At 40.6% G+C, this 143561-nt stretch overlaps 10 protein-coding genes across 14 annotated transcripts in view; 7 read left to right on the forward strand and 3 right to left on the reverse strand.

Annotated features, from left to right (window-relative positions):
- Positions 1 to 5959, forward strand: part of LOC125309406 (galectin-3-binding protein A-like) — a 9099-nt gene extending 3140 nt beyond the window's left edge. The window contains exons 2-5 of the mRNA XM_048266322.1: positions 3053 to 3256; positions 3669 to 3800; positions 4232 to 4532; positions 4656 to 5959. Coding sequence (XP_048122279.1) covers positions 3053 to 3256; positions 3669 to 3800; positions 4232 to 4532; positions 4656 to 5700 — 1682 coding nt within the window. The 3' untranslated portion in view covers positions 5701 to 5959. The remainder of the gene's footprint in view (positions 1 to 3052; positions 3257 to 3668; positions 3801 to 4231; positions 4533 to 4655) is intronic.
- Positions 5960 to 9991: 4032 nt separating this feature from the next.
- Positions 9992 to 22649, forward strand: LOC125309948 (galectin-3-binding protein A-like). The gene is made up of 6 exons (XM_048267069.1): positions 9992 to 10010; positions 10263 to 10374; positions 15453 to 15656; positions 20628 to 20759; positions 20973 to 21267; positions 21388 to 22649. The coding sequence occupies exons 2-6, from the start codon at positions 10287 to 10289 to the stop codon at positions 22373 to 22375; spliced, it is 1707 nt and encodes a 568-aa protein (XP_048123026.1). The 5' UTR covers positions 9992 to 10010; positions 10263 to 10286; the 3' UTR covers positions 22376 to 22649.
- A 758-nt stretch (positions 22650 to 23407) lies between these two features.
- On the reverse strand, positions 23408 to 34115 carry rbbp8 (retinoblastoma binding protein 8). The gene is given in 20 exon segments (XM_048267071.1): positions 23408 to 23658; positions 24888 to 25029; positions 25468 to 25558; positions 25642 to 25702; positions 25907 to 26083; positions 26299 to 26389; positions 26720 to 26790; positions 26896 to 27004; positions 27255 to 27448; positions 27451 to 27584; positions 27815 to 27897; positions 28086 to 28153; positions 28316 to 28402; positions 28785 to 28939; positions 29147 to 29219; positions 29450 to 29562; positions 29801 to 29896; positions 31258 to 31300; positions 32719 to 32857; positions 33802 to 34115. Coding segments are annotated over 20 exon segments (2121 nt in total). The 5' UTR covers positions 33907 to 34115; the 3' UTR covers positions 23408 to 23569.
- A 6610-nt stretch (positions 34116 to 40725) lies between these two features.
- On the forward strand, positions 40726 to 50234 carry esco1 (establishment of sister chromatid cohesion N-acetyltransferase 1). 2 transcript variants are annotated; one of them, XM_048266913.1, is made up of 10 exons: positions 40726 to 40812; positions 41818 to 44245; positions 44749 to 44836; positions 45010 to 45073; positions 45223 to 45307; positions 46038 to 46169; positions 46404 to 46493; positions 46694 to 46837; positions 48783 to 48967; positions 49225 to 50234. In XM_048266913.1, exons 2-10 carry the CDS (start codon positions 41819 to 41821, stop codon positions 49370 to 49372), a joined length of 3363 nt encoding a protein of 1120 aa, XP_048122870.1. In that variant the 5' UTR covers positions 40726 to 40812; position 41818; the 3' UTR covers positions 49373 to 50234. The 2 variants fall into 2 exon arrangements, with proteins under 2 accessions (XP_048122870.1, XP_048122869.1); XM_048266912.1 differs by lacking the exon at positions 40726 to 40812 and adding an exon at positions 41037 to 41269.
- Positions 50235 to 50335: 101 nt separating this feature from the next.
- On the reverse strand, positions 50336 to 53362 carry LOC125309798 (membrane-spanning 4-domains subfamily A member 4A-like). Its single transcript, XM_048266914.1, has 7 exons — positions 53270 to 53362; positions 52906 to 53029; positions 52469 to 52579; positions 52273 to 52329; positions 51600 to 51746; positions 51240 to 51359; positions 50336 to 50956 (listed from the first exon to the last, which is right to left on the reverse strand). Exons 2-7 carry the CDS (start codon positions 53017 to 53019, stop codon positions 50846 to 50848), a joined length of 660 nt encoding a protein of 219 aa, XP_048122871.1. The 5' UTR covers positions 53020 to 53029; positions 53270 to 53362; the 3' UTR covers positions 50336 to 50845.
- A 2692-nt stretch (positions 53363 to 56054) lies between these two features.
- Positions 56055 to 59770, forward strand: cables1 (Cdk5 and Abl enzyme substrate 1). Its single transcript, XM_048265874.1, has 10 exons — positions 56055 to 56473; positions 56549 to 56614; positions 56747 to 56836; positions 57319 to 57396; positions 57518 to 57620; positions 57963 to 58116; positions 58440 to 58543; positions 58642 to 58748; positions 58927 to 59134; positions 59305 to 59770. Exons 1-10 carry the CDS (start codon positions 56055 to 56057, stop codon positions 59443 to 59445), a joined length of 1470 nt encoding a protein of 489 aa, XP_048121831.1. The 3' UTR covers positions 59446 to 59770.
- LOC125309415 (transmembrane protein 241) lies at positions 59699 to 64979 on the reverse strand. 2 transcript variants are annotated; one of them, XM_048266334.1, is made up of 15 exons: positions 64817 to 64979; positions 64420 to 64466; positions 64227 to 64304; positions 64015 to 64096; positions 63832 to 63909; positions 63101 to 63126; positions 62783 to 62834; positions 62511 to 62559; positions 62343 to 62382; positions 62119 to 62154; positions 61934 to 61968; positions 61697 to 61766; positions 61470 to 61563; positions 61086 to 61150; positions 59699 to 60836 (listed from the first exon to the last, which is right to left on the reverse strand). In XM_048266334.1, the coding sequence occupies exons 1-15, from the start codon at positions 64877 to 64879 to the stop codon at positions 60782 to 60784; spliced, it is 870 nt and encodes a 289-aa protein (XP_048122291.1). In that variant the 5' UTR covers positions 64880 to 64979; the 3' UTR covers positions 59699 to 60781. The 2 variants fall into 2 exon arrangements, 1 of the variants encoding a protein (XP_048122291.1); XR_007196129.1 differs by having other exon boundaries at positions 60756 to 60836; positions 61086 to 61155.
- Positions 64980 to 67123: 2144 nt separating this feature from the next.
- Positions 67124 to 81554, forward strand: riok3 (RIO kinase 3 (yeast)). The gene is made up of 13 exons (XM_048266790.1): positions 67124 to 67491; positions 67948 to 68063; positions 73668 to 73810; positions 74127 to 74234; positions 74343 to 74452; positions 74814 to 74957; positions 75621 to 75748; positions 76825 to 77007; positions 79314 to 79473; positions 79850 to 79930; positions 80170 to 80259; positions 80437 to 80544; positions 80807 to 81554. The coding sequence occupies exons 1-13, from the start codon at positions 67456 to 67458 to the stop codon at positions 80918 to 80920; spliced, it is 1521 nt and encodes a 506-aa protein (XP_048122747.1). The 5' UTR covers positions 67124 to 67455; the 3' UTR covers positions 80921 to 81554.
- Positions 81555 to 86299: 4745 nt separating this feature from the next.
- On the forward strand, positions 86300 to 96603 carry zgc:163022 (putative ferric-chelate reductase 1). Of its 3 annotated transcripts, XR_007196042.1 has the most exons (19): positions 86300 to 86385; positions 86592 to 86778; positions 86984 to 87117; positions 87366 to 87463; positions 89525 to 89687; positions 90832 to 91026; positions 91856 to 91957; positions 92068 to 92209; positions 92310 to 92417; positions 92493 to 92608; positions 92843 to 92929; positions 93111 to 93202; positions 93343 to 93401; positions 93583 to 93720; positions 93832 to 93857; positions 93995 to 94006; positions 95325 to 95478; positions 95607 to 95699; positions 96182 to 96603. XR_007196042.1 is itself a non-coding variant. In XM_048265663.1 (18 exons), exons 2-17 carry the CDS (start codon positions 86592 to 86594, stop codon positions 94813 to 94815), a joined length of 1806 nt encoding a protein of 601 aa, XP_048121620.1. In that variant the 5' UTR covers positions 86300 to 86385; the 3' UTR covers positions 94816 to 94832; positions 95325 to 95459. The 3 variants fall into 3 exon arrangements, 2 of the variants coding, with proteins under 2 accessions (XP_048121620.1, XP_048121621.1); XM_048265663.1 differs by lacking the exons at positions 95607 to 95699; positions 96182 to 96603 and adding an exon at positions 94669 to 94832 and having other exon boundaries at positions 95325 to 95459; XM_048265664.1 differs by lacking the exons at positions 95325 to 95478; positions 95607 to 95699; positions 96182 to 96603 and having other exon boundaries at positions 93995 to 94647.
- A 3609-nt stretch (positions 96604 to 100212) lies between these two features.
- Positions 100213 to 105562, forward strand: eif1b (eukaryotic translation initiation factor 1B). Its single transcript, XM_048266798.1, has 4 exons — positions 100213 to 100416; positions 102725 to 102888; positions 103258 to 103359; positions 103621 to 105562. The coding sequence occupies exons 1-4, from the start codon at positions 100386 to 100388 to the stop codon at positions 103663 to 103665; spliced, it is 342 nt and encodes a 113-aa protein (XP_048122755.1). The 5' UTR covers positions 100213 to 100385; the 3' UTR covers positions 103666 to 105562.
- Positions 105563 to 143561: the final 37999 nt, after the last annotated feature.

Consider the following 143561-nt stretch of genomic DNA (forward strand, 5'->3'; position numbering starts at 1 on the left):
ATTAAGTAACAGTAGCCTAGTCTGAAACGAAGTGCTGTTTTTACATCTAACCAGTGGTGCAAATAACTGACATGTCCAAATGGGCCTTGATGAAATCATTAAATGGAGACTGTTCATACACATTTTAACGACCCAAAGTTGAAGAGCTTTGTCCGTTATTGTTAGTGCAAATATAGGCTGATTCATGTTCCCTTGCATTGTTTAACTGAGGTCCATGGCTAGTCTGGCTTTCATCAGACCAAGCTCAATCTTTTTAAATCAAAAAAAATAAATAGCGGGCAGATCAGGCTGGGTTCACCCAGCCTAGTCCATAGGGCACCCGATATTGTTTAATTTTCGATTAAGATATACACGCTCTGGCTATTCTAAATGCAAAATGCATCAGGGAGTTATGACAAAACGGTAACCTAACAAACTAGATCCTAATAGAAAGTTGTTAGCTTCCCTAAGCTACAGGTAGGATTATAAGGTAGGCCTATTGACAACATAAATTGTCAATAGGCTATGCTACGCACACAAATAAAATCTCCTTTGGAAACCAATGGCTTGCATGCTTACAGTATCAATGGGACTTAAACTGTCATATAGATTGGCGAAAAGTTGTAATAACATTCACGCAGCTCCATGAGTCAAGGAAAGCGCCAAAATGAAGTAGCCACTTCTAAATGGGACCTACTACACAGTAGCTTAAGGTGTTTTGCTAAAACAGCCATAATGAAATGAAGGTGTCATTGTTTGGATACTTCACAACCGCGTGCTTTTTAGTTTCACAGACTACAACTACCAAGCTGTAATCAAAGCACATCGATTCCCCCTCTCACACCCTGCACGCGCTTAAAACAAAATAAACAGAAGCGTCTCAGTCTCCATGTATAGGCAAAACTGCATCAGACCCGATTAACGCGTTGGTAAAATCTTCCACTGCACAGAATGATTTTTGTAGCACGTGCAATAAATGACAGTCGAAGATACAAACAGTGCTGCTATACATTTGCTTGGTATAACCGCGTTTATAGTTTTCTACAAATGCAATAAATCAAATGCCTCCATCACTCAACCAACGCTTAACGGTAACATTACCTAGGGTCCTTATTGATATTACAAGATTAACGTTGCCTGCGGTAAAACCAAGCATGTCCGATAAACATCCTCAGATTTATTTAGCTTCAAGAAGAAATGGGAATTACACTTCATGTGAACATCGTCCTATCCTTATTAGATGTTAAATGCCGCGAAATTACAGTCCTTGTATGAAGCGTCCATTGTTTTTTCAACCCCTTTAACTTCCAACAAAATTACGCCTCACTGCAGCGATGCGCCATCTAGTGGACAAACGACTAATTCACCTAGCCAATACTGAAAATGCAGCCATGATGATGATGATGAATATTTATTTTGGCTTTCTTTTTAATCCTACTGATTTTCATTTTTTACGGGCAAATCAAATGAGTGATTATGAGCCAGGTTTATGTGGGCCCTTGAGACCAACATACCATAAAAGATTCACAGAGAACTGGGTCTGCCCCACCCACTCCTTTCGGGGTCCAGTCAGGGGGCTGCAGATGAAAGCGAAAATGGCGGTTCATGCTATCCATATGGGGTACATGCTCACCAAGTTTGTGTACCCGGTCTTTCAGTGTCCCGGAATCCTTGTTGGTGTCGTCACTAAATGTACACATAAATTATTTTATTGTAAGGCCCCATGAACGAAAGTACACAAAACTTGGCATGCATTCAGAGGGTGTCATAATGATCCTACACTTTTCATTTTGTGCAGTTTTGACCTTGTCAGCCAGAGATATTGAGATGAAAACACCCTAATTTTATGCTTTTTAATTTTTTAACTAGGTGTGCTATACACATATGAAATAAGTGGTAATGGGATGGGTTGACATGCCCCTAAGACCAACATACAAAAAGGTGGACCTCCTAGGCCCTACGGTTCTCGAGATATTCACACAGAAACTCCACGGCCACCTACAGGCCAGTTGGTGTATAGTACATAAATTAATTTATTGTGTGGCCCCATGAACGGAATTCCACAAAACTTGGCGTGCATACAGGGGTGTCATAATGATCCTACACTTCCAATTTCGTTTTAGTTTTGACTATGTTTAGTCACAGATACCTTCAATTACACCCACCTCATTTTTACTTTTTTGTGTTTAACCCCAGGTGGCTATACATGAAATGAGTGGTTATGGAATCGTTGACATGGCCCCTTTGAGATCAACATACAAAAAATAATTGTCCTCCTAAATCTTAATACGCTTCTCGAGATATTCACAGAAAACTGTGTCTGCCTACCCTCCTTTCGGGGTGCAGTCCGTGGGGGCTACAGATCAAAACGAAAAACGATGGTTCCATGCTATCCATATGGGGTTACATGCCCACCTCGTTTTGTCTACCCCGGTCTTTCAGTGTCCCGGAATCATTGACGGAAATATGGACATGCGCGAAAAAAAAAAAAAAAAAAAAAAATCTGACTAAACCTATATGACCGCCCGGCTATGGTCATCATAATAACCCATTACATTGGTGTCAAACTGCAGATTTCTAATTATCAAAACCGCAGTTTTGGAGGAAATATTTACAGTTCGTATGCAGGGAATGCAGTATTTTGGACACAAAAAAACTGCATTGTACTGCATAGTACTGTAATTTACTACAGAAATGCAGTGTTGTGGACATAAAAATACTAGGCTGCTGCACTGTAGACTTCTATAACTGAACTATAATTCAAAAAGACGGCAGTTATTTTTTGTAAGGGTATATGTACAGCAAGCATCAAAAGCAAACAGCCCAGACCCTAAAACTGGGCATGTATAGCTGTGAATATACCTTTATAGGGAAAAACACTATATTTGATAACTTCCGTAGACATCCAAAATGGGGTGGGATGATTGTATTGAGAGCACTGAGGTTTCAGATAATATATATATAAAAATGATTACATTTTGGCCCTCAGAGTTCAGGTAGGAGGGCCCCTTGGCAGGATTTTGCCTAGGAGCCCTTGTATGTCTGACCCGGCACTGTTTGTCTACCTGCTCAGGTGAACATAAACAGGCAAAGGAGGGTGATGCTCGTCTGGTGGGAGGGAAATCTCCATCCGAAGGACGGGTGGAGGTGTTCCACACTGGTAGCTGGGGGACAATTTGTGACGATGACTGGGGAATTGAGGAGGCGCAGGTGGTGTGCAGGCAGTTGGGTTTCCGTGGAGCCATTTCAGCAGAACCAGGAGCAAAGTTCGGGCAAGGTTAGTCTTCTCTGGATCACCTGTCACACAACTCTGCCATTGCTGAGGATGAAAACGGTGTTTGCATGCACATGTGATTCAATTGCAATGCTCATGAGACAAATTCTAAAGATGTATGTTCCGTTGAGATGAGATCATTTTTTAAATCAATGATAGCAAGTAAAACAGCACAGCAATGTAAGATGTTTTGGGAGTGTGTCTTTCCAAATTAAGAATAGGGGAGCCGAACACTGATTTCTTTTTCTCTTTTTGTTGAGATCAGAGTGTGCGGCTGCCCTATTCTTAATTTGATAAACCTCCTGGCCATCACCTCTTGTTGGAGTGCATCCCTCCTCCACGCTTTTCACAAAGTGTATTTCCACCAGCTATTACACAATCATCACTGCTAAGTGTGTATGTTTGTTGTTCTTAGGTTCTGGAAAAATATGGCTGGATGATCTGGGATGCAAAGCCAGTGAGAGCTCCCTGAGCAGCTGTGCCTTTAAGGGCTGGGGAGTGACAGACTGCTCCCATTCAGAGGATGCCAGTGTGGTGTGTGATGTTGGTAAGCTCCACAAAAATTATTATGTGTGCCACAAAGTTTTCATCATATCGAGGGCTTATAACCAGAGGAGCGTAAGTCATATTTCACCAACTTTACAGGAGGGCCAAAACAACACCAATTGGTTTAGTGTTTTCAGTTTAGTTTTTTGACTAATAACTCTAAAATTACTTTTAAAATGATTGTGTCCTGTGGCAGTAGAAAGAACTAATCAAGAGCTTTCATTTAATGTACATATCTCAATTTCACCAAAAATGTCACTTATGTGACCTCTGGTTCTCACCCCTCGATATTGACACACACACATAAATGAAGACTCTAATTCATTTGTCTGTCCATATACTGAAAATATACAAAATACAAAAATGTGTACCATGGATAATTAGACTAATCTCTAATTGGTCTCAAAACCAGTCTCAATGTCTTCCAAACAGATCCGGCTTTTAACATCACCAAGAGATACCCTCTGGATCATAGCATTGAGCTCACTGACCAGTTGGGGGAGCTGTTTGACAGTGGCACGGGTTGTGATTTCACCCTCACATTCTCGTACTCGCCAGAGGATTCAGTGGAGGCGGAGACGGTTCAGGCCCAGGCTCAGGCTAATAACAACAAAGAGAGCGTCTGTGTGCATCGCCTTGTTCTCTTTCTCTACCCAAAATTTGTTGTGATCAACTCAAGCTTTGAAATGGAGATCAGCTCAAACTGCCAACCTTACATCAGAGAATTCACACGGTATGATTTCACAAGCACTCATGTCACTACCATTATTTTTTTGTTTTCTTAAGCCATTATAAATTGATTAATAGGTTTGTAACCTGTATTTAGATCTTGGCTCTCACCTGTTGTCACCAACAGGTACCTCTACACACGCACTGTCACAGTCACCGTCTCCTCCATGCAGTGTCTTCATCAACTGGCTTCTAAGTTCGGGCGAGTCGTCTGCTGGGAAGACATTGACGCCTTTGTGCCCCTGCTGCCTGAAGATACATCCTTCCGTACACAGGTGGCGCTGTTCAAGTACGCTGGGCGTTCTGGTGACGGCCTGCTCCGTGACAACGTCTTGCGTTACCTGGGCTGGAACATGGAGCCGCTGGTGGCTTCAGCCCAGTGGAAGAGCCTATCAGAGGAGCTCCTGAAGGGTCTGCTGGTCCGCACAGACCTGGTGCTGCCAGACGAGGCCTGGCTGCTGGCTGCTCTGGAGGCCTGGGTCCTGGAGCAAGGTGAGGTGGTGACCCCTGAACAGCAGGCAGCTCTGCTGGGTCATCTGCGTTTCCCCATGATGACCCCCGAGCAGCTCTATGAGGTGCCCTTCACCGCCCGCCTCTACAGCAGTCACAAAGAGCTGTTCTCCGCTGGAATCCTACAAGGGTTCCAGTTCCACGCACTGAACTTCTCCGTACTGACTGGACATGTGGAAGGACAAAGCGAACAGTTCCAGTCCAGGATTTACACTGCCGATCCCTGGAGCATTAGCTTCAATGCCTCAAACCTGCACATCAGGAGATATGACTACTATGATGCTTATGGAAGGAGATCTGGCAGATATGGCTATGAGAGCTATGACAGATATAGTCCTATTAAACAAAAGAGATTCACCACCCCTCTACCGCTTACGTATTCACCTAGATATGTACCATGGCTGGCTGAGGTCTTTTCACCTGATCAGAGCTGCACCACTAAAGGTCAACAGTGCAAACATTCCTTCCGCCTTTCTCCCACTCAACGAACAAGCGTCCAGTTCAGCAACCAATTGTTGTTAGCCTGTAGAGAAAGTTATGTCTTCAGTGTGCAAGAATTCAAAAACAATGAGGCAAAGATCTCAAACGACAGCATGGTCATTCCGATCACATGTCCAGATGACCTTACCTACCAAATTGTTGTTCGTCCTCAGTATGTCTGAGACGACTGCCTCTTTGACCCAGGAGTGTTGATTTCCCTCTCTGGTAATCCAGTGCAGATTGTTTCTCTTTGCTTTAGGTGATTGCAACAGATCATTATTGTTTTTATTGTTTAGATGATCCCAGAATGTGTATTGTTTGAAAATAATTTAGATGAAAATCAAATTTTACAGAATCATCTCTTTATTTTTGTATCACAGAATGTTTTCCTTCAGTGTTGATCATCATGCACATTGATGAATAAAAATGATCCCTTCTGAATACTGGAGAATTATTATAGAAACGTGAAAGAATTATTTTAATAGTAAAAAAGTCATTAAAACAAATCTAGCCTGAATACAGCAAGACTAAAGTGGAGAAGATGTGAGAAAGAATGACAGGTTTTGTTGCTCAGTTGTCATAACTAATATTCAGAGCACTTTCATGGCTTTGCACACATCCACTATATGTAGAGATGATCATCCACACATCAGTTGTCCTTATACAAGTGTGCTCGATCCTGACTGTATATGTAGTGTTTTTCCTTTCAGTTGTTTACAGAATGATGTAGGATTTATACCTGTAGCTTTCTGCAGAATCAATTAAATGAAATTAAATTAAACTATAAATGGTCATTATTACATCTTCAGGCAGGACAGGGATCCAAAACAAATGTCCAGATCAGCATAGAAATAGTTAACACAAAAATCAAGCTTCTCTCATAGTCGTGTCAGTCCCCTCAGCTAAACCCCATAGTTAGGTGAGGTAAAGAGGAGAATACACAGGGACCACGGGCTCAGAAGGTAAATCGCCTGACTGGTTTTCAAAATACCACTATTACTCACTTTAGCAGGGGTGCAATAATTGTAGAGTGGGCACTGTATAACCGTCTTTATATGAAGCAATAACATTCTTTTTGTCACTCAGTGCGTATGTAAGCTGAAGATGTAGGCTACAGTGGATATGTGGGACATTCTGCCTTAATCAAACCAAAGCCAGTCATTTTCAATCAGAGATGTGACTGCTGCTCCACTGCGCAGGACATTCAACCTGAGCTCAGTCAGTCAAGGTTAGAGCTCCAACCAGGCCACACGGGTAGAGGTAAGAGGAGAGGCGGGCAGACAGAGGGAGAGGAGAAAGGTCACATAGAGAGCTTAAAATGTAGGTTTCGGTCCAAACATGAGGGCAGGCAATGATATTGTGAGAAATACTATTAAACATGGTCTAGCTCTATATAGGTACCAATGACCATTGATAGGCTTGCAGTAGGAAGGAGTAGTGAGCTGTTAAAGACCCAGTGGACATGGACCCTAGAAAACACTTGGTAGTGTAGATTTTTGAAATGCCTACGCCTATAAATATTTTAACCTTAAATTGTGAAAAAGCCCTTCCTCCAGCTGTTACTAAGTGCTTATCTCTAAGTGCTTTTCAAAACATACTCCTTCTTCTCTAGTGCTGTGTTTGTGATGTATCTGGTGGTTTGGAGCAAGGGTGGTCCTCCTTGTTGTTCTCCTAGCTGTTTATCTTGAGTTGACCTGGAGACAGGCACTGAAGAATCTCCTCCTACTGCTGTAAGATTCTTTCTGGAGTACTCTTTCATGTTGCTTCACATTTGTTTTTTATTTTTAGATTCCTCTTTGGTCCATTTGTTCTCTGCTTTCTTTCTTTCAGCTATAGGATGGTAGTTTTTACCATAAATAAAGAAACAAACTCAGCCCATGGCTGAAATGTCAGTAAAAAGTCTTATTTACAACGGTTCATATATTCAACAACTTCTGGGGAGAGGTGAGGGGCTTGTTTCTTCTTGTCTCCAGTGTCTGCTCATGCTGGAGAGTCAATTGAAGCCTCTGTACGCTTCCCTAATTTAACAATCAAATTGTAAGTATCCTAAACAAAAGAAAGTGTGTTAACCAATAGCCCAAACCACACAAGCAGGGATGTAGTGGAGGCTAAACACAAGTAAACGCAGTTTATCCACCTCTGAAATTTTAGAAATAGTTTATCCAATAGTCCATCATGTCTGAATGACTACCGCCCTGTAGCCCTGACGTCTACAGTGATGAAGTGTTTTGAGAAGCTTGTGAAAAACATTATCTGCTCATCCCTCCCTGCCTCCTTCGACCCCCTCCAATTTGCTTACAGAGCCAACAGGTCTACAGAGGATGCCATCTCAAACCTCATGCACACCACCTTAACTCACCTGGAGGAGGGGAATGGGAATTATGTGAGGATGCTGTTAATTGACTTTAGTTCAGCATTCAACACGATATTCCTCTCACCTTGGTCACAAAGATGAAGGCCTTAGGACTGAACACCACCCTGTGTCACTGGATATTTGACTTTCTCACCAACCGTTCACAAGTGGTTAGAGTGGGGGGTCTGACATTAACTATCAGCACTGGTGCTCCCCAAGGCTGTGTTTTGAGTCCACTGCTGTACAACATCTACACACATGACTGCAAAGCCAACAGTAGTTATACCTGCATCATCAAGTTTGCAGATGACACAGTGATCTTGGGCCTGATTAGTAACAACAATGAACAGCTCTACTTGGATCAGGTTGATGAGGTGGCACAGTGGTGTCAATCTAACAGCTTGACACTGAATGTCAATCAAACCAAGGAAATGGTAGTGGATTCCAGAAGAGTACTCCTAAGAGCCAAAAAGATTCTGAAGGGCTCTTCTCATCCTAACAATGGATTATTCCTACCGGTGAAATCAAGAAGACGTCTATGTAGTCACAAAGCCAGAACTGAGAGACTCAGGAGAAGTTTTTATCCCCAGGCCATCCGAACTCTGAACTCACACTATACTGACTTTGCACACATTCACTCCTCAGCACTCTCAAACATTTCCCAACCCTGAACTCACACTATACTGACTTTGCACTCATTCACTCCTCAGCACTCATGACCCCCCACACACACACACACACACACACACACACACATACACCTACATGACTTTTAGCACTTTTACATCCCTCTCCCTATGCTACAGACCTTTTATTTATTTTCTTATTTCATCACACGTCAAAACACACACACACACACACACACACACACACACACACACACACACACACACACACACACACATCTGACTTTCTCCAACTTTTGCACATCTCCATAGAACTTTTTATATATTATTTTTGATTTCTCCTCCATCTATCTACCATGTCCTTGATTGCCTAGCCTTTCTGCCCCAACACATCCCCAACACACACACAAAAAACACACACACTTACATCATCACTGTCATCACCTCACAGTCATTACATAGAATCATACTTTTAGTATCAAAGTGACCCACTAATGAGAAATGCAGAACATTAAACCACATATTAGAATATTGGGTATAATGCAGAACATTAAACCATATATTGGAATATTGGACATAATGTTCTATTCCACTTTCTCTCAACCTCTTATAGGAGTTTATCCACCTCTCAAAAGAGTTTATTCACCTATTGTAACTTTTAACATTCAATAATCACACTGTATTATCCACATTCCCAATATGTACACTCATCAACACTCTAGGAACCATTTAATACCACTGGTATTGTTATAAACATTGTACAATAACCTCTGCCATCATCAAACATGTTCTGAATGCCTTTTAAAAAAATCTGATACCGCATGGCGCAGTCCACCTCACTGAGATCACAGAATTCATAGTTTACCCACCTCTAATTTTACCACTACATCCCTGCACACATGAATATGTATGAGACAACTCTGTTAAAGGAACTGCCACAATATCTTTTAAGAAACAGTGTAAAACAGTAGGCACAGCCTTACACCTGAACAAATGTTATGCAGATCAAAGTAAGTGTGTGTAGGAAGGGTGTGTTTAGATGACAAAAAGGTTTTTGTAAATCTTGTTCTGGGTGAAATTGTAAGGAATGGCATATAGTGGATGTGTCTGTGAAACAGTAACTGAGTACAATCTGTCGCTTTGTGACCTATCAAGTGAACTGGAAACCCATTCTAATGTCAGTAAGTGAAGAATCATTAAAAAACAGAAATCAAGATGGGGAAATTGTGTGAGATTGGCGTAATATCCAGGCGCAGGCTTATATTGACTTATTTCACTTAATCTTTTGTTCAAATTTTCTATTTTAGAGTTTCGTTTTTGTCCCAGGATCCAGTTTTTCTTGGAAACATAGTCTACTCTCCCCCACTCGCAGCTCCCAAATCCTTTGTTTGTCGTGGATTACCGGAAAATGAAACTTATGGCTGGCCAGGGGAGGGCTGGAGATCAGGTTTCGTCTCCCCACCCATCCTATAAATGCAGTCCTGTCCTTTACAATGTTTGTTGACTGCTTGAGGTAAGAATGAGATGACACTTCATAAATGGACATTGTATAATAATCTTAGGCTATTATTATTTTTGATATGCCGTGGCTGGTTGCAATTTTTAAGCACATCTGTAAGCATCATTGTAGGCCTAATTTCTGTAATTGTTAAAAATGTGTTTGCAGCTTGTAGCTGATCATTATATATGCAGTCTATAATTTATATAGTTGAGGAAGTTTGGTGATCTCTTCTGAATGCAGCCCATATGCTTGCCTTTTCCACAGGGACTGCACATTTTACATATCAAAATGCTGGCATTAAGAGGCTTGTACAGGCTTATTGTGGTGTGCATGTTACTCAGTAAGCTGGAATCAAGGACTCTGGACTGGCTGGACGGTGAGTTTATTTAATGTTTTTCCCCCAGTAATATTGTATTAAAAACACCTCTTACCTGACTGTGTGTCCCATAAAGCAGTTTATCACAATTGCCTGTTTCAGAACTGGCCAACTCAGACTACTCATTTTGATTCTCTATAGTGACTCATTTCTACCCATTTGTCTGTGTTCCTGTTACCAACACAAACCTTGGGTAACTACAACTGTTACATGAATTGATGGGTAATACAGAAAGTTTTAAGGACTTACCTAGTTTCAGACACAATTACATATTGAGTTATCACAAGCCTAAACCATGCACAACTACATGATTCTTTGTTGAGTTGATAGGTAATAGTGGAGGTTTGTTTTGATATTAGTGTTGTAATTATGACCGCCGCGCAGCGAAGCGGCGGTCATATAGGTTTAGTCAGATTTTTTTTTTTTTTTCTTTTTCGCATGCCCAAATTTCCGTCAATGATTCCCGACACTGAAAGACCGGGTACACGAAACTTGGTGGGCATGTAACCCCACATGGATAGCATGGAACCATTGTTTTTCGTTTTGATCTGTAGCCCCCCCGCTGGACTGGACCCCCCGAAAGGAGGGTAGGGCAGACACAGTTTTCTGTGAATATCTCGAAAACCGTAGGGTTTAGGATGACCAATTTTTCCGTATGTTTGCCTCCAGGGGTCATGTTAACCCATTCCATGTGCACACATGTGCATAAACAGATACACACGCACACACATACATTTACAGTAATCATACGTATGACACATACTCACACAGTAGACATATGTACGCATGCATGCACATGCACAAACACACATACGCAGGCAAACACACAAGCACGTACATACACACACACACACACACACCCACACACATAAACATAAATTTGTACACGCACACATGCACACAATTCAATAATTTTTCCCGTCATCTACTCCCTGAATTTTTGGTCATTGATACCCGGGACACCGAACCACCGGGGTACATGAAATTTGGTGGGTATGTAGCCCCACTAGACTTTTACGGAAAAATTTCATTTCGTCCCCGGGGACCACCACCAATCCCCCCAAATGCTGGGCCCCTGAACCTCAAAAAAAAAAACAGTTTTTCCTAAATAACTACCTGAACCGTGGCACTGAGGATGAAGAATATTTTATGGTATGTTGGTCTCAAGGGCCCACATCAACCTGGCTCATAATCACTCATTTGTGATTTGCACCCCCACCCCCCGGTAAAAAATGAAAATGCAATATTATTCTGCTTTAATCGCCCCTATCTTCAGTTAAGATGTTCAGAACTGCACCAAATTTTATGTGTATGATTGACCTGGAATTCTCTGGGGGTATGCCAAGTTTCGTAGAATTTCATCCATGGGGGGGTCTAAAAAAATTATGTTATGTGTACATTTAGTGACTGTACACTCATTGGCCTGTAAATGGCGGTGCACACATATACACATGCACACACACAGGCACCCACATACTATCAGTATTAGAACGGCCGATACATAATTACAAATTCAGTAGGATTAAAAAAGAAAGCCAAAATAAATATTCATCATCATCATCATGGCTGCATTTTCAGTATTGGCGATAAGTAGTCGTTTGTCCACTAGATGGCGATCGTTGCAGTGAGATCGTAATTTTGTTGGAAGTTAAAAGTGGGTTGGAAAAACAATGGACGCTTCCTACAAGGACTGTAATTTACGAAGTGAACATCTAATAAGGATAGGGCGATGTTCACATGAAGTGTAATTCCCATTTCTTCTTGAAGCCCGAAATAAATCTGAGGATGTTTATCGGACATGCTTGGTTTTACTGCAGGTACGTTAATCTTGTAATATCAATAAGGACCTAGGTAATGTTACCGTTAAGCGTTGGTTGAGTGATGGAGGCATTTGATTGATTGCATTTGTAGAAAACTATAAATGCGGTTATACCAAGCAAATGTATAGCAGCACTGTTTGTATCTTTCGACTGTCATTTATTGCACGTGCTACAAAAATCATTCTGTGCAATGGAAGATTTACCAACGTTAACCGGTCTGATACAGTTTTGCCTATACATGGAGACTGAGACGCCTGTTTATTTTGTTTTAAGTGTGTGCAGGGTGTGAGAGGGGAATCGATGTGCTTTGATTCCAGCTTGGAAGTTGTAGTCTGTGAAATTAAAAAGCACGTGTGTGTGAAGTATCCAAACAATGACACCTTCATTTCATTATGGCTGCTTTAGCAAAACACCTTAAGCTGCTGTGTAGTGGGTCCCATTTAGAAGTGGCTACTTCATTCTTTCCTTGACTCATGGAGCTGCGTGAATGTTATTACAACTTTTCGCCACGATATGACAGTTTAAGTCCGCTTGATACTGTAAGGCGTAAGCCATTGGTTTCCAAAGGATATTTTATTTGTGTCGCCAGCATAGCCTATTGACAATTTATGTTGTAAATAGGCCTACCTTATAATCCTACCTGTATCTTAGGGAAGCTAACAGCTTTCTATTAGGATCTAGTTTGTTAGTTACCGTTTTGTCATAACTCCCTGATGCATTTTGCATTTAGAATAGCCAGAGCGTGTATATCTCAATCGGAAAATTAAACAATATCGGGTGCCTATGGACTAGGCTGGGTGAACCCAGCCTGATCTGCCCGCTATTTATTTTTTGATTTCTTAAAAGATTGAGCTTGGTCTGATGAAAGCCAGACTAGCCATGGACCTCAGTTAAACAATGCAAGGGAACATGAATCAGCCTATATTTGCACGAACAATAACGGACAAAAACTCTTCAACTTTGGCCCGTTAAAATGTGTATGAACAGTCTAGCTTAATGCATTTCATCAAGGCCCATTTGGACATGTCAGTTATTTGCACCACTGGTTAGATGTAAAACAGCATTTCGTTTCAGACTAGGCTGTTACTTAATTTGTGCATTAACAATAACGTTTCAGACTACTGTTACTTAATTTGTGCATTGACAATAAAGTATTACATGAACTAAAGATGACACAAATCTTATGTAGAAGAAGAAACATTCAAAGAAAATCCATCCATCCAAAAATGACCTTTGTTTTTGATAGCTGTTGAAAACGGCATGGAACTGACAGAGATGTTTTTGTTTATAAATACATAAAAAAATAAAAAATAAATAACATTATGCTGATACCTTTTGCTTTTCCCAAAAACAATGTAGCTTACAGGTGTAAGTGACCTTTCATCAATCCAGTTGCAATGGATGGACTGTGATGGACAGCCCTACTTTTGATTGTTTAGAGATTTTAAAGGTTTTATAACAATGCTACATCTTCTTTGGCTATTCTACAATCTATTCACCTTTTCAGCACCAGTAGGCTACTTTCTGTGCAGCTGCACACACACACGTATTTAGGCATGCCAAACAAGCATACACAAAAGTTTCAAGAGTGGGGGATGGAGTAAAATATGGAGACAAATTGAAGTGTGATTTATTTTCGCGGAACGCATGTACAGGACTGAGCGGCGGTCATATTTTGTACCGCTATGCGGTACATCTAGTTTTTCTGTATTTCTGTACATATGACCTGTGTACCCAATAATATGCTACAATAATAGTTTAGGTATTTCTTAGTACTTAATTTACCTACATGTTCCCTGTGATAATTACTCAATGAAATATTCTAATTACCATGTATTTACTAACTAAACTAAAGTAAATGCTTAGGGGAATGTAAAAGGAAAGACTCCGAGTTTAACTAGCCTATAGTATTGGGGCTCTCAACATGTCATTTGCAGTCTTCTGTAAAAAACTTGGTCACCGCACTCTATCTCTTTTTACTTTTATTTAACGTGTCAAGGTTCCTAAAATGGATACTAGCAAGCCCAGTTTTAAAGAACCCGGTGTTGCATTATGATGCAAATAATTACAACATACAAAGAGAGCCTATCATTAGGAAGTTATCCGAAAACAAGAGTGCACATAAATTACAAAATTTACAAAACAACCAGCATCCATATCAAACACAATTGCATTCAGTAAAATTGCCTTTATTTTGAATATGAACCAACCACAATTTAGATAATTAAGACACATCTTTAGGCTAAGTTCCATTCATTAAGTTATTTCAGTACATTATACAAGTTGTGTCTTTATTTAATTCATTAGACAATACTTACATCATATGCATATTTTCCTCAGTACAAGTAAATCACGGATATTATCACTTCCAATCAATTTATGTCCACATTCAAATATGTCAGTATGAAGTTTCTTATTTATACGCTATTTCCAGTCTTCTGAACAAAATCACAGATTTTCAGGCAATTCTCACTGAACTGTTGTTGCTGTAAAGTGTAAATGTACTTTTTCTAAATGTACTTACACTGCTTGCTCTTACTTGCTTTTAATGGATTTTATTGGCCACAGTTATTTTGTTACTTGTTTAACTGGATTTTTTGCTGTCTACATTACTTATTTTTTTATTTCATTTAATTGCTTTTTCTTCCTTTTTAGCTCTAATATTCCTTCCTTATTACTATGTTATATGTTCCTTATTACTCAGTAAAGCACTTTGGTTATCCTTGTAAACTATGCTATATAAATCCATTTGACACACATTAAGATGAGTAAATGATCAAGAATGATAATGATAGAAATGTGAATTTAGCAAATATAATATGTATTAAAGGAACCATATGTAAGATTGTGGCCAAAACTGGTACTGCAATCACTTTCAAATTACTGTAGAGCGGTGTATCCCCTCCCCCTCCCCCCTGACTCGAGGTTGCCAACCCCGATGCCGAAACACTACTGACTTTGTGATTAGTAGATAGGTGGAGGGTGGCGCATCAGGCCAAAACATAACATGACATGACAAAACACAACATCAACATCAGTTGAGGGCTGCAACTTTACTTTTTAAATGACAATATCCTGGCCGGACTACTGTTGTCAGTGATATAAGTATTTGAAATGAACATGATTTCTTAATGTCTAGTGACATATCAGGGCCATTTAATGATTAATTGAAATACATTTCTTACATACGGTTCCTTTAAAAGTGTGTGCATCCCAATGTTATAATCTCTAGTGGTCTGTGTTTGTCTCCCTCTTCAGGTGGACATAAGGAAGTGAAAGAGGGTGATGCTCGTCTGGTGGGAGGGAAATCTCCATCCGAAGGACGGGTGGAGGTGTTCCACGCTGGTAGCTGGGGGACAGTGTGTGACGATGACTGGGGAATTGAGGAGGCGCAGGTGGTGTGCAGGCAGTTGGGTTTCCGTGGAGCCATTTCAGCAGAACCAGGAGCAAAGTTCGGACAAGGTTAGTCTCTGGATCACCAGTAGGGTGACCATTTCCATAACACCAAAAGGCAGGACATTATGTGGCATATCAATAAATGACTATGGTGTACATAGTCATGGTATACTCTCATTTACAATACAATTTTGTGTGGTTTAACTATTACAAACGGGCCATCTCTAGGATTTTACCCCGACATCGCACTTCTTATACTCTAGAAGCCACTGTTTTCACCCAATTTGGCCCACCATCAAATGCTTGACCTCTTTGGAAAGCTGAGACACAGTAGTTTCAGGAGAGACCATCAGAATAACTGTGTGATATACTGACACAGGACGTAGAAACACAACTGAGCCCTAGCACCAGGTTTTGTGAAGCTTTGTGCAAAAGTAGATCAATATAAAATGAAAAATGAGTACTTTAGACCATTAATTATCAAGGTATGCTCATGCGTTTTGTAAAATGCCCTATGGAAACTCCCCATAGGACTCATGGTTACCCAAAATGCATACTGACAAAAGCCTTAGCAACCTCTCTAGAAGCCTAATCTTGGTCTCAAATGAAAGGTAACACTCTGAGGTTTCTTGTAGACTATTTCTGTAAAAAGTTTAACGTAAAATTTACAGCAACTTGCTGGCAGCAAATAACCAGCAAGTTGCTGTATTTCACTCTACAGTACACCTACTGTATATGATACTGTAAATGCAAACTACAGTAGTACTACCAGTGCTGTAATGTATACAGTATTGAATTGTCTACCGTATTTTTAATCACAGTACTTATGGATCATACTGTAACTTAGTACAGTAGTAATACCAGTGCTGTAATATTATATACAGTAATTTTGGGAAATTCATATCCTGCTTTATCTACAGCCAGGATAAATTTCACTAGGCCTAGGTATGGTTTAGGCTACACAAACTTGCATAAATAACCATTGACAACTTGTTATCAGTTTGAAAAGCAAGTACATTTATTCACTTTTTTCCGTTTAGAAATTCTCGTGTGCTGCATCCTAACGTTAGACCAACGGTTGCAGTCAGCCTGATCCACCACCAGTAGCAGAGTGAAGCAGCACCTAGCAGAAATAGAAGAAAAAAAAATAAACAGTGTTAGATAACAATTTTCAACTGAAACTGAAGGCTACTTACAAGTGAAACTTTAGAATAATCATTTATATATATACTGTATGTTTTTTGAGTTTACTGTCAAAATGCCAGGCTGAAGATGGTGTTAGCATAACTCAGTTTCGCAAGGTATATTTAGCTGCTAACGTTAGCCAGCTGGGTGAGCTCATTGATGATGTTTGCTTGCAGCAACACATAGATATATGTACTGATTACGATGAGTTAACGTTACATAAGTTAGCTGGTAGCAGCTAAACCTCCACGTTAACGTTAACCAGCAGCACATCATCTTCAGCCTAACATTGTGACAGTAACATACTAGGCCTAGCACTACTAGCTTAATGTTTTATATAAATTATATGAATATAATAAACTGTAACTTACTGAGAACTAAGGTAGGCCTAATATAAACGAGACTGCCAAAACGTTAACGTAACATAAAACATTAACGTTAATGCCACCTTCACAGCAACAGCAACTATGATAGCTAGCCTAACGTTACTTACTTATCGTAACACCCCCAATTATCACCACTTTTGTTCAGAAATTCTAAAACAACGATGTTTTTTAACACTTCAAAATAACATTTGCTAAATTAACCTGACATTTTTCAGTAGCCATAGGTGTGTAGATTTGAACAAAATCTGGTTTGTTTGTTAACGGGAGCATTTACTGCCTGAAATATCCGATTTTGTTTACCACGCTCGGAGTTATAGTGCTGGCCTGATGGGTCGCCTATTTACACCATTTCAACCAAAGATTCTAGAACAGAGCTCTGTTCTAGAGTCTTTGATTTCAACGGCACATGAACGGTTAGATTCTAGACCGAGAATTCTCGTCGTGAAATTAAAATTCCACTGGAGCTCCAAGCGGTTGTGTACACGCAGCCTTACAACACTGTCTACAGCTCTTTGAGTCACGGTAAAATGTCATTTTTGGTACATAGCTAATTTAGATACAGCTATGGTGTGGGTGGTTGCGTTTCTTTAGGAGTCTGCTGTCTTGGTTTGTATAGAAATTTATATTAAGTGACACATACACGCAAGACGGTGGAAATACGGGACCGACGGTAATAGGGGGAGTTCCGATAGTTGATCCAACAAGCATGGATGAGTTTGTAAGTTAGACAGTACAACGTACATAGACTGTACACATGTCCGAATTTAATGTAGTACAATTTCACAATGAAACATTAACGTTACATAAATAAATGCTTGCTTACCATTAAGGTGGAGCTGCGAACTTGACAGAGTGCTGAACACCGTTGGTCTGACTGACTGAACTGTAGCTCAAAATGATCTCCCGCCGACAGTTCAAACGCCGCCGCTGGTGCACGCTTCAATCACCACGCCAAAATTTTCCAGTAAACCATAAATCCATGACTTTTCAATATCTTTTCAAAATGATGATTTGGATGGAAAATCAACATAATATCAATGTCACCTTGCTATCTGGGAGCTTAACTTTGTATTTATGTGCAAAAAGAAAACAGAAAACCCCAACTGATTTTCCGCCATGTTTTTTCAAAATTTTCAAAAAGCTGACAAGTGAGGGAGGAGTCAGATTTATTACTGTGTTATGATTCGCAGCACATTTTTATTACTGTAGTTTGACCATTTTTGACCATAATTCATAGCGAAACTACAGCAACATACTGTATTCACAAATACAGTACACATTTTTCTCAAAAACAGCAGTGATGCTGTGAAAATCACAGAATCTTGTTACAGTGTGGATTGTATGTCAGGCGTTCTGATATAGAATGACTACACAAAATATGGAATAATTACACAAAATTCTTATTGATCCCCAGGGAAAATTCAAGAAATATTATGATCATATTATGATCAATCTGACAATGTAAAGCACTATACAGACTGTACATAAAAAGGGTCATTTTTGGATTCCCAAGAGTCCAAGCTTTCACATGGTGTATAATATTACTGTGCTACATAGCAATATGGTGCATACAATTGATTTTGAATGTTGGGAGGAGGTGGGGATGGGGGTGTCCGTTAAAGTTTAAAGATGATGTTTGTGTAGCTGAATAGGAAAAATATGAATGAAAGTCAAAACGTGTTTGTTCACAGTATTTGTATTTATTCAATACCTTGTGGTGTGTGTGTGTGTGTAAAGTATGGTATATATATATATATATATATATATATATATATATACACACACACTCTTTTGATCCCATGAGGGAAATTCAGTCTCTGCATTTATCCTAATCCGTGATTTAGTGAAACACACTCAGCACACAGTGAACACACAGAGAGGTGAAGCACATAATCCCGACACAGTGAGCTGCCTGCTACAGCGGCGCTCGGGCAGCAGTGAGGGGTTAGGTGCCTTGCTCAAGGCACTTAAGCCGTTTCTACTGGTCAGGGTTCGAACCGGCAACTCTCCGGTTACAAGTCCGAAGCGCTAACTTTCTGTCAATGAAGCCGGAGTACATATGACTTAGCAGCACATAGAGCCTTGTTTACGTTTTTAACCAATGATATCTGCTCAGATATTTATCTGACCGCTCTTAGTCAATCATTTGTTAGACTAGATATGTTACTGCATTGGACGTTGTGCTGCGTCCCAGCAAAGATTACTCCACTCTTCAAGCCTGTCTCAAAAAGCAGGACAAATACGGTCCTGCTTGATGTTGCGCAGGATGCAGGACAGGCCATTGAAAATCAGGACTGTCCTTCCTAAAGCAGGACGCCTGGCCACGCTAATCACCGGTCACCCAACTCTGCCATTGAGGATGAAAACTGAATCAACTGCATCTCTTATCAGACAATTTATAAAGAGTTATGCTCCACTGAGATGAAATCCTTTTTAAATCAATGAGAGCAAGTAAAACAGCACTATATAATTATGGTATATAGGTTTAGTCAGATTTTTTTTTCTTTGTTTTTTTTTCTCGAATGTCCAAATTTCCGTCAAGGATTCCCGGGACACTGAAAGACCGGGGTACACGAAACTTGGTGGACATGTAACCCCACATGGATAGCATGGAACAATCGTTTTTCGTTTTGATCTGTAGCCGTAGCCGTAGCCGTATCTGTAGGTGGCCGGATACAGTTTTCTGTGAATATCTCGAGAACCGTAGGGCCTAGGAGGACCACCTTTTTTTTGTATGTTGGTCTTAAGAGGCCATGTCAACTCACCCCATTACCACTTATTTAATGTATAGCGCCACCTAGTTAAAAATTAAAAAGCAAAAAATTAGGTGTTTTCATCACAATATCTCTGGCTGACATGGTCAAAACTGCACAAAATTAAAAAGTGTATGATCATTATGACACCCTCCGAATGCATGCCAAGTTTTGTGAACTTTCGTTCATGGGTGGCCTTACAATAAAATAATTTGTGTACATTTAGTGACCGTACACCAACAGAGTTTTCTGTGAATGTCTTGAGAACCGTAGGGCCTAGGATGACCAATTTTTTCCGTATGTTTGGCTCCAGGGGTCATGTTAACCCATTCCATATGCACACATGTGCATAAACAGATGCACACGCATACACATACATTCACAGTAATCATACGTATGACACATACTCACACAGTAGACATATATACGCATGCATGCACAAACACAGGCACATGTAAATTAATTTTACATGTGAAATCTATGAACTAAATCATGTTTTGGTACTTGTTGTCTGACAGATACCAGTGAGAATTGAGTGTGGATAATGCAATTTAGTGAGACAGTTAGAATCATATATGCCTTTCAGCGTGATTTATTTTTGTGGAAAAAATGTGCTGGACTGAGCGGCGGTATTTTATTTAGGATATTTTGGAACAAGTGTTTTTCCCACCAGCTATTAATCACTTCTAAGTTTGCATGTTTGTTGCTCTTAGGTTCTGGAAAAATATGGCTGGATGATCTGGGATGCAAAGGCAGTGAGAGCTCCCTGAGCATCTGTGCCTTTAAGGGCTGGGGAGTGACAGACTGCTCCCATTCAGAGGATGCCAGTGTGGTGTGTGATGTTGGTAAGCTCTTCCAAAACACAGACAAACTGCCACCTATAAACAACTTTAGAATTCAATGTGTAGATCATTTCCTATACCTGTGCAACACAGCATTAATCATATTGACATACAAACTCAAAGCATTCACTTGTCTGTCCATATACTGATAATGAAAAAGCGGGGTACCATGGATAATAATAACCGCCATTCTATGGACTGTGTCTATCTAAACAGATCCAGCTTTTAACATCACCAAGAGCTACTCTCTGGATCACAGCATTGAGCTCACTGACCAGTTGGGGGAGCTGTTTGACAGTGGCAAGGGTTGTGATTTCACCCTCACATTCTCCTATACCCCGGAGGATTCACTGGAGGTGGAGACAGTTATGGACATGGCTAATAACACAAAAGAGACCATCTGTGTACATCGCTTGGTACTCTCTCTCTTCCCAAAGTTTGTTTTAATCAACTCAAGCTATGAAATGGAGATCAGCTCAAACTGCCTGCCTTACATCAGAGAATTCACACGGTATGATTTCAATATCACCACACAAGTAGTCTCTCATGTCAGTTAGTATATCTATCCAGCCATGCTGTCTCACCTGTATGTAGATTGAGTGGCTCGTAACAACCTTGTTGTCACCAACAGGTACCTCTACACACGCACTGTCACAGTCACCGTCTCCTCCATGCAGTGTCTTCATCAACTGGCTTCTGAGTTCGGCGCAGTGCGTCTGCTGGAAGACATTGGACGTCTCTTTGTGCCCCTGCTGCCTGAAGATACATCCTTCCGTACACAGGTGGCGCTGTTCAAGTACGCTGGGCGGTCTGGTGACGGCCTGCTCCGTGACAACGTCTTGCGTTACCTGGGCTGGAACATGGAGCCGCTGGTGGCTTCAGCCCAGTGGAAGAGCCTATCAGAGGAGCTCCTGAAGGGTCTGCTGGTCCGCACAGACCTGGTGCTGCCAGACGAGGCCTGGCTGCTGGCTGCTCTAGAGGCCTGGGTCCTGGAGCAAGGTGAGGCGGTGACCCCTGAACAGCAGGCAGCTCTGCTGGGTCACCTGCGTTTCCCCATGATGACCCCCGAGCAGCTCTATGAGGTGCCCTTCACCGCCCGCCTCTACAGCAGTCACAAAGAGCTGTTCTCCGCTGGAATCCTACAAGGGTTCCAGTTCCACGCACTGAGCTTCTCTGTCCTGACTGGACATGTGGAAGGACAAAGCGAACAGTTCCAGTCCAGGATTTACACTGCCGATCCCTGGAGCATTGGTATAAATGGCACAGACTTTCCCTTATATTACTCTTCTCAAATTGAAAAGATACTCAAGACCCCAGTACCCATTACATCCACTTTTTCATCTAGATATCTCCAATGGAGGGCTATCCTCTTTAAATCTGATCAGAGTTTTTCTGGCCGCCTTCAAATAGAAATCTATCTGGGAGAATATGAAAGTCACTTCCAGTTCAGCAACAGACTAGTATTATACTGTAAAGGGAGATATGCCTTTCATGTGCAAGAATTTAAAAACAATGAAGCTAAAATCTCAGACACCATTCATAACACATGCCCAGATGATCTTACCTACCAATTTGTTGTTCGTCCTCATATGTCTGAGAAGACTGCCTCTTTGTCCTAGACAATGTGCTCATGTTTCTCTTTGCTTAAGATGATTGCAACAAATTGTTTTCATTCATGTTTACATTAATCCAGTCTATTATTAGTGTATCATGAAAGTAATTTTGATGAAAATCTAATTTACAGAATTATCCTAGAAAGATCCTAGATTTCTCTGAAAATTCTGCATTCCAGAATGTTTCTCAGTAATGTTTTCATTCATGTAGATGATGTGTCTGTATTATTAAAAAATACTCAATGAAATATTCCCTTACAAATAAACCCTCTCAAGTTGATGTAAATGATTATGTAAATTATTGGAAATGGATCATTAGTCATTAACATTTTAATCCAGTGGTCGCAATCAGTATTTAGATTCCAATGAGTTAATTCCTGGCTAATATGCTGATTAGCACAGTTTGTAGAGAACATGAGAAATAAATGAAATCTTTCTTAAGAAATTAAATCTTCAAAAAAAAATAAATAAATAAAATAGAAAGGCATACATTGAAAGAAAAGAATATCAACAGATTATTTTGAATCTTAACTACCGGCAAGTCCCTTTGAAAAACACATTACACAGCAGTTGGAAAAGAGACATACTATGAGACAGTGTACCTGGCAAAGACTGTGTTCGCTCAGCACTGGAACAACCTTTACTGCTAAGAACAAAACATCCTTATCTTGACATCCAACAGGTCGACTAGGGAGTTGAAGCCTCACTCCCCACATTTATTGCAGGGGCGTCCTGTCTCACACTGCAACCATTGAAAGTGTAGCCAAACCTGTGGCCTCTGGCTTATCTACCGAGAGGCCCTAAGGAATGGGAATGTGCAGTTTGTGTCTCTAATATCACGCTAGGCCTACAATCTAGTGGATTACAAACACTTCATTGTCATATAGTTATTTTAGCACAAAGGGACAATTACTGTACAATCGTCAGGAGCTGGATTTCAATTAATTTCACAAAAAATAAGAGAAGAATTGGACACTATACCTTTCATGTTAAACATTTATCAACTTACTGGGAAAATGACACAATGTATTTCAAATACTTGGTTAAGTAAATATTTATTACAATTAAGTATCAAAATCAACAGTATCAATCTACAATCAGACAAAATGTGATGAAAGTGCAATCTAAACAAGAAAATGTACAGATAGGGTCAGAAAGTATGTTGTGACTGAACCAAGACCTCATTGTTTTCCACCAACTTCAGTCCTTGGCCTTTGGAGAGAACATGGCGACATAAGGCCGTCTTCTCCTCAGGCGCAGGTCAGGCTCTTTGTCCTCCTTGATGTAACCTGGTAATGGCAGGGTACATCAGATATGGGCAATCCCATAGCTCTTTCAGTAGCTTTTAACTGTCATACTGTCATACTGTCCCTTTTAACTGTCATACTGTCATTCCAATGCTATGCAGACGACACACAGCTCTATCTGTCCTTTCCACCTGACGACCCCCTGGTTTCAGCACGGATCTCGGATTGCCTCTCAGACATAGCTACATGGATGAAGGCACACCACCTCCAGCTGAACCTCTCAAAGACTGAACTGCTGGTCATCCCAGCTAAACCTACCATACACCACGACATCAACATCAAATTTGACTCCCTGTCTGTTTCACCGACCAGGACTGCAAGAAATCTAGGAGTTGTTCTCGACAACCAACTAAACTTCTCAGATCATGTTGCCTCAGTCGCCCGGTCATGCCGTTTCGCACTCTACAACATACGGAAAATCAGGACTTAAGATGCTACCCAATTTCTGGTTCAGGCAATAGTCATCTCACGACTCGACTACTGCAATGCCCTCCTGACAGGTCTCCTAGCCTGCGCAGTGAAACCACTTCAGATGATCCAGAGCGCGAGCGCGCCGCCTGGTCTACAACCAACCCAAAAGGGCACATGTTACCCGCTGCTCATCCAGCTACACTGGCTACCTATGGCGGCCCGCATCAAATTCAAGTCTCTAACGCTTGCCTACAAAGTAGTCTCGGTTCTGCTCCCACCTACTTGAATGCCCTCATACAGACTTACACTACCTCCAGACCGCTCCTCCTCCTCTGACGAACGACGCCTAGCTCTACCACCACCGTGCAGCTCAAGCCAATCCAAACTTTTCTCATCTGTTGTTCCTCGTTGGTGGAACACACTGCCAGTTCCTACAAGGGCATGGACATCCTTTTCCACTTTCAAAAAACTCCTGAAGACCCAGCTCTTTAGAGAACATCTCCTCTCATAGCAACACTTACAACAAGTCTTACTGATCCTAGCACTCACTAGCCGTTTTAAACTGACAAGTAACTGTTAAAAACAGCACTCACCGACGCACTTATTCTTACTGTACTCTAATGTTCTTTTTTAAACTGTCCTAAAATTGTGAGAATTGTTCTAACACTTACTGTTTACCATGTTGTTAGTCGCTTTGGTTAAAAAAGCGTCAGCCAAATGTAATGTAATGTAATGTAACTGGTATTATTATTATTATTATTATTATTATTATTATTATTGTCACACAGTGGCTAGTTTACCTCTCTCCACGCATGTCTGAGTTGATGGGAACCCAACCTCCCAAAAGTTCTCTGGAGTTGAGGGTGGAATGTAGCGAAATCTGTGGCGGGAGCAGGAGGCCAACTTCTTTTCTCGTTCCTCTTCTGGAAGATCAGCATAGTACTGCAAGCCAACAGTGCACGGTCAGATCCACAAATGAACATAAGGGGACTCGGACCTGTTTCTATATCTAAGAGCATAAGCTTTGATCTTATGATCCATTACCAAAAGGAAAGGGTAATCGAAGGTGAGATAGGTTAAGTAGGCTAAGTAAGTGAATTCTGGTACAATTAAATTGGTTATCCATCAGTTACAATATCATAAAATAAAAGAGAACATAAAAATAATATTTTGCATTCACCTCTCACAGTTAAATATTTTAAAAGGCCTAGCAATTTACTTGCTGGAAAAACTTTGAGAAAAAACAAAACAAAAAAACACCCAATTTGTATTTGAGACCAATACCTCTCTAATACCAAGCATCCTCTCCTAACAGCACCCATCATAATAATAGCATCCCTCCCCAAAAGAATAATAAACAAAAGGTCTGACAGTACTTACTATTTCACACTCCTTACAGGTATGCCCCTTCAGTTTTCTCCTCTCATCTCGTTTGCGCACCACATCCACATAAGCGTAACCAGGCTCCCCACTGCGGGTGAAAACAAAAGAGCTGCTGAACAGCTGACAACGGACATGTAGAGTGAAAGGTCAAACCTAGGGACACAGTCTCACCTTTTCTTTGGAGTTCCTTTGACTTTCCTAGCAGCGGTAGTTACAGGATCACAGGCCTTTTCTGAAAGAAACAAATCAGTTGTCAAAATAAAAGTCATTACTTCCAGGCACCCTGCACATGCCAGGCGTAGGCACATTTCTCTTTTGTGTGCATCGCATTTTGGGAAAAGCTGAGAAACCGAACTTTTCAGGGCAGTTTGTTTCTATATGATGAAAACTTTCCGTATTGTCATATCTAAATGTTTTTTACACTAGTTCCACTCACCATGTCCAGGTTTCTCCTCCTCATCCTCTTCTGCTCCCTCATCTTCATCATGCTTGTCCTCATAGCCCTCCTTGTCCTCCTCCTCAAAGTTGATGTCCCGTGGACACGACTCATACTCCCCATATGCCGTTCTATCAAAGATCTCAGCCAGGCTGTCATTAGCCCTCAGACCAATCCCTGCATCAAAACAACAAGCCAACATCTCTTATTTAACTACAGATATTCATCATAAGAAGGTCTGTTCCTCGTGGACTCAAAGTACAAACATGCATGAGGTTATGTTTTTAGTTTTTTTTTTAGGCATAATTTCCCAAAGACCCTATCAGCAATAGAAAACTGCTGTGTGTGAGTGGATTTGGATCTTGAAGAAGGAGTGCGTCTTGAAACTGTACCTGATTCGTTATGCCCATTTCTGGCCCGTATAAGCATACTGTGGCTCAGGAAGGTGCAGTCTGTGTCCACAGTGTCTGGTTCTGCTCTGGTCTATCGACCATCACACAAATACACACAAAATCAGCAACCACCACAGTCATCTTGTCAAGAGATGGATATTACAATGGTTCTTCAAATATTCAATGAGCAGAATTTTTCCTCATAGTTTTAGCATATTTGACTTCACCTTTGTGTATTAAATATGAAATAAATGAAAGCAATGGTAAACTTTGTTCTAATGTACACCACATTTTCTTATTGTTAGTTATTTCTAAAAATAATGAGAAATAAATTTAAAAATATATCGTTATTTCTGATTTAAGTCAATGGTAGTAGCACATTCCTTCATAGACACAGCGTGACCTATGCGCCCTTCTGTACCTCTGGTAGAGGAGGGCTGTCGCCATGGTACTGAGAGAGAGCAGCTCCTGGGTCTAGACTCCAACTTTGCTCTGTGGAACAAGCACAACCATGTAATTTCTTATCTGTATGTTTTGTCTATCCCATGCTGTTCAGACACAAGCCTGGGATGTCTGATGTTAACTGAGGTGTAGTACCTGTTGTCTCCTGCAGAGGGCTCTTAACACGTGCGCAGGGGTTCGGCTGGAGGACGGAGGTCTGCTCTGAGTCTAGCAGTGCTTCTCGGATTTTCTTCCTCACAGGAGCCTAACAGGTAGTAGCCAAATGTTATTCATAGTTTAAGGCAAGTGATAACTGCTTTTTACACAGAGAAAAAAAAATCCCCAGTGAAAGTCAGTTTTTTCTAAGGAGCTACAAACCCTCATAAACAACACCCATAGGAAAGAGGTCCGAATAATTGCCTAATAATAATCATGTATGATACTTTTATAACTAAAGATAGCAGATTAAGGTTTACAAGACCACACACACACACACACACACACACGGTGAGTACCTGTATGGTGGGCTGTTTGAAGAGCGCGTCTTCATCTTGCGACTCCTCCGGCCGTGTTGTCCTGCTGGGGGCCTTTGGCTGGGGGGCCAGGCGAGGCCTCTTCTCCAGTCTCTCCTCTGGGGACAGATCCAGGGGTCGGTCAGCGCCCTCTTCCTCCTCCTCGCTGCTAAGGCTCGTGGGCTTCCTTTTGGCCGGCTCTGAGGGGAGGTTGCGGGGGGCTTGGAGAGGGGCGATGCGGGGGGCAGCTGCTGCTTGCGGGCGGTGCAGGTGGTGGGGGAGGTAGAGATCCTTCGCAGGAGGGAAGGGGAGCTGGTGTCTGCTTTGATTAGGCTGGGTAGAGGCACAGAGAACATCAACCGCCGTGTCAAATCCACTCCTCTACACATACAGTACAACCCACTATTGAGGTATAAGCGGAGTACAAGCTTTGCACAATCTAGCAAACACTAATCAACGTGAACAGCATAACTGCAACAATAAGACTACCTTAATTATCTTATGAGGTATGAATTAACTTTATAACTTCCAAATATCTTTTGGCAGTTTCAGTGTAAACTCACTTTGAAGGCTTTTTGTTTTCATCTGGGGACGCGTTCGGTGCAGCGCTTGAGCCAGCAACTGAGTCGAGCACACTTTGAGAGTCCTACACACACGCACACACACGCACCAATTACAACACAGTCAAGTTCTGGATCTACTTCTCAGTTGACATGTTACTGTAGAATGAAAAAAAGAGCCTTGAGCAGATAGCAACACACTGAATGTGAACAAACTGAAAATGATTGATGGGTAGAGAGGGTTATAGTAGACAGTAGTAGAGCAGTCACACACCTCTTCAGGTATGTCAAGATGACAGGTTTCTGCAACCACTACCCTGCCATTGCCTACTGAACCCAGTTCTGTAAGACACAAAGAAAAATATATTGATACACAGGCTTTTCCACACTGTCTTGTAGCACCTACCAGAACAAGATATATTTATCTTTCGATTCATTCGAAAATATTTGAGCTAAAATGAGGAAGAAATTTGTAGTAAAAAAATAAAGTGGGCGTAATTGTACTTGTTATTGGGTTCACATCCATCTCACAGGTATCAGGCACCAGGATACCTTTGCCATAGCAACGGGAAGGCAGTGAGGAAGACAATCCTACAGGACATGAAGACAAACACAGAAACATTTCACTGTGCAGTACATTTACTGCGTTCACTTTGAACCATCTGCCTTGGTTTGTGTAAAAAAACTGATAAATTGCTATTGGTTAATGTAGTACAGACATAGCTACTTAACTGAACATAAATCATCTTGCTAGGGTTTTTAAGCTTCTTCATATCCTATTCAGTTTTCAGTCTTACTTAGTGTCTATGTGCTAATGGAGAAAGTACTGAAAAATACAGAAAACTGACACACACTTTATACACCAAATGGCTTCCTGTACCAGGAATACAGCATAACATACTGATTGTGTGTGCCTGATTGTGTGTGCAGTCTTGTGAAAAGCTCTGGCCGGGTCCAGACCCGTGAGCCTTACCTTTAGTGGACTGTGAGAGAGGCTGCTCTGCGTAGCGGACATGGCTGTGCTCCTTCCTCCTCTTCATCTTGCTGACGGCGGACAGGGAGACCGAGTGCAGAGGAGAGTCAGGGATCATACCATCCTCTGCCTCTGAGGAGACAGCTTGAGGAGAGCTGGACACACACACACACGCACTTGGCAGTTAAGTTCAGATATATAAATTTAAGCGAGATATATCAACAAAGTGAGAAATCATGCCACAGTCATCCTATGGCATGAGTGTCATTTCAGGGCACTGGCATAGTGGTGCAAGATATAAACTAGAAGTATTGGTTTGGAATCCTGGACTGCACCTTAACGGTGCATATAGTTGTATATACCTGCATTCTTGTAGACGCTCTAACTGGAGATTAAGCCTCTTGTTCTCTTCCTGAAGGGAGTCTCTCTCCGCTCCTGAAACAAACACACACACACACATTAGCAAACCAAAGAAAATGATCTTCAACCTCAAGTAGTCTGATATAAAAAGAAACAAACTGAACACATGTGATTCTCTTGCCAAATGAGGTCAGAGAGAAAGCTTCAAACTAAGATTAATTTGGGCACATTCTGTGTTAATGTTCTACAACCGTTTGATGGAATAGGTCTACACATTTGGTACGGTCTCAAAGTGTAAAGCTCACGAAGATCGGAGATGAGCAGCTGGTTCTCTTTGCAGATGGTCCCAAATTCCAACTGCTTCTTCTTCATATGTTTCTCCGTCACGGCACAGCGATCACACAGCCCCGCACGCAACCTGAAGTGTGAGAGAGAGCGAGCGAGAGAGAGAGAGAAATTAAAAGATGCATGAGAGCTGGTGAAAGAGCAAGCCAACAGCAATGACGAAAACAGACCAACCAAATAAACATGCAAGTGTCCATCATTGCAGCACATACTACCAGTGTTTTTGAGCGAGATTGCAGTCTGACTCACACCACAGGACAACTACTGTGCATTCCAAATAGTTGAGAGACGTGCATTTAGTGAAGGCCCACCTGTCCTCCAGGACTTTGACATTGTCCTGCAGCACCTTCTGCTGTTCCCTCAGCAACTGGTTCTTGTTGTAGAACTCCTCCAGTCTCTGGGCATCTCTACATCGAAAAAGGAGACAGCCCATTACAGTTTTTCTCGATTGCTTTTGACCTGCTTAAAGAAACTGGGATCCACTTGGTCTTCATAAACACCTTCTTTGCACAGCAGACCTCATCTCTTGCGAATGTGTTCATACGTTTTCATTGGGTTCACACATTTCTCACACCCTTTTGCAAAACAGTTAACACAGATGTCATTCAGAGACCCAAAACTCTATTGGTTTCCCCGTGCTAAACAAAAGGAAAACATCTCTTCACAGGTTGTTGAGATTCCTTGAATTAGTCTGAATCTCTCATACACCTGTGTAAATCTCCTTTGCAGAATTTTTCAATCAGCAATCATTCATTATCCATAAGAGATGCCATGTCTGTTCTATGTTGCTAAATGCTCATTTTGAGAACTCTATTTTGCATTTTGTTGTCCAGTGTGTAATGATTGATTGAAATCACACAGTGATTTGACGACAGGATGTGTTGTTTGAAGGCAGAATTTGCTTTTGTTGCTCATGTTTTAAGTGTTTTGAGAGAGTAATAGCCTTTTGCAAGCAAAATGTGTCATTTTGGCCAGAGTGCTTTTTGTTCAGACACGGGTGTTGACTGTTTTGAAAATGTGATGTCAGAGCTGACACAGGCATCAAAGCGATCGAGAAAAACATTTATAATCGGACTCCCCACACCATCAAAACAGCAGGTGGGGGTTCCCTTTTATTTGGATAGGACAGTGTAGAGTGACAGGAAGCAAGAGGGAAAAAGAGAAGAGGTGGGGGTTAGGAAATGACCACTGGTTGGATTCAATGCTGGGTCCTTGTGCGCACTGGGACCAGATTGTACTATGGCCTTTGCTGCTTGCACCATAACATCCCTGTGAACTTAAATCTTTGATACAAAGCCCTGACATGTGGTCAGAGAAACAGGTTCTACTTTTCATTAAAAGAGCTCCGAGGCTAATCTCTTGATGCTAGTGGAGACAGGTAGCTCTCCACAACCATAGAACTGTCTGGCTTCTGCCCTGTGTGAGGAAGGCAGGCTCCCTGCCCAGACACCTGAAACGCCAAACACACTGAGGGAGTCAGCTGGAATAGGAGTCTTCAGCCAGAACCAATAAAAACACTTTGCACAGCCAAGCGGAAAGCTTTGTTAGGGTGCTAAACAAATGTCAAGCTCTGTGGAAAACGTTGAGCCAAATCTGATTAATGGCTGAATGCTTATGTATGTAATACTGTAAAGTGCTTTGGCCAGATTGTGGAGGTAACTTGGGGAAAGTTAATTTGTTATTTCACTTTAGTTCTTATACTGAGGTGTTGTCCCTCAGTATCCACAATCCCTTGTATCATCACGATTTAAATGAGAGGAGAACTTACAGGCATCGCTCTTTCTTCAGTTTGGTCACTTTTGCCTGCAGACCTGTAGAGAAGACAAAACGAAGCCTTTAGACTGTGTGGGCCTGCATCACTGCTCACAACAACAAAATACCACCTGTTGGAACTGTGGGAACTGATTTTCTTCAAACGTTTTCAGACCAAGGACCACTTTACCAATAAAAAAACCCCTCAAGGACCACCTAGCTAAAAAAAAAACAAAAAAACAGTAGACCTACTTCAACAGTATATTACACAGTAGGCCTACTCACTGAACCACCTTGCTTATTGTATTTGCACCTTGCTTATTGTGTCAGAAGATTCATTTAAAATGGCGTAGCTTACATAAGCAGTGTTGCAGAACTGTCTGGATTTACATACAATTTGGTTCATATTGCAAAAAAACTCATCTATATTATATTTTACCACGTCTGCTCCCGGACCACTTGGGTTAGCTTGCGGACCACCAGTGGTCCCCGGACCACACTTTGAGAGACGCTGCTCTAGATCTACACACATTTGGCTACAATCCTGTTACCAATTGTCCTTCCTCACTACTCTGTTTTTCGTCTGCCATCCTAGGTGACCACAGTCCTGTTTGTTGGCCAACCTGCGAGCAGACAGCACCCTGGGTTTGAATGCCTTCATCAACCTCAGAAACTAAAATCAATACGGCGAACCCAATCCTGCCAGCAGGCTTGAATGAGCTGATTGTGAGGGGGGAATGTCTGAATGAGCAACGATATTCAGTAGCCCCCCAAGAAACCAGGGAACTGTGGGGGAGAGAGAGAGAGAGAGAGAGAGAGAGAGAGAGAGAATGAGAATGAGAATGAGAGAAAGAGAAAAAAAGAGAGGGGCCTGCCCTTTCACCATATCCATTAGGGAGTTGCTTGTAGATACCCCTCTCTAAACAATGGTGTTTTTGTGCACTGGGAAAGGGCTGAATTCTGAACTGAGACATTTCTTGGATTTGTTTGGTTGAATAACTATCTGAACACAGTCGCATCAACTAGGGGAAAAAAAATCCAAAAAGAGCACTTTGGCCTTTTATCCCAAAGACTTATTCTACCGGCCATCATGTCTTATGGAGCTGAAATTCTGATCTAGATACTTGTCAAAGACAGACCATACACAGTAAAACAATTCCCACTACAGAACCCTCACATAAAAAGTACCAGAAGTGACACTTTGGCAACAAAATCTATTCTAAAATTATACATACACCAACCTTTTACGAACTTTTTATGTCAAATCGGAAATTTAATGAAGACATTTATCGTCCGCTAGGGCAAGACAGTGCTTTGTGACAGGACAGTGTCATTCATCAATGCCCATATCTGGTATAACACATGAACATATCTGGTGAGTGTGAGGTGTGTGTGTGTGTGTGTGTGTGTGTGTGTGTGTGTGTGTGTGTGTATAGCTCAGTGAGCCATGCTGCTGTAGTATTGCTGATATCGCTACCTTGCAGTGCGCTGTCGTGGCACTCCCTCAGACGGCCCCACAGCTCGTGAAACAAATCAGCAGCGCCAGAGTCGGAGAGCACACTGCTGCCGCCAGGGCTGCCCCCGCATAGGTCATGGCTGCTCATCATCTCCGGCAACTGGAGGAGGGGGGGGAGGGGGTCAACCTTTTATAGGTGTTGTGTGTCCTCTTAACCACACACATTAAACTAAATCCTCACTCAATAATGATGCTCATGCATCTCTCCCTGTTCCACAACATTACAAAAGGGAAGGAAAATTAGCCCTTGGGCTACAGTCTTGTTTGGCCATTGTCCCTGCAAAATAAATGTTATTTGGATAGTTTTTGTTTAACCAAACTTTTTAAAATTATCTTTTGCCTGGACATGCATATGGACATGTGTATTACTTTTCAGGTGTTTGAGGAAAAAATGGCATTACAAGTATTTTGAACAAAAATATGTTTAAGTGTGTTTATAGCCAGTCTTGGTGATGATCATAATCATAGCCTTCTGGAAGAGAGCACAGGGAAACCTGAAGCATAACCCTGCTCTCTTGTCAAAGCATTCTGCTAATTTCTATCTACATTTTGGATTCCTGTCCAATACAGAATACTTGTTTTGTCATGGATTACCCAAACTGAAATCTACACAAATACACTATTGGCATCCAAATTAAGCCATAGCCACGCGGTAATGAATGAGAAACTGGATCCCTGCATGCATAACGTAATAAAAATCAGACGAAGACTTTTCCTTTTTACTCTTGTAGAAGCAAGACGACGTTGCAACATTTATCCCAATTTCTGAAGTGCAGAGTTATATCTGGTCATATTATCCAAGAACAAGGATCAAGGAGTTAGCGTACTCAGATCCAAAGAGCTACCTACCTGGAATAATGCTGGCATCACTGGGCAGAAAGGACAAGAACACTCTCAACAACACAGTACTTGCCATTTCTTTAAACATATTTTGCCTCTGGATGCAAACAGCTTAACAGAACCCTTATGCAATCCACCATGTAGAGTGCTCCAACTGCCTTTGAAATACCTTGACATTACTGCCACTACATTCCTGGTACTCACCTCTGGGTTAGTGGAGTCAAATGAGATGGAAAAGAAATCCAGAGATACTGTTGAGGACACCAGGCTGTGTGGTCCTACATTCACCCTGCATACCTCTGAACCCATACGCCACTGTGTTCCATCTGACTGGCAGGGCAGGTTCGCACATACAGCGGGACCTGGGATCATACCAGCGCTTGGCTGGCTCAGACAACTGGTCCGACAGGTTCTGCCCATCAGAGGAAAACCGGTCCTGCCGGTCCACCCCCCGCCCCCTCTGTCCTGTTTCAAAGGGCAGCCGGCACAGCATGTAGGAGCCTGGTGCTGAGGGAGAGGCCCTGAGCTGCTTGCCACCGCTCTTGCTTTTTAAACTGGCTTTCACTCCATTTATCTCTTTCACCAGTTCACTCCCACTGTGTCTTATTAGCTGACACACACACACACGAACTGATGACTAAATCTTCCCAGGCAAAGTTGGGCGTGTAGATACACAGAACTCTTCTATTAAATAGCTGTCAGACAGATTGAGAAGCCATAGCCTGGAGGCAGAGAAATCCCCAGTGTCACTGTTCAGGGCTGGAGGGCCACAAAAAGTACAGGGTGATGACAGGGCCTGATGGAGCCATCTCCGGACAAACACGCCCTTCAACCCTGAGCCCTCAACTCTACACAACTCTGAACTGTCAACAGCATTCCCCCCTCCCCAACTCAACCACCTCATTGACCAAAGGTTCTACACAACTGCCTGTGCCTCACCACACTCAAAGTGTTTTTTTTTTATCAAACTTGAATCTTATGTAAATGCCATTTAACTTTTTGTTTTCAATTTCCATTCAGATCACACCTCTGTTAACAGGAAATATTTTTCAGTTGTGAAACAAACTGTACTGCAAACTAATACCACTTTTGCAGACACTCGCCCAGTCCATAGGGGTATTGCCTAGCATGAATGGAGATACAAGATTCACACAAATGACTGCTAAAAGTGAGGCGAGGCAAATAAAGCCTCATGGCCAAGGATTCTGAGGACTAAAATAAAAAATAAAAAAGACAGGGGCAGAGTCTCTTAACCAGCTTCTCTTTTGTTCACAGGCCAGTATCTCATGACATGACATGCACATGATCATCTCGTGAGACCTGTCTTAGAGACTCTAAATACTCAACCAATCCAAACATCTACCTGTAAGTAAGTGCATGAACACGATACAGTTGCCAAGACTCTGACAAATCAGTCATATCACTGATCCAGGACCAGCTTTGATCGCAAAGCCCAGTTCTAAATCTGCTGCTGAAACATGGTGCTTTAATCGTCGCCAAAGTAAACAACTGGGCCATTATAGCAGAAATAGAGAATATATTGGGGATTTGGTGAAGGCATTGAAGGGGATCTCCAACATCACAAGCAGTGACTTGTTGGGTGTGGCATATGATCCAAAAACATGCTTTGGGACAAGCCTGTGCCAGCAAAAGGCATTCCAGGAAGGGGAAGGGGGGGGGATCTCACCATCAGTACAACTTACCAACTCTAAACTAACCCCTTGAGTCAATCACAAAACTACTAATTTCTAATTGAGATACAGGCTTTTTTTTCTAAATTATGCAATATAGCCTAAATTACAAAAATATAAACTTATGCGGACTAGCTTTGTGTTTCATGAATCATGACAAAACTGTTTGTATACTCTGCTTTTGTAGGAAGATCTACAAAATGTTTAATTATTAGTTTAAGACATACATGTAAGGAGCTCGCCAAATTTTCTGTCATGTTAGAATGATACATAGTTACACACTCACACCTTAAGTAGAAGTAATACATCTGATAATTTCCATCAAGTTAAGAAGAGTGACTTCACACAATTGTGAGTGAATTTTGAATATCTATATCAGTGGTCTCCAACACGGTGCCCACGGGCACCAGGTAGCCCAGCGGAGACTATGAGGCCCCCAGCACTTTCTAAAATAGCCAACAGGTCGCCTGCAGATCACGCTCTAAAACCGCGGCTCCATTGTGAAGTTTTCAATAGATATTTAAGTCTAGACCAGAACCATTTTAAGAATGTATGTAGCCATACATCTGTAACATTAAATTGATATTGGTGATACCTTACAAATTGTAGCTGCGTTAAATTTTAGCCTTTGGCTCCAAATCCGTTTCCCATTCAATCTTTAAACAACAACGAAGCGGAGCGCATACACGCTGCTTTCATGCATAGACAGTAAAGGGGAAAAACTTGCTGGTCTGGTGTAGCCAATGGAAGCATATCTTTGCAAAAGTTCTGTGGCCATTCCATGTTCAGTCAAATCACGGTTCTTGCATGATTGTTCAAGGACTGAAAAACAATTGCTTTAGCTCACAGGCCTTTTCTCCTCCGTAGGCAACTGCCGTAGCCTAGAAATCTAGACGCACCCTAGCTGCGGCAAATTAATTTGCTCAGCCTGTACGTCTAGTATCAAACCATAGGGATTTCTATTGGCTGACGCTGTGGGCGTCATCCAATCACAGCTCTATTTTGTTAGAGAGTCTTAAAGGCGGGCTTAACAGGATAACGACAGTCCTGCGACGGTGAACAACAAGGAAGGTGGCTATGGCGAACGAAGAGCGGTTGTTTGAATCGGCGTTGGCGTCAACTTTGGAGGAGTTGGACTTTTTTTTTTTTTTTGAAAGTTGAGCAACACAATGCACTTAAGTCATTCCTTTCGAAGAATGATGTATTTGCCGTTTTGCTGACCGGATCCGGCTATGGTCGTAGCGCTGGCCTATTGCATGTATAGGCAGTTTGAAAGACAATTCTCTGCCCGCCCCTTGGACTATACATTTCAATGATATAGGATGGCCCGCCAGGCTACAACTGCCGTATAATAGCGCTGAAAATGTTATAGCATGCATGACTGAGCAGGACTGTGCATTGCCCTTTTTTGTCAGATCATGGATCATTTCAGGTGTGCAATAACTTTAAAAGGAGTTTTCATATGTTAGGGTGGTGTGGGCGTTTTTAGTGGCCGAATTGTCCACTAAAATCAGAACTTAAACAACCCCTGAATTCATAATGGTGGGTGGATATAAATTGGGTACAAATTGTAACCCAAATTATTAATTGCACAAAAAGATTGTAAAAAAAAAAAAAAAAATAGATTAGATTCCCCATGCAAACTTTGAAATGAACAAACTGAACAAAAATGTTGGTAGCGTTGCATAGGTTATTGATATTAAATTTGAAAATACAGTTGCTTAATAAAGACGTATAGGCCTGCACAATATTGATAATTTAAAAGTAAAAATCACATAGGCCTATTATTTAGGAGGACTACCCTCGCAAAAAAGGGGTGAGGGTATGTTTGTTTTAAACGAGTAGCCCTCCATATGATTTCGGGTCTTCAGGTAGCCCTCATTCCCAAAAAGGTTGGAGACCCCTGATCTATATCATTATGTAAATTGTGAACACTATGTACCTCAACAGTCTACTTTGGTGGTGTGTGGATGTGGATATGTCCAAAACTAGACTAACCTGACAAAACTCAAGAAAGTGTGATACAACAACAAAGGGAGGTAGAGGAGCACTTCCTGGACTCAAAAGTTTGGTTAGAGGTGCTCTTTGGATGGGAAACTAAATGCCAAGAATCATAGGAACTCCAAGGCATTCTCAATTGAAAAAGTTTGAAAAAATGAAAAAGCCTTTATTATTATGGCTTGGTCAAGTTAACCTTCTAAAAAAGTCCAACGTGTTTCAGCTACATGCCTTCTTCTGGGAGTTAAGCGAAGCCAGAAGAAGGCATGAATAATAAAGTCTTTTTAACTTGAATAATAAAAGCTTTTAAGATGAATAACAAAGGCTTTTTAACTTTTTTAATTGAGAGTGTCTTGGAGTTCCTTTGATGCTTGGCAAAGTGTGATACAAACTGAACCTTAATACAACTGAATACAAACACTGAACCTATTCTTTCTTGTTTCTTTGACATATTCTGGGTGTTATTTAAAAAAAGCAAACCAAAATGTATACCGACTAGGGATACGTAATATTGGATGTCTGCTTATTCAATATGTAACAGTTGATACGGATACACATTTTTCCTTTCATTAACCCCTTAATGTATCCTTTAAGAAATGTGAAAATAAAGAAAAGTTTTCTTGGTCTACATGCAAAATATGAGCCATTTCTAATTAACATATTCAAATAAAAATGTAAATCTCATTGTGCCGATCAAGTTTAGAACAGTACCTCACTGGTCATGGCGACCATCAGACATGCATATCTGCAGAAAGGCCCATACTGATGTATTGCCGAGACACAAACAAAGACAAACACACACACACACGCCTCTATATTGAGGCAAGAACCAGCTATTACAGTAAAGTGGTCCAGCTATCAGCTTGGAAACCTGTTTTGTATGCCACTAGAAAAATTCCATCCTAGACAAGGTTTTTCTATTTGTGTTTATATAAAGAGGGTTACATGCTTAAGAGCCAATAAATGAGAAAGGGTCCCCACTGACAGCCATGAGAACAAAAAGTTATCAAATCACCCTGTCTCGATAACTCCAGAACGTCTTCATTATGTTTGCCAAATGTCAAGTAGTGACACATCCCAAAGTCACAGCCATACACTAATATCATATTAAGACCTGAACAGCTGAACAATAACAAAGTTTCAGCTCAAAATGAATAACACACATTTGCACCATCACCATGACACTCACTCACACAGCACCTTATCTTCCTATGCACAGAGAATCACAGGCTCAGTCCCTGCCTCAGTCATTGCAAGCCTCATGCTTAATCACCCCTATAAGCACACTATGTGGCTACTGTTTTAGACTTGATTTAGTGTTATTTAGTATAATTTGTATTTTAGTATATTCTTTATCTTCTACTGTCCTTATTGCTTAGTTGTGTTTTTTATATTAAATACTTTTATTACTTTTTCTGCTGTTAGTGCATGTTGTGTGTGATGTCTGTATGCTACTGAGACCTTGAATTTCCCCTTGGGGATCAATAAAGTATCTATCTATCTATCTATCTATCTATCTATCTATCTATCTATCTATCTAACAAACAGCTCCATAAATCAGTATATTAGTTAGCAGACTACAACAAATAAGCATTGTTTGATACTTAAGTTACTTGCATCAGGGTAGTGTCTGGCACAGTATAATTACAGTACAATGATTACAGTATAAAACGCCGCTTTTCACTATGGATTGACCAACTTTGAAGGGGACGTACCTAGCGGTGTTGGAATTCCTAGCTCTGGGAATTCCTAGCATAGTCTTTGATTCCTCCTCCGTGAGCACCACCTAGAGTGCGGGAAATTACTTACAGTTACCTTGAATTACATTGGCGTCAAAATGCAATAAAAGTTCAACAAAAATGATAACGTTTGCTAACACTGGTTAGTTAGACTATACGTAGACTAACGTTGAGGTTAACTGACAACGACAAAAATGACAGACAAGTTACATTTCTGAAGATATTTTTTGCGTCTCAATCAATCCTCTACATGAATAAACAAACAAATAACCACCAACAGTAAAATGATATGCGGGTTAAGGTAACAACCGAGTCAACCTGCATCTTTTGGCATTTGGCATTGACAGTAGCACTATTTGGCACATTGCTACCATAGCAAGGAAGAAAGGTAACATATCGGTAGTGAGCTACCAACAGCTAACCTACGATGTTTTATGAGACACTTCCGTAAAATATAAGCAAGCAAGCAAAGGTCAGTTAAACTCCAATGTGAAGATGTATGCAAATGCAGTGTAAAGAACAAACAATACCCGCCAAAAGAGAAACTGCTACCTTTCCACAAAGTTTCATAGAGCGCGCGCCGTATGGCATTGTGGGATAGAAGGCTATGTGGATTTCCGGTTCAGTGGGACTTTTTTAAAGGGCTGAATGTTTCTCCGTTGGTAACACGGCAGTATCTAAACCGTTGTAAACAACAAATGTGCAAGGATAACCATTTCTAAGTACTTAATTACCCTTATAATTGACATCTATCTATGTGCCAGACGTTACGCAAGCAACCGTTCCATGGTCGATTGTTGTAGAAGAGTTCTACAATGTGTTGGCTATCTTTTGGGATACCAGACATATAAGAATGAGGTCTATGAATGATAGATACAATTTAACAATTTTCACTGAGAAGGTGGTGACTAGTCACGTGCATAGCATAGGCTACATTTATCATAATCATAGGCTGCATAAAGATCATAACAAAGACGGTTGATTAAGCTAAGTAGGTAGCACTAATAGTTATATATATATATATATATATATATATATATATATATATATATATATATAGATATAGACTCTATTCTTGCACTGTTGCACTGTTGGACTTACTAATCACCATGACCACTATCACCATTGCACTATCACCATGACACTCAATCACACAGAGCACCTTACCTTACCTTACTATGCACTGAGAATCACAGGCTCACTCAGTCATTGCAAGCGCCTCTTGATTGATTAATCACCACTATGTGGATACTGTTTTTAGAATTGATTTAGATTAAGTGTTAGTTAGTATAATTTATATTTTAGTATATTTGGTATATTCTTTATCTCCTACTGTCCTTATTGCTTAGTTGTGTTTTTATATTATATACTTTTAATTACTTTTTCTGCTGTTAGTGAATGTGTGTGTGTTGTCTGTATGCTACTGAGACCTCGAATTTCCCCTGGGGATCAATAAAGTATCTATCTATCTATCTATCTATCTATCTAGACAATCTTTGATCATAATGTCCATATTCCTTTTATTTAGAGATCGTCACACAAAGCAGTTATATATTTATTGAATCCCTCCAACCAACGACAATGATAATTTCATGAAATAAATTATGTTCACAAAAACATGTAATTAAAAGGAATATAGATATTTCCGATATCATATTCATATTAAATGAGGGGGCATAACCCCTTTTTTTCTCACTTCCCTTTGCTTGGCCAGCTCCGGAAGTACAGCCAAACTTTACTTCACAGGAGAAAACAGCTGTTGTTGGGGAGTAGAAGTAAACCATAAAGTGAGTTTCTAATGTATAATTGGTTTATTTAAGAATGATGTATTATTCTGTAATATCAGTGAACACTGCACATCGGTTATTAACTGTTACTGCTAAACGAGCTTCTTATTCCTCGTTTGTTTGCTGACTTGCTAGATGACTGACATAGCCAGCCAACCAGCCAGCCAACCAGGTTAGCTAGCTGATGATAAGTTGTCGGGGGAAAAGAACTAGAAGTAGTCATTTGTGATCAGCCATCTATAATAGTTACGCGACATCCTTTGCAATTAAATATATGTGCATCCTATATTTTGTAAAAGATCATGCCAAACAGCATGCAGAGAAAGTAATCTGTGTTGAACAATTATGATGGCAATTTTGAAAGATGACTAGCTAGCTAGCAGCAAGCGTAGCTAGTCTGCTAAAGCGGACCTATGAATTGAGCCAGATAAGTACACCTTAACAGTAGGTGTCAAAAGTGAGTGTCTTCTGTGCGCTATCGATTATATCAAAGGGGACTGCAGAATGATGAAGTTGCTACCACCTCTGTTGATACGAGCTAGCTTATGGCTATTATTTTTAGCTATGCTCGCCACTCAGCCAGTCACCTTATTAGCTAGCCAGCTAGCTTACTGACCACTGATGCGATAGTTACTACAAAGCCAGTGTATTTCAGTTTTATTTCTCTTTAATTATTGTGTTTGGACCTGCTCATATTGATGTATAATTTGAGCCGTCAGAATGAATGGCAACATGCCAGAGACGAGTCGTTGATTTTTCTGGTGAAAACAGTGCCACATAGGCCTTGTGTTTTTGAATGATATGTCATTTAAAATGATCAAGTCTTGTGTTCTCATGATATTGAAGATTTATGGATACAAAGTTAGCTTAACATTCAGTGACTCAAACACTTGTTAATGTAATTAATATGATTATAATATAATAACAACTGGTACCTTCAAGCCTATAATAATAACTGGTACCATCAAGTGAATGCTTATGTTTTCAATGTCTCTTTTTTTGCAGAATGCCAGCTTATAAAAGAAGGGTACAAACAGCTGAAGGCCAAACTAAAAAGAGGAAGCTGGACCAGCAGTCAGAGTCAGAGACCAGCAATGTTCCTGAAACCCCACGCAGGTCACTGCGAGCTGCCGCATCCCAGAAGAAAAAAATGGAGGATCAACAGTCTAAGAAATCGCCCTCCACAGAGGAGAACACAAGTGGCCCCCGTCAATCAGCCAAGCGCAGGGGACCGGCAAAGGGTGCAAAGCGAGGGAGGCGGAGAAAAAATACAGCTGAACAAGGAGCGACTTTAAAGCCAGAGCACTCAAAGGACTCTGAAATGGCTGTACAAATCCGAGAGTCAATTCCGAGAAAGAGAACTAGAAGGAAGAAAGAGAAAAATGGTGAGGGGACTGTGATAAAACGTCCTGTTGGTCGCCCTCCATCTAATGGGCTAGGGAGCTACAAAAGGAAGTACAACCCAAAGGAGACCAATATTTCTGTCAGATTGGAATCTACAGGTTTACAGCTGATACTGGATCTTATACAGATAGATCACAACTATGGCAAACCCTCCAAATTAACAACTTGGAAGCCCGAACCAATAAAGACTTTAATCTCTTCAAATGAGAAACAGGAAACCCAAGTAATTGAAAGACCGAAGGAGGTAGCCATATTGGAGCACCAGTCTGTGGAACCTACACAGGACAATACAGCAGCCATAACAGAATCACAGCAGCAAATTAAAGGTGAGCCAAAAGAGCATAAAGAACCAGATTCTGTGGCTTGCAGCGAGAATGTGGAATCTCTTAAGGACAGTCCAGTAACTGCATCAGAGGTTGGGGAGCAAATTGAAAAAGTGTCAGATGTAAACGAAGAGCCACTGACTTTGTCAACTGCTGTTGACAAAGCAGAGGTCCCAAATCCAGAAACTGCTGCCCCGACTGATCAGACTACAGAATCCTTAAAGGATATTCCGGTGTCTACCTCAGAGATGGCAGAGCAAAGTGAATATTGCCAGGAAGAGCACAAGGAAGCCCCTGCTGTTTCTACTCTTGAACCGCAGGGAACATTGGAAGATGCCACAAATCCCACTGATCAGTTGAGACCAGTCCCCGAAGAGCCTAGTACTTGTACTGATCCACCTAGTTCAGAAGTGACAGCATCAAGCACTGGTGCTGACTCTCCAGAGGGACCAACAAATGCACCCTCCTCACCAGAACTGGACTGTTCTTCAGACACACAGCCGATGCTGGACACAGACGACATGGAGATTGAAATTGAGAACTGTGTGGTTGAAGTGGTGAGTGAGAACCTGCTGGGCTCAACAGATAACCAGCATGATGCACTGGATAAGGTAGCGCTTGGACTGCTGAGATCTTCAGGTGCGTCTGGTGTGGTGAGGGCCTCTTCAAAGGACTTAGTCAGTGGGAACAAAGTGGCCGGCAGTAGCCCAGGACAGCCCAAGAAGCAGGCCATGAACCCTCAGGCCAGGACAAAAGCCCGTCTGGCTGCGCAAGCAGAAGCGAAGGCTGCAGCCTCTAAGAGAGCCGCTCACAAGCAGTTGAACCTGCTGGCCTTGTGTGAGGAGATAGCTGACGACATCGCGTCAGACACTGCGCTAATCAAGGAGATGAAGAAAGAGAAAGACATCGTTTCCCAAACTGTAGCAGCACTGCCATCATCACCACCAGCAGCAGTAGCCCCAGCAGCTGGGGATGAAAAGCCTGCAATGCCTGTGACACAGAAAAATGAAGCTGAGTCGAAGGAAGCAGAAACAGCTCAGCCCCCTCTCAGCTCCCAAGAGCCCCCTCAGACCAGTGAGCCTGAGCAGAAGGCCCCAGAACCAGTGCCCCAGCCGGAGGCAGAGACGCCTAAGAGACGTTTCTTCTTGAGCCAGATAACGGTGCCACTGAAGGTCCATGAGAAGAAGAAGCTGTCACGATACCAGCGACTTCGGCAGGTAGAGCTCCAGAGGGACAAACTGACGTGGACGCGGGTCAAGAAACTGAAGTCCGATCAGGCCAGTCAGAACCAGCCTCTCAGAGAGGGGTATCGGGATTCATCTTCTACACCGGTTGCTGCTTCCTCTCTGGCGCCAACTCCTGCTCCTTCTCCTGTTCCTGCTCCAGCTCCAGCTCCTGCTGCTGCCTCTGTTGTTACTGTTCCCCCACCAGCTGCTGCCTCAAATGTATCTAGACTTGACCGGACCGCCAAGCATCCCGTCTCAAAGGAGAATACCCTAAAACCTCCCAGTAAACCTGAAGCCAAGAGGGTACTCCCTCCAGCCCCCCCTCCTAGACCAAATGGAGTGACTGGCCCAAAGGCACGCCCTCCAATAGAATACAAACCCTATACTCCCAGGCCAAAGTACTCTGCGGACGACTTTGTGCTGGATGGTTTAGATGACGAGATCCCTAAGCCAGTGGTACCCAGCAATGGGAAACATGAGGTAATGAGGACATTACTGTGTGCCTCCCACACTGTTATCATTAATATGTCATGTTTTGTTTACTCTTATAAGAATTAGTTTGTCAATGTAGCCTTGATGGTGCCAGACTAATTCCCAGTTGAGAATTGGTCTGGACCCTTTAAGATGATCTTTTATTTACAAGGGGTGTTGCCAACGAGTTCTTAGATTAAACATACCAATCCTGTTGGATGTACAATAAACACATCTTCCTTGTCAACAAAAGCTTTAAGTGCAACTAGCTGTGATTTACTGACACAGTCAGCGGCAGCCTTTGGTTGTTTACAAAAGTACCTCAACAGTGCTCCTCTGTCTGTCCTTGTATAAAGCCTGCACTGTATAAAAAGGTTGTGATTAGGCCGGTTGGAATCCAAGAGGGGGCAAAACAAATAAAATTAGGTTTCAGAATCATCTAGTTCCGTGGCTATTGTCCATGTGGAATCTCTCTGAAATGTGTTTGTTTTTATTTTTATTAAACCTTACAGGGTAGTTCAGGACAAACTACTTCCACACAGTCCAAAGGCCCCACGGTGAACGTTACAGAGAAGCAGCTATGTGTTAAGTCACCTGCAGGTAAAGCCATCTTAAAGTGTTTTGCGGAGACAACATGTATCCTAGTTCATCACACTCTAACAATCTAAGTCTAGTCATAAACATGTTGTTTGTAAATTATATGTTTGTCTCAATACTTAAAATTCTCTGAAGCATGTTTTGTAACACTAACCACATTTTATCAAACCCCGTAGATAATGAGGTAAAGCCACCAGCTCAAACAGATCAGACAAAGTCACCAGCCGGAGAGATTGTCCAGTAAGATATGAAAATCTTCTCTTTTAGTTATTTATTCACAGCATCAGCTGTGTTTTTAATGTGATTGTCCCCAACTGTGCAACAATATGTGTATTACGATGGAATGTCATTCTAACATGTTTTGCTGATTTGAATGTTGTGTTTTCCAGGGCTAACTGTGGTCCACCGTCTGACACAAAGCTCCAGAAAGATATCAAGAAAGAGGCCACCAAAGGAGGCCAACAGACAACGACCGTGAGTCTTAATATAATGTCAATGTTGAATGTCCGCTTCTGCTACAGCCTGAATCGAAAGAGGCCCCAGGTGGCCGTGCTGGGCTTTTCACCAGCACAGTCGTTTCTGGCTGTAAAGGGTGTGATGGATTGTGCAGAGGAGACATCTCTTGCATTTTTCCAGACACAGAATTTACAAAGTTAGTCTTGCTTCTGTCTACTGGAAAGAAACACGCCTGCAGTGTAATTTTTCCTTGCACATAACTAAACTGATGTGAATGGTGCTGTAGACTCGACACTAGCGACTGTGTGTGTGTGTGTGTGTGTGTGTGTGTGTGTGTGTGTGTGTGTGTTTGTGTTTTGATCCATGTCTGGCGGAAGCCTTTTTATTAAAGATGGTGAAATAAAAGCCTCTTGTATAGCAAATTTGCGGTCTTGGCTACAAATGTGCTCATATTTGGTCATTCGGGCCACGTGCATAGGCTGGTCACTAGGGGTCTCAGGATATCTCAATTTTCAAAAGTGAAAGCAAAGCATCTGGTTAAGTACTGTTCAATCTCATCCATTATTGGAAGTCACTATATTTGGAGAAGAAGGTGTCTAGTGTGTCCATAACATCTGTTGTGCAGTCACATGACTTAATCTTGTCAAAGGAATTATCACAAATGTGTGTCCTTATGCATATTCACTCTGAATTTTGGACAGAAATTAAGAAGTAATGTGTGTGTGTGTGTGTGTGTGTATGTGTATAGGAGTCTGGTCAGAAGTCCTTTGGAGCTACGGTTTGCAGTGTGTGCGGGATGCTATACTCTGCATCCAGTCCAGAGGATGAGTCTCAGCACTTGCTTTTCCACAACCAGTTCATCAGCGCCGTTCGATACGTGGTGAGGAAGAACACATGTGCGCACACAGTGCTACATGCACATAGATTACATCAAATCAATCATGCAGATATGCTTACACTTACTAACTAAGGCACCAATGTACACTTTATTTGGATGTTTAATCTGAATTGTGAATGAGTCTGTAAGATAGCTTCTGGCCCTCAAAAGAGCCATGTACAGTACACATCAGTCATGTCTCGTTTTCATGGACTCTAAACCCTCTGCCTCCCACAGGGATGGAAGAAAGAGAGGATTCTGGGAGAGTACCCAGATGGCAAAATCATTCTTGTCCTACCCGATGACCCCAAGTATGCACTGAAAAAGGTATGTCTATGAAAGGCTCTGTCCCATTCCATTTTTCACTTTTACAACCCTTAGACCTACTATAGAGGAGCTGCATGTTGCCTTTATTGAGATGTAATTACCCAGACTAAACAGGGTATGAGATTATAGTAATTTTGTGTCTAAGATTATAATGATGGCTTTGCGTAACTGTTTGAAACCTTCCTCATATCTCTATCTAGGTGGAGGAGATCAGGGAGATGGTAGACAATGACCTGGGCTTTCAGCAGGTCGAGACCAAGTGCCCCTCTCAGACCAAAACCTTTCTCTTCATCTCAAGTGACAAGAAGGTGGCAGGCTGCCTCATAGCGGAGCATATCCAGGAGGTGAGAGATGTCTGAGAGTCTGCAGATGCAGTGCTCAGAGGGCTGCTTTTCCACTGTGTATTTTTTTTTTTTTTTTTTTTTGAGGCGCTCATGCCAAATAAGCATTCCATGTGGTTGCCTAAACCAGTGGTTTTCAAAGTGGGGGCCGCGAGGGAGTGCCAGGGGGGCCTCAGCAAGTTGGAAGGAAAAGTAAAAGCAACAAATTTATATATATATTTATATTTGAAAAATGTAAAATATACCTATTACTATGAGGGTTGTTATACAATGCCATTATAATAATTTGTTACATATCTGAACATTATATTTTCCATGATAATGACTGGGAATAATAGTAGAGTGACCGCTCATATAGCAGAAAGCCCCAAATGCAATTGTTACACACTGTATGCACCATCGCGAAGTGCTTGTGGCTTAAACAATTATTAGGATTAGCTTAATGTATTTTTACATTTTCCGTAGTATTGTCGATGGGTTTAATAACACATTAAGGGGGTCCTTGGCCAGAACCTAGTGGTATTTGGGGGGCCTTGTCGTGGAAAAGTTTGGGAACCCCTGGCCTAAACTACAGGCTGCAGTGTAGCATAGATGAATCATTTTCTATTCAGATCTTCTTCAAATCATCATGCACACAGAGAACAGGACATGTGGCTTTAATTTTATCATTTGAAGACAATAAATTAAAAGTTTGTCCTTAAGGTTAGAAGTCCAAAGGAAAGTTCTGTTAAAAAATCATCATCAAAAATCATTTGATAATAATAACAACAATGAAGACAACAATAATGTTACGGAGTGTCTATTTACACCCCTGGTACGAATAGCCTTGGCCACACAGTTGAGCTATTCACACCCTGTGACATAGTAACAAAAATATGTTGCTCACGTGCACAACAAACATGGCAGACATTCGTTTTTTCGTCAGCAGAAAGTGAAGAATTCTGAAAGGTTTCGGCACAAATATCTGTTTCATAATCTTGGTTCAGTGAACACATACAACCATCAGTTTGTTAGTTAACAGAAATTTCGTGAATATGATGTTCGGGCTTGCTTGTGGAAGAAGATAGTGTAGTGGTCTCAGACATGGGGTAGCGTGTGGGAGACCGGGGTTCAATTCCCATGTGATGCGTTTTGGCAGAGTGAGTGTGCATGTGTACCAACGTCTCTGGAGAGAAGGCGCGCAATTTGAACAAGAAATCGGTTCTCAAACGGAAGTTTTGATTGCAACAATTAGCTAGTTCATGCACCAGGGTGTAAATAGCATACAGTACTATACCAGGGTACGAATAGCATCCACTTCTAACTATACATGGATGCAAACAGCATACCTTATTCAGAGTGTCTATTACACAGCTGAGCTATTCACACCCTGTTACGTAACAACAAAAAAACATGTTGCTTGTTTTTTTATTATTATTACATTGTGTGATCAATATGCCAGAATTAATGCACAGTGGTGCAAATAGCATACCGTATTTTCCGGACTATAAGTCACTCCTGAGTATAAGTCGCATCAGTCAAAAAATGCGTCATGAGCAGGAAAAAAACATATATAAGTCGCACTGGACTATAAGTCGCAGGACCAGCCAAACTATGAAAAAAAGTGTGACTTATAGTCCGGAAAATACGGTACACTGATATTTGTACCAGACGGGGTATTAATAGAACACATTGTTGTGTGCACCGGGGTACGAATAGCATACATTGATATTTGTACCAGACGGGGTACTAATAGGACACATTGCTGTGTGCACCGGGGTACGAAATAGCATACATTATAATTCAGACTTCTAATTGCACCAGGGCAATAATAGAATTCACTTCTAATAGCATATACTGCTAATTGTACCAAGGGAGCAAATAGCCTTACCCATAATGTTATGGTTTACCCTGCTCGTTTATGGCCTATGTGATATGTGTCTTGCTTTGTGCTGTCTCCTTCCTCCAGGGCTACCGGGTGATCGTGGAGCCTGTGCCGGAGGGCTCGGAGGGGGAGAAGGTGATGTTTGAGCGGCAGCGCGCCTGGTGCTGCTCCACCAACCCCGAGCCGGCTCTCTGCGGCATCAGCCGCATCTGGGTTTTCAGCCTGATGAGACGTCGAGGCATCGCCTCGCGCATGATTGAGTGTCTCAGGTGAGTCCTAGCCCTGTCAGGTAGTCTCGTTTTTCGTCTGTTTATTGTATATTCAAAGGGAATAAAATAGAACCGATTCCCTGGCTTCAAAAAGACAAGCTAGCATTCTTGACTTCATCAAGATATATTCAGCAGAGGATTTGTATGTATTTAATGGCTCAAGTCTCAGTGTACTAAAGTTACTTGGTGTTAAAAGCTCTGTCAAAGTGAAACAAGATCATTTTTATTTAGTAACAATTGTCTGTATCGCATTGTAGGAATAATTTCATCTATGGTTCACACCTGAGCAAAGAAGAGATCGCCTTTTCAGACCCCACACCTGACGGAAAACTCTTTGCCACCCACTACTGCGGCACTTCCCAATTCCTGGTCTATAACTTTGTCAGTGGGAACCGTTCAACTTGACCCTGCCTATGCCCCCTTCATGTGTGTACTCCCCAGATCACTGACTGAATCATGATAGTTTTGAGATGAAGAAATCATGGCCTGGATTTAAAACAAATGGCAATTATGTCTCAAGTCCATTCTGAATGGGCTTGACCACATAGTACTGCAGTGGACACTGCACAGCAAATCTCACATGTGTGGGACGGTGCCTCTGGTTTGAAGTGAAAGAACCACGCGAACAGGACGCTGTCTGTCCCTCTGACTGAGAGAGATCGGCCAAGTGTTTTAACCACTGAGGCTGGCCAATGAAATTTGTCTGAACAGCATTTCATGTTATGTTATCACTTTGCTCTGTGAGAGTCTGATGATGTTCACTCAGGTTAAAATTTTTGAGTGGATCATGAACTTCGCTGGGACCTTCCAAAAGGTGTCATTTACCCCCAAGCACATCAGCAACCCCAAACTGGTTTCCTCTTTCCAAAGTTCAGTCGTGAGACTTTGTACCAACGGTTCAAGACGCTAGCTGTGGGCACCGCCTTCTGGCCGGGAGAGGAGACCCTCACAACTACTTTTAGAATCTCAGGTTCCAAAACATCAATGAGTGATCTTTTTTGTCAGTTAGGTAAGTTTCCCTTTAAACAACTGTACTGTTAAACATTTTAAAAGAGAAATATTTTCTTGGCATTTTTTCTTTTTACTATGACAGACTTTTGGTGTTTTAAAAGTTTACACAGATGAAATTGACAGCAATAGACACATTTGATAACGGTAACATTGCATAACTGACCTAGTGTACAAACCGGAGATTAGAGGACATAGCTACACAAATAGCTGTATAATGTAACCTGTTAAAAAAAGTCTAATAAAAGGCCTCCTGTAACCATGTGTGTAAGGACATTTTTGTTTTTATGACCTCAATCTAGTAGGCTGCTCTTCTGTGTTGTTCACAGTCAATGAACAGTTATGCGCTGTATATTTTGCAAAACAAAGGCATTTTACAGCTATTCAAATACAAGTTAGAATTCTAAAAATGACATGATAATGGTTGAGACATGTCATGTCTCATGTCTCATGTGAAATAATGAGAATATTGGATTAAGGCAGAAAAAAAAAAACTTGCATAACATTTGGTCCAATAGGTTATATTATAGTTGACAAGTTACAGCCAGGTATACCTCAGCAATTCTATTACACAGTTTATGTCTTTGAAACAAATTATGCCAAAACAAAGCAAACCTCACATTATAAAGAGTGCACAAATGACACCACAGGTTAAAGGGTTCCAGTATCAAGGACTAAAAGAGCCCTATCTTGAGATATGGTGCTCTGGTACTGCATCGTGGTAACAGCACAAAAAATCAAATCCAGCATACTTCTTTTAACAAATAATAAAGCTGTTATTGACATTGGATATTTCAATTTGACAAAATTGTTAAATAAATAAATCAAATGGCATGTAAGTGTTAAAGAAAATAATTCTGTGTTGTTCATTTAGTTCTCTTCCTCGGGATTATTATTGGCCATTATTAGTGGACCTTGACCTTGAGCTGAATTTTCAGCTGTTGAAATGTTCAGGCCTGGTGCATCTGGAACAAACTCAACCTGCACATAGACAGTTTCAGTTTACACACTGCAACACTAGGACATGTAATTAAACCATATTGGCTAGATGGAAATACATTTTTATTGGATCTGTTTGCTCTGTGAAGAAGTCCCTAATGCTTCAACTACAAGCACAACTACACTACAAGCACAGTGTAGTGTATCTTAGCAATAAATGTAGTGTAATAAGTGTATATAAATAAGTGTATTGTAGCAATCAATGGTTGTAGAGAATGTTCAAAGACCAGAGCAATCAACAACATCTACTGAAAATGATCCTCACCTTTGGATGGAAGCTGTAAGAAAAGGTAGCTTTGTAGGCAAACACACAGAGATAGATGCCAATGATGAGCTCCAGCAGTGACAGAGTAAGCATGACTGCTGAGATTCCTACTGTCCTGCTCTGGGGACACAGAAACGGGTCACATTCAAGCTTTTAGGGTCATAATGAGCCTATAGACCATTTCCATAAAGTGATATTTTCCAGTATTCGGGCAGAAATTATTCTTCCAGCACGAGTAATTTTACATAGCTTTGCTAACCTGAGGTATTAGGCATTAACATTGAGCATATGAGCATTATACAAAAATATACATGAATGCGCATTGTTATATTGGCGTAATGTGATTGAGGGGGGACATACCAGATAAAGTGTCCTTGACTGAACACATTTACTTGACAGTTGAGATTTGAGCAAATAGGCGAACATTGCCAAATCGAAGGAATGAAGAACAATGCCAATCAGTGCAAATATGGAGCTGAAGATATTTACTCCAAATGTGGCTTTGACCTGCATCAGAGTAATAAAATAAATTGAAAGAAATTAGTCATCATGTGTCTCCTAATCAGTGTTGCCACATCTTGGTAGAGAAAAAAAGCAACCAGGCAAAAATGTATTTAACCCAAGTCTCTTAATCCAGCAAAAGAAACTCTGTTATTAACCCTTAAAGGAGTACCGTCACACCGGTGTGACGAGAATGTTGAGAAATGAACATTCTAAAGAATATCTGGGTTCATTGAATTCAACATAGAATTTTAGAACCTTCAATTGTTGCGGAACTTAGAACGTTCAAAAACCTACACCTTTAAGGGTTAATGGATCATTTTGTGCAGTCTTGATTTATGGGGAAAATATTTGTGTATGTGTGTATATATATGTATATAATAATGAAACCAGACCAAATATATATATATATATATATATATATATATGGTCTGGTTTCATTTCTTTGGAAGCAGTTAATGCATTCAAAAGGGCTGTGCAGTTCAACATTTTGGATTTGCTCTCTATAGGATGACCTCTGCCTAATACCCACCAAACGCACAGTGAGCTTTCTGTCAGTTGCTATGGAGAGGGCACCTGCATTTACAAACTGGGGAAAGAGGAAAGTTCATGATTTATTTATAGATTAATTCAAAATATTTACCATGCATAAAACCTTTACTGTAAACAAGAGGTCAAGAAGACTATGGCTTCACTTTTGCCATATTCACAATTCACATACATCTTACCATCAGGCCACCCCAGAAGAGGACACCAGAGCGAGCAGACATTGCATGAATATATATTGTCATTTCCACACCAAACATGAGCATCACTCCACCAACCACAATTTGAACTGCCTGTAAGGAATACAAAGATAAGGTATTTGATATGGGTTTTCATAGCCTCAGAAGGTTGATTTAAATGGACTATCAAATAGGCCTGAGTTTTTTTTCCTTTTGTTCATTGCTATTGTAATTTCCTGTTATATTATGGAGTGTGGGAAACTACTATGACAATATGCTCTAATTTAATTGACGGGCAACCACAAGCAACGAGCAGTCCATTGTGCAGAAATGAAAGTATCATGTGGTGTGTGTGGTACAGGGAGCATTGGAAAGTCTCAGTTGCCACCCTAGTCATTGTCATATCTTGCAAAAGAAAGTCAATAAAGGATCATTCCTACCCCCAGGGTTTTCGGATTCCTTCTAAGGAATGTTTGAAGCAAAGGAACTTCATGAACAGCTTCGGCATCATTTTCTGAGAACTGGTTCAAAACTACTTGACCATTGTCAGTCATCCTTACTAGTCTGTTAATGAAAATAAGCTTTTAGTAAGGTTTAAATCAGATGCTTTAACATATCTTACCTCTGTCAAAGAGACACACATGATGCATAGGCTACAGAACAATAATGTTTATGTGTGATTCATTTCAAAACTTTTAAAATATAATTCACATGGACAAAATTCAGACAAAAATAAATCAATACATTCTAATTATTACTACAACCTGCAATCCTTTATCTTATATATTTAAATGAGCTTCTTACCTTATGAACCAGGTGTCTGTGTTCAGAGGAAGGTCTTTTCAGAAAGATAAGGGCAAGTCGTGTGCCCCTGAGATATAACAGTAAATCCTCCCATTAAAATGGTTGAGCTTCTTTGACTTGTTCTAAGGCCATTCTCAAGATAATATTGTTACAAAGGTGTCTCTGATGCAATATTGTATCAGAGACATCACATGGTCAGCATAGTTATGCTACATCACTTTTACATGTAAGGGGTGCTTTCTGGTTTGCACTTTCTTGAAAATTGGCCCCATGATTGTAAAGTAAGGTCAACACTTTACAATGTGTTAATTTTTCAAGGGCAAGTCAAAGGGAGATTTTTTCCCTTTGAATTACACTGTTGCCTCATACAAGTTTAATGTCCAATGTTATCTCATTTGTTATTTTACCTGTATAATGTTCTCTGTCAATATTGAAATAGATATTCTACTTTTCTAAATCACACACATTTTGCGGATTTTCACTCAACATTCTATTTAGTTCCACAGTTGTAGCCTTTTCCTGCAAAAAATACCAACACTGTTATCTCTGTGAGCCCTAATTTAAATGGCGGGGAAAGTGGAAAGTCTATCAATAATCAAGGTACTCATGAATGAATCCGCCTCACTTTTTGAAAAAAAAATGAAAATCGATCTGTCCCTAGAATAATTTTGTTCCATTAACCAAATAATTTTATTGAATTCTATTGATGTTTAGGTGGCCCACCGAGCCTCTGAAGTTTCTAACTAAAGACGTCCATAAAGTTATAGGCTGAAAATATCATTTTTTCTTAAATAACGCCAAAAATAATGGGTCTAGCCCTATAATGTCAATGGAAGTTGAATACAAATATGGACTTTCCGCATCATTTGGTGTGGGTTGTGTGTCTATCTTTATTATTTCCTGAGATATGGCAGTAGTGTACATTTTGGGGGAAGCAGCCAGACCAACAGATTACTTGTCTTAGCAGAATTACTGAAGCTAAGCAGGTGTGGGCCTGGTTAGTACTTGGATGGGAGACCTCCTTGGGAAAACTAGGTTGCTGCTGGAAGTGGTGTTCAGTATAGGTGGCACTCTTCCCTCTGGCCAAAAAGATCGATCCCAATGCCCCAGTGGAGTGACGGAGACACTGTACTGTAGGAGATGCCATCCTTTGGATGAGACGTTTAACTGAGGTCCTGACTCACTGTGGTCATTAAAGATCCCATGGCACTTATCGCAAAGAGTAGGGGATTCCCTAATGTCCTGGCTAAATTTCCAACCTGGCTCATTCAATCTGGCCCCCTAATCATCCCCCACTGTAATTGGCTCATTCACTCCCTCACTCTCGTTCTGGCGCACAATGGCTGCCGTGCATCAGCCAGGTGGGTGCTACACATTGGTGGTGGTTAGTGAGGTCCCCCTTTCCATGTGAAGCACTTTGAGTGTTGAGAAAAGCGCTATATAAATGTAACATGTTGATGTTTTTGGAAGATGCAATAAAAATGGCCTTTGTCAGGCATTTTCAATAAACAGCATGAAAGTAAACTATCAATAAAAGCTTGCTGTCATGGGTTTTCCCAGTACCAAATTTGAAAGCTGGAAAACAATATGTGGCCCACCAAGTCGATTTTTGAAAGTTGCCGTTTATGCTATAATCTGATCAGTCATTATCACTTCACATTCACACAATATTTGCTGATTCCCACTTTGTTCTGTTTTTTGATGAACCATCCAAAAGAGACCACATGAAGCACCTGAGAACTTGACGACAGTTTGGAAGACAGGATCCAGTGAAAATCGAGTCATCCTGAACAAGGCCACTGCCCAAACCAAATATCCAAGACGAAAAAAAGTTCATGTAGTCCTGTGTGATACAAATACTACTCACTAAATAAAAGATTCCCACGCATGTAGCCTACATCATGATTTGGAATTTTTATAACACCATAGCAACAACAGTTAAAATAAAAGATTAATGGCAAGTGTTACAATACACATTCATCAAATAACATATTATTCAAAATAGAAAAAAAAAGGTTTTCTGAGAAAAATCACCAAAATATGTATGACAACATAAAGAAACCCAATGTTTATCCAGTGAGCTGTGTGCTTTATGCCCTTAATACAGTTATTATTCAAATAACTACTGGCTCACAAATTGATAATAGTGAAATAATGTGAAATATATCCCCATAGTCCCCCATATTGCCAGGCGATTTCCTGAATTTGGCAACAATTTCGACCATTCATAAAGGTTAATGGTGGGCCACCTAAATATTATCCAATTTACTTCAAAATTTACCAGGAATGTTTTTTTGCTCATTGGAACATAATAAGCATAGGGACAAATTAATTTGCATATGTCAAGGCAGATGATGCACCCCTAGTGTACCTATCATGTGGTGGGAGCATAGAGCTGATTCATCAGTGTTTGTGGTTGAGGTCTTATCCATGGTCTGAAATCGGTACAGTTATTTTGCCTATTATTAAATTAGTTTCAGTTAGACTTGACACTTTGCAAGACTTTGCACTTTGCAACTCATTCAAATCAGGGTCCATTGTGTACCATCTAACGCAGGGTTCTTCTGGACTTATTAATCACGTATTGACACAGTATTAGACAATCTGATGCTCTGATTGACGGTCCTCTTGCTGTAACAGACTGCTAAAGCAGCCCTGTCTTGTCAGCTGTGTATCAAGCCCACTTGAGCAGCTCAAGACCTGCCACTTACAGCTGTGCACCCCAGGTGCCATGCTGCACAGATACCCTCTATCAGTGCTGTTGGCAAAAGAGACTCGTCTGGACATGGACCCGGTCATCAGAGAGGCCGCTCTGCACTTCCTGAGGAACATCTCTCTGGACGGTCTACCACCACAGCGTGCCGACGGGGAGGTTCTGTTGGGTGCAGAGATGAGGAGTGAGGTCGCCACGTCAACACGCCAGCATCACAGTGGGATCACAACGGCGATTGTGCACAGTGGAGCAAGAGACCTGATTCAGAGTGATGATGCACCTGTAGGTCAGGTGACCACAAACTCACGGATTGTTGCAGAGGCTGCATCTGACATCAGCAGCCATCCTCCTCCTTTTCATCTCCTCTCTGGTGCTGTCAAAGGGAGGTTCACCCCAGGAGCCCAGAGAGGTCACTCCGGATCCCTCAAAAAGCAAACACACAGCTTTTCAGACAGCCAGGGCAGCTCTTCCCTGGAGTTGCAGAGGACAAGGTAACTTTCAGATAGACACATGATCAGAGTGGTTGCAGTCTGAATGACACCAATATCATCTGTCATCTGTCACAGACGCAGACACACATTGCAGCGGTTCGAGACCCTGCAGGCCATCGAGGAAAATGCTCCCCTCCGCAGGTAATTCAGGTGCTTCATTTTACAACATTTTTTATTTCCTCACTAGAACACTTCATGGTATAATTTTGCTCATGCTATAAAACCCCAGGTCAAGATAAACAGCTCATTAAAACCGTTATGTTTTCTGTTCAGATGCTCATCATCAAGCTCTCGTCAACAGAAAAGCTCTAAAAGGGTCCACTTTATAAAAAACATGCGACAGCATGATACAAGTAATGGCAGGTACTTTGTACACACACACACACACACACACCACTGGCACTGTCTTTGCATCTAATAAATGCTATCGTGGGAAAATATAGTGGGCCAAATATCTAGGCCTAAGCATTTGCTGCAAATGGTTGACTACTAACAAAGAGACGAGGACAATCCCAGATTTATTACAAGAACAAGACACATCAAACCTCATTTTGAGATGTTACAAGATCTAAACAGGTTGCAAAAGTCCCGACAGAAATTACACCTCAGTATTTGTGGACGCCAATGAGGAGTTTTAAGGGACAACATGTCTCTATAAAACAAACAAACACACACACACACAAACAAATAAAACACAGCAAAAGACTAAGCTAAACAATGGGATACTTAGGAGTTGAGATGACACAACGCTTTGTAATGTAATGTACAGTGTATGCATACCTTCTATACATTGAAGTACAATCATAATGACATTTTAGGTTGTAACTGATGTTTTTTCATCACAGGATAATTCTGATTAGTATCAGACGAGCTCTTTTCTGTGTGTTTTCTCTTATACCTTACCGAGAATACAGCCATGATGGGTATGTTTCTTTTACTGTACAGAAGGCCTCTCATAATACTTAATGCCAATGAGATTTACAAAGGTTTAGAGATATCAGATACAGTATGCAGGTAACGCATGATGTCTGTCATGCTATGCAGCGATGTGGCACTGGAGAGAAGACACCAGCACCCATCTGGAGCTATCGCCACAAAAGAGATGGTTGTCGGACTGGAAGGTGTCGAGCTTGGTGCTAAAGGCAAGGTCAGTCGTAAAACCTGGAATATGAATACAAACACAAATACCTTTGTCACTGTGGTATTTAAAAACTACCTTTATTGACATTGTACATGTACAACAAGATTCAGTGTGCAATACCAGGCTACTAAAAATGTAAAGCTGTGATTTTAAAAATGGCCGATTGACTGCTGACAAGCTGCAATTCAATATGTAATTTAGTGCATACATGTCAGTACGGTGTAGTTAAGGTAACCCATCTCTTATCTCATATCAAGTTAGTTTGCTTTCAGACAAACGCTCTTTAATTGAATGCCATAATCAGAAGACTCTGAATGTTGCATGCTTGTGTTTGATGTATCCCTCCAGACTGTTTCATACACCCAGCTGTTGTACCCCACCCATGCACTGAGCAGAGACTCTGACGTGGGGCAGCAGAGCTCCTCAGACCCTGTCTACCCTGCTGCTCCGTGCGGCTTCCGCCCCATGTCGAGCATCAGCACCAATTGTAAGGAGCATACAGGTCAGCACTGAATCTCTCTGAATTATATAGTCAGAGACTTACAAAACAATGTGAAAGAGTAATATCCTGGACTCCAGGAATTTTGCTAATTACTCTTTTTTAGTGTTTTGACCACATTTTGCCATGTTATGGCACTGGATATATTTTAGCATGTTTGTTTCAGACTATTTGTCAAAGGGAGGTTCACCCCAGGAGCCCAGAGAGGTAGCCTATTTCAAAATGTCAGTGTACCAGCTGGATTCAATTACACACACACAATGCATGACAATGCAAATGACTTGGACCCAGAGGCTTTTATTTATGGTGTGATGTTTCCTTAGCAGGAGCTGATAGAAGAGACCGTACATACTATGACCCCAACCTCTTGGATGATCCCCACTGGCCATGTGGCAAACACAAACGTGTGCTTGTCTTCCCTTCTTACATGGTACATTGTTCTACAGTTAAGCATGACTAAAAACAGAGAAGGAAGTACAGTCAGCAAACAATGACAATCTGTCTCCCATTCCACCCTCCATCCCTCAGACTACTGTCATTGAATATACCAAGCCCAGTGATCTGAAGAGGGACATGAATGACACTTTCAGAGAGAAGTTTCCACACATTCAATTGACCCTCAGCAAAATTCGGAGGTGCTTTCTCGAGTGTAGCGCTTTTTTTTGGTTCGTTACACTGTTATAATATTAACAACTGCCTAATTTCACGTCAATCCACACTTGTGAATCAGTTTGGGTGAAATGAGTTAAGTGATGTTGAAGCGAAGAAAAGTATCCAGTATTCTTTTCTTGTCTACCTTTGTGACATTCACAGTCTGAAGAAAGAAATCCGCAAGTTGGCTCAAGAGGACTGTGGCTATGAGGAGCCTATAGTGGCCATGGCATTTGTGTACTTTGAAAAGCTGGCTCTCAGAGGCAAGCTGGACAAGGAGAACCGAAAGCTATGTGCAGGTGCCTGCATCCTCCTGGCCGCCAAGATCGGCAGTGATCTCAAGACGTTCGAGGTCAAACAGCTGATTGATGTGAGTACCCATGTGACAGTGTGAGATGTGCAGTGTTTCTCGTACATTGCAACTTGAGTCTTCTCTTACATTGTGAAGTAGTATAGGCCTATGTATTGCAAACACTTTTGACCTATTCATAGATGGAATGTCATGGAAATGTTTTGTGTGTGTTTTTATGTGTCCTTAAGAGGCTAGAGGAGCGTTTGAGGCTGAACAGGAGGGAGTTGCTGGCATTTGAGTTTCCTGTGCTGGTGGCGCTGGAGTTTAACCTTTACCTGTCTGACCACGAGCTGCTGCCACACTACAGGCGTCTTCTACAGACCGCCTGACACAACAGGAAACCTCACCACCATTCTCTACATAGGACTGGTGGACACTAGAGTAAATATCATCATAAACCATCAAGAATTTTAAACTACTGACTCTGAATTTTAAACTACTCAACTCTGTATGGGAAATCCTTAAACTTCTTTATTATTCATTGAATTGAAATATTATTGGTTTCCAAATCTCTCTGTCTTACCCATTAAATCCTCCAAATGAACAAACAAACAAATTAACAACTCCCAGTCATGAGTGGAAGCTTTCAGTCTAAACTAAATAATTTAAGCCATTTATATTTCTATTACAAAAATGTCCATGTCATTTGTAAGTTTCACTAAAGAGCACATCAGTGTGTAAAAGTCCAGCATGAGGTCCTGACCTACTGCTCCTTTGCTATACTTTTCACAGGGAGACAACTCAGAAGTGCTCAATTCAGTAAGACACTACACATTTGCTCACAAACTTTGCTTCATGATGTGCTCTATTGTACTTGTACTTTTCCATTGTTACAATAGTACCAATCAGTCTATTAATGACATGAACTAAAGCTACTCCAAGCATTTTAAATCTAAAAAAACAAGTGTTTTTTTAACATTTCTACCTCTAAGCTATTGATACTCAAATGCATAGGCTTACACCAATTAATTACAATGCTTGAAATGCCATTTTATTTACTTTCCATAAGAAGTAAAGAGATCCAATTCTCCAAAAGAGTAAACATTTCTCAAATATTTTTCCAAATTCATAAATAACAAGGCACATATAATGAAATGGATATGTTTCAGTAAATTCAGAGAACATTCATATATATATATTTACCATGATAGATGGTTGTGTTTGATCGTGTAATAACTCATCTTTGGTGCACTAACTCTGTCTATATGTGCATATTTTCATATACAGAGAGAAAGAGCTACAGATAAGTGTGGGGCTACACATAAGGCTATGACAATATCAAAGTAAATAATAAGAAGAAATAAGTAAAGTGAAACAAATATAAACAACCAACATCTATAGTCATTTAACACCTGTCATTCTTGACTAGATGAATTCTGAAATGGTCTGAACCTCAATGAACATGTCGAGCACATGTAATTGGACCAGACTGTACAACTGAAAATGATATAAATACGTTGTAGAGCAGAATTTCCATATGAATTCTTCTGTAATGTCTTCCCTTAAAAATAAATAAAATGTCTCAAGAGAAGCAGCCTGAAACTCCTCACTGATCTGATTGGAGAAAGATGTGCTTAGCGCTAGGATCTTCTTTTCAGCAGCAGGTGTTCAGGTGATTCTTGTTTCGTGTTTAGGTGATGCACTTCAGAAATCTCTTGAGGAAAGTCAGGCCTTTTCAGAGTACACCAACAGGGCCTCTCCACCAAGGCTGCAGAGGATGCTTGAGGAAGGCAATGGCATATGGGGATGAGGCCTTTTATATGGGTTTTTCTTTCTTAAATTAACTATTTAATTTATTTTTTTATGTTTTTTTATTGTGTTTTTTCTCTTATATTAACTATTAGTTTCATTTTTTTGTCTTTGTTTAGTTACTGGCTTGCTCTCACTTCTTCCCACATCCTACACAGAGTAGTAGCTGCTTGACAAACAGCGGGAGATCTATGTTTTGAAAAAGGAGTTGTACGCTTACCAGCAGAGAGTTTCAGGATTAACCTCTATTTGGAACACAAGGGGTGACAGTCCTGTTGTCAGCACCTATGCTTCCGAGGAGGTTGAGAACAAAATGGAAAATGTTAACAGCGAGCAAATCTATGAGAGATATGATCTCTCTCTGTCTGGTCAGGGCAGCATCTTTCATAAGAGATGCTATTTTGCAGAGATAATACTATCAATTTAAAAGCAGTCTCAAAGGAAATGCTAAGCATGTACTACTGTCTGCTAAATGCTTCAATTGTTTCTTTGCAGGCTTCTACTCGATTTTTACCTTTTCTCGCCCCTACCATTAGGTCTCTTTTACTGTAGAATATATAGCAAGATGTCCCTATGGTATGCTGTTGTGTAAAGGACAGAGTACCTTGGCCAAGAAGACCCAAACTCCACAGTGCTCCAGAGGTAAGGCACTCCTCAGTTTAACTGTAGCCAGCAGAAGGAAGAAGCCAAGCAAGGCACTATAGGGGGTTATTAAATATAGATTAGACTTTACACTACTGCTTAGATTATTTTTTATCGTGTCATGTAAGGAATTGCAATCATATAAAACAACTAAGAGGACCTACAACACAAATCCTGATGCTGACTCACCTGGCACAGCACCCACTGTGGAACTGATAGGACATAAGGAAAGGGAAGTCCAGGGCACCAAAAAGGTCACCTGGAAGTCCATCAAAATGCATTGATGGGTGTTTTAAGTCAAAATAATATGACAAATACTAAATGTAACTTTACCAAGCAGTCTATAAAACTTCACAACCAACTGTTCTTGCTTTTATATTGGTACACATCAGAGAATAGTACTCTGTGAGACTATTAGTAAATTACCTGTAGGATGTGCAGCAAAGGTCAACAGCAGAACACTGGGGGACATCAATTGCAAATATAAAACCGGATCAATTGGCAGTAACATAAAAATAAAAAATAAGTAGAAAATGCACATCATCAATACTGGGGGACAGACTACAGTTTCCAAGATATTACAAATAACATCTAAAACTAAGATCACTTACCTAAACACATAGTTGATATACTGTTGTTCCAGGTCACTGAAATGTAAATACAAATTCAAAAATGCTTCTCATTGGACATTCAAACAATTTGACTGAGACTTGAGAATGAGCATTTCATGACAAGAGGAGCAAAATTCCAGTAGAGAGCTGAAAGAAAAGTTCCTTATCCTCTACTTAAAACGTGACATTCACTTAACTCACTTCACTCTAAATTAAACAGCTACCTTAGGTGGCTGGTCTTCTTCTGGAACACTCTGTAAGCTCCTGGGACAAGATAAAAAAGTGTTAAGATGTGTTTACTTATTTACTCAAACACAAGCAAACTAAAATTAGGCAGCCGCATTTGACACGAATACAGTATAGTAATTCACTGTAAAATGAAAAAGACTTACCAACACAGAAAATGTGAATTAAAGCCCAAACATATCCACCAGGATCAAACTGAGAATGAGAAATAATACATTTACCTAGAAATCCCCAAGTAATTACCTTTATCAACACAGTTTCCATGCATATGTATGGTAAAGTGCAAACAGACTATGGGAGGTCATACATCCCCACCTTGTGGATACACAGAATACTGCCACAAAAAGCACAGGTTAACAACACATGCTACAATGTGGCTGCTGTCCAAAGGTTTGTGGATGTGTGTATTAACACTGACCTGCGGATCGTGGATGGGAAGATTGATTGCAGATGCAAGCAACATATTCACACTGATGAAATGCAAACAGTTCAACTTAGTGACAGGTTTTGTCCCAGTCCCACCCAACAGGAATATTGTGAAACAGACAACCAAGGGGGGAAAACAATTTAAAAAATCTCAATTTCATTGTTTTAGGTCCTATACAGTTAGTTTACTGACTCAGGGGTCAGATCACTACACTGAAAACAGGCACAACTAACCCAAGCACCCCTTTTCTCTCACAGGATCAAAAGAGTATATATACTTAAGCACATTGGTCATTTCAAGTTGCCGTACCTGAATATTTTCATCCAAGACATCCGCTATAAAAACAATAAAGAACAGAGACGGATGAGAAGAATGTAACAACATGATCAATATTTTCATAAAATTCTGATTATCAGGAAAAGGTAAAAAAAAAAATCACTTGCTGTTAGACTCTGTTTCTGAGACACCCATAATCTAGGGTGCGTAATTGTGTCAAACATCCTGCTAGGGAGTGCTTCACTTGTGACACACTGTCTTATCTATGCCCGTGTTGTTGGCGTGAAGATAAGATTATATAAAAGCACTGTGTTCTACTGATAGTCGCTTGGCTCCTCAAGCTCTGAGGAGCACTGCGTGTGATTGTAATAATGCCAAATCAGTTTTGGACAGCAAAAGCAGCGTGCATGCATTACAAAAACAAGTGTGGGAAATCTTTCACAAGACTTTTTGTTGCTAAACCAGTGCAGGCAGCTCAACAGCTTCAAATGGCAGGCAGACAGTTTGCTGCATGTTTCTTCCTACGTTTAAGCTGATGACACATGGGGCAACTTTTTGAGCAATGTTGCTGGGCAATGTTCCAAAGTATTGTGGTTCTGGCATGTTTCCACTAATATTGGGCAATAATTTATTTTCGGGAGAAATAATGAGTAGGAAAATCGCCATGATCATCTAATCATAATGAATGGAACTGGTGATGTGGTTGTCCAGCAAAATTCTTCAAAAAGGTGCCCCATGTATCATGCATGCACGGCTTTACATACCTCTCTCTGAGTCACTTTCAGAATCAAGAATGAGATGACCTCAGAGGCATTGTGGAGTGTGAAGAAGAAAGGTATGGGCTGTACAGATGGTTAAAAACACAGCATTAAGTTGAAGTTAACATTGAAGACAGACATCATTGGGGACATGTTGCTGTACCATTAAATGCTAAGAAATGTTGTTACCAGGCGAGACAGGGCTCTGGAGCCAGCATAGATGTTGCCCACAAACAACGCTGAACCAGGGAGCCAGGCCAAAGCTGCCGCCCTGTTGACAGAGAGAACCTACTGATTGATGTTATTTCTGACAAAGAATCATCATACACTAGTGTCCCTTCTTCGTGCAAACCTCTCCTCTGCTCTAACATTGCAAATGTGATGATGTGTAGATGGATTACCTGGGAATACTGCTGATTTCTACCCATCCTAGTTTTCCTGACACCAAGAGCAAAAGAGCTCCAATGAAGGTCTGCCACCTACAGCCCCCACACACGAGAGCGCGCTGTTATGTTTTATAGGCTTCTCATATTCTGATGGGGAAGAAGTTGACGACATACAGAATGACATTCATAGACATTAAACATTACTCACCCCTGAAATAAGGTTGGATATGTGAATTTCAGGACAGACAAGACATACTGTAAGACAAACAACACCAACGTTAAGCATATTTACAGATAAAACGGCGCATGTTAATAAGGGCTGAAACGAATGCCACAAAATGGTTAATTTTGGATAAAGTGAGCTAATCTAAATACACAACTGAGTAACGCAAAAGAAACACGGAAGTCCTTATACAGGATCTCTGTGTGCATACGAAAACGGGAAATCCTGGTGTTATCGCACACAAGCAGACAGCATTACGTTAGTAACAGTTTATTAAAGATCACGTATTAAAATTATGTTAACGATGACAAGGGAGGTGTTACTGTAGCTAGGCCTATTTGTAACAAAATATATGGACAGTTAATGTTTACATTAACGTTACCTTATTTATGAAATATGACACCACAAAAAACGAGCAGAATACTGAACCAAGACCAAAATTCATCTGTTTACACGCCTTCCCGAAACATTCGTTTTAATGATGAAATAATCAATCATGATGGAGAGTCTCTCATCCATGCAAATCCCCCCCGTGATAACTGATCGTTTTTGAATTGTAAGAAAACCTCTGCTATGACGGGCATGACACGTTGCCAGCTTTTTCACCCAATGGGCGAGTTTGCATTTTTGAGGAAACGGTACTTTCTTAAAGGTGTAGAAGGCTAGTAACACACTTGTAGACCTACCCTACTAAACAAAATCTGATAGACCTAAAATTATTCTTTCTTCGTGAGGGATCCGGTTCAAGGTTAGTTTATGAGGTATCCCAATGGAAAAACGAATACAGGGGCCTATAGGCTGCCACAACCACCATACAGAAAACATCACAGGACATAGCCCTGCTGGAAAAAACCAACATGACCAACATAAGCTGGCATTGCTAGCTAAACCAGCAATGTAAGACCAGTAGCCTAACACCGGCTAAAATGACCAACTTGAGGTGGTTCGACAAGTAAAACCAGCTGAATTACCATCTTAAACTGGGTAAACCAGCTGGAGGTATGTTTCTGCAAGAGTTTTGCTGGTCTAGCTGGTCAGCCATCATAGGGTGCATGGTGCTGGCTAACAAGATCAACCAGCAAACCACCTTACGCTGGTCAGGTTTTTTTTTTTTCAGCAGGGAGCACAAAATGATATACAGAGTAAATATGAAATACATTGTGAATGTTCACACATTCAAAACCATCCGTCGTGTCAAACTAGGCCTACACTCGCACATCTCTAAATAGCACAATAAATAGGCTACCCTAAATAGCAGTCCACAATTCAGCACAGTCACAAGTAGGCCTAGTCATTAAATTACATTTGGCTCACACTTTTTGACCAAAGCAACTTCCAATGAAGGTAGAGTGCAATAAGGACAAGTAAGTGCAGCAGTAAGCACTACTTATGTGCTAGTGACTCTGCACTCTCCAGCCACATACAGTACAATCACACACCACAGCTACAGTCAGTTCAGACAGACAGACACAGCCCCCTACTCAGCACTTATTGTCATTTTGGGACATTTTCACTTTTCTGCCCATGTTTCCCATTGATGATTCTGACTGACGGGGACAAATTAATGTTTATAGCGGTTGGGCGTACAAAAAGGGACCCTGTACATCCTTCCTGAGTTCATGAGCACATATTCTTGGTACTACACATGGGAGGAGTCAGATATTGAAGAGCTGGACTTCTCGAGTGAGGGGAGCAGGGACTGCCATAGTTTCCCCTGCTGTTTTAAACAGGTTGCCTACTCATGCATTTGTGCGATGGCACATTAGCACAGAGTGGACTATATACTCTTTGGTATTTGGGCCATTGTATTAAAAAAAAAAATGGAGGAGTGGTAAAATGCAGAGAAACATCTTCTGAGATTAAATGAAAGCCATACATTTACCGGTAAAAGCAGATGTTTTCTGACATTATAAAGTCTCAAAAGTTGTGCATTTAAAAACACTTGACTGTCAGAAAAGTCTAGGTTCATGCTGAGGTGGAATTCAGTTCAGTGTAGGGCTGGTCCATTCAGCATCTAACATGTGTGTGTGTGTGTGTGTGTGTGTGTGTGTGTGTGTGTGTGTGTGTGTGTGTGTGTGTGTGTGTGTGTGTGTGTGTGTGCGTGCATGCACGCTTGTGTGGTTGTGGAAAAGGTCTCTGGATGATTAAGAAACCCATTACATTTAAATCTTCAAAAAGGCCCTTGAGTTAAGTTAAAGGTGATTATCAACCTCTGAGCAATCATGCCAAAGAGGGACCGCCACCTTCCTTCTTGGCCAATAGTAGTATAGGCTTAGGCTACTACTGCAGTGCGTTTCTGCACAACTAGTGACTTATCAAATGGTTATACTTAGTGTACCTATATCAAAGGCTGAACAATATAGTGTCAAGTGACACTGACAAGTTGCTAATGCAGACCAGCAACGACTGATTCCTCTGCAGACAGATTGGAACACTGCCATCCTTACACCAGAAAACTTTGACAAGATTTGGAAAAAATCCTTGAAAGATTTTTTTGAAAAGGTCTTTTGAGGTAAAGAATGAATGGGGGCATTAGTTAAAAGACTCCAATCTTTCAAGAATCTTTCCTAAATCTTGTCAGTATAGTTTAGACTAGAGATTCATATTCCATACCAGTAGATGGCGGTACAAACACAGTAGATCTATGTTTCAAAATCACTGATACGCTGCACGTTCGGTCCTTCTCTTTCCATTTTATTTCGACTTCAGCCATTGGAGATAGCTACTCGCTCGACCGTATCGGTGGTATTTTAATATCGTTTATACTGTTTTTTACAGTGACATTGAGATATATACATATATCACGTGTCGTGATTGTTTTGTCGTATTTGTCCTATCAAGGGAATTACTCAGCCTTTTATTACAGCTAACGTTACCTATTTTCAGCTAACGATAGTCCTTAGCACTTATTTTCCTATTTAGCAATCGACTTGACGCTTCCGAGAACGTGCCAAGTTACGAACTTCTGTTACTTGATAAACTGCAATTACCTCATAAACAACCCGTCTGCTGACTGAAAATATGGATCAAGTTGAAGTATCTCCTAAAGAAGTAAAGGTAAGTCATCTGACTAGTGTACAAGCCAACATTAACGCTAACTGATTGAATGTAAGCATTTAGCATGCAAGCTAACAAGATGACACTGATAAGGTTGGGCTTCGGCTTGCTTCGAACTAGTCCTAAACAATTATATTTGGTCGTCACCAGAAGTCGTTGAAAATGTACGCTGGCTAGACAACTGTACGCTCAATAAATACTGTTGTCTGTTATTAAGCGATTAGATATGACAGTAGTTCTGTTCGTCCTGTCAGTTTGTTAGCCACTTGTTATCACTGTAAACTCCCGAAAAGCGATGTTATGAGATTCTGCTCGGTTAGCAAACAAGCTTGCTTTTACTAGCAGGTGACTTGAGGCGAGCTTAATTGTGACAAGTGTTTTTTCAGGCAGCACTTGTTTCGAAGGAATATTCTTATCAGACAGGTTAACTGTTGACACGTTTCTCCCTCAATTTAGAGTCCTTGGGGGGCTGTGAGACCTGTTCAGACTCCCTGCTCCCTGTCCGACGTTATGAGTGAACAGCTGGCCAAGCAACTGGATGACGAAAACAACGCCTTCCCAATTTGTTCAGAGTGAGTCACTCACCAGTTTTGTCCGGGGGTCAAATGTCACAAGTTCTCATGATTCCATTTTAGTCATCAGGAGCCAATAAGGCACTAAATAACAAGAAAGTTATACAGACTAGGTTATAAAGAGTGATAAGAAAATCAATCTTTACCATTATTAGTAGTTCCTTCCTTACTGGCAGATAACAGTAAAGGGGCACAGTTTACACTCTCATACACACACTCAGTATGATAGTTGCATTGATGGATAAAACAAAACAAAACAATTATGACTGGGCGTGTGATATGCAGGGCTGGGACAAAGTCACTGTTTGGAAAGTAACAACTAAGTCTCAAGTCCGATTTTGTTTGGCCTCTTTTTTTCTGTCAAAGTTCACAAGCCCATAGCGCAAGAACTAAACCATGTAGGAGGCTCAAATTTTTGCATGCTGGTACATAAATAGGAATAGTATGTAGCAAAATCGTCACATTTAGTTACTCTATACAACCACAGATGGTACTGTGGTAACTCTAAGACATATCGATCTCAATGGTGCATTTTGCCCATGTTCAGGGTGGAAAATAAAAAAGAAAGATTTGCATAAGACAAGTCAAATGGGTGTGTTTAAAAGGAAGGGATCATGGAGAATAAAGAAACAAATATAAAAAAAAATCTTTTTATATTCCCACAAGGTGTTAGGCTGCTCTGAAAATGAGAACCAAAATGATTTTTCAGACTTGTGAGGTCTGCTCTTCAGACCCTGAAGGAATTTATTTTCTGTTCATCGCTTTTTGTGAGTGTTTCTACTTCTCTCAATAAGGAAAATAAATCAAGAGCGTATGTTGAGGACAAATGTCTTCAGAAGGCCTAAACAGAGGCCAAAAACTCCAATGAAATTGTGTTTAACTTTGAGGGACAGCTGTGACCATGCAGGATCATCCAGACCAAACGTGACTATTTTGCTACATACTATTCCTATTTATGTACCAGCATGCACAATTTGAGCCTCCCACATGGTTTAGTTCTTGCGCTATGGGCTTGTGAACTTTGACAAAAACTTCGGGGTTTTTTGAGTTAATAAACTCCATAAATAACCATTAATTTGTCATTTTATGCCTCCTCCCTGTTGTTTCCTATGGAGTTGTCCGAGCTGATGTCCGAGTCCTGTTGAGGCTGGACTGTCATTGGCTCATCAGTGTTCTAAGGGTGGCGCTTAGCGACAGGTCAATTATGGGGCGTGTTTCAACCGATACAGAGGGGGGAATGCCTCTGCACTCAATTGGATAGACCTAACCAATCAGAGCAACGAAATAGCTTACTGTGAGATGTAGGAAGAAAACACGAACCATCCTTCTTCTCCACAAATGCCTTAACATTGTTTTCTGGTCTTTTGTAAAAGTTATTGTGCCGTCAATATCTCCTACAACACTCATTAGCGAAATCTAAGATACGTAGTAGGGTAGGCTATTAGGAAAAAACTGATGGCCTATATCCCCTCCGTTTTTAAAAATAATTCAGTTGAACACTGATATGCTACAAACATGTTATAAACAGACGGCTGTCGTAAATCCCTCGAACAGGTGGTCAATCAGAGATTTCAAACGAACGAGGGAACGACATGTCAATGCAACACACTGCTGTTTTCCCTTGATGAAAGTGAAACCATGAGTTTTCCCACATTTCAACTTTGGTTCAGAAATAATCGTTTTCAGCGATACAAGCTCATTGAAATAATATGCATTTTCCATATGGGGTCTTAAAAGCCATCTGTCTCCTTCTAGCCACAGCGTTTTTGTTGCAAACATAATCAACCAAAATGTGCTCAGGTGACGTGATAGACGAGGTGCTGTTGCTCACCTGTCCATCGTAAAGCCCGATTCGATTGGTCCACCCAGGTCTGGGGCAAGCATAGTTGCTCTAAAATGGAGCAATGCCAGACCGAACTTCCCGACCTCAAATGTTGTGGGTGGGACTAAGTTCAGCTGGCACCCAGGCTAGGGTAACATAGGTACACCTGGTAAATTTTTCAGAATTGTTTGAGACCTAAGTGCGTTGAATTGACGTGAAATGACCCTAATGAAAACACCAAAAAAGTCCAAAGACAAACAAAGTAGCCTTTGTTCTCTTACAGAGGAAAGCTAAGAGTCAATACTGGTTTAGAATTTACTAACAGGCAGTAATATGTCCAGTCATGCTAATAAAGCAACTTTAATGTGAGTTGAGGTACACATGTGAGGTGTGTGAGTTAGGGAGGAAAATGTGTGGATGACTATGTGGATGGGGGGGAGTGAATTGCTTTTACAGTGTGTGATGTTTTCAATCATCATAAGAATGGCAATGGCAAACTAGACTGCAGTAGGCACACACAACAACAGGAGAACTGTCATTTTAAAGGTGCTCTAAGTGATGCCACACGTTTTTAGGCTAAAACATTTTATGTCACTTACTGCAAACATCACCTAACCATCCACTAGCTGTCTGTGTCCTGAATACACTGTAACAAAACGGTAAAAACGCGATCTCTGTGGATAGCCCAGGCTCCAAAAACGGCAACAAAAACAACCTGGGCAAACCTAGCCCATAAAAACATAACAAACTGTTCCAGCAAATCAGACGAGATGCGCGTTTAGGAGAGCTTCAATTGCACAGGAGCAGCACGGGAGGGAGGGGCAGGAAGTAGCGAGCTAGCTCTCTGTTTTGTTTGAAAGTCAACAGAAGTGACGTTACCCAGCATCGCTTAGAGCACCTTTAAATGTCCCATTACGGAGATGAAAAATGAACAGTAATCCTTCCTGCTCTAAACATATGCATAAGACATTGTCTAAAAAGTCTAAACATATAGGCCTAGTATGTGTGTCTCTCTGTCGGTGTGTGGCTGTGTGAGTGCATAAAACATGTATGGGAGACTAAAGGCCTCTTATGAATATTAGGAATGAAATGTGATTTTTAGAGGCAATTTGTCAAGTCGATTTTATTTATATAGCACATTTCATACACAGAGGTCATTCAATGTTCTTTACATAAACAAAAGCAAACAGGAATAGCTAATAAAAGCATAGAAGGGCAATAGTCAAAGAATAGTTAAAAAAGTTAATAATAATAATAAGAAGAAAACATAAAACACAAGGTAACAGTACATAAAAGCATAAAAGGGCAATAGTTTAATAATTTAAAAAGTAATAATTAAAACATAAAAAACAACAGGGTGATTATACTAGTCAAGTACCCAGTGAACGGCAGCGCTCTATGGAGATTCTTGAAGTAGTCCCAAACTGTGCGTGCACACACATATTTCCTTTCAGGGCCAAAATGCCCGACCACAGGGCTCGATAGTCCCCCTTGTGTAGTATAAACACCCAAGTAGTTAAAGGATAATTCCGGTATTTAGGTGTCTGAAAAAATAGTTTCACAATAGCAAATAACACGGCTGGAAATCATACATTGCGCCGAGATTGATTTGATTTTAATTATCAACGAACACCAAGAACTACTCGGTGAGTTGCACAGTTTTTAAACCGAACGTTAAAGGTTGTTTTAAGGACAAGTTTATGCATGCCTGTAGTCAGCCCTCTGAAGCAGTAAAGGCGATTCAAAACGAGTCAGAAAAGTCGAGACAGGACCCATCGTCAAAATTTCAGTGTCCACCACTCTAGTTCATCCAAAACAAACCAGAAAACGGACTTAATGTGCTAAATATCGGAATTATCCTTTAACACTCAGAGGGCTAGATGTATATTTAAGTATTTTATAATTGCACTTTCCCGTGTCATGCATATGCATTTAGAGGAGGGTCAGGGGAAAGTGGGAGTTTCATGTTAAAAGGTGGGAGTGTAAAATGCGTATTCCCCTGTATAAAAACTGCCCATGAAAGTACATGTCTGTTTTGCGGTGAAATATTTCCGCCTGATAAAAGCAGGAGTTAATCCAAATTACGGTTAAATGCGTCAATAAAAAGAACTTTGATAAACAACGGAATCGCTATTCAGAGCTTCAGTTGCGCATCTTTGTACTTTATTCAAAGCAATCTTAATTTCTGTTGGGCTTTCGAATGTTTTACTTTCACTTTTAAGTTATCCACTTGAATTTGCCTACTTGCTAGATTTGACCATTCTTCCATAACCTGCTACAAGTAGTTTGAGTAGAACTACTGCTCTTTATTATCTCCCTGCTTGTATTGTATTATTTCATGATCGCTAAACGTTTGATTTGTTTTAATGTTGTCATCAGCGAACTTTATTCAACTGCGCTTGTGATTGAAGTATGCTGCTCAGTTGTAGACGCTCGTAAATTGCGGTAGGGGGCGGAGAAATGTTGGTTACCTGATGAGCTGCTGGTTTGATAAATACTTTGCACAATGAGCGCACAAACTGCACTCAGACATGTTACAAAGATTGCCTGTGGTGTGATCGACTTTAGCCCATTAATTGCGTTAGTTGCGTGCAATTCCCCGCTCCCCCGCTGCAGTACGGAGACCTGAGGTCCAGAGGTGCAGCTATCCCCTGCCCCCTCCTCCTTCCCCTTCTAAACTCTGTGTGAGACCTTCTCATAGGTAAGAGACCCCAGGTGTAACGTAGTGTTGTCACGATACCAAAATTGTGACTTTGATACGATACCTGCCATAAATATCACGATGCTCGATACTGAAACAATACTACGGCGAAATCCTAAGAAATCTGGAAAAGAAAGGACTCATACCTCCTCCAAGTGTATTGAGTCATTTGTGTTGAATTCGGTGCACTTTTGTAGTGTGCAGGTCAATTCTGGGTTCAAAACTTCCTACATAATTATTATTTTTATAGTCAGTAAAATAGTAGGCCTACTTTGTGTGATTAAGTCCTTTATTTTTAGAGAATAACTTGGCACTAACCATGTAGTCGTGTTTTCTATAGCATATTCGTTAACCTGTCGTTCTTTGAACAAAAATGTTGGGATATGTCTGCGAGGTGTTTAGCCAAGTTCCATGCGTAGCCTACTGCTTTTAAATGACTTTGAAACATATTTCACAAACGGGCCTCTGTGTAGCCTACCTGATGGCTTGCCTTCACTATTCGCGATGTATCCGAAATAGTTGCAGATTTCACTTCACCTTTTGTTTTATCCACAAGGCCGAGGACGGTCGGCAAAGAACTACTGTATGTTGACGTTGGCTGCGCACTCAATCGGAGCTGCCTGCTTGACACGCCCACTTGCCTAGATGCGTGCAAGGAGCAGTGAGAGCAGCAGTTCACGCAGACACAGAACGTTATTATTTTAATAAAGTATCGATTTTAAAAACATCGGAAATCGTATCGTTTTTTGCGTGAAGGCATCGTGATACCTTTTTAGTATCGATACACCGTGCAACACTAGTGTAACGTTAGATGAACTTGAGGCTGCTGAAGTTGGTATGGGTAGGAAATAGTTATATGCCACCCAGCCAAAGTCAGGCAAAGTCCAAATCAAGTCTTGAGTTAATAGCATGAAAGTCCCAAGTCGAGTTGCAAGTAATTTCTAATTTTTTCAAGTCGAGTTTAAAGTTATCAAAATCGTGACTCAAGACCATACCTCTGGTATTAAACTGTTGTTCAGTAACAAAGGTCAGAGGATTGTTGCACTGTCAGGATGACGATCCGCTTTTGTTGTTTCCTTAGGGTGGATGTGGAACTTATGACCTCTCCAGAGGCTGACACAGACAGTGACCTGATGCTGGCTCAGATGCTACAGATGCAGTTTGACAGGGAGTTTGACTCACAGCTACGCAGAGAGGAGAAGAAGTTCAATGGAGACAGCAAAGGTGAGTGTACAGGTCTAGATTCCTAAAGATCCACAATAGCACCTGGGACGGCTGTAGTTTTCCTAGTCAGCTGTTACGTCAAAAGTGGAAGTCCAGAGTCATGACTGGGCTACATGTGTCTTTGACAATCCAATTCCTGCATTACAGTTCAGCCACAGTTTCACCCACTGTCATTTGCCCGTGAATGTTTTGGAAAATGGTCACAGTCACTGACAAATCTCCAGTCATACAATGAGATGGAATCACAACATGTGCACCATAGTGTTTTTGAAAATAAGCCCAAACATTGTATTTTTTGTTTGTCTTGTGTCTACAGTGTCCATATCTTTTGAAAACTACCGCATGGTTCACCCTTATGAGGAGAGTGACAGCTCTGAGGATGAAGTTGATTGGCAAGACACCCGTAATGACCCCTATCGAGCTGGTATAAACGCTTACCTTCATTACAATCCTACGTCTACAATATTCAATTTTAACAATTTGTTAGGTTAGGTGAAACATTTATCCCTCTATGGATTCTTTTCCCTTCTAGATAAACCAACCACCACCCCCAAAAAGGGCTTCACTGGGAAAGGCAAAAACATCACCACTAAACATGATGAGGTGGTTTGTGGAAGGAAGAACACAGCACGCATGGAACATGTGAGCCCCCCAATGTATTGTGTTTTGAATGTTCCTTTGTAATCCAGGTATTCATGTATGAGATTAAGCACAGTATTCTTGCAAACTGTCAGTACTTGTTTTGTTCATCGAAAACTAAATGTTACAGCAATAATTCCCAAGAGTTAGTAGGTTACACTGATTTTAGAACAGCTAAGGCGCATTGTTAGGCACGATGTGCATGTGGAGGGCCTAAAACCCCCTTTAACTTTTTTAAAATCAATGTAACCTACGGACTCGAGTGGTTTATAGCTTTTCTAGCACGACTCAGCCAATCATAATCAAGGATCGGAACTATCCCTTTTAGAAATGGAAATGTTATGAATTTTCTTTCTCCTTTTAGTTTGCTCCAGAGGTGCAGGTCGGTGACGGGATCGGCATGGACCTGAAGCTCTCTAACCAGGTGTACAACGCTCTAAAGCAACACTGCTACAGTGAGCAGCGCCGCAGTGCCCGGCTGCATGAGAAAAAGGAGCATTCCACTGCTGTGAGTGCATGCTGCTCGTTCAACAGCAAACTCTTACTTCAATGTTGAATATCCACCACTGCCACTTTATTTGTTTTTGGTGTGTGCATTGTTGCCCATATTTTCTTATCTCTTTGTTCTGATTCCGTAAACACAACCTCTAAACACAAGATACATTTAAAGGTTGTATCAGTGATAGCGGGGATACGTCACATCTGTTAGAGCTAGCTCGCTACTCCCTCCATCCCCCTCCCTCCCGTGTAATTAAAACTCTCCTAAACGTTCATCTCGTCGGTTACTGGTTGAAACACTTTGTTTTGCCTTTGAGTGGGTTGCCAACCCTTGTTGATAGCAATTGTTTTTGTGTACAGATCTCAGAGCCTAGGCTGCCTACAAAGACGTGTTTTTTTGACGGCCTGCTTATGGGGCAGACAGCTAGTGGATCGTTAGGAAAGATTAGATGAATGTGATAATTTATGTTTGGACCTTATTTGGGCCTGAACTCGCTGATTCGACCTTTAAGATTTTGTAACTGCTCTATGACTAGAGCAGAGAATAAGAGTGATGTTTTTTTGAGTCTGTAGTCAGTTCATTGGTAAAGAATGTAAATAACACAGCCAACATTGCATTGAAGTATTACCATATTCCACTTGTGTAATCAATAAGTAATGCTCTTTTTTTCAGGAGCAAGCAGTGGACCCAAAGACTAGACTGCTGATGTATAAGATGGTGAATGCTGGGATCCTGGAGAATATTAATGGCTGCATCAGCACTGGGAAAGAGTCTGTGGTGTTCCATGCTGATGGTGGAAGGTGAGAACATTTTAGATTATTTCCTCCAATACAGATGTCCTAACAAAACCAAAGTCTACCAACAAAAAACACTGCTAAAGACCACTTTTGTTCTTCTGGTATGTCTTCAGCCTTTTAATCTATTCAGCCATTCAAGATTCATAATTTTGAGCTCATTGAAGACATTGTTACCTTTAGTCTTGCTTGGAACATGACTGACCTACAACTCACTGGCTTGTAAACTCTCTATGTATTAAGTGCATCTCTCACTACGGGCGATGTAGCCCATAAACATTATTTTTAGTCGTCTTTTAGTAAGGGGACAGAGGATGAAGCTAAATTATGTTGCAGCTTACACGTAGGCTACGGAAGCATACTTCTCACAATTCCGCCACTTCCTATGACCACCAGCTCTATCCTTAAAGCTGCAACCCACCCTTTATTAGCAAAGGTGACATCACAAGAATTTCAGTTATTAAACTGTATTCATATTTCATATTTTATATTTTTTCCTGTTTTGCTTTTAATGTGAGAGTGAGTTCTTAAAAAAAGGTTTGCTGTAGAATGTCTTTTGCTGTGGAAACAGGAAGTATCAGAGCAGCTTTTCTGCTTGGACCTCTAAAAATTATTAAAGGTATACTATGCAGTTTCGGGTATTTTTGGCGACTGGAGAGCTCCCCCTTGAAGTCGCGATATATTTATATTTTACTCTGCCGTTGTAAATAGCCTACTTCTTGAGGCTTACCCCTGTACACAATGAAAATGCTTTTGTTTGAGGCGAAGGATTAATAACAGGCAAAAACAGGCAAAAACAATCTCCAAAGAGCTATATCTACTGACAAAGTAATGTTTCACGATTCTCGCAAGATGTCTTCGGTTTGACTTATTCTTGAGGTTGCATGGCTGGTTCTCTCTTTATCGACTCGCGGCTATGCTGTATGCCTATGCTAGATGAACGGTTCTCCTATTACAAGTTCGTTTACCATGAAATTGGCTTCGTAAAGGTTATACAAAGATGAAAATCTTGCATAGTGTACCTTTAGTGTAGAAATGAGACTGCTGTGTTTTATTATTGTTTTGTCATTGTTTGATCCCAGCATGGAGGAGAAAGCAGTTCCAGGGGAGGTTGTGCTGAAGGTCTTCAAGACCACACTCAATGAGTTCAAGAATCGGGACAAGTACATCAAGGATGACTACCGCTTCAAGGACCGTTTCAGCAAGCTGAACCCCCGCAAGGTCATTCGCCTGTGGGCAGAGAAGGAGATGCACAACTTAGCCAGGTGTGTCACAAATGGATCTTGTCTTATGTACAGTGGCTTTTCTTAAACCAGAATTGGATATTGTGGACAACCTTGTGGTTGAGCCTCTGATATTCATAGTAGTACATATAAACATAATACATTTGTATTCACAGCTAATGAGTATTGAAAAGCCTTTAGCTGTGGTGGGGTGGGGTTGGGGATGTCTGTTGATGATCTAGATCAGTGGTTCTCAACCGGTGTGCTGTGAGGCAAAGTGAGGTGTGCTGTGGATTTTTGAGGAATTTAATGTTATTTTTACATGCAACAATGACACAACTTCTGAATTTAAAAACATTTTAGGAAGTCAGATATGTACAACTTCTTCCTTCTAGGCAAACAACAATACAATACACATTATTTTACTTTACCACCCATATTAAGCATAGGTTGCAGTTGCTACAGTTAAAGAAGGAAAATAAACACAGACATAAGCCCTGACACACACAGGCCAACGGTCTACTTAAGAAAAGCCACACAACTGCCAACACAGTGTACACACAGTAAGACTATTTTAGCGACCAACACAAGAACACAGCAAAAAAGCCAAAGTCCACACGACCACCAATCTGCTGCCTGGCACCAAGGGGCCATCTGTATGATGTCTTTGGGCTAATTGGGCGGCCTTTAAAAGCCCTATCAGAACCCCCCATGCAGCAGTCAGGAGTAGGCGGGACCAGGTCACAAAGGAGAGCAAAACACACAAGCACACTATTCTAAAACCACCAATTACCAACCCTTTCGTTCAAAAATTCTAAAACAACGATGTTTTTAATAACATTTGATAAATGAACCTTACATTTTTCAGTAGCCATAGGTGTGTAGATTTGAACAAAATCTAGTTTGGTTCTAACCGGGGCTTTTACTGCCTGAAATATTTGATTTTGTTTACCACGCTCAGAGTTTAGTGCTGGGCTGGTGGGTGCCTATTTCCAACCTTTCTCACGGCACATCAATGGTTAGACCGAGAATTCTCGTCGCAAATCAAAATTCCACTGGAGCTCCAAGCAGATTTGTACACGCAGCCATACAACACTGTTTACAGCTCTTCGAGTCACGGTAAAATGTAATTTTTGGTACATAGCTAATTTCGAAACACTTATGGTGTGGGTGCTTACGTTTCTTTAGGAATCCGCCATCTTGGTTGGTTTGTATAGAAATGAATATTAAGTGACACATACACGTAAGAGGTCGGGAATACGGGATGGTTGGTAATAGGTGACGTTCCTATACAGCTGTAACAGAAACTTTGCATGTATAGAAAAAATATGGGCATATGAGAGAACACCCCTGGCCTCTAATAATGTGTGTGGTATTCATAATCATTAACCATAAGTTGGTGTGCCTTGGCGTTTTCATTTGACCTTTGGTGTGCTTTAGCTCCAAAAAGGTTGAGAACCTCTGATCAAAATGATCATTTTTAGATAATAGGTTCTCGAGTAGAGGCAACCTGATCTTGAGACAAGTTCCACGTGTAGTAAGAAATTCTGGCCTTAAAGGTGTCTCCCATATAAGTGTGTGTTATATTTAACCATTTACTCTTTTAGTATGGTCTGTGCAAATGGTAAAGAAAGAGGCGCTGCTGTAAGCAGAAAGTGAAGGAGAGATTTATGAGTTAACAACTGTGGAATTCCATGTTCAAGGTGTTGCGCAGCCATGGTGTGTGTGTGTGTGTGCTCCATGCTGAGTGCTGTGTGCGCTGTGTGTGTGTTTCATGCTGAGTGTATGTGTGCTGTGTGTGTGTGTGTGTGTGCCATACTGTATGTGTGTCCTCCAAGAAGGCTGGGTAGGCCCAGTTCGACGAGCTGGCGCCCCTAAGACCTTATTTACTGCCTTGGGGTCAATCTTGACTGGATTCCATAGGCCTTGGTTGTTATGGGATAGATACAGCCTTAGAGATATGGTTGACTCTGTGGTAATTATGTCGTAAACAAGTTTGCGTACCATTAATGGAGATGTCATGTCTTGTCTGAACTGTCAGTAGGGTATAAAAAGTGTTTCCTTGTTTGTAACATCAGACTGCGTCTGTTGGCAACACGACGTAAGTCTCCGGATTCGTGAATAAAGCTCTCTGAGATTTCTGACTTCACTCCTGGCTGACTGAGACTTCATTTCTGAGACAATCTCTAGACAAAATTCTGTTCCTACACACGCTTCAGTAATTTTTCAGCAATAAGTCTCAAAAACGGAACCCTAATGCAAGTCCCAGCTGCCTTGCGTGCTGCGAAAGCAGTTGTGTGTCCCTCGGAATGAAGGCAAAATTGCTCAAGCTGTGTTGCTTCTTTTAGAATGAAGAAGGCAGGCATCCAGTGCCCAGAGGTTGTGATCCTGAGAAAGCACATCCTGGTGATGTCTTTTATTGGCCAGGACCATGTGCCTGCTCCCAAGCTGAAGGATGCCATGCTGAGCAGTGAGGACATGAAGCTCGCCTACTACCAAGTCCTGGATGTGAGTAGCTGGAGGCAGGAACTCGTTCTAGTTATACTGCATGATAACATTAACGTAGGGTGCCAATACCAAAAGTTTGGAGCTTTGATTAAGTAAATGTCCTAATGGGGAAACGGAGTGAAAACTTTTGCGGTCGTGAGTGTGATGGCTTTATTTGTCTGTTTTTTTTCTGTTTTTTTCTTTTCTATAAATAGTCGGAACTATTGTTACATTCTATTAGAGATGACATTTAACTTTTACTATGGTACAAATAAAACTATGGAAACATTCAAAGCCATCAAATACGGTTTCACTGTCCATGATCATTTTACAACAACAGCTCTGTGTGGTGTTCTTTACTATTGTTTTAACATGTTTTTCCCCCCTGATGTCCCAGATGATGCAACAGCTGTATCGGGAGTGCAGCCTTGTCCATGCTGACCTGAGTGAATATAACATGCTCTGGCATGATCGGAAGGTGAGTTTTTCTAATAGCCAACTGCTTATCATTGTTCTTGGTGTGGTTATTCAGATGTTGCTGTAGGAAACAGATTTATGTTCATCTTCCTCTGTTTTTTTTTTTTATTATGGTTTTATTACGTATTTTCATTGAATTTACCTTATTTTTTTTTAAGAATGTGCTTGAAGTATGCAAATGAGCTGCAAAGAAACCCAGCATGTGTTGAATGTTTCATCTGAATTTATGTTGTGTGGTAGGTATGGCTGATTGATGTGAGCCAGTCCGTGGAGCCTACTCATCCCCATGGCCTGGAGTTCTTGTTCCGTGATTGCAGGAATGTTTCCACTGTAAGTAATGGATTCAAAATGTTCCCCTTCCTTTAGACAATTTTGTCTTTCTTTGTAATGTACAGTAGGAACCTAAATTGTGGAATAAAGGATGGGTTTGAATTTATCAGGAACATTGTGAATGAGTGGTGTGGTTTCTATCAGTTCTAATCAGCTATCTCCCTTTTTGTGCTGCAGTTCTTTGATAAGGCAGGTGTGGCAGATGTCATGAATGTGTATGAACTCTTCAACGCCGTGTCTGGGCTCCAGATTAACGGTGACAACGAGGCAGACTTCTTGGCTCAGGTCAGAATGCAGTTTTTGTTCATTGTTCTTGATGTGCTTCTTAAGAACATCTTATGTAATTACAAACATAACTATTAGCTGCCAAAACGGGTGCAGCCAAAGGTCATGCAATTGTGTCTAGAGGTCGCACCATGAAGTTTACAGTACAACACTGGGAATATTTCCCTAATTAAAAAAAATGTAGAGGTCTGTACATTGTCAATTTCCTAGTTGTGACATCAATGAGTGTTCTACTAAGCCTATGCTACTTTATTGCCCATAGATTGAAGCCCTGGAGAAGAGGAACGAGGACCATGTGCAAAAGCGCACCAAGAAGACTTTCCCTACCAGTGATGATGGGCCTCCCCTGTTAAAGAAGAACAATGAGGATATCTAGCAACAAGGCAACCTTGGTGCTGAATGGAGCAGTGATACTCTGTTGTCACGTATCATATTGAAGTGCTGGATAAGTCACTAAGCTGGCCAGATGTGAGAGGCAGTCACCCACCTCTGCCACTTTCCGCCGCTGTTGTTGTTGAGTGGCAGGAAAGTCAGACAGACCGCAAACACACAAATGTACGCACATCAGTCTAGCACATGATTATGTTATAATTGTGCACTTGTATGTAACAAGCCATTGTTCCTGTATAACTCTGGTTGGGTGAAGTCAATATGACTGCTTTTGGTATGAGCTTAGAAAATAAATAATAATTAAAAAATAAAACTCATATGTAATTGTTAGTCCTCATAGAGTGTCCTTATGAATTAAGTGTTTTACCAAGTGGTCTGGCTACTATTGAATGCAATTTTGCCTGTAAAGCATTTAATATGTGATTTTTGTGAGTATAGCGTAGCTGAAACTGATTCCAGAATGGAATCTTAATGCCGTACTCGCCCAGGTATAATTTCCTGTCCGGTCTCATCGTGGTATGTGGGAATAACAAAGTCAAAGGCTTTTACTACAGGAGAACTGAGACGTTCCTTTGCATCCTGTCAAAATCTGTGTGAAGAAAATAAATATTTGAATTTCATATAATTGCATGTCATTCTTTTGGAATCCTCTTTGTATTATCCCTGGTTGATGGCACATAACCCCGTTTCCCCCCAAAAAAGTTTGGACTAGGTGAAAAATATAACAAAAAACAGAATCCAATGATTTGTAAATCAGTATACAATAGCACACAAGACAACATATCTATTGTTAAAACAGAGAAATTATTTGCATGTAAGTGTTTTAACCAGTATTTGTGGAAGGAACATCAAACTGTTCATAGACAATGGTCATCAGAAAGTAACAAACCTGGGTAAGTTAACTCATAGTAAGTGCTAAACCTCCTACAACAAGAGCCCTATGGCATTGTTTTGTTAGGATAATGAAGCCATACAGCCATGCATTTTTGGAAACTGGATTGTACTTTGGTTCTGGTCACATGTGGTCTTTTCCAGTGTGTATGTAACAACAATTTCCTGCAAGTTCTTTAGAAACCATTGGAAAATCTTTATCTTCAAATATTTCCTTTGTGGTTGATAAGATATTAAAAGCTCAGAGATATATGAAGGTGCTATGCCATTCAGAGCTTTGTAAGTAATTACAATAACCTTAAAATAAATTATAGGAGGCGGGGAGCCACTGCAGTTCAGCCATAGGCGCCGGAAGCACAGTGGCCAGGGGGCCAATGGCCCCTCCACTTTTGGCTCAAAATATATTTTAATAAACAAAATCATCCACGAAAAAAAAAAAAAAACGTCCGCGCAAAAAACGGAGAGGTGTTAACCATTATAGCGGTAGTAGCCCGCATCTAATATAGCCTAGAGCTATTTGTGCAGCGTCACTGTTGCAAAACCTTAAGCTTTCTGCCCATGGGTCAAAACCGATGAGCAAAACACCAGCAGAGCACCCAGGCTACACCCCCAGGGAGCAGACAGCGCTCCACTCTGGGATGTTCATTCTCAATCAATGCAACATGAGATTGATTTGAAATGTAGCCGAATCTAATAACATTTTATTCTGGTTTGGTATGGTTTGTTCACCATTAATAAAGGCTAATGACAATTACTGAAGTTATGAATCTGTTGGATAACCACATTTAGCCTATTGCGCGACATGAGATTCAGTTAATATCATGCGCAACGTGATATATCCAAAACATGTAAGTCTTCATACAAGCCTTCGCAAGGTTTGTATGATAGCCTATTAAGATTACCAGCAATGTTCAAATAGACCAGGTTAACCTATTTCACTTCTGTGTCCCCGTTTACCAAACCACATTTGCTGATACGAACTTCAGCTGACAAAAATGAGGCTGCATTATGTGTGGACATCTTAATGCAGTTTAAGGCTGATTTATGCTTCTTAATTGTGAGCCTACAGCGGCAGGTCATTCTCGCGTTCTCCTTCACAGCAACAAGACACAATTTCGCCAACTCTAGCCTTGCCCTTTACTCGTTGTCTTTTTCCCCTTTTCAAAAAGTGTGATATTCATACTCAAGTCATTCGCGTTCTGTCTCCCTGTACTTTTGAGACTCCTCTGCAACTCCAGCTGAGGTGCAGTGGTTGTTATTAGCCTATAGTAAAATGTGAACGATTATCGATGATAGGCCTATATGATAATACTGCTATGATGATACTGCTTATTGCAAAACTGAGAATTGGGCTATTAATCGGTTACAAGGTGCTGTCATCTATCCGAAACATCTACCAAGCCTTCTCTGGGTTTGTTGGGTGGGTATTGCAATGTTTAAATGAAGCATGTTAACCTATTTCATTTAATTCACTTCTGTGCGCCTTGTGTGATATCACTCAAGTCTTGCTTTAGTTATTTAGCAAATTACTACCAGAAGCCAAAAATCTGACTCTAGCTCAAAAATGTCGTCATGTAGGCTACTTTCTAAATATTCAACATCGGAAGCAGCTGCAATTGTAACAGGACATTTTGAAAGAGACCTACTGCGTTCATAAGCAGCGTCATAAACCGCCCTCAAACACGGTATGTTTTGTTTAACTTCAAATAGCATAGGCTTTGTCTGTCTACTTTTGAAATTACATGCGGTGCTGAACCCCTGGCAAATGCGTGTGTGGTCATATCTGAAATTATTAGCGTCTGTAGTCATTGGCGCCTGCAGGTGGCTACTCAGTGTTGGGGTCGTTACTCAAAAAAAGTAATGTATTAAGCCTACACATTACTCGCTACTGTAAAAAAAATGTAATCTATTGCATAACTTCTTTACTCTCTATGGGGATTAACACCTTATTAGGCTACCTTCAGTTCACCTAACGCTGGTTGATGCGCACTCTCTTCTAGGTCTTTGTTAAAACTCTAGCATCAGAGTTCTGTACGAGTTCCAATTTCTTTATATGTTTTTTGGGAGACCGGTAAAAAGTACATTGCAATAGTCTAACCTGCTAGTGATAAAGGCATGGATTAGTTTTTCTGTATGTGTTTCTGTATTCTGTATGTAGGCTAGTTAAAAAGGGCAGCACGACAATGTTTCTCAGGTGGAAATAAGCTGTCTGGGTAACTTTACTGATATGGGCCTTGAAGCTTACTCTGTATCTAAGAGGACACCTAGGCTTATTACTTTTGGTTTGACCTGGTGTGCCAGGTTCCCAAGATTACGGAGAACGATGTCTCGCTTTGATTTTGATCCAACCAAAAGTATCTATGTTTTGTTATCACGCTTTAAAAACATTTTGCTCATCCACTCATCAATATAGGTTAAGCATGTGATAAGGGAGCAAGGGCCATCTGGACTGTGTCTCCGCAGAAATATAATTGGGTATCATCTGCATAGCTGTGAAGTTTACATTATGCTGACTTATGATGTTTCCTAACTGAAACATATATAGGGAAAAGAGCAGAGGACCAAGACAGCTCCCCTGGGCTACTGTACACTGAAAGGCAAGTCATGTTTTACAGACACATGATCTCCTAGACTAACATAAAAATCTCTGCCAGTAATGTAGGTTTGAAACCAGTTTAGGACATTATCAGAGACCCACACACTTCGCAAAGCGGTGTATTAGAATGTTATGATCAATGGTGTCGATTGCCGCACTCAAATCTAGAAGAATAAGGATTGCGACTTTGTTTAAGTCAGTAGCAAGTCTAAGATCATTGACTGTTTTAGGCTTACTCTCAGATCTGTGCTATCTGTGTTATAGGGCATGTCCTCTGAAATGGAGTAAACCTTCTGTGGCCTCCTGCGGATTAAATCCTGTGGATTACATTTTTTTCACTCTAAAGGTAGGCTATACAGGTGTAACCTGAGTCAGGTTAATACAGGTGTGGCAGGTGGGAGGGGAGTTGCAGACCATTATGACAAAAACAAGCAGGTAACAAGATCTGTTGTCACATTATGCTGGATCTCCATGATGGTATAGTGGTCTGTGGCATGATGGCTGACAAATTCCCAAGTAGCAACAAGCTATTTTTATTTTATTTTATGCTGGTCTCTAGACTTTATTCTTGTACTGTTGGACTTACTTATTTACACCATCACCATGACACTCACTCTCGTGACACTCACTCTTACCCTGCATATGGAACTACAAGCACACTATGTGGATATTTGATTAGTTTTTTTTTTTTTTTTATTTAGTATTTTAGTATTTTTTTTAATCTTCTACTGTCTCTATTGTGCAGTGGAGTTTTTTTTATATTTACATACTTATATTACTTTTTCTGCTGTAAGTGCATGTTGTGTGTGATGACTGTACTGAGACCTTGAATTTCCCCTTGGATCAATAAAGTATCTTATTTATTTATTTATTTATTTATTTATGTATGTATGTATGTATGTATGTTTATTTGACAGGGACAATGCTCAATATATACAGTAATTGGGCCAGATTATAGCCACAAGGCTAATTTACATCTGTTGTCCCTGGACAGGAGTTGATGTTAATCAAATTAAAAGACAAAGTGTATGAGTGGGGCCAATGACCCAACACACACATCACAGTGATATGTACAGAATAATAAAATTGAGTAATGAGATAGAAAATAAAACATGAAATAAGATGAACATAAACACAGAGACAAGAATCAATGACTAGAAATGTTCGCAACGTTGGTTTGCTTTCAACCATTTCTTAAGGCCTAATTTAAAGGTGCATGGTGAATGTGGTGCTTTGTCTAATAATGACAGGAATGCTATTCCACAACTCTGAGGTTTTCACTGAGAAAGCGGTTTGGCCAAAGGTGGAATGCCTAAACACACGTGTGCAATCCCTCCTTGTGCAATCTATCTATCTAGGCTATAACTGCCTTTACTAGGAACAGTGGTAGCCTTGAGTGTCTAGCTGTGTTGGTAATGGTTTGTCAGACAAAGGTGTCACAAACGTGCCATAGCCAATCCAATGTCAACATTTGAAGAATTAGCCTACTCATGCTGTATCGTGTTTTTAAATTTTTTATCTTTTTTTTTTATATCAAAACGCATGGATTGTGTTCTATTCTGCCCTGTTTATTTCTAGGCCCTAAGTATTTCTAAGTTCCAGTAGGAATGTGTAGAGGGAGTGGGGATTCGTGTTTTGTACATCCTACAATAGACACCATTACCACCTGGCTGTATTTATTGGTTGAAAAATGCCTTTAAAACAATGCTGCCTCATTTTCATCATCGGCTGTCTGATTGTAAGGACACTTTCTACCTTCATACATTCATAAAAGTGGACCATGATGCGCAATTACCCAGAATGATGCACCTTTACGTAAAGTTCCTGCCCCCTGAGTCACCTGAGGGTATGCATTTTGTCTGCTCCGCCCACAACAAGCACAAATGACTATTCATTTGAGAAAATAAAGGTCCGTGCTTTCTTTCATGTAGGCTACTTTTATTTCGTTGGAACTGGATATAAAGGTACATTTTTCATCTTTGTTTAAGCTAAGTGAAACTTGTTTAGACTACCAGTAGGCGAACTATTATAGGCTAAATTACACAGCCTAACGTTTGTCTAGAATTGTCTAGAATGGGTTTGTAGCTCTCTTGAAAGGAACAGCTTAATGTAATGCAAAACATCCCCAATAGAAACTTTTCTGTGGTTTGACATGGTGTCTTATTTTCAGATGCGCATCTCTCCATTATTGCTCCTCCTAGCCTGTGCGCGAGTAAACGGCTATAGTTCAGGTCTAGTGACGGAGAGCTGCGATGACATGACGCCACGACACCAAGGCTCAAGCCCATCGTCAAGTCCGCCACCATTCACCATCACAATCGATCGATATGATTACAGCGAAGGAGATGAAATCACAGGTTGTGATTCAAGTTTTGATATTGTGGGAAGCCTAGGCTAATTTCAAATAAGTGGCAGGCCTAGTTGATTGAATTCTGTCTTTGGATTTGAAGTAGGCTACTTCATACTAGTTAATCTGGGTGGACTATTTTATGATTTTGGCTTGGCAAATTGTTTACTAGGTCTTTAAAGAAAAAAAAATCATAGATGGATTTGTGTTTCCAGTGTCTCTCAGGGCATACTCAACACCATTCCAGGGTTTCCTGTTACAAGCAAGAGAAGTTGGAGGAAGCAGTCCTGTTGGGGCTTTCTCTTTGTTCGGAGCTGAAAATAGACTCCTGGATTGTGGTGGATTGTCTGTATGTGTCTTTTGGCATCACAGGCCCAAACAGATACACCATACGGATGAATGACTGACTGACTGAATTAACCAATACAAATGTTATGACACCTTGAAAGTTTCCTTTTAGTTTGTTTAGGCTACCTAACCCTCTCATCTCAAGTCTGAAGTGTCATTATCATAACAAGCAATTCAATGGGAGGGAGCCACTGTGATTTCTTTACAAGACTGACAATCAATGATATGTTTGGTCCTTCTTACTTGCAGAACTCATCTGTTTCTCACTCATCCGGTGACAACAAAAACTCAGTTCAGAGCAAATGGAAGACTCCTCAGTCGGGACAGCTCAAAGACATAGAGTTCAGGTGATGCAGCTGCTTCATATTGTGCCATTGATGCCATGGATTTTTGCCTGCAGATTAAATCAAATTCTGATTGTAGATCATAAAGATTGTATGTGTCAAACTCAGGGCCCTCCACATCATTTTATGTGACCTGCGAGAGCCTGCTTTTTAGAAGGGCCTACACTTTGTTATGCACTTGGAAATTTGATGGATGAGTGATGATGAGGGTTTCTTAATCTGATAAATGATGTTATAATAACAAAGAGAAATGTGAATGGGTACCACAGTATATTTTTACATGTATATAAATTAATATATATTGATGCACAGAATATTACAAAATGTTACAAAACTATTTTTTTTTAAAGTAAGGGATAATGAATAGAACGCCGGTCATTATTGGGAAAATAAGTCCCGACAGGGCGAACCGGACCCCGGATAATAAACTGTAAAATAGTTGTACATTTGAATATATGCTTGTCGTCATGGTAATGGTAATTCTACTTTCAAAGCTGGCTCATTTGTTGGTAATCAATAAAAGTAATACAGAGGCAATTGTACAATAATGTGTATTATACATATCATGATAGTCTTTCAGTTACAACCGGCCCTTTGAGGGCAACCATAATGATAATGTGACCCCTGTTGTAGGCCAACCTCTTCAGAACCTCTATGAATAAGCTATATGGTATAACACTGGTTAACAACATTGTCTTTAATCCTAATTATGTTTTAAACAGTGAGTTTGAATTATTACCATCAAGCCACAGATTCAGGATCCCATGATTTAATGGGCTCAGACTGAAGCTTTCCTTATGCTCCAATCTAAGAACGTATTCCAGAACCTATAGTCAAGATCAAATAGGGATGTGTATTTTTGGTCTGTTGTGATTAATGCGGTTAATTAGAGTGCATGAAAATGCAATCTACTGTTATCCGATTTCTTCTTATTCTTCTTCTTCTAACGCTTCTTCCGCGTTTAATGCGGCTTCAACCGTTTAACGTAGAAACTTCATTCAAACTGTGTTACGTAGGTCTTACTTAGACAGGTGTGGAATGGATTTTTCGTAACTTTGTAACTTTTATACTTTTTGAACTATTAATTAAAAACTAAAAAAATGTTCCTATAGACTTAACATTGGCGATTATGGCATCACAATAGGGCACTTGGAATCCTATGCCAAGTGTTCCGGCCAGAGCCATATGGTTCCGGCCACCTCCAGCAACTGTCTGTCTCAGGCTTTAAGCATACAATCTGGCTCTTTTAAGACTACAGATCCTGTTCAACTGTTTCCTCTGCCCACAACTGTTTCAAAATAAAAGTCTCCACTACAATAATTCCCTATTAAATAATTTAACCATTTAAGCTATCCAACCATTTAACTTCATAACTACATAATTTCACTGCATTTACATAATTTCACTGCATTTCTTACTTCCAGTAACTATATGCATGTGACAATAAACTTCCTTGTAACTGTTCAACTATTCCAACTGTCAGTTATCATCAACTATGCCTCTAGCCTACTATATTAAACTACCACCTACCTAGCAACCAATTTAGCAACCATTGAAATTAAGCATCTATGTCAGTTTCCATAGCAACCAAGATGATTATACTAGCAAACCACTGTAGTAACTCCTTTATTTCTGATACTTAGCCACCATGGACACCCTAGCAACAACCTAGCAACGACTTCAAGTACCCTAGCAACAATCCCACCATTTAACTGTTCAGCCATTCCAACTGTCAGTCGTCATCAACTACAACTCCCGCCAACTGTTTCCTCTGTCCTCAACTTCAAAATAAGTCCTCAATACAATAATTCGCTTTAAAGTAATTTAACTATTTAAACTACTCAACTATTTAACTGTTCGTCCATTCCAACTGTCAGTTGTCATCAACTATGACTCCCCGTCAGCTTTTTTCTCTATCTGACCTCCATCTTTTTACCTAGATTATATTTTAGACAATATTCAACAATATTTCATTTCATTTCAGCAGCCATTTTTGCATTTTCATGCACTCGTAATTCCCTGGAATTACATTCTCTAGTTGTATTGTGTGATATTATTTTCCAGTGTCACATTTGTGCAAAATTTCCGTGACTATTGGGTTGGGATCAAAAGTCCAGTGGTTGTCTACAACAGCAGCAGGTCTCCAGTGGGAAGCACAACTCGGCCCATCTCCACCCTCTTACCTTCTCCACCTTCTGGACCACCAGCATTAAGTCTGTTCTCAAATGTAAGAACCTACAGCGGAAGTCAATAATATTGGATAATGCAATTTAATGACACACTAGCTGCTGTTACTCGGTTGTTAAATCGTGATGCAATAATGTGTGGATAATAACCTTCTTTTTCCGGGTCCAACTGCTCCCTGAGCCACTCCTTTTTCCTCATAAGCCCCCTTCCCTATCCCATAAAAACCATAAAAGTCATTCTCTGGAGCTCAATGTCAAGTTAGTGATTGACTTTAGAAGAAACAAGAGAGCAACTGCAGGCAGTGGAAATTAAAGGTGCAACTGTAGAAAGAGCAAACACATCCAAATTCCTGGGTGTTGTTTTTAATGATACGCTGATATGGACTGATCAGCTTTCATCACTGCTGGACAAATTGAGTGCACGCCTGTACTGTATGAGGAAGTTGCAGTCTTTCAATGTTAATTCTGATGTAATGAAAATGTTTGCTATGTCTGTGATATGTAGTGTGTAGAGCTACTGTGTTGTGGGATGGGGAGGGAATGCGGGGGTTACTGAGAAGATTTATACACTGAACAAAGGGCAGGAAAAATGGCTGGGCTGACAATTACAATGGATAGAGTATATTATGACCGCCTGGAGAAAATGACAGCTAAGATTATGCAGGACTCTTGTTACCCCCTCCATACTTGTTTGGGCAACAAAGGTTATGGAGCATTGTGGTTAAGACCACCTGTGAGAGATACTGAGTGGTATGCTCTCTCTCTTATAGTTTTTAAATATATATAAGAAGCTTTATGTTGTATTGGCAGGTTGTGTATAGACACATCAAAATTGTTTTGAGACCCGCACTAGTTCACCATTCTTGGAGAGTGGAATTGTTATTCCGTTTTTACTTAAGTCTATGACCATCTCTTCTGTTGTCTTTAGATTGATCCCAAGAAAATTATGTGATCATTGAGTGAAACATAGTAACTCCCTATAATTAAAGGTCTTAGAAACAATGTTAGGGTTTGCAAGCTGCTCACCTTTTTAAAAGCATAAGGGTTTTTATAAATAAATAATTTTGATAAAGTGTTATATGCTATCCTGGAGTCATATTTGTGTTGAAAGTGAAAGGAATTTACTTGTGCTCAGTAGTGTTAGGTATCAGAATGTGCTCTGTCTGTATGTCTCTCACTCTATAGGTACCCATCTCCAGTGTTGACTGTGGAGAAAGTAAGGTCTGCTTTAGCAAACCCAATGACTGTGACCCTGCCAGTAGCGCTGACTGTTACTTCATGTCTGCCATGACATCACCTGCTGATTCATCAGTGAAGTTTGAGATATACGGTAGATCAACAGGGTACATCTCTTTTGGATTCTCTGATGATCAGCTTATGGTACGATCATAACCCACACTGTGTGCGTCTGTCCATATGCCTGAATATAGATGTTTGCAGTGCTGATCATGCCAGTGTATGCTGAACACTTCTGTTCAAACACAATTTACTGTCTAGGTCATTGTGTAAGACTTTAATTAAAGGTAGGCTATACCTGAGACTCAGTTTAGATTTACTGTCTTATCACTCTCTTATTCATTTGCATTAAATGCTAAATTATACCTTCCTGTTGAGAAAATGTTTCATGACCGAAGGTTATAGTAACATTTTAGGGAATGTGGTCAAAATTACTCCAAGACAACAGGTGTGAGACTGCAGCTTTATTCACAATACCGGAAGACTGTTACCCAGAGCAAATGTCAAGTAACAATCCCACACATCTGTGGGTGAAGCCAGTTCTTATACCCTTAACATGTTTGTGTCCTTGGGGTGAAGACAATCAGACACCCTACAGCAAACAGTCTTCTCACTCTCTGGAAATTTCCAGAGAGAGAGACTTTGGATGAAGGGAACCATTTTCTCGTAGCACATGGTTAAACTAAACATTTCAGTAAATGAGAAACATATAAAAATGATCCCACAGGAACACATGTTAACTATTAATACATATACAAACTAGTATATGTCTTAATACAAACTAGTGCTCAACACCCCCATTTATTAGGTGTTTATTGAACAATTTCTTATTGTGTAATGATACTTAATACAGACGTTACTGAACCTAAACTAACGTGATACCAACTTAACTCATGTTTGAAGAGTGGGCTTCTCTGTCCTCTTGGTAATATTCTTGGTTCTGTGGTTTATACTCCCATTTTTCTTCTCATAGGGAAATGATGACATTTACATATGCGGAATGGATAGCAACAGTACTATTCAAGTACAGCATGCCTATTCTACAGGAAGAAGGGCTCCACAAATCCTGCCACTGGTACTTCTCTTATTTTTTTCTGACTTCTCTGTAACTGCGTTCAATGTTTTTAGCAAACCAGAGAGGATGGCCTATCCAAACTGAAGTCTTGTGTGCTTACCTCCTGAAAGGGAAATGTTTCTGACATTAAAACATCATTTGTGGATGGAGTTATCAGCTGTAGCTTTGTATCCAAGAATGTCATCAGTACCCAAAGGAGTGCAGTTGGATCCATCTACTACATTTTGTTTGCCTATGGCGGTACAAATAATGGTATGGGATCAGACCATAAGCATTGTAACACTACAGTAGCAAAGTGAACTTCAAGCTTCAATAACTTAAAAATTCTCTCCAACACTTTCTTAAATCACAGGTGCACTTCAGTATCATGGAACGTCTAGATTTGCCAGCGATCAAAAAATTAACATCACCAGACCTCAAGTCGTCACCGCACAGAAACCTCAAATTATGAAAGCACACGGTGAGCGAAAATTAAGTATGTAATGCTCTTGAACCTTAGAGGGATTACCTGTTTACATGTTTTCCTCTCATTCAGGTGCTTTGATGTTGATCGCTTGGATGACAACGGGAAGCCTTGGCATGCTTATAGCACGTTATCTGAAGGCTGTCACCAAGGGAAGAGGGTGCCTGGGTAAAGACCTGTGGTTTCTGGTGAGCTTCTTTGGCAAAACAATTATTGTAGATACTAAAGAGAGATTTCAACAGTGACTAACACTGATTCATCCAGATGACCTCTATACAGGAGCATTTAAGTAAAATTGTCTCAGTGTATTCTGGTATTGATTGCCTGTGGCTTATTATTATGCTTATTGTTGCATATTGAGAATCAGAGTGGTGTTTTATGAGTTGTGATTGGCTCTACCCTTCATGTCTGTTTCTGCTCAGGCTCATGTATCTCTGATGGGGCTCTCTGTGGCTGCCACCATCATTGCGTTCATTTTGGCTTTCTCTTACTTCAAAGGCTGGAGGGGGGTGAGTGTGACCTCTGTGCTGTTATTTGTAGTTCAATTAACCTCTCGAAAAATGAAAGCAAACAAAAATGTGAATAAGTTACCTGTAATAATGGTATGTGCGTGTGTGCGCGTGTGTGTGCGTGTGTGTGCGTGCGTGCGTGCGTGTGTGCGTGCGTGTTGGGGTTGCTTGTGTTTCACAGGGGGCACACCCAGTACTTGGCGTTTTGGTTATGATCTTGGCCTTTATTCAACCTTTTGCAGCTCTTTTTCGTTGTGGCCCACAACACCAATGGTAAGCAAATATTTAATTATTTAGAATGTACACAAAACATATGTGCTCTCTATTCTTAAATTAATTCTCACATGATTTGGAGGGCATCCGCATCTGTTTATTACATCATTATTACATTAGCCTTTGTTTTTTTCCCCCAGGAGATTTGTTTTCAACTGGTTCCACGTTTTGAATGCTGTAGCAATCAAAGGCCTGGCAGGTAATACATATTTCAGCTTTGTACTGTTTGAGTTGTTCTGAATTGTCTGACAAAGTCAGTATCTTTACAGTGGCATTGCAAGCGAAAAATAATATATCATGGATAAGCGACTGGCAAAATATCATGTATGAACATGAAGGTCTAAACATTTTTCCACCTCTCCTTCCTTCCCTCTCCCCAGTGGCAGCCATATTTACGGGCTTGCATATAATGGAGAGCTCCCAGGACAGGTGGATGCAAAAGGTGATGGCAGGGTTTGTGGGCTGGGAGGCACTGCTGTTTGCCTTGCAAGATCTACACATGAGGTGGAAACGAAAAGGTAAGGTAGCACAGCTCTATCCTGTTTAGTGAGAGAGGTGATTTGGATATCCTGTTTGATTATTCTAAATTCTGCTAGTTGTAGCTTACTGATGCTTTTGCATCCTTACAGATGAAGATGGAGATGTCTCAGGATTTGTAAGTACTCACTGAAAAATGTGTGAGCTTATCAGTTGCAGAGGCCTGTGTAGATTAGCCTACTTGTCTGCATATGTTATTGCATGTGTTTTGTGATCAAAGGTCATATCAGAGTCCAATTTTTTTCTGTCCTGTAGGTACACATCGAGGTGATTCTCCTGTTAGTGTTTTTCCTGGGAAATCTGACTTTTCTTGTAGCCCTGCTGGTTGGTATTGGAATGGCGTAGGCCTAGGCATGACCAAAGCAGCAGAGAAGACCACACACAGAAGTTTAGCCTAGGCTACCAACTTGTCAGTTTATTAAATATCATGTAGGCTACATCATCCTGCCAAATTTAATTTCAAATAGATGATTTATAAACTCTGTTATTGTTGGTGTTGTGCCATAATGTCTGGGTATTTGTCATTGTGATCATTAACATTGTCAATAAATCTATCTAGGCCAGGGGTGGGCAAACTTTTTGGCTCAAGGGCCACACTGGGTTTTTTTTTATAGCCTATAATTTAGTATGACAAAATATTTCTTTTAAAATCTTAATTGCTTAAAATACTGCTAATTTTATGCTGTTTAACAAATGTATAAATTGTGCACTGTCATTTAATTCACGTTTATTTCTCAATGATCTTCTGCCTGCTACACTGAAAAAAGTGTTTCTGAGCATGTGTAGATATAACATAAATGAAATCTGTGAAATTAACAATAAAAAATTCAGTTTGTATCTTTACATGAAAATGTATTGTTTGAAATTAATCTGCATTTGTTCAAATTCCAATAAAATTGTGTGTTTTTTCATTTACATACATTATTAAGTTATCCCAGTCGATCTTCTCAAGTACAAACACTCAACAAACAAAAAGCTTGTTTCATTTACGCTGTTTCGTACTCCCGCCAACTGGCACGCATCTGTTGAAAAGAGCAGAAGACCACTGCATTTCCAGAGGCTGGGTTTATGATTGAGTCCACTGAACGTTAAGGTAAGAATATGAATAGAATAGAATTTGAAAATGAATGACTTCATTGTGACAATGAATTCATTTTCAAATTAAACAAAAAGACTTGACTAGTTCTACTGTTCTAGAGTCTTTTAGTTTAACTTGAAGATGGAAGCTAATCTAACCATAGACAGTAAAATAAATATAACCAGGTATCGATACTTGGCAAACTTTATTCCTGGGAATAGGTAACATTTAATATACACCGAGTGTATCATGTCAAAACTATCAAATGTTATAGAACTTTCTCGAAGTTGAGTAAGATAAGGAAAGGCCAAAAATGTACATGTAAGACTTAAGTCTATAAGAGGCAAGGTCTTTCTGTAACCAGTTCTGCAACCAGCAGACTGATTTATTCAGTGTGGTCTTTGGATTAATTTGTCCATGTCTTTGTTCTGTTTCTCTTGCCCATGTGTGTCTGTCTCATTATGTTTCTACATCTCCATGTCTTGTCTACATCTCTTGGTCTCTCAGATCGAGAAGGAATTCTGCAGGATCACACTGAAGCTATTGCAGTCCACATTCCTGGGCAAGTTGGACCAACACACACCCAAGCTGTTGCCTGTACAGGAGGAAGGGTGGAGCCGTTGGGAAGAAACTTGATGAGACCCTTGACATGTTAAATGAGGCATGTATTTACAACAGTGTGGTAGTAATTAGTAGTATGTAGTAGCTTTCTGATGTCTGTAATCTCATATTTTATATTAATCTCAAATTTCTCGTATTAATTAGTAATCTCATTCCATATTTTTGTAGGACGACACAATTGAGTCGCGAAGAGAAGTTGTGATCAGAGGACTCACACTCTACCTTGGTGAATACACTGGAGAGTTAATGAAGGACTACCAGGTAAAGAAGATATTACTATGCATGAAGGACACAAAGTATAATCAAGAATAAAAAAAACACAAAGTTCAGGACTTTTTTCCATTGTGGTACTGATAATATTTTAGTATTTAATTATTAAAAATGCTGTAGTGAAACATGGGAAATCCTCACAGATATCTAGTGACATGTACACGAATATCCTAGGGTTTGTTGATAACACTGATGTATAACCATTTGTATAATTATGTAGTTAACAGAACCAAATATATGATACTCTTTATACTGTATAAAGCTGCATTGCTTAATTACTCCAACAAATTGAATTAAAATGGCCTTAAATGGCATTTGATTGAACTCTGTGATACCTGTAGACACCCTTGTTAAGCTACAATACTACTCAAAAGCACCACATAACAATCTGATCATCTGTTTGGAGAGGGGAACAAAGAGTTATGCATCCTTCACATTACTATACAATAAATAAGTGTTACTGTATTTCACAGGTTATTAATGATGTCGATGCTGCGACCATCCAAGAAGCTATTACTACATTTGCCCTCGGCATCTTTTTTGTCAGCAAAGGCAGGGATGGTCTCCCCAAGCAAGCTGGAATAGCCATCGAGGGACCTTTTTGGTATCCCAGATGTGGCACATGCTTGCACCTATCTGATGGGCCTTATCTATGCCTTGGAACTGAGGTACCCTAATAAACTGAAATACACGTTTGAGGTCTTTCAGAAGATCTTCCTAGAGCTAGAGGATGCAAACCAAAAACTGTCCTCCAAAGTCCATGATCTCAAGGTCTGTTTGCAAGCTTAAAATCTATACAGATGGTGTATACAGTAGAATGTATTTTGATTTGTTTGTAATAGAATGTATTTTGATTTGTTTTTTTGGCTTTTGTCAAATAAATGTATTTATTTGAGCTAAATGACTTCCAAGTCTTGTTTTGGGTTAAGATGCATAATTATATCTGAGATTGTTTGACAAATGTGGGTTGCTAAGTTTCCAGTGTTGGGCTGCAACCAATTAATTAATCTGTCGATAGTCTTGATAAATTGATTTGTGGATTCATCCATACAATGTAAGGAAATGGTGAAAAATCGATCACTCTTTCCCAAAGCCCAAGCTGCAACCTAAAATGTCTTGTTTTGTCCTGATCACCCGTTCTCAATTTAAAACATTCACATCAGAGAATCTGGGATTCTTCTTCTTAAAAAAAATGACTCAAAAAAAAATTCTAATTACTGACTAATTATTTAGTTGTTAGCAACTAATTGATCAATCAACTAATTGTTGCAGCTCCTGTCTCCTGTCCTATGGTCTACACTTGGCTCCACGGCAGCATATCTTGACAAGTGATAAGAGGATTGTCTTTTCGAACACATAGATGACACATACTTGTTTTTAAGTAGACCAAACATGATACAAAATATTGTGCCTGATCTACTTAAAAAAGGTAAGGCAACTTTTTGCAGATGATTATGTATATAATGCAAGGCTAGTCTTTGTATAGGCTACTTAATTTCTTGAATGTAAGACATGAGTTTTGGAAGTAAAGTCTCCTTAACTTTGCAAGTAAAGTCAACTTAGTTTAATTAAGTAGAATTTACTTATAAATAAGGTTCAGTCATTTACAAAACTAAGTTGACTTTACTTGAAAGATTAAGTTGAATATACTTGATAAATTAATATTGACTTTACTTACAAAACTCATTTCTTACACACAAGAAATTAAGTAGCCTATACAAAGGCCAGCCTTGCTTTAACTACATATTAATCTGATGCAAAAAGTTGCCTTACCTTTTTTAAGTAGATCAGGCTCAATATTTTTATCAGTGTACGGTATGGCCCTCTTACACTTTTTAAATGGTCAGTAGTGGGAACTACTGCTGCCTTCATGATTTCCTTTTAAAAGTTTCTTATAAGAAGGAGATATCAATTATCAACAATGACAAGCCAGCTGGAACCTGCGGCTCTCTCGCAGGAAAAAAATAGCGAGCAGCCTGATAACCAAATGAAATGCTCAGCGGGCCGGATGAAAGTGCTTGGCGGGCCGGATCCGGCCCGCGGGCCGCAGTCTGCCCACCCCTGATCTAGGCCTAGGCCTAAATAAACAGATTATGTGAATTTATTGTAAACATCTCCTGTCAGATTAATTCTGTCAAAATGAATTCTGTCCCCTAGATGGCGGTCTATATCTTCTTGAAAGGGTATGCTGCAAAATGATGCAGCAGCTTTGGAGCTGTCACCATATTTGAAATGGCTTCACAAAATTGCCCCAGGTCATATTAATGAGATTAATAGCCTAATGCATTTCAGTGTGTAGTTTAGTAGAAAAGTCAAGCACTCACACAGCAATATTATCATCATAGAGAATCTCGTCTTAAAATGTATAAGAAATAGTCTCTTGAAATGTTTGTATGATTTTTGAGTTATTTTATTTTATTGTATTTCTTGTTCCCAGGGCTCTCAAGTTTTGAAGTTTGCAAGGAGTGAGACTTTGTTTCTCAGGGGGCACACTGCCACACTCATTGGCACACTGCCACGCCCCTCCCCCCTGATCGAAGTACATGAAAGTCCTATGTCTGCTTGAACTACTCGTGGCGCCACGCCCCCTCCCCCCGACTCCCCATGTCCCATCGACCCAGCTTCATGAGAAAGCACAAATTCCATTATTTCAAACACACTGTTTTATTTATTCTAGAACCCTATAGTAAATAATAATAAATAATAATAACATAAATTATAATAATAATAATTTCACCCAAATGGGCCCTTTGAACAGCAGTGGCTCATTATGCTCTAAACAAACAGAAAACAACCAAATGAGAAAAAGCACATTTAGCCCCAAAATGGTCTCTTGAACAGTGGTGGTTCTGTCCGTGTGTGTGTGTGTGTGTGTGTGTGTGTGTGTGTGTGTGTTTATGAGAGATGTTGTGTGTTGTAAGTGTTTGTGGCAGATTTTGATGCCTTTATGACTGATACTGGGGGCTCCCATTTAAAGCACTGTGGTTCAATGTCAGCCATTTTCACAGTCATGAGGCCATCCTTAAAAAAATATAAAAATAATAATAATAATAAAAAAAATGGGTCGGTAGGTACAGTAGGTCAATATTTTTTTTTTCAAGATTCAAAGTAAAAAAAAGTACAATTTTGGTCATAGTGATTACATAGGTATGAATTTAAACAAATGTGCATATTGTGACATAACTGACCCTCAACCCGTGCCTTCAGGAGCATCACTGCAAACCTCAATCTGATGCAGGTTATGTAGACCAGCCTTTCTCAAACTTCTTTGACCTGAGGCCCAGTCATGGCAGACTTTGGAGTCATAGGGCTCATCTACAAGTACCCAACCCCACTCCCTCCAAATCAAATTGTCATTATCATTATCACAATCATTATTATGCCTATATTGTTATACATGCACTTTCAAATGTTTTGTGACATGCACATCAAAGGACTGCTTTACTAATGTAAGATATAATTCGTTTCATTGCTTTTGCATGGTTGCATGATGCTTGCATAAGAAAAGAAATACTTCTCAAAACAGCAACAATTATATGGGTGCTATTGTTTTGGGATGTTTCCCTCATGCAAGCATCATACATTGGTAGGAAATGGAGAAAAAAAATACATGTTTTTTAAGTTTAATTTGAATGCCTGAATGTAAGGATTCAGGAAACACAATACCAGCTTTTTTGGCGAGCAGATAGGCGTAAATCACTGATCTGTTGATCTTTAACAGATTGAAGATGGCTACAATAGCTTTTGGCCACGTTATATTCAAATTTGACTATACAATACTCAGTGCTATACAGTGTATTATACAGTCTCTGCTCTGTTTCTATGGAAGTTCCAAAAATCAACGTTGTTCCATTAAGTGTCGTTAAACAATTAAATAGCATTCAACAGGTTGAAGCGGAGCTTTGATACCAACGTTATAGATTAGTTTCAGTTTCTCTCGCGCAAACGCCTGCATTGAATGAACGCTCATAAGACCCCTTTATTGTATGGCTCCATGTTTAATGACATCGATAGCAGAAACGTTTGTTTTCGGTCCGCGGTATCTTGATCAACTGCGCAGCAAATTATCAGACGGAGCACCGGGCCTAATTCCACTCCACGACTCCGCGGACCAGCAGTCTCCATCAAAGATCCTCCGCTTTAACCCTCTCTGGTCTCCATGTTACGGACCCACATCAAAACAAAACTATTTCCTGATTGGTTGAGAAATTCTATTTTCTGATTGGCCGATAGGTTAGTAACTGAACAGCACTTCTCTGAGCTGAATGAGCGCACAGACAGCAACGTTGTGTGACACGTTTGTAAAATATAGCCCTTAGAAATTTCTGTGTTAAGTTAATAATTTCTCGGAGTGAGAAATGCCATGTGTGGCGTGTGAGCGTGTGAAGTCATTGAAATGCGTGTGTCTCACGCTCAATGCGTGAGACTTGAGAGGTCTGCTCGTTCCACTCCGCTGGTGTAGGGGGCAGTAACGTTACTGCAAAGCAGTAGAATCTAGCCTTTTGTTGGCAGGCATTCTATCCGAGCACTCCGGCCTGGTTGGACGCAAGAGCAGTTTGTCTGCCGTTTCCAGTCATATTAAATTTATTTTCAAGCCAAGGAGCTCCTGTATACGCCAAGAAAGCGGCCCAGATCGCTGAGACTTTCATCTCCACAAAGTAATCGTCCTAATATCGCATGTCCTCTATTCAGAACCTCCAAACTTTCGGTAAGTATGTCCTCTTTAGCCACCCAGCTATCTAAATGGCTAACCGTTGATGTCGTCTAGAAAGCCCCTTGTTTTGTTTTGGAGAGAACGAACAGTGTTAGCCAGACTAAAAGCTAGTTAGCGATAGCTAGCTTATTGTGTAAGTTAAACCGGCAAATTTGCGGAGGTTCAGACCAATAGTTCTTGAAAGGTGTACTTGAAAGGTTAAATATCTAATTAAATTGGGCCAGTCTATGTTATAGCGATAATAAGCCTAACGTTACGTTTAATTTGGCTGTTATGTTAACAGCCAATTAACGTTTACCGTTACCATGTTGTTCGGAAACGTTAGCAAGCTTGTGGCCTTCGTGTGGTGCAAGTCACCCAGTTATCGTAACACCCCCAATTATCACCACTTTTGTTCAGAAATTCTAAAACAACGATGTTTTTTAACACTTCAAAATAACATTTGCTAAATTAACCTGACATTTTTCAGTAGCCTTATGTGTGTAGATTTGAACAAAATCTGGTTGGTTTGTTAACGGGAGCATTTACTGCCTGAAATATCCGATTTTGTTTACCACGCTCGGAGTTATAGTGCTGGCCTGATGGGTCGCCTATTTACACCGTTTCAACGGCACATGAACGGTTAGACCGAGAATTCTCGTCGTGAAATTAAAATTCTACTGGAGCTCCAAGCGGTTGTGTACACGCAGCCTTACAACACTGTCTTTGAGTCACGGTAAAATGTCATTTTTGGTACATAGCTAATTTAGATACACCTATGGTGTGGGTGGTTGCGTTTCTTTAGGAGTCTGCTGTCTTGGTTTATATAGAAATTGATATTAAGTGACGCATACACGCAAGACGGTGGAAATACGGGACCGACGGTAATAGGGGGAGTTCCGATATCCTTCAGCCAGTCAAAAGAAGATGTTTTGTTGTGTTTGCTCGCTAGCCTTGACATAGAGACGCTAACGTTAGCGTTACTTGGATCATTCGCTAGCTATGCAAACTTTTACATTGATTGTGTTTATTTGATAGTTTTGCAATTTTGATAGTTGGCTTGGAAAATTCGTCTGTTAGGTGACGTTTATGCCATTGTAATAGCCAGTTGAATTTTAGGGCTGAAGTCTCGATTTGAACCAATGCAAATCCCAAAGGCTTCGATTAATGGTGCAGCTTGTGACTGACACAATAGTCAATTGTAGCCTGTCAATTCAAATCATGGTGCCATCCTTAAAATATTTTTGTTTGCAGTAACAGCCAAAAAAAAAAATAATGTTAAGGCCCAAGTAGCATCAACAACAAACTAGCAGCTAATGTTATTGCGAAGGCGAGTCAACTGTTGCAGTAACAGGATCTAGGCCAGTTTATGCCATTGTATTCGATAGCTGCTAAGTTACCGTTCAGACATACCGTTAGGGCTGAAGTCTCGATTTGAACCAATGCAGAAACAATCAACCGCAAATTATCAATGAAGGGGCCTAATTTCGATTCCATGTTGCGGATATTTTGAGAAATGTGCAGCTTAGACTAGACTGGCCACAGTTCTTCCAATAGTCAATAAGTTTGTCACGTAGCCATGTCACATTCTTTCTGAAATTTATATTCATGTCCTTTGTATTGGTGATTAGTCATGCTTTATCGACTAAAAGGGGAAAAATAAATATTTGGGTCAAATTGAAGCACTCATGCTTATCGATCAGAAGCACTGATGTGGCCCATTTCAACAATGTCGTAGTAATTTGAATATTTTCATTTTCATCCTGGGATTAGTATAGTTAATATTTCGATGTCATCTTAATGGATAATGCTTAACCACATATTTTAAAAATATTATATAGCCTAGTGAATCTTGAATTGATGCTTGACTTGTGTAGCATAACAAATCACAATCGGAATATCTGTCAGAGAAATAGCAATAAGATATTTTCCCCAAATCCCCTATTCTGCTATTCATGAATAAGTGTTAATGTGTGAGAGTGGCAGCCAGTTCCTTTCTATTTGGCTTTTATATTATTCTTGCTTTTCTGCCTGATTATTGCTTGAATGGAGTTTTCTTCCCTAGGCTGTGATAGCTTGTTGATAAGGGTGAGAGCATTGGTACATAACCATAACCTGTTTGATTGACCAATAGTTTAATCAATGAATGTTGTTCATTCAGCTATGAGTTGGGCTGAGTGAAACAGAACACCACTCCCTAATCCTCCATGACATTTTACCTCTGAAACAGTTTTATTATGACTTTCCCTCAGCCTGTAATTACACTGGAAGCTCATCTTGATAATCTGGTGTGTGTCTGTCTCACCCTCTCTCCCCATTCTAGATCCCTTTGCTGATGCAACCAAGGGTGACGACTTACTCCCGGCAGGGACTGAAGATAAAATCCACATAAGGATTCAGCAGCGGAACGGGCGGAAAACGCTTACCACTGTGCAGGGCATCGCCAATGATTACGACAAGAAGAAACTGGTGAAAGCCTTCAAAAAGGTAACACTTCTCTACCGCAAGGCTCCGAATTGAGGGCGTCCGTCCACTGCCATAATCCTGTCTGTCTCCCTTGTAGGGTTTATTTAAGGCTTACGGTCATAAAACGAAGCAGACACGCCTGAGCTTACTGGCTGCCATTGGCCTGCTCAGCACACTAAGCCAGGGGTCAAGGGGTCAGTCTGACCTCTGGTGTTTGCTTGTGTTTGGCCATTGTTTAGTTTGTGCTCGGCTTGCACAAATTAGCAAAAAGAGTACTTAATTAATCTTTAGACATGAACTAACAAATTGCTGAGGTTTAGTTATGTTGAGTGTGGACCTGAGGAATGACTTGCATGAGGAAGCTAATTGTGCGTGTGTGTGTGTCTAAAGAAATTTGCCTGCAATGGCACTGTGATTGAGCACCCGGAGTACGGGGAGGTCATCCAGCTGCAGGGAGACCAGAGGAAAAACATCTGCCAGTTCCTTCTGGAGGTGAGCTGTGCAAACCCATCCGCATTGCTGGGAATTTGGGCTATGTAGCATCATCAAGATGTACCGAAGTACAACTAGAGAACCACATTACAGCTACTTCAACATGCCTGCAGCAGTATTTACCTTACACAAAGTGTTATTACAGAGAAGACATGAAATAGTAGGAGTAGTAATAGTAATCATGAAGTGTGGCCCAATTGTTCCTCTGCCTTTTCTAACATTATTATTGTTTTTGAATTCCCTTTTCTTTGTTTGCTTCAGATCAACATTGTGAAGGAGGAACAGCTGAAGGTGCACGGCTTCTAGAGTGATGCCATGGGGTTCAGGACTCAGGGCTCCGCCACACATCCTACCGTTATCCCCATCCCCTCCCCTCGCTTTCACACTGACAATGCGTTGACATCTTAAGTTTAGCAACATGTCTGATGCACCACTCCAAACGGCAATAAATGTGCAATGGTGTGCAATGTTTCAATGCAACAACAACAACAACAACAACAACAACAACAACAACTCCAATCTCTGGCTCTCATTCCCCTAGCCCATCCCCTCTCCTCCACTCTGAGCTGTAATAGGAGAGGGGATGGGGGTTTGGGTATGGTGCTTCTTTCCAGTTGCTCCACCATGGTGGCTTGAAACCCTAGTCATTTTTCCATAGTGAATTCACTCGCCGTAAACACCCGCAGTGATTTGTGGCGAAGTCTTTTTAATTTATTAGTCTTCAGTGGGAGCAACAGCTCATCATTCATGACAAATTCTGCTGCTGTGCATATGGACACAAGTGTAAACCACTTGTAAAGCCAGCCATTTTAAGAGGATGAAAATCCACTTTTAGTCTGTGGGTGAATGTGATTTGGTTTGGTTTGGTTTTTCAACGTAAAGGGCGCAACCTTAATTGGCAATTTGGTACAAGTGGGTGTAATGACTCCTCTTATCTATGCAATATATGGTGCATCATATTTTGCTGGCTGCTTTTTCTATTCCATCATTGATGTTGAGTACAACCAGAGACCTCTTGGAAATGCTTGATCATATGTCTGTCTCTGTGGCTCTCTTCTCTGGACTGTCTGCACTTGTTTGCTAACACTGTGAGGCCACGTTCATTGAGCAGAAGTCACAGGGTAATGAGATTATGCCAATGTTTGGCCTGCGCCCGAGAGAAAGTGAGGGCAAGCTTCCAGGGATCTTGTAATACGAACTAGCTTGTGCTGGGCTCCATTCTGCACCTGTCAGTTTTTGTCGGATCAGAGGTAGCGGACACGCTGACGTGGCCATAGCTGTTCACGTCACATTCTGAGCAGAAAAACAAAACATTCATTACTTATATTAAATTGGTTGGGGGGAGCAGTGGTTGAAGAGTACTGTATTTTGCAACCCTTGTGGCATAGGAAAACCACATGAAAATACACTGCTCTTTCCTATCTGGGGAACGATGCAATGAATCGTAACCGTACCATGGACCAAATTGTGCAATATTGTTGCCGTTGTGGACGTGACCTTACAGTTGTGCAATAAATAAAACCGATTCCTTGCAAAAAGATACACTTAAGAAAATGATCCAGCTGCCTCATTGAAAATGGAAGGTGATCTGTTCTCTTAGGTTCTGTCTAAGTTAATGGTGACATTCCAGGGGAAGTATCAGGGCATTCCAGGACCTTGTTGACCTTCATGTTGTGCCTAATCTGCATCAGCCATGTCACCCTCTCTGGTGGTTAGATTCTTACTGAGGACTGTTACATGAGGGGAAAAGTAGTGTGAGTTACATACAGACTGTTCAATTGTCAAATGTTTTCAGGTCATCATTTTTATTCACCCTCTGCAGAATTGGATTTAATCAAGACTTTATCTGAACTATAATAATGGAGCACTGTCTATGAACCAAATTATAGATAGATTTTTTTTTTCAGTTTTTTTGTGGTATTTTTACCTTCAATGCTAATGTTATACTGTTTTAGCCTAGCAATAACTTCGATTATGTTCAAACATCCGTAACGGTTTCTCTCTCAGACAGTGGTTGCTAAACTTTTGCGTCATGCTTTGTTTTATGACTTTCAAATGACGAAATGATCAATGTGATATTCCTCCTTTGACCTTTTCAAGTGCATGAGAGTGCTTTTTATTTTTTGTTTAAGCCACAGCAGTTTAATACTTGAGCATCATGTTGTTAAACGTTAGCGCTGAATAAATAAACCAGGTAACTGATTTCTCTGTTTTAGCTCTGCGTGTTCATTTTGGATCCAGTCAAAGACAAAAGCCAGTTGTGCTGTGTCCTCAGGCCACTGTTCTGTGCTTAGAGTATAACTCGATGCAGGCGGCTCTGATGCCCTCTGCTCCCAGACCTGCTTGCCATGGCTGGGCTCCTGCCGGAACACCTCTCCTCGGTTGTCTCGCACTGTCGGCCACCTGTGTCCTGTGTTTCCCTGTGCTAATCCCCTTAGCCCTGGCCTCATCTTCATGGCAGAAATGTGGCCAGAAATCCGCTTAGCGGCACAGGATGAGTTGAGGTAGGTGGGGTGGCATTTAACGGAGACAGAGAGACTCAGTGTGGCTCTGTCTGTCTGGGCCTCACCTGGTTTCTGTGACCTTATCAGCTTAGTGCAAAATGGTGTGAAGTTGAACTGAAGAAATACAGTTAAAAAAAAACTGGAATAAAAAGGTTAAATTGAAGGCTAGTAGTTGATTATGCTTGCCATCTACTCTATATAGTTTAGTCCGAGTTTAGCCATACAGGCCTAATCTAATGTTAAAATGTAAATTGACAGTTATATAAGCAGACTTATTTATCTGAATATATATGAATTTGTCTACAGACATATCTGACCCACAAACCAAGTCCTCAATACAACCTCATGGTAGGGTGAATGCTTTTGAGTTTTATTGCTGCTGTGACCTGGTGATCTTGCTTTATCATCATTCTGTGTTTTCCCCCTGTGGGTCTGACTAATGCTCTCAGTGGATTCATCTCTTCCTCACTTCCTCTTCCATACTTCCTCACCTGCATCTTAATCAGCGCTCAAATGAGGGCTCTCTTCCTTAAGTAGCTATGCTAGGCCCTATATTTAGGCTCTGTCAGGATGTAAACACAGAGGGCCAGTCTGCCCCACCTCACACTTTACAAACAACCTGCCTTTATCTTTACTGTTTCAGTCTGCATCAAGCAACTTGATTTGGAACCAGGCTGGCTGATTAAAAGAATCTTGATCTCTGCATCTAAAGAAGTGCATAAAACCTGCAGGGAAGGGATAAATTGTAATTTCATTGCGAAGCCATATGTCTCCCCTCTTAGGTGGAATTTAGCATCCTTTTTTTTTCTTGGGGCATGCCACTGAATATTGATGTGGCTGATTTAGTAGGCCCAAGGAGCAGAACAATTCAGTGTGTCTTATGCTTGTCTAAACCCTTTTTTGTAGAAAACATTTGAAGAAAATTAAACTCATCTGTCAAACCAGCAGCTTGTTTTCCTAGCAGTGGCTGTAATCAGTAATCAGTGTTTTGTGCCAGGCGTGGTGTGGTAGGCTATGTGCTAGTCCAGACGCAGACTCTGGCCGGCTGTGTGGGTGTTTTTGTGTCAGCAATTTCCTGCCCGTACCTCTCCGAGATTTCAGGAACAGACGGTGGAGTGAAAGAAGCCCGAGGCTACCCGGCGTCCTCTCCGTGCCACTCAATTAATTCAGGCAAGGAGGCGCGCAAGAAAGGGAGACTGGAGCTGTAACGGAGTTAATGATTGATGCCTCCGATTCATTGCCAGACTTCCTCCCTCCGTTTATGTCCATGTAGGCCTATGTTTGTTTGTTGTGTAGGGTGCGTTTTAATGGCAATAACTTTAGTCTGTGTTTTGAGTGTAGGCCTACACTGCGTTCCAAATTATTATGCAATTTAGCCTACATTTTTCTCAGATTTTCCTAGTTGATGCACATGACAGTCTGTAAATCATCAACCGTTAAGAGTATAATTCGAATTATTGAACAAACCTCCCAATGATACAGTATTTTTTTTTTTTTTTCAAAAATAAAAAACTCAAAATGCACTGTTCCAAATTATTATTTCCAACCTCCCCTTCCTGGCCAAGGTACTGGAAAGAGTGGTGGCCTCACAATTACACGACCTGTATGAGCCCTTTCAATCTGGCTTCCGCTCATGTCACAGTACAGAGACTGCCCTTCTACGCATAGTTAACAACCTCCTCCTGTCTGCTGACTCTGGTTCACTTAACATTCTCATTCTCCTTGACCTTAGTGCTGCTTTCGATACCATCAACCACAATGTTCTAATCTCCCGTCTGTCTGCTATTGGTGTTTCTGGCACAGCCCTCAATTGGTTTCAGTCATATCTCACCAACAGAAAGCAGTTTGTAACACTTGGTCCACATCAGTCCCCCAAGTCCCCTGTCACTCGTGGTGTCCCCCAGGGTTCTGTACTTGGGCCTCTCCTCTTTCTCATATACATCCTCCCTCTTGGCCAGATTATTCGCAGCCACGGTCTCAACTTCCACTGCTATGCAGATGACATCCAACTCTATCTTACCACTCCCTCTCCCTCTGACCCCCCACGACGCTCCCTCACTGACTGAATGCCTCTCTGACTTAAAATTATGGATGCAAAATTTTTTTCTCAAGCTCAACACAGACAAAACCGAAATTCTGCTGATTGGCCCTAAAAGCATCCTCACCAAATCTCCCCATCTCACTCTCAACATTGATGGCTCATCTGTCCACTCCACCCCTGTTGTTAAAAACCTTGGCATTCAGCTTGACTCCACCCTTAGCTTTGATCCTCATATCAAATCACTCACTAAGATTGCTTTTTTCACCTCCGTAACATTGCACGCCTCCGACCCTTCCTCTCTGCTAGTGATGCACAGACTTTGGTTCACTCTTTCATTATGTCCCGTTTAGATTACTGCAACTCACTTTTCCTTGGTCTCCCCACTAAAACCCTTCAAAGACTACAATATATTCAAAACTCTGCAGCCAGGCTCCTCACCCATACCAGACGATCAGCACACATCACCCCCATTCTCCATCAACTCCATTGGCTACCAGTTCCATCCCGGATCAAATACAAAGTACTACTACTCACCTTCAAAGCCCTCCACAACCTTGCTCCCCCTACATCTCGCGACCTCCTGACCCCTTACACTCCTTCCCCGCTCCACTCAGATCCTCTGACCAAAACCTCTTGGCTATCCCCCCGCCCAGACTCTCCACCCTGGGTGGCAGGTCCTTCAGTGCCTTGGCCCCCAAACTCTGGAACTCCCTCCCCCAACCCCTTCGTGCCTGTCCTTCTCTTCCTTTCTTCAAAGCACATCTCAAGACCTTTCTGTTTAATGAACACTTCTCCTCCACACCCAACACATAGTTCCATACAGATAACTTGTCTTTGTTGTATTGTTTTGTTTGTTTGTTATTGTGTTTCCCTGCCTTTGTCTGTTGTATTGTTTGTTTGTTTGTTATTGTGTTTCCCTGCCTTCCTACTATGTAAAGCGACCTTGGGTTTGAGAAAGGCGCTATATAAAATAAACTTATTATTATTATTATTATTATTATTATGCACAACAGAGTTTCAAGACATTTTATAGGTTGTAAAGAACTAAAAATGGTAATTTGTTGAATTTGCAGCATTCGGAGATGATATAAATTAAATCAAAAGTTATTTCAATCAAAAACAGGCCAAGTTACATGTTAACATAGGACCCCTTCATTGATATCACCTTCACAATTTTTTAACTTGCAGCCATTGAACTTGTGAGTTTCTGCTTTAATGTCTTTGCAGAATAGCCTCCCAGAGCTGCCAAAATGTCAGAATAGCCTCCCAGAGTATTAAGTTTTGCTTGATGATGCTCCAAAGGTTCTCAATAGGGTTGAGGTCAGGGGAAGATGGGGACCACACCATGAGTTTCTCTCCTTTTATGTGCATTGTCATGATTTTGCTAAGGGACTGTACGATATTTAGCGGGGGGCGGTCGCCAAACGATCGGGTTAAAAATGTTCTGCCTGGCCTCATGTTCTGCCTCAAATTTTTTTTCCAGGGGCCTCCCCCCGGCTCAAAAAATTCTCCTAGGCCCTCCCCCCTACTCATAGTTCGAATTACAGGGTGTACTGGGGGGTACTATACCCCCCAATGAAGACCCAGTACCCCCCAAAGAGACAGGAATATCAGTTTTGGGGGGATCAGATATTTTTTCTGATATTGTGAAAAAATATCATTACAGTTGGCTACAATACAAGTCAACTACAATACAAGTCAACAAGTCAACTCTATTTTCACTGTAGGAACATTTTAATGTAAAGCCATTTCAGACACCCCTATTATAGACCTTACCATTTTTAACCACCGTGGCGCTAGAAGCAACGGAGATAGAGAACGAATGACTTCAACTTCTCAAGCAAATGTCAACGTTGAATGACTAAACGCTACGTAGATTCCTCCAGTAGGCTAAATTCGGTTTGCTGCTGACGTGCATGTGTAAATGTAAGTTGCTAGCAGACGTTTAGCTTGTTGAAAATGTGCTATTTTACAGCCTTCACGTGTTTTGATCTTTCATAACTCATGTCAAGTCGTATACCTGCTACTTACCCACTGAGGCTAGTAAAGTGGACCTTGGTTAGTTACCAAGGTTAGTTAGCAAGATAATTCTCTATTTAAATAATTTATTATTATTATTTTACATTGTGGTGAGGTAAAATCGATTGTCATTTCCAAGGAGATTAACTCCAGTCCATAGCCTAGGTGTCCATTCTAATTTTATCTTGAATAAATTATTGTGCCCTTTTGAAATTAGTTTGGCACAGATCCTGTGTTGTTTTTATATTATGCACAAAAGGGTCTGATGAAGTTAAGCCTGTATAACAGTATATAATCAGTGAAACCTGTGGAAACATAAAAAGAGCCAAGTAGCCTAGGCTAAATAGTACATGCATTGAATTTGTTTTTAGCCTAATTGTTTAGTAGGCCTATTGTTTTTAGATTCTATTATTTTATATTTTCAGTTCAATAAATGTAGTTTCATCTGACCCTGATACTAGGCTGTCTTCATGAAACTAGGATTTGATTTTATTCACAGAGACACTATGAAGAAAAGGAAAAGTGTATGTGTGCATGTGTATGTGACTCATTTGTAGGATACTGGGGGAGACCGGGTATGGTTGTAACACATTTTTCTTCAGCACCTAAAACTACCATTTCTTTTAAAGCTACAGTTCTGGAACTTTTTGGCAAAGTACCCACATTTGTCTACTACAAGTGGCAACCATTTAAATCTCTTCAACTATATTACAGAATTTGTGAGATTATGACAAATACAGTGTGTACCTTTGTTACAACCTACCCAACTACTGGGGTAGATTGTAACACCTATTGGGGTAGATTGTAACAGGTAAAAAAAATGCAGAAAAACAATGGAATTCCATTTGATATACTGATTTATTGCATAAACAGGGTACACATGGTGTGAAAATAGATTCACCAACATATTGTATACCATACAATCCGTTCTTCACATAGAGAATGGAAATCATATATAAACTAAATATAAAAACCACAACGTTTATACTTTTGTGTGTGTATGTATTTGTGTCTCTCATGGAAAGAGAGAGAGGGCTGAACAGTCACACACACAAAGATGAAATTAAACAGACCCATTAAATGGGTCTACTAGCCCCATTCCACAGGTTGTAACATATTCAAAAAATGTGTTACAACCTACCCCACCACTGTCATCCATTGTTTAGCTAGCTGTATTAGCATGGTGCTTTGACATTAGCAAGAGAGAGCTACACCATTCTTTACTAGAGAAACTATAGTTTGACCTGATGTAACTTATACAACTGGATCTACAATGGTAAAAGCACTAGAAAAAAATAAATCTAAAAAAAAAAAAGTTACTTTCTTACCTCAGATGTTGAATTTTTCTCCTTACTCCGGGATAAATGGCACTAACAACTTGAAAATGTCCATGTGTGATCGTTAAGGAAGTCTGAGGAGTCAGAAACTGTCACATGGCTCATATCTTATCCCTGATTGGTGGAATTGGTGATGTTACAACAACCCCCACGTTACAACCATACCCGGTCTTCCCCTAGCGTTAATGATACCCAGCTTGTTCTGGTTATCAGATTCTTGTAGGTTACCGCTCTGTAGTTCTTCTGTGGTAGTATGTTTTTTCATAGTATGCTCCTTAACCACATTAAATATTGCTCAGGTTTCACATATCTCTAAGCAATTGTGTTGATTTGACACTGACTACCATAGACTATAATAGAAAATTGGTTTCTGTTTACGAGAGGGTTGGGTCTTACCTCCAGGTCTTATGAAATCTAAAAATAAACCAAATCAATATTTCATGAAATAGGCAATAGGCTTCTTGTAAAGGTATTACTTTTACTATTAGAATTGTATTTCAGTGCACTTTACTTCTAACTTTTGAGAGCTGATCAAAACGGTTCTCTTTTGGATATATAATAACAATGAGATATTAGCCTTATCAGTTTGTCGCATGTTTAGACCTTGTATGTGTGTTGCACAACACATGTTGCACTTGGCGATCACGATGGGGATTGATACTGTATGGTAGTGGACCATGATGGCCATAGAAGAACTGAAGGAGCAGTACCCCCCAATTATGGTGGGGTAATTCGCACTCTGCCATGGACATACATCTTTCTTTCGAAAACAGAAATGGTGAGGCAAGGTAGGCAAGAGAGATACATTGCTGGTCAAAACGTTAGCGTAAGAACTGGTTTATAATGCTTAATGAAGCACAAAGCTTTACTAAAGCACATCCACTGTTTAAAGTCACAAACTCAACGAACTAAGGTAACTTTTATGCATGCGCGAACCTATACATACCGGTAGATATGGCTGTGTAGTCTGTGCCATAACATTTATTCCTGCAGGCTGCCCGTTTTGGCTGTCATACTTTTAAATGGCTTCGCAAGAAGTTGGCATACATAGACCATAACTTACTGACATCTTCTTTAAGAACTTTTCCCAATATTTCCCATAGCCTATAGCCTATCGCTTTTCCTGAAGGGGTGTCTTTATTATTTTAACTCGCATCTTCAGCTTCTTTACTGTTGACTTTACTGTATTGATGCTTTACTGTATTGATGCTAGTCTTCTCGTGATATTTTAAGTAGGCCTATTTGTAGAAAATATATATTTAATTAATTTTAACTGACCCGCCCGCAAATGACCCGAATATCATTAAAATATTTTGTTTATGACTCATAACCGCGGGTGACCGCGCTGCCCTACAAAGGCTAAGAGCAGTATCTGCACTTTAAAAAAAAAAAAAAAGTGTTTTTGCACAAATAAGAAGTACATGGTCTGCTCTTTAATCTGTTATATATAAATTTAATATGGCTACCTAATACATTTCTTAGCTAAATTTACATTTTTAGTTTGCAGTTTGTATAGAAGTAGAGTGAAACCAAGGCAGAGTGCAGTATCTGCCCTTACTGCCTTGATTTCACTTGCCATTACTGCATTCTGCCTTTGTTTCACTTGCCATTACTCTTATAGGGTGTGTGTATGTGTGCACAGGGACAGACTGGGACTAAAAAAAAGCCCTGGACTTTCTTCTAAAAAGGCACACTACCATTTACACTCACATACATTAGGTGTCTATCATGATATTAAATGCCAGTGAAAGTATCATATTCATTCAAAATAGTCAGTCAGATTTTACAAAAAGTAATTAACATATATTTTGACAAATATAAGCAGCAGTGTGCAAAGCTGTCAATGGTTTTGGTGTGCAGCAATGCAATACAAATTTTGCCTAAATGTCAAAAAACAAAATGTTTAAAATTCACCTCACTTTGATCTATCTAATGATACCCCTTGTTGTTGAATATAATTTGATGCTTATACTTGGTGTAAGAAAAACACAAAAAAGCTGTTTTTCTTAGTTTGGCATTTTTGCAGATACTGCTCTTTGGCTTTGTAGGGCAGCGTGGTCATCCGTGGGTGACCGCTTCATTTCGGGCAGACCGCGCAACACTGCTAGATGCCATGTTTAAAAACCTGCAAGCTTATGAGTGGGGTTGTGGGAGATTCAGGTAGGGTTGCGACTTTTTGGACTCTGTCAAAGATACGTGAATCATGTTTTGGCCTACAAACCTTTTAAAATATCGAAAATGGATCATGGATCAGGAAAAAATAATTTTCCTCGGCCCTCCCCCCAGGCCAAAAAAATTCTCCTGGGCCTTCCCCTAAGGCTTAAAAATTCTCTTAGGTCCTCCCCCCCCTGACGACCGGCCCTCCCCCCCCGGTAAATATCGTACAGTCCCTAAGGAAGGCACAGTTCTTTTTGTACCACGGAAGAAAGTGGTCAGTCAGAAACTACATACTTTGCCGAGGTCATTTTCACACTGCCAGGGACCCTAAAGGGGCCTACCAGCTCTCTCCCCATGATTCCGGCCCAAAACATGACTCCGCCACCTCCTTGCTGACGTCTCAGCCTTGTTGGGACATGGTGGCCATTCACCAACCATCCATTACTCCATCCATCTGGACCATCTAGGGTTGCACGGCACTCATCCATAAACAAAACTGTTTGTATACCGAATAGTATGTTTATGCACACTTGCAAACTTCTTGAAGATCCTACACCTTGAGGTTCGCAGGACTCCAGAGGCACCAGCGGCTTCAAATACCTGTTTGCTGCTTTGCAGTAGCAGCTGCTCTCTTAATCTTATCAATTTGTCTGGCAGAAACCTTCCTTATTATGCCTTTGTCTGCACGAACCCGCCTGTGCTCTGAATCAGCAACACATTTCTTCACAGTACGAGTAAGTATTGTGATGATCACGCATACGTTTTTGGGAAATATCCAATGTTTTCATACCTTGTCATAGTGCACAATTTCACGCTTTTCAGCAGCGGAGAGATCCTTTTTCTTTCCTATATTGCTTAAAACCTGTGGCATGCTTAATAATGTGGAACATCCTTCTTAAGTAGTTTTCCTTTGATTGGGCTCACTTTGCAAACTAATTATCACAGGTGTCTGAGATTGATTTCGATGATCCAAAGAGTCACAATACCATCCATGAGTTTAATTGAAAAACAAAAAAAATAAATGTTTATGACACTTAAATCCAATTTGCATAATAATTTGGAACACTGTGTAGTAGGCCTGCTTCTACAACATGGGAAAGAAACTTCTTCCCCGATCACGCTTAATGAAAAAATGGATATGACCAAGCAAGCCTATATGCTAGAATGTAAAGGCGCGAACAAAAAGAAAAGGTCTTGCATATGCATGCTTCCTATTTGTAAAACATCTGAATGGAGCGCTAGACTTGGCAGTCAGTGGATTCTGTTATTTTTGTTAAATTTTTGCCAGAGGCCAACCAGCTGCTGCTGTTTTTTCCCAAGTTGATTGCTTATACCCTTCTATTTATTACTCACAAATCTCCAATCAGTGCCCCACTGCCATCGCAAATCTTCCAAACGTTTGCATTTTAGTGTTTTATTATAAATGGTCAGCCGCATGTGGGTGCGACTCCCCATGACCTTTACTGTGGTTTGTCTATGAACTCAACCAGCAGAGGGAGCGAGATCGCTTCTTCAACATCTTACCTTTTTAGCTTCTTCAACCCCTTCCCCTGCTTTTTCACAATGAGCTCAAGGTTTGTGACACACCATTGGTATATTTTCAGAAAAAAAGGCCATGATGAAACGGTTGCATCCGTTTTGTGAGGGGCGTTATATGACTTGAGGAAGGATTTACAATCAATTTCTGGACAGTTTTTTCCCCATGAAGCTTACTAGTGATTAGTGCTGTGAAAATCGTGGATTCACTTCACACCTTCACCCATTTTTTTCATGATGAGTTCATTTACCCTTAAACCAAATCAGTGTTTTGATGCGTGGCACATTCTCTCAAACAGTTACTTTGGTAGAGGCCAACATACCCAAACAATAATCTCAGGCGTATTAATTGATGTGCTTACCAGGTGCAGGTGTGGAGCTCATTGAGATTCACACATCTGGAGCTCTCTTCCTTGTTACTCTTTGATCAGCTCTGTGCAATATTTTCCTGTCACTTTATCACCAACTTGTTTATCTCTCTACTCGTCAGTTATTCAGACTTCCGCATCCTTCCTTTTGATTTATTATGAAGTACAGTTTTAACACGCCTCCTTTACTCTCTGGCTTGCATCACACACACAGCCCTTCAGAAAATGCAGACGAAAGAAAATTGGTTCGGCTGATGAGGGCTGTCGTCCAAGTTTTGCCAGTGTTAATTAGTGACTGACTGATTGGAGCTTTATAGTAAACTCTCGCCAAACCAGTAGGAAAGTAATATGAGATTGCAGAACCATGTGCGGATAGACCTGGAGTAGGCTACAGGTTTTGAGCACTGAAAGCTAGCCTGCCAGCCACAAGAAATGTAAAGCCTACTGCTCTCCTTGCCATCCAATAACACGCCCATCATGTGTTTTCCTGCCATGGTGTGTAGAACCATGAATGAAATAAAAAGGAGTTTTCTTGTGTGTGAGCACCAAATATGGCTGGCACAGACCCATCCCTGGGTATTGCTATGAGCATAGGCTGGGGTAAGAGGGGAGGGTCCTGTGGTGAGTGTTTGGCTGAGTGTCAAATATGGGATGTCTGTTTAGATTAACTCACCTGCCGTTCCTCAGGATCCCAGCAGATGGCACTGTGCTGTTGATAGCCAATGACGATGGCCTGTTGTGTTTGCCTACACAAGATTTAGGATAGTTGACGTTTTACTGCAATGTTCTTTTTATGCACTTTCTCTGTGTTTAACATGCATTTAAGATAAATACATAAATGACCCATAGTGCAGACTCTTCTAAATAAATAATCCAGCAAAATATGGCTCCTCAATGGAATCTCCCATTTCTTTTTACCCACTATATCAAACTGACTCAGGTCAATAAAACAGTATAACTTGGATGCTGAATAGTTCACCTGACAGTTTGAGGTGATAGTCAGTGGTATGAGTGAATGACAATGCCAATTCTTTTGTGTATATTTGCCCAGAGAGTAAGACAAGCACGGAGAGAGAGTAAAAGCAGAGTGAGTCCAGGGCCTGTCAGAATCCATGTCGGCACGCAGCCTCCACCGCTAATAGTGTTAAAATCTCCCCAATTAAAAGTGGAGGCAGGGGACTGTGTGTTTTCATTGGCCCAAACTGGCTGCCGTGGCCTGTGCCAGGGAGAGAGCCTGGATTTGGTTCTGTTGCAATATGTTCCTTTGAGTGTTCCATTTTTAGATGAGAGGTGGGGACGCCGCCGCCCGTGCAAGTGTGTGAGTGAATGCCATATGTGATTTCTTACACATAGCCACATGTACTCTGTTTCAGGATATTATCCTCGCACTTTCAATCAGTGTCTGACATGTTTTAATGTTAATTGACAAGAGAGGTAAAAAAGGGAAGTAATAGAGATAAATGAATCTTGTGTTTTAATTCCCCTCTCTCACATTTCATTATGAGCTTGTGTAGTTGTGTTGCTGCATGCTTAACTGAATGGCTTAAGAATCACACAGGTGAATACGGTCACCTGTGTTTTAATAGAGACATACTCTGAATGCCATCTCCTTCAGTTACAGCTATAATGTTTTGCTCAGGTTTTAATTAGCACTAAACCCAGGCAGGAAGGTAAGAGTGTGGTTTCCAGCAATAAATAAAATACAGAAATGCCAAAAGTGTCCTTCAATAGTTCAAAGAAGTCCAAAAAGGAGTTGTTCAGCTGTGCACTGCACTATTTAAGACAAATAGAACTACACTCTACACTCACTGCAAGTAGGCCAAATGTCAACATGTTTTTGTATGGTTTTGATGTTATTATAATGTTATGACCCTTTATAACACAGTCACACAACAAACATTGTACCTGTTTAAAGACCGAAAGAAGGGGACAGGATTCAAACTGGAATATATGAATCCATTGTTGCAAAGTGTATGAAAAAATGTTCAACAAAAACAGAATAAAGTTGCACCAACATTTGATTACAATGTATCAAATTAATTAAATATGTTATTCCAGCTTAATAGTGTGTATACATGACCTTTGTGGATGGTTTTCAACAACATATACAAAAAAACTGCATGTCTTTATAGGCTTAGTTTTAGTATTTGGGTAGAGAGTCTTGGAGAAAAAAGGAGCTTGACAGACAGGAAAATGGAGAGAGACAGACAGTGGTGGTGGAGTAGGAAGAGAGGGAGGAGAGAGAAATATGTAGAGGAGAGGAGAGGAGAAGAGGGGTAGAGGGGAGCGTTGGACCCCCTGCAGAGCAGCACCAGCACAGTGACAGGTGCTGGAGAGAAAATCGGCAGTGATTTACCGCTGAACATCATCTGTCCACTCTGACACTGTCAGCCACTGACGACCAGATCCATCTGATACCCACTTAACACACACATACAGACACACACACACACACACACATACACAAATACATACCCATATGCATACACATGCATAGGCACACCACACTCGTTACACACACACACACATGCATACATACTATACAGACATAACAACATATGCTCACATACTTGAGCAAATCTAAAGTAAACACTTTGTATGTGGCAGGTGGTGCCAGTAATCATATAACCGACACTCACTATAGTGGCACAGAAACAAAATGCTTACAAAACTTATATTCAAACATAACATAAAAAGTATATTTTCCACATATAGCAATATATTTTCCCGGAGGCCGAGTGGCGCAGGCAACAACAGCCGTGGGAATATCCATGACCAATCCCAAGATCACGGGTGCTATATTGCTTTTATACAACAATTCTACCACAAACTAAATAATCTGAAAACACCCCATTATTGTTTAATTAATTGTTTAATTTTTTGTTAATTTCGACATCGTTCTTACAATGGGCCATGTCATGTAAGGGACATGGTACTGCAAAAAAAACGAAACATAGTCTACATTGCAGAACCACTCAACTTTATTAATTTATGGTGAATAAATGTTACATTACTGTGCACAGCCTGACATGACGATGCGTTAGCAGCGGTCAGCTAATTATGCTAACGTTAGTCTCCTCCAAGTGACAATCATATTATACTAGGGTGACCAGACGTCCCCGGTTTCCGTGGACAGTCCCCGATTTCGGTGACCTGTCCCCGGCTGGAGTTGTCCCCGGAAAAGTCCCCGGTTTTCACTGTATATAATAATTATACACAATGCTGGCAATGCTAAGAACAATTAGCATCCTCGTTTATCTTACATTGAGTTGACTGTGTGGCTTAATCCACAGATGTGGTGAAGCAATGTTTCGTTATGGTTTGCTAAGGAGTAACCCGTTGCTTGAAATAGTGGAGAGCTGGGATGAGAACATTGTGTCAAATCTTCGCATTGTATCGCGGAGTGATTTATTATTAGCTGTGCAAAGTCTGATTTAAAATGTCCAGGGATATTCCAACTCATGGAACGTCTCTCGGCCAATCAGAAACAAATAAATAGTTCCATAGAACCCAATTGTTGTATAAGTTTACATAATTTGTAATTGCACTGTAATGTGACGTGTGTTGTGAGTCAAAGGAATATATTACAATAACTTTTCACAATGAGATTTATATTGGGGAAATAATAGAAACATCACATGGACCGAAAGAAGAGTGTCAGCACAGATATATGAGAGGAAACATATCCAATTATTACATGTAGCAAGTCAGAGGATTAGGCTAGGTGTTTTACAACTGTTAGACCCCATGAAACTGATAGAGTACGGTGCTAAATCCTCATTGTCTCTGTTAAGTGCATGTTCTGAAACACATTGTTGCATGGATACAGTGAGGCAGTGATGGAGTCCCAAGGAGCTGGCCAAGGATGACGATGGCCAAGGACAAAACGCCTGCTGAGAGAATAGCTCTAGAACACTCAACAATACAGCTATGTTTTTTTTTCATGACAGCAAGAATGATTGATACACAGACAGAGGGAAAAACAAAATAGGTATATTACATTATATTGTATAACCATTATACAGTTCTGGAAATAATTAAGAGATGACTCAACAGACTGCTCAGATTTTAGGGAAAACTATTTCATAGTTTATTTCTGCATGTATTTTAAGTCATGTTTGGCCAAATATTTGCATATGCCTTTATATCAAGAAAAAACATTTGAGTCGTCTGATTTTCCCCCCATATTTTTGCATTAAAGAAGCCCTATGCAACAAATTCTCACTATATTTTTCTGAAAGCTACATATCTCTGGAGTATAAAATGGTATGATAGCAAGTTGGATCTTGTAGCTTTGTGGCTGTACAGGCCCAGAAAATAATCCAAATCTTATTATTACTGATGCATATGTGGTGTTTGATGTTGGCATACATACTTTGACTCATTATGTGATTTTGCTATTCATTTTGGATGATAAAATTCAAGATTTATGTGCAAAATAAAGTTAATTTGAGTTTTCAGAGCAACATGTTATGGCAATACCTGAATGCAGACCTTATTGATCATTACTATTCTACCTTCCTTACTTTCAATTGCGAGTTGAAATTAATGTTAAATGATGACATTCATAGGTCTGCAATGTTTTTTAAATTGTAGCTGAAACGAGTACAAAGGATCTTTAATCTATTCATTGAATTCATCATCGTCAGAACAGGAGTACAGAGGATGCCATCTCTATGGCACTTCACTCTGCCCTGTCCCACCTTGACAATAGCAACACCTATGTAAGAATGCTGTTCATTGACTTCAGCTCAGCATTCAACACCATCATCCCCTCCAAACTGATCACCAAACTCAGTGAACTGGGCATCAATACCTCCCTCTGTAACTGGATTCTGGACTACTTGTATTGCATTCAAATAAGTTTGGTTTTTCTTTTATCACATACACATATATTGGTAGATGTTTTTTCTTTACCTTGACATGTTTCGACGTATACCATCTTCATCAGAAGGTCACACGGTGGAGTAGTGTGACACGTTTTTATCAGCTGATGTTGTTACGGAGGTGTGATACACCTGTCAGTTTTTTGACAGGTGGACCACACCTCCTGCTGTCAGTCAGCCGCCCCGCAGGACGGCACTCCAGGTATGGGAGAGCATACGCTCCCTCATCTCTGTTCATCGTTTTTGGGCTCCGCGTTCTTATTTCAATCGCCTCCTTTATCCAGCGGTGGTATCGGTTGTTCTCCTGCTTAATGACTCTGGCATGCAGGAGTTGTGATCTGAAGTTTCCCCTCAGGTCCCCTCAGGTGTCGCCAAGGTCCAAGAGGGTGACAAAAGACTTTTTGACTCATGCTCGTAAATGTCTTTAATTTTTGCTTTGTCAATGTATCATGGAATTTGTGCTTAGGTGTATCTGACTCCAGCCTCTATGTCATGATCTTTGCCTGTAGGATGAGCCTGAATCAGATCATCCCTAACCTCTTGTGTTGCTTTGCCTGCTGTAGATATGCAAATGAACTCATGTTCCTCTGAAAATGGATTGATCCAATTTCAGTTTCTGTCTCATCAGATCTAACTGTGTAGAATTTTTAAAACTGTTGTAAATGTATGTACTTGTAGATCAAGTCTTAGAAAGTAGTTATTATTTCTTTTCAATGGAAATGATTTTAACATCAGATGAAAGACAATTTTAAGTATGATAATAATAATAATAATAATTGTATACTTACTGAAAAAAATGTTGATATGTTCAATACTTATTTTCCCCGCTGTAAATTGATTAATGAGGTAGTGGGCATTTCAAGTAGTGCTGCAACACGTTGTGTCTCTGAAAACGTAGATTTGCTCATTATTACACATAAATCTTGAATTTTATCAACCAAAATGAAGGGCAAAATCACATAATGATTCAAAATATGTATGCCAACATCAAACACCACATATGCATCAGTAATAATGAGGTTTGGATTATTTTCTGGGGTCTTATGAGTGGTTTAACAAAAAAAAGCCAATAGGCGGAATTTCCTTTTTTCAAATCAGAGGTCAACTTTGAAGGCCTGTACAGCCACAAAGCTACAAGATCCAACTTGCTATCATACCATTTTATACTCCAGAGATATATAGCTTTCAGAAAAATATAGTGAGAATTTGCCCCCCCCCAAGTGGTAGTGACACGCCCCTTTTTGGGCCTGTGGCTCATGGACTACTAGTGCTTCTCTGCGGAAAAACCGAATATGCAACTTTCTGGTTGCGGTCTGAACCTATCTTTTACTGTATGGTCTGAACACATCCAGATGCAACTCAGCGGAAGTATCCAATCTGTAGTCAGATTGTAGTTTCTAAGAAGACTGCAAAACAGACTCCGACTTGGCTTTGTTGCTGTTGAAATTGTAAGTAGCCCTTGGGTGAACTTCGTTTTTGTAATGTGATTTGATTGGCAATTGTTGTTTCTTGAACAATGTGTTTGCTTGACCGTTTTATTGTGAGGCCTGTATGTGTTTAGTTTGGTTTCTTGATGGCTAGCTCGCTAGCTAGTGGGGGTTTAGCGTAGCAGTCACTTGCTACCGAAGCTGCAGGGGGGTCCTGAAAAATGCGAGCCCAAATCAGGCGAAAACCCAGAAACAGCAAAGGAATAACCAGACCTGCATAGGGCTTCTTTAATGTCACTAGGAAGCAGACCAGTAGAAATATATATTCATGTCTGTGTAGGTGGGATTGTCCGGAATCTGGCAATATGAGAATCATGCTGGTAGGATACTCTATGGCTAAGCAACTTTCAAAAATGTATTGTCTGACATACATAGTTTACATTAGAATCAGGGGCGGAGCTAATGGTTCACTATAGGGCAGGGGTGGGCAAACTGCGGCCTGCGGGCCGGATTCGGCCCGCCAAGCACTTTCATCCGGCCCGCTGAGCATTTAATTTGGTAATCAGGCTGCTCGCTATTTTTTTCCTGCGATAGAGACGACGTTGGTTAGCTTTACTGCAAACTGCTTTTCACTCTCCTTAGAGAACGTTTACAATGTCAATGTCAAAACATCATGTTAAATAGAGATAACATCATGTTAAACTAAGTTAACTCTTAGTTATCTCCTTTGCAGCAGATCTAACGTGAGCATTATGCGATCCATTTAATTGGGAACGCGTCTGCACTAGGGGTGGGCATATCGATCCAAATATCGATAGTATCGATACCAACATTGGTATTGGTATCGGATCGATACCAGTGTGATGGGATCGATACTTTAATTCCAGTTCACTTCCAATATCTCTCAATTTGTTCAAAATGCATTGCTCCTGTTTCACCAAGGGCTAGCCTACAGTCAAGCAAACCATTCCTTTCACATCTTGCATGCCCGCTTTGCAATGTTTCGTTGCTGAAATGCAGGGGTGAAAGTAAGCCGGTACTGGCCGGTACGGAGTACCACTAAAATATTTGGAGAGGGTACGCCGTACCGGAAAGAAAACTATACTGTCTCTGAAAAATATAGCACTTTCAGCATGACAACACAACTGCTAACGTCAAATTACCAGAAGCAACACGTTTCCCCCAAAATATATTTCATATACATTGTTCTGAACTGTATCTGAATTGTGTCTAAACCTCCCGTGCAGCTGGACAGACAACGAGCAAGCTATAGCGCGCGTACAGTAGCCTACAGTAATTGCGCCAACGTGCACTGGTATCCAAAGTGTTTTAGCAGACGGACGTTTCTTGGAAAGTCTCCCAAATAAAAAAACATACAGGCTAAAGAAAAATATGTTGATGTTTCAATAGCCTATTCTGGTTTTATGTGTGCAAGTGTTTGGCTGGAGAGACAGGAGACAGATAGTAATGCGTTAATGCGGCTTAACCAGATCTTGCAGCAATAATGAAAGTGTTTTAGCGGACAGAAGTATGTTGCAGTGTCCCAAATAAAAAGGCATGACTCAAAGAAACGTGTTTCATGATATACAGTAGCCTATATTAAAAAAAATTGATTGGAAGTGGGAGCGAGCAGAGTAACTAGGTTAAATAAATAAATAAATGTTGAAATTAAGTGTTTGCAATTTATTCATAATCAAAAATAGATGCAGGTGGGTTAAAGAGTGATACTAGAGTGATAAGAAGTCCTAGTGAATGCTTGATAAGTAGACTATAATACAGTAAATAAACAAATAAATAAATAATAAATAATTAGGCTAAGTGAAATTTTTATTTGTAGCTCTGGGTACATTATAACTCTATGTCATAGTACCACCAAGAAATAAAAACTACTTTCACCCCTGCTGAAATGTTTGTAAATTATTAACAATGGGAATCATAAAATCATTAGCATATTGATGTTTTATTCATGTCATAAATCATAACACACTGTTCGGCCCCTACATAAAAGTACATAAACTGCTTTTAGTTACAAATATCAGTATTGGTATCGGTATCGACAATACTGGCCCTATATTTAATTGGTATCGGATCGAAACCAAATTTTACAGTATCGCACACCACTAGTCTGCACTCACGAGAGGGAGAGCCGCAGGTTCCAGCTGGCTTGTCATTGTTGATAATTGATATCTCCTTATAAGAAACTTTTAAAGGGAAATCATGAAGGCAACAGTAGTTCCCACTACTGACCATTTAAAAACTCTGAGGGCCCAGCCGTAGGTACAGCACTAGCCATAGCGGAGCAGGCAGAAGATCACTGAGAAATAAACGTGAATTAAAGCGACTGTCTTAAAGCGACAGTGCACAATTTATACATTTGTTAAACAGCATAAAATTAGCAGTATTTTAAAGCAATTATTATTTTAAAAGAAATACTTTTCATAGTAAATTATAGGCTATAAATAATGTATTTTTTTATGTGTGTGTCGGGGGGTTGTGCGGCCCGCCGGCCAATTTTCAAAACCCAATGTGGCCCTTGAGCCAAAAAGTTTGCCCACCCCTGCTATAGGGGGTGCGACGATCTTTAGTGGGCCCCTATACTGTCGGTGTTTATTCCAACATCATGTTTTTATTTAGCCCACTTCATATTGTGCTTATTAGAGGCTGAGGCATTTTGTTTATGTCCTGATGACCTAGCCTACCGTTTAGTCTGTGCATCTGGGCAGCTGTGCGTATCATCAGGCAACTCAACGAGAGAGAATTTCCCTTGTGTGTTCACACAAAGTTAGCCCACCATAACTTCCCAACTGCTTCACAACTGTGCAGTATCCCATTAACTGCTCGACAATAGGCTATTTACAAATTAAACACGTTGTCAAAATCAACTTTAATGTATAACCTACGCACCTTTTGTTTGAGCAGGAGAGGGAATAGCCTGCTAATAGCCTAACAAACGCACGCAGCAATTACAGAAGTTATGGGCTAGGCTACTTGATTTCTTTTACTAGGTTGCCTGTTATTAACACACAATGTTAAGCTAATTCACTAACTCAAGACTTCAAGGCTATCATGGATATGAAACGTTTTTTGGAAACAATGAAAGGGTGGAGGTAGCAAAGGATGGAAGCAGCAAAACTAGAGGAGTTATTTCAGATGAACAAGGTAGGTAAATGCTTTTCAAAACGTTAGCATTATAATGTTTACTGATGTTAAAGCGCGAACGCTGTTTAAAGCCATACACAACGGTAAACTAGAACAAAACTAAAGGTAACGTTACCCTTATAGGGTCGTATAAAGTTGTCCAAATGAATTATTAGGCGTTGTTGTTGTATATTGCATTTTGTACTAGGCTACTTTTTAGGTGGCCAATGCATGAACGGAACCGGGAAACGGACAAATATTAAGCCTTTCAATGTTTTGTTGTGCGCGGAGGGGTAGATGCGCTTAACATTCATTCCTTCTGGCGCGCCTCATAGTGACTGCTGTTGTCGCGGCAAGGCCTGTGCTCCTGTCTCTAAATAGGCACAGTGTAGACTAGACCTATCACTGTAATAAATGCAGCCTGTATCATAGGCTACTTCGGCAAACCCAGACCGGTTGTGGCATCAGTTTCGCTTTTAAAACGCAACAGTGAAGGGAGAGGGAGAGTGCGGGCTATTTAATTTGCTGCATGACAGACGAACTCCCATTGTGAGCGCACTCTATGGACCAGTGGCATCTTTAGTAGGCCTAACATTTTAGTACAAATAAGCATCGGTAAATATAACAATTAATCAAGATAGATTTGGCCAAAAGTGGGCCCCCTTGGTCGTGGGCCCGGAGCGACCGCCCCCCCTCCGCTTATGATTAGAATACATGATAATTTCAGCCCATAATTGGAGACCATGTAGAATGCTGAACCCGAATTACTCCACAGCTTATTGTACAGATGCATGCTTCATATCCTCATATCTGGTAAGGTCTGCTGTTTATTTTGATATATGGCTTGCCATGCGTTGAGTAAAGAGTTTGAGATATTTCACCGAATGATTGCCCTTCAACTCATTAGAATGTCACTCAGCAACTAGGTTGTCTTCAGAAAATTATGTAGTGGTCTCTTAATTTTTTCCAGAGCTGTATACTGTATGTTATATACTCTATATTGTCTATACAATGCATTGTTATCTGGTCTGCATACTTTTGTAGGGAGACCATTTCAGTATACACATGTAACTCATTTGTTATACTTTATTTCTTTCTGTTGCAACTTCTTATAACAGCCATAATTCAATTAAATTAAATTAAATTAAATTAAATTAAATTAAATTCAATTCAATTGACTCTGGCCTAAAGAACACTTACTAGGTCTGCACCTTGCTATCTTAATTCCATGATCCAGCTCTCCAGTCCTGCCCACTGCAGTCCTCTTATGAGCGTCTGCTCTGTTGACCTTCCATCAACACTAAGAGGTCAGTCAAGACTTTTTCTGGGATTCTTTGTTGGTGAAATGGTTTAAAAAATGTTCTTCATTCTAACTATAGCTTTGGGATTTTCAAAAAACGTCTAAAGACTTCTCTGTTTACCTTTCGTTTCGTTTCTAACTAATTAATTGTTTTTAGTCGCGATTTGTAAATGTTTAGGGTAAAATATACAGTGTGTGTGTATACCTTTCCTCTCGTTTTGAGACTGCTGATAGATTCCTGTTTCAGGATTTCTTTCGGAAAGTTTGTCAAAACACCATTACCACCACCATCACAAACTGAATTATTACCACCACTATCTCAAGCTGAATGCAGGAGACGGCATAGGAATTTATCTTAGTGGTAATTGATTCACTTATATGTTTTAAATGTTCTCCAAAAAACAGATGTATTTCTTTTTGCTGTCACAGATGTGTGTGTTCAGTCCTCTGCAGTGCATTTCTGTTCCGAGGAACTCTATGTAATTGCATTTTCAAACACTATTAAACACACATAACAATTAAAACTGACAAGCGTTATAGCATATTAAAATGAAAGAAAAGTCTGGGACAGGGCTGAACGTTTCAATTAGCACATGAAACTTTCTGTTCTGGTGCATCATTTTTCCCATGCAACTTTAAGGGGAGACACATCACTTTGTCTGTGAGATGACTGACTTTAAATATGTTAATTGACTGAACAAATATTCGTCTTGTGTAAACTGTCACAACACAACGCCTCCGCCGCCGATCTCCCTGAAAACCCACCTAATTGCCTCATTGCAACTTTCCAAGGAGTGATGTGGTATAATTTCAGCGTAATAGTTATTTGATTTCTATGAACATCTTAAAGTATCATTAAAGAATATGTGATGTGCATGTTGATGCAAATAGCCTAATGAAATGTACTTATATACAATATGTATGATTGGGTGTGAACATGATGTAGCAGTACAGCATTGAATTGAAGGAACTGACTGGAGGCAGTTTTCAAAACTAAGTTGATCATCACCATTTGGATAATTTAGATGCATATACTAATATGAATGTGCATAATACAAACCATAATGTAAAGATATACATTACACATATCACACACATATGAGTGGCATATTCCTGAATATAAGCATTACGTATTTCATTTGGAAAATTAAGTAATGTGAATGGATATCCATTCCTAATGTCAGAAAACGACATATTTCCTGTTCCATTTTATTTCTACCTTTTAACAGTACACCATTCTGGTATTATCTGTCTTCTAAGACCAAAAATATAATCGACTGTCCAAGATTCTCTCCTTTGTCTCTTCACTGCTCCATCTAAATCCTTTCTGCTCATACTTGCCCTGTCAAACTTTTAAAAAGTGGACCAAAGTGATTTTAAATAGCAGGGTGCATGACTAATGACAGAAACATGTTAAAATCATTGCAGCAAAGTCCTTGGAAGACAAATGAATTTTCAGCAGAATAATTAACTTAATTAACAAATTTGCATGCATATTCATCAAGCCATTGAAGTCTCTCCAGTTTGGCTTGATGAACACTGGTGTAATAACCATCTCATTTACATTCTGCTATCTACTGCCATTCCTATCTGAAGATGAGAAATAATAATAAGGAGGGGAGAAAAAAGTGTTTCAAATATACAGTGTCACGCTTCACCATACTCCAGTCTCTGAATTAGCCTCTACTGTATTTGTCTGCTTTGGCCAATCTGATGTTGTACGCATGCACAGTGTATCTGCCATTGTATCCGTGTGTGTGTGTGTCAAATGCTTGTGAACAGCAGTGCAAGCCTCGGAGGACCACCAGTCACCCCGCCTCCTCTTGTCGCAAGCCCAGTCTGCGCAGCCTGGTCCTCTGCTGCGCCTCTGTGCCTCTTGCCCCTGACCCCCCTCCCGTCCCTCTCTGGGGTATAAATTGGCAGCGGTCCCTGGCTTGTGGCTCTGGGGCTTGTGGAAGGGGGGCAGTGGGTTGGGGTTGAGGATGAGGGAAGTGTGCATGTGTGTGTGTGGGTGTGTGTGGGTGGGTGGGTGGCTGGGTGGATGTGTGGGCACCAGCAGACTGCGGTATGCTGAGATTGTTGCCCCCTCCTCCATCTCTGCAGGGCAATCTTATAAAGGCAGCAAGGTGTAACGAGCCAAACTGGCAGCCTGGCACACAGTGCCTGAGGACAGCAGCTCACCAACCACGCCTTCTCTCTCTCTCTCTCTCCTTCACTCTCTTTCTCTCTCTCCCTCACACACACCCACTATACTTATGTCTATGTATATTTGTGTGTGTGTATGTGTAGATGTACGTGCCTGCAAATCTGCACAGGCATTTTATGTAGCATGTGGTTTTGAGCTGTCCAAGGTGCCATGTGCACACCGAAACGAATACCCCTGTCTTTTACGTGCAGGAAGTGAGATAGGCGTGTGTTGACTACACATTTCATCTTTTGAAAACATCATTGTGCAAAGTGATTTTCCCCTCTTGGCTAAATGACTCTCTGTTTATATTTTCCCCTGAAGGCTTCGCTCTTCTCTGTCTCCCCAAAGTAATGATATTGTATCTCGGCACATATGGAACAATTAAGGTACTCGCAGCAGTCTGCAAACATTTGCAGAGCTCCATTAGAATTATTTTGCAGTCTAGGCTGTAGCCACTGGCATAACCTGGGTTCATATTAATGGTGCACTTTTTAGGATAATTCGAGCCGAATGCAACATATGTTTAACACATTCCTGGAGTGAGGAGTCTCAGTCGGCGTTGCACATCTCCCAGTCGATTACGCTCAACAGCACCACAGTGGGAGAGGAGGCAGACTCCGAGCTGTGAGTCGGGAGAATAGTCTGGAGCTGCTGGAAAACAAAGAAGTGTGTGCAGATAACCAAATACTGAAGCAGAACAGCACGCCTGGGTAGACAAATGTGAAACCATTTCTATACTGTTTTTTAGTGTTCTTTCTATCTATTATTGTTCCCTCATTAAAATGTACCGATCTAATTATTTTCTATTGTACTGTATGTGCGACAAGGCCCTACATTGGCATGTGTTAATGTTGTATAAGCATTTGATGAGGTAGGAGTCCTATATGAAAATTTATTCACGACTCAGTTGTAAGCCTCATTATCTGACACTGCTGTTTGCTGACAAAAATGTGTAGTGCTTCAGAGGCTATTGTTAGTCCTTATGGAGGTTTTCATAAAGCTAGCCATTGTGCCTTGCAAGAAGTAATCTTACTGCTCATTGTTTTATCAATCTTGTATGAATCTCCTCAAATGTTTTTTACCACACTATTGACTGATATAATATATTGCTTTTAATAATGCAGCTTTAAAAATGTTTATGTTTTCTTTCATTTGCAGATACCATGAATGGACATAGAACATAAATAGCACAGCTGGATCAGAGCGTTTAATGTAGACTTGAGTTGTCTCTCAGAGTGAAGTAACCACAGGTGTGCTTACCCCTTCTAATCAGTTCACTCTGGCAGCGTGGAGAATGAACATAACACACTTAGCATGTTTGCATAGGAAATGACCAGGAGTGTTGTTGATGAAAGTGTGTATTTGGACGAGAGACATGAGAAGCCTTCATCTCCAAGTTCACTCCACAGCTGCTGCTTCTCACATCTCTATGTGATTGTTGTCATCACAAAAGCCTGGGTTTGAAACGCAAAGCCCGGGGCATATGATTGTCCACCATTACGCCATGACTTTTTACTGTGACCAAGCCAGCAAAAGGGTGTGGGGTCCATGCATGTCTCTCTCTCTCTCTCTGTGCATGTGTGTGTGTGTGTGTGTGTGTGTGTGTGTGTGTATGGGTGGGTGTTTATTTCTGGACAGCCAGGAGCTACAGGGAATAGACTAATCACCAACTTTATTTGGCAGCCTACCCCACAAACACGCACATACAGAATGCACAGATGCACAGCAGGAGGTGTACTTGAAGGGACTTTTTTTCATAGAAAATGAATAATTAGGGATGTAAATAAAACAATGATACGCTTATAGCAGCAGCAACATAACTCCCCCTCGCCTTTCCTCCTGTTCTCTCTCATATATGCGACTTTAAGCTTTATGTTCACATTTTTGGGTGGGGTATGCGCTTTTTCATTTTCTGATGCCGTTGCACCATGCCGTGCATGTTTGAAGGCAGCAGAGACGGCAAAGTTCTGAAGAAAGTCCCCAAATTCACAGAGGAATTTGATTACCTCTATCCATTATCCGCACAGTGACTGATGGAGCCGCTAACCATCTGTCATCGGTTTTTCATTTGCATCATCAACACCTGTCTGCCTGTTTACTGCGCCCTCACTTTTTTCACCCTTCTCTCACTTGCCCTCCCCCTCCGCTTTAATAAAATCTAAAAATGTTTTGTTAAAATATGAATTTGCCCGTTCTGGCTTAAAGCTACCCCTTTGTCTACTTTTCCCCTTACCACATCAACAAAATGGATATCTTTTAATTGATTGCATTGCTTTAAATAGCAAGATGGCTTTGCATATATTAGACTCTACATCTGTACTAGATGTATGGATTGAGGATGGAGTGAGTCTGCTGCATGTTATGTCTGATGTATTTATACATGTTGACTGAGTTACAGCCAACCTTTTATGTTGGACAAGAGTACAGTCTAGACCTACAGTGGTCTGTGAATAGGAACACTCATTCGCTCCGAATGATGGGATTTCTCAGGGAACAAGAGCGTCTGTGCGGAGGGGTGTGGATGCATCTGAGCGTCTCCTCCTGTCAGGGCTTTGTGTTCGTGCACCCCCACCACACACACACACCTCCCGTCTTCCCCAGGTGCCGTCTGGAGCCACGGAGGCCGTCAGGAGCGCTGCGCTGCCTCCAGCTGGTGATACATGGCCCTGCTGTGACACTTTCCTGGATCCGGACCAAAGTCTCCACCCTTCCTGCCCCCAACCCCTCTTCCTTCAGCAGCTCACTGTTCCATGGAGGAAAAAGGTGTTGACCATCCATAACTAGTCAGACATACAGACATGCTCGCTCTCTCGCTCTCTCTCTCTCTCTCTCTCTCTCTATCTCTGACACACACACACACACAGACATGTCGTCTGCATGTATGAACACAAATTTATGTACATGCATACCTACTGGGGCATGTGCGCGCACACACACATACACACACACACATACACATTCATTTTGTTTTGTACTCCTCCTCCACAACAGAGAGGGTGGCAGTGAGGCATGCCGACCAGTGGAATTCTGGGATGTGCTCCCTGCGGAGTGCAGAGGCTGGCTGGCATGGCAGTCTGCCAAGCCCAGAGCTGGAGCAGAGATGTTCTTCAGTGCCCTCCTGGGACAAGAGGTTCGTAAGGCCTGATGCCCACATCCACACCCATCCACACACACACACACACACTCTTATATCATGCACACAAGCATATCCACCAGCACACAAACATGGTCTCTTATTTGAGACTTTCAGTCATGCCAGTGCACAGAAGGCAAACAAGCTCAGTCCAATGCAGCTAACACACTCCCACATACACCCCTTGTCACACCTCAACCTGCATATCTTTATTTCACTCTCGCTGTCACACATGACAGATTACCGTTACATCTCTACCCACCTCATGCATATGGTGATGGAAGTAAGATCAGTATTTGCTGGAATTTGTTGGTTTTAGTTGTTTGTTTGACAGCGATAGAGCTTCGTCATCTTTACACAGAAGCCCAGGTATATGTTTTTCACTTGCAGGGATAGACACGTTCATGCAAACCAATTACTGCAGAAATATTCAGGTATTCTGGTCACAGCATTTGGGCCAAAGCTGTTTGATATTTTGGCTCAGGTTGAAATGAGATTCAGGCATTTAAATTCCAAGCTACATCCCACCTGTCACCCCCTCCCCCACCCACTGTCCTCCTGCCCTTATACCACATACTGTACATTACACACACATGCACGCATGCACGCTCGCTTGCACGCGCACACACACACACACACACACACATGAGAAACGCAACATATGTGCCTAAAGATTTATGCAGCCTTGCCATCACTAATACATAGTTAAATTGCATCTGTGTGGGAGTGGGAGATTTATGTTGCATAATATAATCACTGGCAATTATACTATTCATGTACAAGAGGTACCTTTATGGTCTGTTCATTTCTGCAGCCAATTGTGATGTTTTTTTCCTGTCTCAAACATGCTCTGGTGTTCGAAGTACCTAACATGATCATCTTGGAAGACAGTCGGCCTAATGGCTTCGAAATCTTTTGGCTTTAAAGGGACACCAGGCAACGTTTTCGTGTTAATTACTCATCTTTGTAAGTCGGTATATGTTTAAATGACTCATTACAGGGCGAATGAAGACTCTCTCGCCAGCCCCTACTGTCTATAGGAAGAATATCCCGCTTGCAAGTTCAGTGTATCGTACCCGCCGACCGAAGCAGGATCGGTTTACATCCTGCATCCACAGCACAGAGGCAGGCTAACGAAACGCTAGCGATTGTTGCAAACGCGTGTATAATGGCAGAGCCGGCGAAGAAGCAGTGAAAACCCTTGACAGAAGATGCAAGAAAAAGGAAAAGAGCTTCAGACCGAGCGAGGGGGAGTTTCATAGAGAAAAAGCATCAGGCTTGCCTGGTGTCCCTTTAAATGCTAGACAATCTTCTTCTGCAGTTTTCCTGTCAGTATTTCTGTAGCTACCGGTTTGTATGGAGTAGGGCAGCTAACCCTAAGCCCAATCCCCCTTTCTCAGCCAGGCGTGGGACCATCAATGTCAGTGGACACAATCAGGCCAAAGATGGTTACTATCAGAAGACATGCTGATATGGTTATGGGATTTGGCAAATGACTTGCCACTAAAACAATACAATAGTTCAATTAACAGTGAACAGCTTTAACAAGTTGGTAAGACTACATTAAGGAGAATAGCAATAAACAATAATGGAAATGCAATTAATAGCCTAACGAAAATAAACAAATACTATCATATACTATAATATAATATACAAACCATAACTCATAACTCTTAATTAACTAAGTGTATAATGAACAGATATGCTTTTAAACCCCTCTTAAAAGACCCAAAACTATCACAGGAATGAAAACTCACAGGAATGAATGGGCAACTCATTCCACCAAAAAGGAACCACTGAGGAAAAGAGTCTTGAATATGACCTAGCCTTTATGACTGGTCAACGCAACAGACGTTCATCAGAAGACCGCAGTGGGCGGTTGATGATGTACAGCTTGATCATTGAGATAGCATGGCGCAGGTCCAGTAAGTGTCCTATAGGCCAAGGTGAGAGATTTGAATCCGGCGAAATTACCGGAAGTAAGCGGGCGCCATTACTGAGCTGTTGCTGGGTAGCGTTGCGCCAGTGACTCCTCCAGTGACAGCCCGCGATTTACGACTGTCTCACTACTTCTTTAATATTGTCGAGTGGGAAAACATGTTCCGTTTTCAATTGTTCCAATAGCAGCGATAAAATGACGGGTTGGAAGAAAAAACAATGTGAGATACACAAAATACCCCGGGTCGACTGCCCCTGTCTGGTAGCGTTACCACACGGTGTGCACAGATAGCAGTTAGCTGTACCTTCCTCGTTAGCTAGCCTAGCTAGCATAGTTATTGCTAACGTTAGCTAGCAGTTAAGTAGATATAATATCAACCTAGTCCCAATTATGTCTTTATTTCCCCATTCTCTACTCTAAGCTATTTTCATAAATAATCTGTAAGATCGCTTGTACCTTCATCTGTGACTGGAGGCCACTGTCTAACATCATCAACCCAACAAGCCATACTGCCTGGCTGTAGCTGTCATCGAGGGTGCGTATCACGGAGGTTTGTTTGTACCAGTAACAGCTCAGTAATGGCGTCGCCACAAGATGGCAGCCTACACAGAACGCTCGTTGGATTCGTGTATAGGAAACCAATGGAGAGTAACTAGAGAAGTTGCATGTGTCCTCTTTGGCTGATTGAAGACCAGGCATGCTGCAACATTCTGATTCAGTTGTAACGATCTTACTACACAAGCAGGCAGGCCAGCTAACAGTGAATTTCGATAGTCTAGTTTGGAGATAACCATAGCCTGTACAAGAAGTTGTGTGGAATGTTGTGTCAGATCTTCCTAATTTTGTAAAGGACAAACTGACATGATCTTGCCATTGAGGCTACATGCTCAGAAAAGTTAAGTCGGTCATCAATGATGATGCTCAAGTTACGTGCCAATATAGTTGGGGTCAGTGAAGATGAGTCAAGCTGGATGTTGTTAATCTGTTGGGGATTAGCTGTTTTAGCTGGAAACACCAAAAACTCAGTTTTTGAGAGATTAAGCCGAAGGTGTCGATCTTTCATCCAGACTGAAATATCCTTAAGGCATGGGAAACGGGTCCTCAGGTGGGAAAACAGGTAAAGTTGAGGATCGTCCGCATAGCAGTGATAGTGGGGAGCGAATGGTCTCACCCAAGGAAGTGAAAGCAAGGGGCCCTAATACTAATCCCTGAGGCACACCTTTGGTGAAGTCATGAGACTTGAGTCTCATGAGACTCATGAGACTAGTCATGAGATACCTGTCCCTGCCAAGACACACTCCCCTTTAAAGTAGGATTCAAACCACTCAAGAGCTTTCCCAGAAATTCCCAGTTCAGATAGTGTAGGAAGGAGAATGTCATGGTTTGCTTTACAGTATCAAAGGCTGCAGATAAGTCTAGTAGAATTACTACTGATGACTGAGCAGAGGACTTAGCTCAATGCTTTAGTCACAGACAGAAGAGGAGTTTCAGTAGAATGACCACTCTTGAAACCAGACTGCATAGGGTCTAGCAGGTTGTTCTGACTTTCTCCAAAACCTTTGACAGTGCAGTGCAAAGAGTCTCTATAGAGAAACTGTAGGAGGAGCTGCTGGGTTATCCAGGTGACGCACAGAGAATGATCTGATACATGTAATGGATTAACCATAACATTGTCTGTAATACAGTTATGTAGCAGAACCAGGGATGGGCACAAATACATCAAAATGTATTTCCAAATAAAATACCAAATACCCAACTTACAAATGTATCAAAATGTGCTACAAAATACAGCAGCCAAAAAATGTATCAAAATAAAATACTGTATTTTTGTATTTTCAAAATACAAAAAACTTCTTTCTACTACTTTCTAAAAGCCTTCTCATCTATCCCTTTACTTGTACACTACCTGGAAAAACATCTGAAAGCAAGAGACTCCTTCCTGATGGTAATTTTGATACCATAGATTTAATAGAGACCCAGTCAGACCAGAACAGAGTTCAGAACAGGAACAGAGTTTATTTACAATGATGCGCATCAAGGGAGAGACAGCATGACTTCACCTAAAGATCCATCAGCTGCTCTAACTAGACAAGGAAATAGTTAGGGTTTAAGTATCCTTCCAGGCTGACGGGAGATGGCATTGGTCATCCCATCTCACGTGGACTACACTGAATCAGACTCTGATTAGTGGCAACCTGGCAATCCGGAACAGATAGCTACTGACGCAGCCATGCAGAACAGTGAAACACTGCAAAGTCGTAATATTCCTGCTTATCTCTAAATACAGTCACACACAGATATACACAGGGACAGTACAGATATCATACAATCATACTTTTAGTATCAAAGTGACCTACTAATGAGAAATGCAGAACATTAAACCACATATTGAAATATTGGGTATAATGCAGAACATTAAACCATATATTGGAATATTGGACATAATGTTCTATTCCACTTTCTCTCAGTCCCCCTTTTTCAGCCTTTATGGCTGGAACATTTCATCAAATACTGCCACTGGGAAAATGTACAAAATATAAATGATTATACACTTGTTTCATTAAAGTTAGTCAGATCCAAATAAGCAGGTACATGACTAGATATATGATTTAACTGATTTCTTCAAAAGTCATGAAAAATAGCTACACATGTACAATAACAACCACAGTAAATCAAAAAGAATATTGGTCAAACTATTCAGAAACTCATCTATATAATTTCTATATCAGGTTGGGTTAATCCCATTGGTGTACCACCTTTTCAGATTATCAACCGATTTAGAGGCATCAGGACATAAATCACATGTATATAAAAAATAATACGTTCTGAATCAAATACTCTCAAGTTCCCCTTTAAAACACTTGAAGCCTTTGAGACCAAACAATAGCACACATTGAATTGAATTGATTGAATCAGAATGAGCCTACTAACTGAAAGTATTGCAGTAATTGTGTCTCTACCATGTGTATAATATCTAGGCAAAGCTGAATATAAACCAAAACACATAAGAAATGTCTCTCAGCAATTATCAAATAGAACCCAATAAAGGAAATGAATCAAATGAAACAACATGGTTACATGTATAAAAGTGACCCTGACTGTCTTGATTTCTCACAGGGTGTGAAGAAAAGTTTACAGACCATAGAGTACCAGTGAAAAAAACAATAACCAAACAGTAGAGTCTGTAAGGCTCCCCCTTTTGACCGCTGATTGCACCTGAAACAAAACACAGAGATATACATATCTGGGCCCAAGGCCCCAGTAGTGCTTCCTAAGTTTCAGCTACATTATTAAAAATATTTCAATTGCAATACTGCTATGGTCTGTATGGTCTCAAGATTATTCCCTTAGCTAAAATGTTGTCGCGTATAACACTGTGTCCTAGAGCAAAGTGCGTCAGAGCATCAACAATTTGATAAATTCACTGCTGTTGGTAAGATTACAACTTTGCTAAACTGGCCCCCATGTATGAATAAAACTGATATGCTTTAACTCTTGACAGTGTTGTCACTGCCAGAAGCACAAAATTGTGGAGCAATGCTTAATACATATGTCCAAGCTAAAAGTTCTGCCACTTGTGCCCCTCTCCCCCTTTTTATCCAGAACCTTCTCTGCCCCCAAAACCTTCAGCCAGTCACTCACCATAGTGTATGGTGGCCTCAAAGCAGGACCTGGCAGGGCCCAAGGCCTACACACCTAGCCAATCATCAGTCAAAACACATCTGTGTCTACCTTGAAGCAGGAACATAGTGTCCGCATGGCTTCCAGTGTTTGCGGCCTACACGTGGAACAGGATAACTTAGGTCAGGTTCTATTAGCATGGGGAGCAGGAAGCTTGGGGAAACAATTAGCCTGTATTTAAGCAAAATGGTCATACTTTCTATGGGGCCTTTATTAAATTTACAAATCGAAAATTTAAACCAAAACTGGAATATGTAATCTGATATAATTCACATACCCATCACCTTGCATATGTGCTCCTGTGACTTGTAGTGGATTGGGGAGAGCAAGGATGGCCTTGATGCTTTGGTCCAGGCATCCGACACTCTTTATAGCACAGCACACATCATTTCAGTTTCCCTGCAAAGCTTCACTAAATTTAGTTAAAACAAAAGATATTCCTAGGCAAAGGTATCAGATATCAAAATGTATATAAAACACTGGAGGATGATGTAGGAGGTTGCGACCCTATGACATTTTAGTCATTGATTCAATCAATGTAATTTGAGGCTCATCGCAAATACATGAAAACTGTTATTTCCCTCACCAATAAGCACTACGTAGAGGTCCTTATAAATATCAAAAGGATCTCATAAACCTAGGTTTTTCTATTTAGGATGAATCACCCCTGAGCCTCTTTGCTTTGGGTTTCTTTTCATCATAGGACTACTTCTACCAAATAGCCCTCCTAGTAGTTTTCTTATTTAGGATGAATCACCCCTGAGCCAATTCGCTTTGGGTTTCTTTTCATCCAAAGACTACTACTACAAAATAGCCTCGACTCCCTCCGGAAGAGATTTTTTATTTTTTATTTTATTTTACTCACCGAACGTTCGCCTTTTTGCTTGATCACTGGTTCTCGCTCCGACGTCTCAGGAGAATTCCCTTTCAGTAGGATCCCGTCACCGGGGGTCAGAAGATCAGCCATCTGGCCTTGCTGTCCAAGGGCTTTCAGGATTCCAAATCCAAGGTCCCAGACCTCACCGTGTACGGTTTTTCAGGAAGCTGGTTCTGACCCCAGATGTTGGGATCCCGGGCCCTCCCGCAATTCTGTTAGGTAAATCAATTCGGAATCAAGAAGATGAGACAGGAGCCAGTTATCAAAATCATCCAATTATATTGAATCTTTGCAAACTAGCACAGCTGGTTGAAGCAAAGAGTTTTACATTCTAAGAGTGCTTATATACTTCAGTGGCTACATAAGTCAAGCGTAACTACACCCATAGTCATACAATTCAAGCGTGACTACTCAGTCACTTTAATCAAATGTTGGTGGTTTGTTACCTTACTTGTTGTGAGCAGATCTCTCATGAATCAGAATCTCAGGCTTCTCTAAGTATATCTTATTCTAGGGCTAGGGCTTGAATTACCAGGGAAAAAAATATATGTTGGGCTGTAGCAACCTAACAGCCCTGGTCTGCTTGTAAGTCTCTGGTTTACCCGTTACTGCGTGTTCGGCTCCCTTACGGGTGTTTCCAGAGGCCCATCCCCAGAACCAGGACTGTAAGATTACCCCCCTCCATTTTGTTCCAGAGGAAAAACAAATAAAAACACTTAGGATGGTAGAGATTATTCAATGACAATCGTAATTCAATGGCATATAATTTTCCAAAACTGGCAAATCTAAAAAGAATATCAACCAAGGGCATTACATGTCTCTTTTAGCATTGACAGTAAAACAAACAAAATAAAATAATTAAGGCATGTTGACCAAACACAAACCAAAACAAAATGTTTTGCCATTTTTAAGAGAATTAATATAGTATGCTATCAACATCAAAGCGTCATTTTAAAATCCTCTGACAAGCAACACTTTCAAATTGGTCGAACTTAGATATAAAATATGTTTAACTTCATAATTCAAGTGTGATAAATGTCTTTTCTCTTCTCCACTCTCTCTCTCTCTCTTTACACTGGCTCCCTGACCTTCAAGTGCAGAGATAACAACCACTCATACACACACAGCTAAGTCACAGCTAAGTCACCTTATGGTTAAGTGTGTTAGTGTTTACCGTACCAGCAAGAGTGCCCTCAATGGTGACCACAGAATATCCTTTACCTTTGTGGAAAGGAACAACTCAACAGGAGAGAAGGAATTAGACTTCAAACACTTAACAAAATCTTGGCTTTAGTTTAGTTGAGAATAGTTCAGTAAATCAAACAAGTTTGAATCCCAGGCAAAAACTAAAAAATAATTCTCTTATTGAGAGGAAGAAAAAGAAAAAACAATTCAATACAGTTAACAGTCAAATGCATCTTTCTTATGTGTATTCTCAGTTACAGTCTGTAGAAATGTGACCTTCATGCATATCAGCTGGCCAACACACACACACTCTCACTCAGGCCTCGTGTCGACTGACAGGAGAGAAGACAAAGACAAAACGAACTCAGTCTTTAGTTGCAACACATACATGTAGCCTATACTTTTAGACGGATTCTTTCTTCTAATTATTTTGTGGTATTTTTGATTGGCTGACACATAATGTTAGCAGCACTGGGATGTTTTGAATAGGCGTCCCCACCTTTATCTTAGTTTGGCCCAACTAATGCTGCTGACCATGTGTGGCTGCCACAGACAGACAAAACTGCCAAGTAAGTTAACTTTCCCTTAACAACGCAGATGAGGCAGAAGTTTTCTTAGATTCAAATAGCTTTGCAGCTCCGAACAAACTATGCCAAATAGTAGTTCAAGCAGAGACAGGTTAGAGTAGAGAGTAGCAGACAATTGCAAAGCACACTTACACATAACCCATAGGTCAGAAACATACATAGACATACATGTTGAGACAAAAACTGACTCATGTTCCTGATTGGTTACCGTAAAGTGACTGGTCTCAAAATTTGACAGATTGTCCAATTTAGCAAACCCAGTGAATGTGATCTCTCGCCCAGACCTGTACTCAAAACATCTGTAACTCTCCCGAGATTCGTTGACGTAAGCCCAATCTGTGTGTGCACACAATTTGTTCCTTCTTTTATGGGCCAATAGCTGCTACAACACACTACCACCCAAACTGTCTATTTTTAAGACAGGAGCTCTACTCAACGTAATCCCCCTTTGCCCAATGGCAGTCATAATAGCACTTTAAAGGAACAAAACGTACTACTCACTGAGAGCGCGTCTTTCCAGCGGGCTGAGGGATCACACACAGTAAGTTTGGTAAAAAGAACAATCCTTAATTCAATAGATCAATATAATCCTTATCAATCTCGGTAGAACCTCCATAAACTGATGGTAATTTTGATACCATAGATTTAATAGAGACCCAGTCAGATGCGCATCAAGGGAGAGACAGCATGACTTCACCTAAAGATCCATCAGCTGCTCTAACTAGACAAGGAAATAGTTAGGGTTTAAGTATCCTTCCAGGCTGACGGGAGATGGCGTTGGTCATCCCATCTCACGTGGACTACACTGAATCAGACTCTGATTAGTGGCAACCTGGCAATCCGGAACAGATAGCTACTGACGCAGCCATGCAGAACAGTGAAACACTGCAAAGTCATAATATTCCTGCTTATCTCTAAATACAGTCACACACAGATATACACAGGGACAGTACAGATATCATACAATCATACTTTTAGTATCAAAGTGACCTACTAATGAGAAATGCAGAACATTAAACCACATATTGAAATATTGGGTATAATGCAGAACATTAAACCATATATTGGAATATTGGACATAATGTTCTATTCCACTTTCTCTCATTCCATAATCAGTCAACAGATTAATTATGCTGGCCCCTCATGTTAGGGCTTGTTTACACGTATCTAGATTTTTTTAAAAACGGATATTTTTGTGTGCGTTTGTTTTTTTTAATCGCATTTGCACGACATTCGGTTATAAACCTCTGCCCTGAGAAATGTTCGGTAACTCAAGGAACCCTTCCTTAAGTATACTTATTTACTCTATTGGTGTAATAGATTGCCCGCTATGAATCAGTGACAATAACTCAAAGACAAACAATCCAAATGGATGATTTATTTAGAAATTTAAACTAGGTAGCATTTTAACCTTAAGTTATTTATTTTTTTAAGTTATTTAACACCATCACTACCACACTTATGGTGAGTTTCATCACAGTTGAATAATTTTGTATACACCTGAAACTGGTGTGTGTGTAACAGAGGCGAACCGAACTTAGTTAGCATGCTAGTTGCGCATGTAAATCCTCACACCCCTAACCTTAAGAACGCTTCTGACTGCTGAGTTGGAAGCCTGGGCTTTTAGCTAAGTGGTTAGAGCATTTGACTTCCATGCCGGTGTGTGTTGAGTTGACGGGTTCGAGGGCTATGAAGGACGAACCAACCTCTGTTGTATGTGCACAACCTCTATCAATGTAAATACAAAAAAAGTAAAGATAAAAAAATCAGATTGTCACATTAATGCCATCCAATCAGTTAAGCCAATTAGAAGCCAATAATTATCAATAATTTCTTATTTAAAATGTGCAAGAGGTTGGAAATGCTTGTCTGAGGTATGAACTTATCTTGTCAAGTCACCATAGCACTGAAATATTTCACAGGTCAGAGAACATAACTATAAAGCAGAAAAAAGAAAGGAAAATAGGAAACTCAAGTGTTGCGATCTAAGCTTGTGAACTCAAGTCCTTGTACTGTCCTTGTATGAGCAAAGGAGTGTGTGTAACCTTAGCTAGTAGTGTCTCCTCAGTTGGTGCCTTTAAGCACAACTAACTTCTCAAACAGTGTTGCATTCAGACAACACCTATGGGGCCTGTTAATCAGTCCTGCAAAGGAAAATAAACGCTCTACTGGAACAGAGGGGCTTGACCATGCGAGGGTGCCACAGACAGACAGAGACAGAGATGTTGTGCTTTAAATAGTTAGATAGATGTCATCACAGTGTTTCACAGAAAGTATTTTACAGTATTTTCAAAATACCAAAATACACAACACTGAAGTATTTTTATACAAAATAGGAAGGCATTTTCATCATCTCAATAAAATAAAAATTAAAAATAGTATTTTGTATTTTAAATACGTATTTTAAATACATGTATTAGAAATACTGCCCATCCCTGAGCAGAACTATATCAAGATTCTTACCAGCCTTGTGAGTAGGAAGACTGTGGACACGTGTGATATTAAATGAGGCGAGTAGGGACAGGAAGTCAAGATACTCTGGTCACGAGGAGGATGGGGCTCCAGATACATAAGGAGTATCAAAGATAGCACAGAGAGCACTGATTGGGTGAGAAGCTCATGGTCCATGGATTGTCTCAGCATCATTTCATACCAAGAAGATAATCAGGCTGAACATCATTCAATGTCATGCACCTACAAACGATAGGGAAGAGAAAATTACAGTTATTTTTTACGATAGAGCACAGTCTAGGTTCTCAGAGAAAGACATCAACATCTTGATGAGAGACTTCAATGCAAAAGTGGAAAAGGACAACCCCTGATTAATAAAAAAATGAGAGAAATGAGTGGAGTTGTCTGCTTTGAACAATCTGGTTATTGGGGGCAGTGTTTTCCCCACAAAAGAATACATAGAGCAATGTAGATCTCCCCTGAACATGCAACAGAGAACCAGATCATCTGCATCAGCAGGAAGTTTAGGAGGTCTCTACGGGATATCAGAGTAAGGAGAGGAGCTGATGCTGTGCCAAGATTCCTTTAGCAAAAGTTTCAGGAATTCAATACCTTTTTGCAACATGTTTCATGTCCTACTGAAATTACAAAAAATACTCAGACAAAAGAAACACCAACAAAAGAGTGGATACCAGCTGTAACCCTACAATCAAATAAGGAAACAACAGAATGTGTCTACACTAGTCAAAGCAAAACAGAGAAAGCTAGAGCACAGCTAGAGCACATTCGAGGCAGAGGAAGCAGCAAAGAAAGACAATATAAAAAGACACCACCAAGAAGCTTGCAGGAAACTTCAATAGGTTAGAAATACCAGTGAAAAAACAAGGAAGGAAAAGCAATAATTGGTGAGGAGAAACAGCTCCAAAGATGGGAAGCACACTTTATAGAATTAGAAATAGATACCACAGTAAAGGTTCTGCTTCCACTACTTGAGAATATCAGGAGTGAAGATGAGGTACCCAACAGCTGGAAGAAGGATGCTTAGATCCCTTAGAAAGACCTACCACACCTACAACCTGCACAATACCTACCACAGAATCACTCTTCAGGCCACAGTTGGGACCTGGTATTCAACTGGAAATAGACTGAAAGATCAAGTGGACACTCAAACTCAAATAAGGCAGTGGTTCCCAAAAATCGCCCAGGCGGTTGCAAGACAGCAAGCGGGGGGGGGGCAACTAATTGCTTTATTACTTTATCAGAGCAAGTTAAAAAATGCTGTCCCATGTCCATTGTTCAGTACCACTGACCTCCATAAACCATGGCTCCACAACAAGTACAGAGTAAATCATATAGAGAGCCTTGAAACTCTATTTTTATCTTACCTTCAATTGTTGACTAATCACCCTTAAGATCGGATTCATATTAAATCCTGTCCTGTGTCAGTA

Source organism: Alosa alosa, chromosome 16 (assembly GCF_017589495.1).
Source record: "Alosa alosa isolate M-15738 ecotype Scorff River chromosome 16, AALO_Geno_1.1, whole genome shotgun sequence".
Lineage (NCBI taxonomy): Eukaryota > Metazoa > Chordata > Actinopteri > Clupeiformes > Clupeidae > Alosa > Alosa alosa.

Coding starts and splice junctions, on each gene's coding strand:
- LOC125309948 (XM_048267069.1), top strand. CDS start 10,287: ATGCTGGCATTAAGAGGCTTGTACAGGCTTATTGTGGTGTGCATGTTA. Junction 15,657..20,627: donor AGGAGCAAAGTTCGGACAAG/GTTAGTCTCTGG, acceptor TGTTGCTCTTAG/GTTCTGGAAAAATATGGCTG. Junction 21,268..21,387: donor TACATCAGAGAATTCACACG/GTATGATTTCAA, acceptor TGTCACCAACAG/GTACCTCTACACACGCACTG.
- esco1 (XM_048266913.1), top strand. CDS start 41,819: ATGCCAGCTTATAAAAGAAGGGTACAAACAGCTGAAGGCCAAACTAAA. Junction 44,246..44,748: donor CCAGCAATGGGAAACATGAG/GTAATGAGGACA, acceptor TAAACCTTACAG/GGTAGTTCAGGACAAACTAC. Junction 45,074..45,222: donor CCAGCCGGAGAGATTGTCCA/GTAAGATATGAA, acceptor TGTGTTTTCCAG/GGCTAACTGTGGTCCACCGT.
- LOC125309798 (XM_048266914.1), bottom strand. CDS start 53,019: ATGACTGACAATGGTCAAGTAGTTTTGAACCAGTTCTCAGAAAATGAT. Junction 52,330..52,468: donor TCTTCTGGGGTGGCCTGATG/GTAAGATGTATG, acceptor CTCTTTCCCCAG/TTTGTAAATGCAGGTGCCCT. Junction 51,747..52,272: donor GAAAGCTCACTGTGCGTTTG/GTGGGTATTAGG, acceptor ACTCTGATGCAG/GTCAAAGCCACATTTGGAGT.
- cables1 (XM_048265874.1), top strand. CDS start 56,055: ATGGACCCGGTCATCAGAGAGGCCGCTCTGCACTTCCTGAGGAACATC. Junction 56,474..56,548: donor CTGGAGTTGCAGAGGACAAG/GTAACTTTCAGA, acceptor CATCTGTCACAG/ACGCAGACACACATTGCAGC. Junction 56,837..57,318: donor CATGATACAAGTAATGGCAG/GTACTTTGTACA, acceptor TTTTCATCACAG/GATAATTCTGATTAGTATCA.
- LOC125309415 (XM_048266334.1), bottom strand. CDS start 64,879: ATGAATTTTGGTCTTGGTTCAGTATTCTGCTCGTTTTTTGTGGTGTCA. Junction 62,560..62,782: donor TTCCCATCCACGATCCGCAG/GTCAGTGTTAAT, acceptor TCTCATTCTCAG/TTTGATCCTGGTGGATATGT. Junction 61,767..61,933: donor CTTTGCTGCACATCCTACAG/GTAATTTACTAA, acceptor ATGGACTTCCAG/GTGACCTTTTTGGTGCCCTG.
- riok3 (XM_048266790.1), top strand. CDS start 67,456: ATGGATCAAGTTGAAGTATCTCCTAAAGAAGTAAAG. Junction 74,235..74,342: donor TAATGACCCCTATCGAGCTG/GTATAAACGCTT, acceptor TTTCCCTTCTAG/ATAAACCAACCACCACCCCC. Junction 80,545..80,806: donor AGGCAGACTTCTTGGCTCAG/GTCAGAATGCAG, acceptor TATTGCCCATAG/ATTGAAGCCCTGGAGAAGAG.
- zgc:163022 (XM_048265663.1), top strand. CDS start 86,592: ATGCGCATCTCTCCATTATTGCTCCTCCTAGCCTGTGCGCGAGTAAAC. Junction 92,930..93,110: donor ACTTCAAAGGCTGGAGGGGG/GTGAGTGTGACC, acceptor TGTGTTTCACAG/GGGGCACACCCAGTACTTGG. Junction 93,203..93,342: donor TGTGGCCCACAACACCAATG/GTAAGCAAATAT, acceptor TTTTTCCCCCAG/GAGATTTGTTTTCAACTGGT.
- eif1b (XM_048266798.1), top strand. CDS start 100,386: ATGTCCTCTATTCAGAACCTCCAAACTTTCG. Junction 100,417..102,724: donor TCAGAACCTCCAAACTTTCG/GTAAGTATGTCC, acceptor TCCCCATTCTAG/ATCCCTTTGCTGATGCAACC. Junction 103,360..103,620: donor TCTGCCAGTTCCTTCTGGAG/GTGAGCTGTGCA, acceptor TGTTTGCTTCAG/ATCAACATTGTGAAGGAGGA.